The following is a 117,255-nucleotide window of genomic DNA, read 5'->3' as shown; positions in this document are numbered from 1 at the left end:
GGTGCTGCAGTCCAGTACTTTCTGGTTGTAGATGTACCTGGTGCTGCAGTCCAGTACTTTCTGGTAGTAGATGTGCCTGGTGCTGCAGTCCAGTACTTTCTGGTTGTAGATGTACCTGGTGCTGCAGTCCAGTACTTTCTGGTAGTAGATGTGCCTGGTGCTGCAGTCCAGTACTTTCTGGTAGTAGATGTGCCTGGTGCTGCAGTCCAGTACTTTCTGGTAGTAGATGTGTCTGGTGCTGCAGTCCAGTACTTTCTGGTAGTAGATGTGCCTGATGCTGCAGTCCAGTACTTTCTGGTAGTAGATGTGCCTGGTGCTGCAGTCCAGTACTTTCTGCTAGTAGATGTGCCTGGTGCTGCAGTCCAGTACTTTCTGCTATTAGATGTGCCTGGTGCTGCAGTCCAGTACTTTCTGGTAGTAGATGTGTCTGGTGCTGCAGTCCAGTACTTTCTGGTTGTAGATGTGTCTGGTGCTGCAGTCCAGTACTTTCTGGTTGTAGATGTACCTGGTGCTGCAGTCCAGTACTTTCTGGTAGTAGATGTGCCTGGTGCTGCAGTCCAGTACTTTCTGGTAGTAGATGTGCCTGGTGCTGCAGTCCAGTACTTTCTGGTAGTAGATGTGCCTGGTGCTGCAGTCCAGTACTTTCTGGAAGTAGATGTGTCTGGTGCTGCAGTCCAGTACTTTCTGTTTGTAGATGTACCTGGTGCTGCAGTCCAGTACTTTCTGGTAGTAGATGTACCTGGTGCTGCAGTCCAGTACTTTCTGGTAGTAGATGTGCCTGGTGCTGCAGTCCAGTACTTTCTGGTTGTAGATGTACCTGGTGCTGCAGTCCAGTCCTCTTTGTAGTAGCTGTGCTTGGTGCTGCAGTCCGTCAGTCCTTTTGGTAGTAGCTTTGCCTGGTGCTGCAATCCAGTTCTTTTTGGTAGTAATTGTTTTGCCCGGTGCGGCTGTCCGTCAGTCCTTTTTGGTTGTGATTGTGCCTGGTATAGCAGCTCAGACCTTCTATCTAGTGGCTTTGCCTATTACTGCAGTTGAGTCCCACTCACTGTGTGGTGGTGATTTGCAGTACCAGGCACAACCAATATTAAAAGTAGCCATGAGAGGTAAAAACATTAAGAAGATGCAACGCTTTGTACATCGCCATGATTCCTTCAGTCAGTGACTTAATGGGGGTGGCGGGACTGGCCCCCCCACTCATCTGCTTTGATTATGCTATCTCAGTGACAAGCCAACAATATTGATGAATCCTTTAATTTTTTCATTTGAAGCAACAACAGTTGATGTGAGCAGACAAGACAATAAAGGATCTAGATGCATGGCGAATGTTATTGCTATGGTTATTTAAAGAGTCTGATGCTATAACACCCCACATCATGCCTTTATTGATAATTCCTTATATTGGTAATCATCGGGATGCTTCCATATCAGCTTTCTGTCCCAATAATGAAGAACCGCATGGGCTGGGTATAATTGCCACGCCCCCGAGGAACAGCTTATCCTAGGGGAGTGATACCAGAGGTAGCCAGATCCGTATTGAATTCCTGGTGTATGGTCCAACTTTAAAGACATGTCTGTAGTCATTTAGGCTATCATCTATGTATCCACCCCCTGATTTCATGGGTTTGGGCCAATATACATTACATTGACGGCTACTAGTAAAATCTTGTTGTTGAGCCTCCGAATTGCAGAATGTTGAGCTCAACTTCATAAAAGTTAAACATTGCTGGTAGTGCAAGCAGCGGCAGCGAGCTGTCCTATGGGCTTAGCAAACCTGCCAAGTTTGTGCTGACTTGCATAACTGTTGTTTTCTCACTCGAGTTACAGCCGGCCGGCGATTACAACATTTCATTAATCTAATCAGAGTAAACGTTTTATAGATGAGGGAAGGGAAACAGACTGCAAACAATAAACGTGCAAACATGAAAGCTCCCTGAAAGGAAAGGGTTCAGGTGCCGGGCCATGCACCGGCCCATTCAGACTTAGCTCTAGAATTACAGGGTGCGGCCATTCATGTCTCTCTAGGAGATCAAAGTTGAATTAGAGGGCATTATTGTGGTCCATGATAGATAATGAATTTTCCACGAACAGCCACTGATTGGCCATGCAGAGGACGCTACATGCAAGTGGCCAATCTGGGATTGCCTTCTTCTTGCATCCACAGCCAATCAGTGATTCTATCCAGCAAAGAAAAGTTGCCGTGTCCATAACATCCATAGACGTCAGTAGGGAGGGCCACACTTCCCTTATATGTGGTTGCTATTGTCATCCGGTTGGTTGTTTCCGTGTTCCTGGAGACTACAGAAAAATGGAGCTCCTGGCTGGATGTGTGAGCTCTTACCTTAGCGATACACCAATGTGGACTGAACGCTTGACGTTTAACACGTGGCCATACAGTCCTTCTGGTACATGTGACACTAAAGAACTAGATCACAATGGGAGCCTCAGTCGTTCCTTGAGTAGGCCGCATGCCCCAAGGTGTGTCGCTATGACCCCTCACAACTATTCTCAACTTCCAATCTTCAGTCTTCAGTGTACGAGAAAACATGTCCCAAGCTTGCCATCTTCTCCTCTATGAACCTCACATCTGGCTACACTTACGCTTGCTTTAGGCCCCCACCTCCATGAGATAAAGGGTCCTTCTGCTACTTGATACTTGTTCACCCTAGAATTTGATATCCGAGTATGGTCTTCATACACAACACCCTTTTGGACCATAAGTCCTTTTTCAATACTTTCCCCTATCTGACTGACAAACAGAAGGTTGAATTTCCTATGCCCACTTAACTCCTCCCTTCATGGTTCCTTCCTCTGGTTAGCTAAGTGCTGCAGGCCACAAAATAAATAAAGCAACATTCAAAACATGATAAAGCATTATATCACTATAAGATCTTCAGGAGGGATGTTGACAGCTTCTCCACTCCCTTACATTCTCCCTTCTTTAATTATGGTCGTTCTCAACCATCCAAGACCTGCAATACAATAAAAGCAGCCACATAATATAATGCATTCTAGAACTTGAGAGGATCTAGAACATCTTCTTTAATGATCTTCTTCTTTAAGGTGCAACAGTCCTTAGAGTTGATCCGGCCCTTCTTGGTAAAGTCCACTGGAATAGTAACACAGTCCTTTAACTTGATAACAGTCCACAAAGTGCAAGGGTAGTCCTAAATGTGGCTCAGTCCATAGCTGATGGTGTAGGACCCTTCAGCTGCCTAAGCGCCCTTAATCTAGCAGAAAAGGGCACTATACTGTAGATGTAACAAAAATAAATTCAAAGCAAAGTCTATCAGTGGGTATGGCAAATTCTCGGCCTATGTGGGGGTATAAACTTTACAGTCTCTCCAAGGAAGAGAGGCTCACCTAGCCTTTGACCATAAAATCTTCTCTCTTCATGAACCCAGGAACTTGGACCCGACTGGTCCACTGGCATCAGCTACCTTAAGAGTTTGAGTTTCTCAAACACAACTGGAGAGCGATAAGTACGACTGTGTACCTTCTCCAGTTCTTTCTCACTGAGGTTGTTCGGGCATCCTGCGCAATTCCTCCATCTTCTTTGGTTGGGCCTCCTTAGTCCTTCCTGTCTCTTATCATATGCAGGACCCTGCTGCCAACACAAGACATATGGTATAGGCCACCAGGCCAATTTTATATCTCCTCCACAAAAGACCAATATGGCCTTATTAAATTATCCCTTAAAGTTCTGCCACATTGGTACTATTGTACAAGGGAGGAAATCTGGACTTGAAAAATTGGTCCAAAAGCTGGAAAAACAGCATCAAATGATTCCCTTCTTTCACCATATTTTACAGTAGGTTCTGTGTTTCCAATTAGGGCAGATAACATTCTCCAAGCATTTGTCAAACCCAACTTCATCCATCTGACACCATCAGTGAGATTTGATTCATCACCCTTAAAGGAACAGGCTTCCTCTGCCACACAGTGACATGCTTTACATTACTCCAGCAGACACCTGGCATTGAGCATGCTGATGATAGCCTTCTGTGCAGCTGCTCCACCATGGAGACCCATTTCATAAAACTGCTGGCACAAGGCTATTTAGCACTTGGATGCCATCTGCATGGAGTCTATATGGTCTCCTAAATTGTTGCATGTTCCTCTGGATTTTCTGGTTTATATTCCAACTCCAAAGACATAAAGATTGGTTAATCAGCTTCCTATGAAATTGGCCCTACTTTGTGTTTCATGATTCCCCCTTGAGGCATCTTCATCTAGGGTTGTCCTCTCCTGGACCTCATGTTGTGGCAGGAATCCAATAGATTGTAGTCCCCAAAAATATGGATCTAAAATAAGAAGCTATGGAGCAGAAAGTATGCGAGCAATGCTCCGGGCGAATCTTGCCTCCTGCCCTGCGGCTACACAGCAATATTTACCCTCCAAACACCAAGGAGCCGCGTTACCCAGGAACAGGTCTGTCTTGTTTGCCCCATCTTGGTGTTCACACCGTTCTGAAGGAATGAATGGTCACGTCCCAGTGCAATACAGTTATGTGGAAAAGTAAGCAAAGGGTTTTTTATTTTTTATCATATGTGGATCTTTCAATATTTAAAAAAAAAAAAAAACAACAACTTTTGCTTAGCAATAATTTAGTACTTTTAATTTTTTAATGTTTTTAAACTTTTTAAAAACTTTTTACTGTATTTAATAGTCCCCTTAGGGGACTCAAAGCTGCGATCATCTGATCCCTTGCATTACACATAGCAGGGTTTTAGCATTGCTGTGTATACAGAAAATTATGATCTCCAATGAATGCCAGGCACGGCGGTCATCAGGAGACCCCTGGCTGTCATTACACCCTATCGGTGCCCTGAGGTCATAAATGACGCGGTCCACTGTCGGCGCGTGTTCAAACCGGCTGTCAAAGATTGAGAGTGGGATTTAACAGGTTAACAACCGTGAGTGGAGCACCGTTAAAGGCTCGTGATGGCTGATTAAATCAGCCATCATGTGCGGGAAAACGTGCGGGCTCAGCGTGTGAGCCTGCATCAAAGGCAGGGACAAGACATATGACGTAAAGATACATCATGTGTCATGAGGGGGTTAAAAAACAAACGGCACGAAAACACAACCAAACAAAATAGGAGTGCACTGACCTGGTTCATTTTCGCTGCGTAGCGAATCAGGTGCGTCTGGTACCCGGCATGCAAAAATATTGTGACTTATAAAGGTGTGTTCCCCAGATTTCTGGCATAACCACCTTAACGTGTCCCTGTTCCTCCCTCTTGCTGAATAATAAATCCTCACTATCAGTTTTCCCACCTATTGAGTAAAGAGAAGATTTCCTGAAATTTGATTTCGATTTGATTCTAAATTGCTCCAAAATCTCCAAGTACTTTGAAAACACGCGTGTAACACTCTGAGGCCTCCTAGGACTGCATCCAACCCCTTCCAAGCTCTTTAGCTCATACACAACCTTAGTAACCTCAGTGGATGGTGTAATAACCAGGCTCTCTGAATGAGCCCTGAGATCTTCTCTCATCTCTCCATTCCCCCAGTAAATGGCAGCTGCTACTCCTACTTGTGGTTTTATAGTGGCTACAAGCCTAAAATCCCTCATGATTGGCTGTGGATTACCTGCAGGCCCTTATGGCTGCACCTGATGTCACCTGATCCTTCTTTCGCGATCACTTTAGGTGATTCGTCCTAATCAAATTATTAGAACTTCCAAACTTTGATGAATTTCAAAACTTTTTCTCCGAACTCGACTTGTGCAGAATTGATTTACTGGTCAAGAATGACAGATTATTTCATTGCCGTGACACCCAGTGATCCGCTGCAAACTGTGGGAGAATCTGGCTGAGCCTGCAAATTTTCAGTTTTCCATGCGGCGCCTCCACTGGACAAAGTAAGTATTACACAGTTGGTCCGTCTGGAACGACAGATACTTTTCTAACAACTTTCCGGTCTGAAAACTATAACACAACCGTCATCACTTTCCCGTTCGCCGTCGATGTTGTTACGTGACTTCTTAAAGAAAAGGAGCATCTGCTCTTCCAGAAAAACACCCCCAGCTGCTGCTCCATCTCTCGGAGAGGTCACAGATCTCTCGGCGTTACCATCTGGACCTCAGATCCCAGAACTAAGTGACAATGTCACGTCCGCTGCCATTATTATGACCTACGCTAAAGCAGCGACGGCATTAACGGGACGGTCCCGTCATAGGTGAACAGACTGTAATTATTGCAAAGGGAAAAAGAGACGAGGTCGCCCCCTGCTCCGCACAGACCGGGATGGAGCAGCAAGGGATCATCCTCATAACGGAGGCGCTGATGACCCGTCCGCCAGGTCACGCGACAATACCGCAACGAGTGCCAAACCCGCCGCTTTTCTGATGTAGAAAGTTCTCATTCCTCTAGTCACAACCAAAGCTGCATTCAAAATGAAATAGATGAAAAACAGCAATCATATTACTAGGCAATGCTGCAGCTGTACCTGCAGTCCTATGTAACACCACAGATAACACAGTGATCACTCTCTGAGTATAGATAATGCAGTAGATGTCACCTGCAGTCCCATGTAACACCACAGATAACACAGTGATAACTCTCTGAGTACAGATAATGCAGTAGATGTCACCTACAGTCCCATGTAACACCACAGATAACAGTGATAACTCTCTGAGTACAGATAATGCAGTAGATGTCACCTACAGTCCCATGTAACACCACAGCTAACACAGTGATAACTCTCTGAGTACAGATAATGCAGTAGATGTCACCTGCAGTCCTATGTAACACCACGATAACACAGTGATAGCTCTCTGAGTACAGATAATGCAGTAGATGTCACCTACAGTCCCATGTAACACCACAGCTAACACAGTGATCAACTCTCTGAGTACAGATAATGTAGTAGATGTCACCTGCAGTCCTATGTAACACCACAGATAACACAGTGATCACTCTCTGAGGACAGATAATGTAGTAGATGTCACCTGCAGTCCCATGTAACACCACAGCTAACACAGTGATAACTCTCTGAGTACAGATAATATAGTAGATGTCACCTGCAGTCCTATGTAACACCACAGATAGCACAGTGATAACTTTCTGAGTACAGATAATGTAGTAGATGTTACCCGCAGTCCTATGTAACACCACAGATAACACAGTGATAAGTCTCTGAGTACATATAATGTGGTAGATGTCACCTGCAGTCCCATGTAACACCACAGCTAACACAGTAATTACTCTCTCAGTACAGATAATGTAGTAGATGTCACCTGCAGTCCCATGTAACACCACAGATAACACAGTGATAACTCTCTGAGGACAGATAATGTAGTAGAAGTTACCTACAGTCCTATGTAACACCACAGATAACACAGTGATAGCTCTCTGAGTTATTTATGTCTTATATTGTGGCACTATTTATATGTGTAGTATGACAGCATTATTTATGTGCACTGTATTGCAGCATTATTTATGTGTACAGTATTTCAGCATTATTTATGTGTACAGTATTGCAGCATTATTTATGTGCACTGTATTGCAGCATTATTTATGTGTACAGTATTGCAGCATTATTTATGTGTACAGTATTGCAGCATTATTTATGTGTACAGTATTGCAGCATTATTTATGTGCACTGTATTGCAGTATTATTTATGTGTACAGTATTTCAGCATTATTTATGTGTACAGTATTGGAGCATTATTTATGTGCACTGTATTGCAGCATTATTTATGTGTACAGTATTGCAGCATTATTTATGTGTACAGTATTGCAGCATTATTTATGTGCACTGTATTGCAGCATTATTTATGTGTACAGTATTGCAGCATTATTTATGTGCACTGTATTGCAGCATTATTTATGTGTACAGTATTGCAGCATTATTTATGTGCACTGTATTGCAGTATTATTTATGTGCACTGTATTGTGACATTCTTTATATGTAAAACATTTAAAGGGAATCTGTCACCTATTTTTCCACATACAAGCTGCGGCCACCGCCATCAGGGGCTTATCTGCAGCATTCTGTCATGCCGTACATCTGCCCCCGATGTAACCTGAAAGATGAGAAAAACAAGTTAGATTATACTCACCCGGGGGCGGTCCGGTGCGGTCTTGGTCTGATGGGTGTTGCGGTCCGGCGTCTCCGGTCTTCTAGAGATGACGTCCTCCTCCTTACTTCTGCCGCGGCTCCTGCACAGGCGTACTGATCTGTCCTGTTGAGGGCAGAGTAAAGTACTGCAGTGCGCAGGCGCCGGGAAAGGTCAGAGAGGTCCGGCGCCTGCGCACTGCAGTACTTTACTGTGCCCTCAACAGGACAGATCAGTACGCCTGCGCCGGAGCCGCGGCAGAAGGAGGAGGACGTCATCGCTAGCAGATGGGAGGCGCCGGACTGCGACACCCACGACACCCGCCCCCCCCCCGGTGAGTATAATCTAACTTGTTTTTCTTCTCGTTCAGGTTACATCGGGGGCAGATGTGCGGCATTACAGAATACTGTAGACAAGCCGCTGATGGCGGTGGCCGCAGTTTATAGGCAGAAAATGGGGTGACAGATTCCCTTTAAGAACTACTAAATAATGCGGCATCCTGTCTACATTACAACGTGCCCCCAAGAACCACCTCATCATTGTGCGTTAGTTGTGGCATCTCGGCGGTGGTGTCAGCGGAGGATGGCGATATTATTATTTACGGAGGTCTAGGGCACTAAGAGTATTACAGGGTCATCTTACACCAGCGCAATAAGGTCAGTGACGATGCTCAGGGGGTGAATACTTTTCCTTGGTCGCCATGTAATGCCTGATTTCTCCCCTAGCAGTATAATACGAGTCTGATTTCTTCCGTTCCGTTCCATGTGACCGCGTGACGGAGCTGAACTCTGGATGAACTGGAAAGCGCATAACATGTCAAGCGGCATCCGCCGTCCGCTCCGCTCGTAATGACGGTACAATATATATAAAATGTGTCATAAATAAGAGATGGCGCTACTCAAAGACTCTCGGTGGCTTCAGGAGCCATCATCAGATCGCTCAGCGTCAGTGTGGTGCTCTGTATGTGTTAGAGATATCCCGGGGGGCGCGTGTGAAGAGCCACCGCCATGTCTCCTCCTAGAGAGAGCAGCACAGGACGCCGCGCTTCATTATTGATGTGATCTGCCGGTGGCTGATTCCAGGTAGCCATCACTCACATCAACTCATTGTATGAGGAGGAACATTTTTACTAATTTATAACATCCCTGTAGCTATGAATGTAAGTCCATCAGTTTAAAAGGTGCAGCTCAGCTTGTCCGACAAAGCAAAGCAACACTTAAAACATCAAATAACAACCAAAAACCTGGATCCTCCCTGCACCAATGGCTGCCACATAGCCAGAGAGATAAATTGTACAATAGTTTTTTCCTGTTGTCACCACCAGGGGGAACTGTGGACACACAGCTGTATACAACCAGTACGGAGATAAATAGGAATCATATAAAACTATAAGTAGTGAGCTCCCTCTAGTGGTGGCAGTCAGAAGTTCTGTGCCAGAAATATAAATCCCGTCTTCTACAAAAATGTAATGTCTCATTTTTTGTGAAGGATAATATCACAAATTGCCTGTAGACCTGGAGTATCTAGTCCTATCCTGTGTGATACCGTCTGCTGAGCCGTGTATCTAATCTTAACCTGTGTGATACTGACTGCTGAGCTGTGTATCTAATCCCATCCTGTGTGATACCGTCTGCTGAGCCGTGTATCTAATCTTAACCTGTGTGATACTGACTGCTGAGCTGTGTATCTAATCCCATCCTGTGTGATACCGTCTGCTTAGCCGGTATCTAATCTTAACCTGTGTGATACTGACTGCTGAGCTGTGTATCTAATCCCATCCTGTGTGCTACCGTCTGCTGAGCCGCGTATCTAATCCTATCCTGTGTTATACTGACTGCTGAGCTGTGTATCTAATCCTATCCTCTGTTATATTGACTGCTGAGCCATGTATCTAATCCTATCCTATGTGATACTGCCTGCTGAGCCGTGCATCTAATCCCATCCTGTGTGATACCGTCTGCTGAGCTGTGTATCTAATCCTATCCTGGGTGATACCGTCTGCCGAGCCATGTATCTAACCCTATCCTGTGTGATACTGACTACTGAGCCGTGTATCTAGTCCTATCCTGTGTGATACTTTCTGCTGAGCTGTGTATCTAATCCTCTCCTGTGTGATACTGTCTGATGAGCCGTGTATCTAATCCTATCCTGGGTGATACCGTCAGCTGAGCCGTGTATCTAACCCTATCCTGTGATACTGACTGCTGAGCCATGTATCTAGTCCTATTCTGTGTGATACTGACTGCTAAGCCGTGTATCTAATCCTATCCTGTGTGATACTTTCTGCTGAGCTGTGTATCTAATCCTCTCCTGTGTGATACTGACTGCTGAGCCGTGTATCTAATCCTATTCTGTGTCATATTGACTGCTGAGCCGTGTATCTAATCCTATCCTGTGTGATACTGACTGCTGAGCCGTGTATCTAATCCTCTCCTGTGTGATACTGTCTGCTGAGCCGTGTATCTAATCCTATCCTGTGTGATACTGTCTGCTGAGTCGTGTATCTAATCCTATCCTGTGTGATACCGTCTCCTAAGCGGTGTATCTAATCCTATCCTGTGTGATACTTTCTGCTGAACTGCGTATCTAATCCTCTCCTGTGTGATACTGACTGCTGAGCCGTGTATCTAATCCTATTCTGTCATATTGACTGCTGAGCCGTGTATCTAATCCTATCCTGTGTGATACTGACTGCTGAGCTGTGTATCTAATCCCATCCTGTGTGATACCGTCTGCTGACCCACGTATCTAATCCTATCCTGTGTGATACTGACTGCTGAGCCGTGTATCTAATTCTATCCTGTTTGTTACTAACTGCTGAGCCGCGTATCTAATCCTCTCCTGTGTGATATTGTCTGCTGAGCCGTGCATCTAATCCACTCCTATGTGATACTGCCTGCTGAGCCGTGCATCTAATCCGATCCTGTGTGATACCGTCTGCTGAGCCGTGTATCTAATCCTATCCTGGGTGATACCGTCTGCTGAGCCGCGTATCTAATCCTATCCTGTGTTATATTGACTGCTGAGCCGAGCCGTGTATCTAATCCTCTCCTGTGTAATACTGACTGCTGAGCAGTGTACCTAATCCTATTCTGTGTCATATTGACTGCTTAGCCGTGCATCTAATCCCATCCTGTGTGATACCGTCTGCTGAGCTGTGTATCTAATCCTCTCCTGGGTGATACCGTCTGCCGAGCCATGTATCTAACCCTATCCTGTGTGATACTGACTACTGAGCCGTGTATCTAATTCTGTCCTGTGTGATACCGTCTGATGAGCCGTGTATCTAATCCTATCCTTGGTGATACCGTCTGCTGAGCCGTGTATCTAACCCTATCCTGTGATACTGACTGCTGAGCCAAGTATCTAGTCCTATTCTGTGTGATACTTTCTGCTGAGCTGTGTATCTAATCCTCTCCTGTGTGATACTGACTGCTGAGCAGTGTATCTAATCCTATTCTGTGTCATATTGACTGCTGAGCCGTGTATCTAATCCTATCCAGTGTGATACTTTCTGCTGAGCTGTGTATCTAATCCTCTCCTGTGTGATACTGACTGCTGAGCTGTGTATCTAATCCTATTCTGTGTCATATTGACTGCTGAGCCGTGTATCTAATCCTATTCTGTGTCATATTGACTGCTCAGCCGTGTATCTAATCCTATCCTGTGTGATACTGTCTGCTGAGCCGTGTATCTAATCCTATCCTGTGTGATACCGTCTCCTGAGCCGTGTATCTAATCCTATCCTGTGTGATACTTTCTGCTGAACTGCGTATCTAATCCTCTCCTGTGTGATACTGACTGCTGAGCCGTGTATCTAATCCTATTCTGTCATATTGACTGCTGAGCCGAGTATCTAATCCTATCCTGTGTGATACTGACTGCTGAGCTGTGTATCTAATCCCATCCTGTGTGATACCGTCTGCTGACCCGCGTATCTAATCCTATCCTGTGTGATACTGACTGCTGAGCCGTGCATCTAATCCCATCCTGTGTGATACCGTCTGCTGAGCCGTGTATCTAATCCTATCCTGGGTGATACCGTCTGCTGAGCCGCGTATCTAATCCTATCCTGTGTTATATTGACTGCTGAGCCAAGCCGTGTATCTAATCCTCTCCTGTGTAATACTGACTGCTGAGCCGTGTATCTAATCCACTCATATGTGATACTACCTGCTGAGCCGTGCATCTAATCCCATCCTCTGTGATACCGTCTGCTGAGCCGTGTATCTAATCCTATCCTGGGTGATACCGTCTGCTGAGCCATGTATCTAACCCTATCCTGTGTGATACTGACTGCTGAGCCGTGTATCTAATCCTCTCCTGTGTGATACCGTCTGCTGAGCCGTGTATCTTAACCTATCCTGGGTGATACCGTCTGCTGAGCCATGTATCTAACCCTATCCTGTGATACTGTCTGCTGAGCCGTGTATCTAATCCTATCCTGTGTGATACTGACGGCTGAGCCGTGTATCTAATCCTATCCTGTGTGATACCGACGGCTGAGCCGTGTATCTAATCCTATCCTGTGTGATACTGACTGCTGAGCCGTGTATCTAATCCTATCCTGTGTGATACTGACTGCTGAGCCGTATATCTAATCCTATCCTGTGTGATACCGTCTCCTGAGCCGTGTATCTAATCCTATCCTGTGTGATAGTGATTGCTGAGCCGTGTATCTAACCCTATCCTGTGATACTGTCTGCTGAGCCGTGTATCTAATCCTATCCTGTGTGATACCGTCTGCTGATCCATGTATCTAATCCTATCCTGTGTGATACCGTCTGCTGAGCCGTGTATCTAATCCTATCCTGTGTGATACTGTCTGCTGAGCCGTGTATCTAATCCTCTCCTGTGTGATACTCTCTGCTGAGCCGTGTATCTAATCCTATTCTGTGTGATAGTGACCGCTGAGCCGTGTATCTAATCCTATCCTGTGTGATACTGACTGCTGAGCCGTGTATCTAATCCTATTCTGTGTGATTCTGACTGCTGAGCTGTGTATCTAAACCTATCCTGTGTGATACTGACTGCTGAGCCGTGTATCTAATCCTATCCTGTGTGATACTGACTGCTGAGCCGTGTATCTAATCCTATCCTGTGTGATACCGTCTCCTGAGCCGTGTATCTAATCCTATCCTGTGTGATAGTGATTGCTGAGCCGTGTATCTAACCCTATCCTGTGATACTGTCTGCTGAGCCGTGTATCTAATCCTATCCTGTGTGATACCGTCTGCTGATCCATGTATCTAATCCTATCCTGTGTGATACCGTCTGCTGAGCCGTGTATCTAATCCTATCCTGTGTGATACTGTCTGCTGAGCCGTGTATCTAATCCTCTCCTGTGTGATACTCTCTGCTGAGCCGTGTATCTAATCCTATTCTGTGTGATAGTGACCGCTGAGCCGTGTATCTAATCCTATCCTGTGTGATACTGACTGCTGAGCCGTGTATCTAATCCTATTCTGTGTGATTCTGACTGCTGAGCTGTGTATCTAAACCTATCCTGTGTGATACTGACTGCTGAGCCGTGTATCTAATCCTATCCTGTGTGATACTGACTGCTGAGCCGTGTATCTAATCCTATCCTGTGTGATACTGACTGCTGAGCCGTGTGTCTAATCCTCTCCTGTGTGATACTGACTGCTGAGCCGTGTATCTAATCCTATCCTGTGTGATACTGACTGCTGAGCCGTGTATCTAATCCTATCCTGTGTGATACTGACTGCTGAGCCGTGTATCTAATCCTATCCTGTGTGATACTGACTGCTGAGCCATGTATCTAATCCTATCCTGTGTGATACTGACTGCTGAGCCGTGTATCTAATCCTATCCTGTGTGATACTGACTGCTGAGCCGTGTATCTAATCCTATCCTGTGCCTCTTTACCTCTTGGACCTTTGTACAACTGCAGCGGTTGCACCAATGATACGTCCACCCCTGATATGTCTTTAATGTGGTATTCCCATCTCCAAGATCCTATCCCAATTTGTAGCAGGTGTAGTAATAATAATATTAGCAAATAGCTCCAATTAGAAATGTAGTATAGTTATTCTGATTTGCTTTGTCTTTTTCCTTATGTGCAAGTATTGCAAGACCTTAGGTATCCATGGTTACGACCACTGATAAAGTGATAGCTAGTTGCTAGTGGTCGTAACCATTGATCTATATGTAGAGTTTTTCTGATTCATTATGTCTCTTTCCTTATGTGCAGGACATAAGGTATCCACAGTTATGGCCACTGACAGGCTGGGGTCACACTTGTGAGAAACTCGCACGAGTCTCGCGTCTCAATACCCAGCACTGCCGCCGGCACACGGGACTGAAGTGTTTGGATACATGTATTTCTATGCAGCTGAGCGCTCCGGTCCGAGAGCAGGAGGTAGTGCCGGGTATTGAGATGCGAGACTCGTGCGAGTTTCTCTCAAGTCTGACCCTGGCCATATAGTGATAGTTAGCTAGTGGTTGTAAACATGGTGTGAGGTAATGACCGCTGTTACAGCTAGGGGGCGCTGTGTGTTCTCCCTACGATACGCACAGAGGCATATTGAGGCTATGGGAATGCATTGCAGTCACAGGCATAGCTAGGTTTACAATGGTGAAGCAGTGACTGATGTCACAGGTAGGGGGCGCTGTGTAGTCTCCCCAGGATATGCAGAGAGGTGTATGAAGGCCATAGGTGTGCATGGCAGTCACAGTTGTAGCAGTGACTGCACTGCAGACTGACAATAAAAGTGTTAGTCTTGGACATGTGTGTGTCCAAGGCAGAGGTGCAGAAAACCTGCTCTGGATTTTGTGATTGAAACAGATTGCAGTGTGATAGTGGTGCAGTCTGTTCCATTCCGGACCCAGGTTTTCCATGTGGCTGAAAGCCACAGGTTTCTGTGATAAAAGCCCTGCAGGAAAGGGTTGGTGAGGTCTGAGTGAGTCTGAGGAGTCTCAGGTGTGTCAGGAGTAGAGTGAGGCCTGGCAACCCACAGGGTACACAGTGGTGCTGCCTCCACGGTGACTGGTATCGGATGTGGATGTCTTGTGCCCGGAGGTGAACCGGAGGTAGACAGTCCTCTACCCGAAGAAACACTGGCGTGTGTAACGGCTGCAAACAGATGGATACGGTGCCGGGCTGCGATCTGGAGGATGTCAAGGACTGCGTACGGCTGTGTGCGTCAATAAAGAGACTAAAGACACTGGACAAGGTGAAGTCCGGCATGTTTAGGGACTGTGATACAAAGCTGTGTCCTATATAGTGCCATGAACACCGATAATATGCACTGAAGTTATATGCATTTGTGTGGATTGGAACCTAACACATTAGAGACTTTTATGGTTGAACTTTGTGGGTCACTTCCTCCTCACTGGGTACGGTGCTACCGCTGCATTACAATGGATACCTAAGGTCCTGCAATGCCTGCACATTAGGAAAGAGACACAGTGAATCAGAAGAACTATACTACATTTCTAATTGAAGCTATTTGCTAATATTAGTACAACTACTACATATTGGGAAAGGATTTTGGAGATGGGAATATCCCGTTAATGTGCGATACTGTCCGCTAAGCAGAGCTAGACCCCCGGACTATGACTTTTGGACCACTTTCTATTGGTAACATAAGTCACATTGAGTGACCAAGAAATAGATTAAAGAAAACTGAAAACAACACCGAGGGAAGGAGGTGGACATTGGGAAATCTCGTGTGCCCGCAGTCTGGCATTGACCCTGAGATGTGGGAGCAGACATACCCATATATAGCCCGAGTACCCCGCAAAGCCATAGAAACTGCTGGGTGGTCCCAGATCTGTGGAAGTGAGGAGACACATACTGTGGTCATAGAGGAATGATCAGATCCAGGCCAGAAAGCGAAGGGGCGGCATAAAAAAAGTGTGCGCTCTGGAAGATCCAAAACAAGGTGTCAAGAGTCCAGAACTGCTCCAACTAATCATAGAAAGGCAGTAATATTCCTACAATATGGCTGCAACTGGGGCCACAAAGTCAGGAGCCTGGAGCCAGAGCCACAGGGAGAAGAGCACCGGGCTAAGAAGGTTAGAATTTACTGACTGTTACATATCAACTAAGAAAGGTGCCTGGACCGTGAGAAGATTAGTACAGGGATAATGCACACAGTGATGTCACAGTATGGGGATAATGCACACAGTGATGTCACAGTATGGGGATAATGCACACAGTGATGTCACAGTATGGGGATAATGCACACAGTGATGTCACAGTATGGGGATAATGCACACAGTGATGTCACAGTATGGGGATAATGCACACAGTGATGTCACAGTATGGGGATAATGCACACAGTGATGTCACAGTATGGGGATAATGCACACAGTGATGTCACAGTATGGGGATAATGCACACAGTGATGTCACAGTATGGGGATAATGCACACAGTGATGTCACAGTATGGGGATAATGCACACAGTGATGTCACAGTATGGGGATAATGCACACAGTGATGTCACAGTACGGGGATAATCCTGTACTGATCCTGAGTTACATCCTGTATTATACTCCAGAGCTGCACTCACTATTCTGCTGGTGCAGTCACCGTGTACATAAATTACATTATTGATCCTGAGTTACATCCTGTATTATACTCCAGAGCTGCACTCACTATTCTGCTGGTGCAGTCTCTGTGTACATACATTACTGATCCTGAGTTACATCCTGTATTATACTCCAGAGCTGCACTCACTATTCTGCTGGTGCAGTCACCGTGTACATACATTACATTACTGATCCTGAGTTACATCCTGTATTATACCCCAGAGCTGCACTCACTATTCTGCTGGTGCAGTCACTGTGTACATACATTACATTACTGATCCTGAGTTACATCCTGTATTATTCCCCAGAGCTGCACTCACTATTCTGCTGGTGCAGTCACTGTGTACATACATTACATTACTGATCCTGAGTTACATCCTGTACCCTAGAGCTGCACTCACTATTCTGCTGGTATGGCCTTTATGATAGACTATAACCAACTGTATTTACATTTCTTCATCCTTCAGAGCTGAAATCCCAGCATTCTTTCCTTTTTCAGTTTCCAAACAGTAAATGTAGTTTCTACACCTGCTGAACATGATGATATCCCGTAGTTTGATGGTGGAATGATGGAGCCGGACTCTCCGCTCTGGTCTGCAGATATTTGATGTGATCGTGTGTAACATTCTGCAGAGCAGGAAACCACAGAATTCACTCTAAGAATATAATGTGCCGTCATCTTCAGTAGGAATGATGCAGAAGCTTCATGTGCAGCGCTGGCAGCCGAAATACCAGATACTAAGCGGAACCACAATGTTTTCCAAGGTTTTCTCGTGGAGGGAAATGGAAAAGCACCTTCCAGGTCGGCATTTTTCTTAAAGGGCAAGAGCATGCCCTTGAGATTCCTAATGTGTGACCATGGCCAAAGAAAGAAATCGCGTGTGATGGTCACTGGAACCTGCAAGCAGAGCCGAATCCTGACAGTGAGGATATTACACGCTGTTAGGATCGGCCGCAGGACGTCATTTTATCATTAAATGGCTCGTCCAGGTTTGTGATGAGTCTTCAGTTCCTGTAGGCGGCTGCCGACTTCTGAATTCTCACAGCGCACAAAACCTAGCAGATGAAAACACATAGTAGTGGGATTCTAGACACTTACCAATGTCTGCCAGCAGTACTTTGTCTTCGGATATGCACGTTCCTTGCTGGATCTGCTGTACATTAGTCCGGTCTATATGGAGCTACCACATTGTCAGGTCACTGCATTGTTACTGTTTTGCTCCTAAAGACCTAATTTTTGTTATTTTCTTAGTATTTTGTACATTCCCCTTTGGCTTTCACCACGGCCTGAATCCTTCTGCTCTCGGTCAGATTGAAGCATGTCTCCACCGACATCTGATCTCAGGTCCCTTCTTCACATTCCCCATGTTGGTGCGCACTGGTCGCCTCACTTCGGTCTGTATACAGCTGTTTCTTCATCTCTCCCCATAAGTGCAGGATTGGGCTGGGGCGGACGCTGACAGCTTGGGGCTGGTCGAGTGGATCCAATAAGTCAAAACTTTTATACACTAGTCATTGATTTCAATAAAAATTCATTTTTTAGAGCACCAGATTCCACTAATTTTTGTATCGTAAGGGTTAGGACTAGAGCTGAGCGAATTTGTTCGGGTTCCCTCTTATTCGGCAAGCTGTAGCACTTACCGAAGAAGCTGCAGAGGGAACCCGGCCTCCTGGGCCGCGCCGGCTGAGCAGCTCATGGGTGCCGCGGGTATGTCAGTCACAGCACATGCATGGAGATCCCAACAAAAAGGCGCCCCGTGCATGTGTCACACAACCGCGACACATGCAGCTGTGGCGCCGATCAGCCGGCGCGATCCAGGAAGCCGGGTTCCCCCTGCAGCTTATTCGGTAAGCGCCATAGCTTGCCGAATAAGAGGGAACCCGAACAAATTCGCTCAACTCTAGTTAGGACTCTATCCGGGCACCTTCTTATCTAATTTGAACTTCCCTGTAGTACGTGCACCTGAAGGTTACGACAAGTGAAACGTTCTGATACTACGCAGCGGCTGCAGCCGATATCATTGCCCAGACAAGTATTTCAATTGAATTCTTACAAATTTCAGCCCGTGAATTCAAAACCTTACAATGCAAATCTATGACGTAGAAATACTTGGCACTCATATAGGTATATTCAATAACATATTTATTGAATGTAGAAATTCCAGAAAAATAAGAGACATTTCGGTCAATACCTGACCTTCATCAGTCATCTGGATAGAGGAGATCTGTAGTGTCCAGCACTTCCTGTCTCAGCAGTGGACACTTTTTGTGGAATTTCTATGTTCAATTTCCAATTTGTCCTGAGTATTGCTGATACCCCACATGTGGGGGTAAACCACAGTTTGGGCGCATGGCAGAGCTCGGAAGGGAAGGAGCACCGTTTTGACTTTTTCAACGCAGAATTGGCTGGAATTGAGATCAGATGCCATGTCGTGTTTGGAGAGCCCCTGATGTGCCCAAACAGTGGAAATCCCCCACAAGTGACCCAATTTTGGAAACTAGACCCCCCCCCCAAGGTACTTATCTAGGTGTGGTGAGAACTTTTAACCCCCAAGTGCTTCACAGAAGTTTATAGTGTAGAGGCGTAAAGCTAATAGATCATACTTTTTCCACAAAAATGATCTTTTCACCCCCAATTTTTTATTTTACCAAGAGTAACAGGAGAAATTGGACCCCAAAAGTTATTGTGCAATTTCTCTTGAGTACGCCGATACCCCATATGTGGGGCACAGTGCAAAGCTCAGAAGGGAAGAGGCGCCATATTGGATTTCAGATTTTGCTGGAATGCATTGAGGGTGCCATGTCACATTGTCGGAGCCCCTGAGGTGCCAGAAAGGCAGAAACCCCCTCTGGAGGGAGGGACGGAGCGCTGTTTGCCTATTTGAGTGAATGGGTCTGTGCACATATATTCAAATAAGTAGTTCACAGCACCTCATGTAGACAAAGGGTTAACTTTACCCATATTGAAAGCGCCCGTCATATCCAAGGAGTCCCTCTTGGCAAAAAGTCCAAACAATGTAAAAAAGTTGGTGAAATTCAATCACTTTATTCTGCCTTCTGCTGCGACGTTTCGATCTATACAGATCTTGCTTGATGAGGGCCTGTGCGCATGTCTGTTTCCACACGCTGACATCTCAGATTTTAGTGTCAGCAGAGGCCACAAAACGTCCCGCGCACGTGCATACGCATAACACGCATGGATGTCATCCATGTGACACGCATCAAGTGTTAGGCTGTGTGCCCACGTAGCGATTTTTAAGAGTTTTTGCTGCGATTTTCGGCTCAAACGCTGCGAAAACGTTTAAAAATCGTGTACAGAACGCCCCCCATGCTTTCCTATGGCATTCCGCACATGCTGTGCTAATGCTGCGCTTGTTTCTGCAGTGGAATCGCATCGCGGAAAAAAAATCGCAGCATGCTCATTCTTTTGTGCGGAATCGCAAAGAATTGCGGCGATTCCGCACCCATAGGAATGCATGAGAATCGCTTACTTCCCGCATGTGGCTGTGCCCACCATGCGCAAAGTTAAGTGTCTCATGTGCGGTTGGTACCCACGGTGTGGAGGAGAGGAGACTGTCCTCCAGGCCCTGGGTACCATACCCCTGTAAAAAAAAGAATAAAAAATAAAAAATCGGGGTATATTTACCTTCCGGCGTCCCGCGCTGCCATCCCGGCCTAAGCGTTCCCAGTAATGCCTTGCGGCAAGGTCCTGTGATGACGTGGTCTCGCGAGATCGCTATAGTAACACGAGACCAACGTCATCACAGGTCTCGCAAGGCATTACTGGGAACGCTGAGGCCGGGAATGCAGCGCGGGACGCCGGAAGGTAAATATACCCCGATTTTTTTTATTTTTTTTTATTTTTTTTTTTTTTTATTTATTTTTCTTTTTTTCTCATTTTAACATCCTATCTTTTACTATTGATGCTGCATAGGCGGCCTCAGTAGTAAAAACCTGCTCACACTTATCAAACACTATGTTTTGAAGAGTGTGACCAACCTGTCAATCACTTTCCAAGCGATGCTTCAAATCGCTTGGAAAGTGCTTGAATATCGCACGCGAAAATCGCGGTGAAATCGCGCGGAAAAAAATGCGCGATTTCTGGGAAGGAGTCCGGTTTTTAGTGTCCGGAATAAAACGCTACGTGCTGAACATGGCTCTCATCATTCTCCCCTGCTCTGCCGGCGATCGGCGCGAGCAGGGGAGAATGATGAGTTATATCTTATATATATATATATATATACGAGTGTGTGTATCAAGCCACGCTGCCATGGTGACTGTGATGTCATAATAGGTTGCCATAGCGATGATGATGTTATAAAGGTTGCCATGGCGACGATGATGTCATAATAGGTTGCCATGGTGACGATAATGTCAGAATGGTTGCCATGGTGAAAATGATGTCATAATAGGTTGACATGTTGATGATGATGTCATAATGGTTGCCATGGTGATTATGATGTCATTATAGGTTGCTATGGTGATGATGCCTGGTTCAATTTCAACTTATGGAACATGTGTGATGGGTATATGGGCATTGGACTATGGGATGGAGGATGTGTGATGGGAATATGGGCACTGGACTATGGGATGGAGGATATGTATGATGGGTATATGGGCACGGGACTATGGGATGGTGGATATGTATGATGGGTATATGGGCACGGGACTATGGGATGGTGGATATGTATGATGGGTATATGGGCATGGGACTATGGGATGGAGGATGTGTGTGATGGTATATGGGCACGGGCCTATGGGATGGTGGATGTGTGTGATGGTATATGGGCACGGGCCTATGGGATGGTGGATATGTATGATGGGTATATGGGCACTGGACTATGGGATGGTGGATATGTATGATGGGTATATGGGAATGGGACTATGGGATGGAGATATGTATGCTGGGTATATGGGCATGGGACTATGGGATGGAGGAGGTGTGTATGTGTGTGTATCAAGCCATGGTGACCATGATGTCATAATAGGTTGCCACAGCAACGATGATGTCATAAAGGTTGCCTTGGCCCATGGCGAAGATTATGTCATATTGGTTGCCATGGCAACGATGATGTCATAAGTTGCCATGGCGATGATGCCTGGTTCTCTTTAAACTTATGGAAAATGTGTGATGGGTATATGGGCACTGGACTATGGGATGGAGGATAATCATTATAATTTGTTATAACTAACCACAGTTAGTTACTATGCCCGGACTATTACTCCCATCAGCCTACCGCTGCTGCTGCTAATAACAGTGACAGCAGAAGCGGATGATCAGGGTATTCATCAGCTGCCGCTTATGCTATAAATAAATAAATAAATAAATAAATAAATGAAAAAAAATGGTGTGGGTTCCCCTGTATTTTCTATAACCAGCCAGGCAAAACTCACAGCTGGGGGCTGCAACCCTCAGTTTTCATCTTCAGCAAGGCTGGATATAAAAAATGGAGGGGTCCCCACGCTGTTTTTTTTTTAAACTATTTAAATAAATAATTTTAAAAAATGGTGTGAGGTCCCCCCATTTTTGACAACCAGCCTTGCTAAAGCTCACAGCTGGGGGCTGGTATTCTCAGGCTGGTAAGGGGCCATGGATATTAACCCCCCAGCCTAAAAATAGCAGCCCGAAGCTGCCCAGAAAAGGTACATCTATTGGATGCGCCAATTCTGACATTTTGCCTGGCTCTTCCCACTTGTCCTGTAGCGGTGGCAAGTCGGGTAATATTTGTGAGGTTGATGTCACCTTTGTATTGTCAGGTGACATCAAGCCCATGGCTTAGTAATGGAGAGGTGTCTATAAGACACCTATCCATTACTAATGCTATAGTTATAAGGTAAATAAAGACACAGCCAAAATAAAGTCCTTTAATTGAAAAAATGACACAGACTTCTCTAATAATCTCAGTTAAACCATACTTACTGCATCGCCTAATTCCAGTGAAGCCCTCGATGTCGTGTAATAAAACTAAAATAAAAAAAAAACCAATATAAAATACCTGTCAGTCATTGTGTCCCACGCCGTAATCCATGTCTGGGGTATAATTAGTTTTCAACCTGGATGGTGCCAAGATGCAACTGTCCAGGCTGAGAACCACTAGTGAAAGAGCTGCTGGGAATGCAGCATCAGTGACCGGGGGTGACGTCATAGAGGTTACCTCCGGTCATTGGGCTCTGTTCCCAGCTGGGCTGAGCTGCAGTGAGATCCCTGCTAGCACAATTAGCGGGTCTTTGTCTCTCAGCAGAAAATTGGGGTGGGTATTTGTCTTTAAACAGGAAGTTGGGGCAGGTCTTGGTTTCTCAACAGAAAGGGGGGTGGGTCTTTGTCTCTCAACAGGAAGTTGGGGTGGGATTTGTCTTTGGACAGGAAGTGGAGGTTGGTCTTTGTCTGGCAACAGGAAGTGGGAACGGGTCTTTGTCTTTCTACAGGAAGTATAGTTAGCTCATTGTCGTCTTGCTACAGGCAGTGGGGTCAAGTCTTAGTTCCTACAAAAAGTGGTTGGTGAGTCTTTGTTGCTACTGGAAGTGGGTTCTATTCCCTACAGTAAGTGAGGGTGGGTTCTAGTCTCTACAAGAAGTGGAAGGTGGGTTCTTGTCTCTACAGGTAGTGAGGGTGGGTTCTTGTCTCTACAGGTAGTGAGGGTGGGTTTTAGTTTCACAGTAAGTGAGGGTGGATTCTTGTATCTACAGGTAGTGGAGAGTGGGTTCTTGTATCTACAGGTAGTGGAGGGTGGATTCTTGTATCTACAGGTAGTGGAGAGTGGGTTCTTGTATCTACAGGTAGTGGAGGGTGGATTCTAGTCCCCACAAGAAGTGGAGGGTGGGTTCTCGTCTCTACAGGAAGTGAGGGTGGGTTCTTGTATCTACAGGTAGTGGAGGGTGGATTCTAGTCCCTACAGGAAGTGGAGGGTGGGTTCTTGTCTATACAGGAAGTGAGGGTGGGTTCTTGTCTCTACAGGTAGTGGAGGGTGGGTTCTTGTCTCTACAGGAAGTGAGGGTGGGTTCTTGTCTATACAGGAAGTGAGGGTGAGTTCTCGTCTCCACCTCAAGTGAGGGTGGGCTCTAGTTTCACCGTAAGTGAGGGTGGTTTCTCGTCTCTACAGTAAGTGAGGGTGGGTTCTTGTCTCTACAGGAAGTGAGGGTGGGTTCTTGTCTCTACAGGAAGTGAGGGTGGGTTCTTGTCTCTACAAGAAGTGGAGGGTGATTTCTTCTCTCTACAGTAAGTGAGGGTGGGTTCTTGTCTCTACAGTAAGTGAGGGTGGGTTCTTGTCTCTACAGTAAGTGAGGGTGGGTTCTAGTTTCACAGTAAGTGAGGGTGAGTTCTAGTCTCTACTAGAAATGGAGGGTGGGTTCTTGCCTGTCTGTTCCTCATATCCTGAATGTGAAACCGAATACAAGCATAACAGAAAGGCAGACTTTCAGTTCAGGACATTGGACTAAAACAGATCAAATGCATTCTGGGAAGTGAGGAAAAAGATAGTTACAGTACCTGTAGTGCCGGCAGAGTGCTGATGAAGAGGAACTTCCCACTGAAAAAAGAGTTATAGTTCCTGAATATATTACACTGGTATGTGAAACAAATGCAGTTTTACCTTGTTGAGGTGAATGCGGACATACAGACCGTTTCCTGTTACCAGACACATGAATCTATGGCGACTTTGTCAGCGGTAGAACACACAGCATTATAGGTTGGCAGAGCCCAGATATTTTAGGCCTCTGAAGTAGTTGTAATACAGAAGAGTTGCTTCTTTTCATCACCTTTTTACCTTTGACTCGGGCTGGAGTGCATCGCTCATGTTTTGGCTGAGTCGGCCTCATTGACGGCGTCACCCGGCAGAATTCTCTGTGAGCCGTTGTTTGTGGTTTCAGCCTCAAGACTCGGAAGTTGTGTGATTCACTCTGTGGTACGAGCACTCAGGAAGAAATAATGTTGTGAAATTAAGAGAAAACCCTTAAACTTTGACCAAATCTTCAACGTGACAAACATCACACACAAAAAAATGAGGGGAGGACACCGCGAGAAAAAAATCATGATGTCTCCAGGTGGCCACCATCGTACATCCATACAGACACACCAGAGCCGGGGATGGGGGAGGTGAGGGGTTGGGGCTTTTGTGGCCCTGTATGTTTTCTCTAGGAAATAAGGAGGCATTGGACCATAGGGCCCATCTCCCAAATAGTGGGTACTATTCTAAATATTCAAGACTGTTCCGAACATTGAGCAGAGATGAGACGTAGCCTACGTTTGGATAATTCCCTTTTACTGTCCCATGCATAGCAATTGTAACGTAGTAGAGTTATAATAGCGATGCATCTATGGACTTTTATCCACTAAATTCTGAAATTTAGGAGGGGCCTGTAATAGAAGACACCAGGGTAGCAAATCCGTTCATGACATTTCTTCCTCCAGAATCTTCCGCCACCAACTCAGCCATGAAGTGGAGACCCAGTAACGATACAAAGTGAAGCGGGGAACCGAGTGCTGAGGAACAAAGGGCAGAAAAGTCACCACCGCTCTGCTGACCCCATAACTGCAAAGTGTAATGCTAATGCTAGTACCCCTGAATGGTTCCCTTTCCCCCTCCATACAGGGACACTGGCATACTAGCTACGCGGCATGGTCCGACCCCAGCTGCTTCCTGTGTCTGTGCACAAATGGTAAAATGCCCCAGCAAATAACTAGGAGGCATCTGAGTATAAAAGGCACCCTCCCCATTTGGGAGATGCCTGTGGTTCGCCATGGTGTGGGGGCATGTTTTTACTGTGGCCAGACTGGTCTTTTCATCGGAGTCTGCCCAGCGAGCGCCAAATCATCAGTACCAGCTAAGAAGCCGCCTTCCCCTGGTCGTGTGGAGGGAGTTTATATTTCCTCCATTTCTTCCCCTTAGTGTACCCTGTCTGCGGAAGTGGTGCTTGGCGGGGAAACTGAGGGTCTACCGGTGCTTGTGGAGCAGGAGTCAGTCTGGTGGATGCTCACTTTGTCCAGACCCATGGCCTGAGGTATAGGACGCTGGCCAAACCCCTCAGCGTCCAGGCCATTGACTCTGTCCCACTTAGCCAGGGTAGGTTGACCCAAGTAGTGGATAATATACATCTGCGTATAGGGACTCATCATGTAGAGTCCCTGTCATGCTATGTTTTGGAGGGAATGCCAACACCCATCGTTTTAGGCCTCCCTTGGTTGAAAGAACACAACCCGGTGGTAGATTGGCGGTCTAGGGAAGTAGTCAGCTGGGGTCAGTCGTGTAAGGGCTGCTGCCCGGGGGTACTGTCTCTGCCGTCTTTCTACAACCGTCCCCTTCTACTACAGTGGGGGCAGCATGCTGCCAGGGAGTAGGGGCAAGACTCAACCTTCACCACATGCTATCCCTGGGTGTTGGAGTCCTCTTAGGAGGAGAGGGCAGAGGAGGGTTGTGTTTCCTTCTGAGCATTGTGGGGGTGTGAGTGTGACGACACAGGGGGATGCCTCTGTTGTCGGTTCTGTGAAGAGTTCACCATCTTGTGGCAAACATGTGCGTGGCAATAAACGTTCAGGTCCGGACCTGTGTGTGAATGAGTACGTATGGGTGTCCACCAAAAACATCCGGTGGAAGTGTGCTGCTGGGGTCTGGAGTTCTTGGGTGATCGGGCTGTATTGGTTGTCGGCCATTCTTGGCCCAGGGACTTACCAGCTGGAGTTACCCTGTGTTATGCCTGTACACAACTCATTCCCCAGGTCGGCGCTCTGGAGATTTGTGGCGCCTCCGGAGCATACGTTGTCACCTCCATCAGTCCACGTTTGCCATAAATCTGAGAGTCAGGTGACTGCCGAGGTGAACTCTGGAGGATGAAGACATCCTCATTGTAGGTTGTTTTCTGGTGAGGTGCGGTGTTGAAGGTCCATAGGCCCCTCATTGAAGGAGGGTACTGTCACGATCCATTTTTGGATCTGTGTCAGATTCTGGATTCTCATATATAAACTTTTTTCCTTTCTGGCCATCGGGGGTTAATATCAGTTCCCCCCTGGCTGCTGGTGTAATTACATGGCTGATCGATTTGCTGAAGCAGATGGTGACCACTCCCACCTTCCTTTAAAAGGTCACCTAAGGCATCAGCTGGTGTTGATGATATACTTCCTGAATGCTGATCTGGTGCCTTACTCTGCTGTTCGGTGCATTGCAGAAGAGAAAGATAACTGTTTGTCTTACCTTGTCTGTTATCTTTCCTTGGTGACTTATTAGTGCAGCGGTGGGACCAGTGTCAGAACTTACCAATTCCCTAGTAAGGGATAGGTGCAGGGTAAGTGAGGGACAAGGTATCCTGCTCGGCGACAGATTGAACGAACCTGTATGGATGTCAGGTTAGTCCAGGACTCAGCCGCAGCAGAGTGCAGGAGGTGTCCCTTTCAGCGTTCCCTATAGCAGGGCCCACCGTTGTAATTGTGTCCCAGGTGTTCCCTTGTTGTTTTGTCGTTTAATGTCCGACCGCTTGTCGGGTCACGCCACGCAGGGCCAGTCACATATCGTGACAGTGTGTGCAACTGTATGTTACCAGGTAGTCCCGTATCCTGAAGTTAGTGCCAGAACCCCTGGTCCTTGTGCGGCCAGTGTCTGTGCCCGAACTCCTGATCCATGTGGGGCCAGTGCCTGTGCCCGATCCCTTGGTCCTTGTGCCTGAACCCGAACCCCTGATCCATGTGCGGCCAGTGTTTGAACCTGTACCCCTGGTCCATGTGTGGTCAGTTCCTGAATCTGTACCCCTGGTGTTTGTGCAGCCAGCACCTGAACCCGAACCCCTGATCCTTGTACGGTCAGAACCTGAATCCAAACACCTGGTGGCCAGGGCCTGAACTTGAAACCATGTCAGGGGTAGCTGAACACTAAAGTCGATTTCTTGGTACCTGAACCAGTTCCTGAGACCCGTATGTCTGAACGTGTACCTATCTCTGCATTCTACATTGTCCACACTATTATACCAGTCTCTATATCCAGCCCTGTCTATGTATCCTTATCATTATCCGTCCTGCCTGAGGAGTAGTCTAAACGGAGCTTGAGTTCAGTCTGTGTCTATGACCTGAGCCCTGGGGTCAGCAGCCGCACTACCAAGGACTGCCCTGGAATGGTACTTGGCGGTTACCCTCAGCTCAAGACTGCCTCCACCATCAGGAGCTCCAGTGAACACGAGGTATCCGCTTATCTACATCCCTCCTTGGTAAGCCTGGCCTCATGGCAGAGTGGGTCCACGAATCACTTGCCCCACCTGCGGGTGAGACAGCTTACTCAGGCCATGGGCCCTGCTGATCTCCATGCCTCTGTATGCTATATCAAAAGTTGAGCCACCAGTGAGAGCAGAGGTAAAAAATTTTGTTGTTCTAGAGATACTGCATACCCTATTGGAAGCCATGACATTTTCTGCATCAGCCCGAGTTGCAGAACTTGTGGCCGTGTCTATTCAGTCTGCAGCTTATTCTCCTAGAGTGGAACATGTCCTGTCTGATCCACCATGGTATGATGGGGATCTGAATCAGTGCCGTGGATTGCTGGCGCAGTGCATGCAGCACTATGAATTATTGGGCCATCTGTTTCACTCCGATCGGGATAATGTGGGACTCCTTATGTTCCACCGACCCTTATGGGAGGGAGGGGATCTTGTCACCTTGGACCTACAGGCCTTCTTGGTGGCCTTTCAAAAGATCTTCGATGAGCCAAATCTAAACTCTTCTGCGACAACTTCCCTTCCCAGTTTCCAGACAGGTGAAACATGTGAGGAAACCTTCACATCTGGCTATGTCCTTCCAGAGACCACTTGTTCCCCAGCGAGGCAGCTGTCCATGGAAATCAACAGTGTTTGGCAGGCTGAGCAGCAGACGGAACTCTGTTGTGAAGTATTGCTGTTGTAGTGTGGAATATCCCACTTGTCTTTGTCCTGGGAAGTCTGAAAAACTCCAAAGCGTTGGGTCAATAGAATAGGCTACCCTTGAATATACCTATTCAACATATGAATGTGACGTGATCAGTGGCAAGTGAAGTCTTCGGTTTGGCGGGTAGGCATTTGCTGCTAGCCGTGGAAAATTGGTGTCCGAGAGCTCCAGAATCCAGTTGGGGTGTTGTTGGGTGAAGGACAAGTCCTACTCAAAAACAGTCAAGTCATTTCTGAACATCTGGAGCTCCAGATAGAAGCATTGTATACGGAGAAGTTTGCCAGTTTGTTGACTTGAAGGAAGAAAAATTATGCAAACAGAATACATAACTGAATAATGCGAGTTAACCTCGTTCACATCTTTCTCTTGACTTCTGGATGCTGGTTGAAAGACAGTTGTGAACTACATAAGGAGACTTTTTCCTTTGTTACGAGGTACTCTGCAGTATGTCAGCTTAGGGGACCACGGCCCCTGCTGGAGGAACACATGACTGCATCATTGGCCCAACCTGGATTCTTTAAGATGTATCTGAGGTTTCAGTGCTGGTCAATCAGGTCACCTGGCCACATACCTCACTGCTCTCAATTAACTTCCTAAGCTTGTCATTACTTCCGCTCTGTGGAGGCCTGCCAAAAGCGTTGCGCCACTGATGGGTATAGTCGGCCCTGGAAGCAGCTTTAATCCCGGCAAGTCAGTTGTAAGATGAGACTCTGTAATTTGCACCACCTTGGGTGTGTGCTGGGACTGTTCTATATGTATTGTGTGTTGGTGGTTTGATAAATTATTGCCACACTGTTTTACTCTCACCCTGTGTTGTCTGAGTAGTGTTCTGCCCACGGAAGAGAGAGCGGGTGTTCAGTGGTATGAGCCCTGGTCCATACAGTTTTTCGAAAGGAAGCCAGGCCAGAGGACGAGAGCACTCACTGACAATAAGTAAATCAAATGAGAATTGGACCATGAGAGAAGCATACACCCAAAAACCACATACAACAATCTCCAGCAGCAACAAATGATCTCCAACTTCAGCACAGCAACTCCAGCAAACCAGGAAGTAAACTTTCACTAGCGAGAAAGAGAAGGTCTGGCCAGGTTTTATAGAGAAAGGAAATGAGCAGGTCAGAATCAGCTGTGAGATGGAGTTGCACAATCCTAACCAGCATAGAAAGGGTCGTTAACCTCTTCAGCGCCAAAGGCAACAAAACCCATTTAATATGGGGAGCAAAACATGCAGGTTAATTTGAAGACTTGGGATTCACAATATGTAATGATTTCTTAACCCCAGATCTCCCAGGAGGACGTGACACAATTGTGACACTTGGAAACCAAACTGAAGAAGGACCCAGAGGTGGTATCTTCAGTTTCTAGGTGGTCGGTTGAAGAAAACGTAAAGGCGGTGGCATCTTTCAAGTCTCTGCAATCCACCAACCAAAGCGGAGGAACTAAAGTTGGTCCTTAAATCCTCCTGAGTGATAGCTGGATGGAAAGAGAATTCACAATGCAAAGTTACTGGCCCGCTTAATCCTACACTGAGGATGGATAGATGAAAAGATGCATCCAAGACGATAAGATGGGGAGAAATGTAACCTTTCTTATAGCGAACTGGTCCTGAAGAGAAGTTGTGGGAGTCCGTTAAGGTGAGTCGGGTCCCAATTTCTCTGCAAAGAGTCCTCACGGGCTTGAAGAAGATTGGGCGCAAGGGGAGGTGCTGTGATCCTAATACCTCTGCCCCTGCATGGTTCCCCTTCCCCCTTCATGCAGGGATGCCGGCATACTCAGTGCCCCGGGCCGCACGGAGTGGTCCCCGGTGTGCTCACTACTTCCTATGTCTGTGCATGCCGCACTTCCCTGCAGAGCGCCTAGTGCACGCACGTGCACCCTACTCTTAAAGAGGCAGCGTGCGCACATGGTAACATGCCCCCAGCCAATAGCTGGGAGTTATCTGAGTATAAAAGGCACCTTCCCCATTTGGGAGATGCCTGAGCAACCCTTATAGTTTCCTAGTAGTTGGTAGCTTGTACAACTACATGTTACCAGGTAGTCCCGTATCATCGGATCCTGAAGTTAGTACCCGAACCCCTAGTCCCTGTGCAGCCAGTGCCTGAACCTGCTCACGTGGCCTGGGTGTGGCCAGTGCCTGAACCTGCTCACGTGGCCTGGGTGTGGCCAGTGCCTGAACCTGCTCACGTGGCCTGGGTGTGGCCAGTGCGTGAACCTGCTCACCTGGCCTGTGTGTGGCCAGTGCCTGAACCTGCTCACCTGGTCTGTGTGTGGCCAGTGCCTGAACCTGCTCACCTGGTCAGTGTGTGGCCAGTGCCTGAACCTGCTCACCTGGTCAGTGTGTGGCCAGTGCCTGAACCTGCTCACCTGGTCAGTGTGTGGCCAGTGCCTGAACCTGCTCACCTGGTCAGTGTGTGGCTAGGGACTGAACCTGCTCACCTGGTCTGTGTACTGAACCTGCTCACCTGGTCTGTGAGTGGCCAGTGCCTGAACCTGCTCACCTGGTCTGTGTGTGGCCAGTGCCTGAACCTGCTCACCTGGTCAGTGTGCGGCCAGTGCCTGTACCTGCTCACCTGGTCAGTGTGCAGCCAGTGCCTGTACCTGCTCACCTGGTCAGTGTGCAGCCAGTGCCTGAACCTGCTCACCTGGTCAGTGTGCAGCCAGTGCCTGAACCTGCTCACCTGGTCAGTGTGTGGCCAGTGCCTGAACCTGCTCACCTGGTCAGTGTGCGGCCAGTGCCTGTACCTGCTCACCTGGTCAGTGTGCAGCCAGTGCCTGAACCTGCTCACCTGGTCAGTGTGCGGTCAGGGCCTGAATCTGCTCACCTGGTCAGTGTGTGGCCAGGGACTGAACCTGCTCACCTGGTCTGTGTACTGAACCTGCTCACCTGGTCTGTGAGTGGCCAGTGCCTGAACCTGCTCACCTGGCCTGTGAGTGGCCAGTGCCTGAACCTGCTCACCTGGCCTGTGTGTGGCCAGTGCCTGAACCTGCTCACCTGGCCTGTGTGCGGCCAGTGCCTGAACCTGCTCACCTGGCCTGTGTGCGGCCAGTGCCTGAACCTGCTCACCTGGTCAGTGTGTGGCCAGTGCCTGAACCTGCTCACCTGGTCAGTGTGTGGCCAGTGCCTGAACCTGCTCACCTGGTCAGTGTGTGGCCAGTGCCTGAACCTGCTCACCTGGTCAGTGTGTGGCCAGTGCCTGAACCTGCTCACCTGGTCAGTGTGTGGCCAGTGCCTGAACCTGCTCACCTGGTCAGTGTGTGGCCAGTGCCTGAACCTGCTCACCTGGTCAGTGCCTGAACCTGCTCACCTGGTCTGTGTACTGAACCTGCTCACCTGGTCTGTGTGTGGCCAGTGCCTGAACCTGGTCTGTGTGTGGCCAGTGCCTGAATCTGCTCACCTGGTCAGTGTGTGGCCAGTGCCTGAATCTGCTCACCTGGTCAGTGTGTGGCCAGTGCCTGAACCTGCTCACCTGGTCTGTGAGTGGCCAGTGCCTGAACCTGCTCACCTGGTCTGTGTGTGGCCAGTGCCTGAACCTGGTCTGTGTGTGGCCAGTGCCTGAACCTGGTCTGTGTGTGGCCAGTGCCTGAACCTGGTCTGTGTGTGGCCAGTGCCTGAACCTGGTCTGTGTGTGGCCAGTGCCTGAATCTGCTCACCTGGTCAGTGTGTGGCCAGTGCCTGAATCTGCTCACCTGGTCAGTGTGTGGCCAGTGCCTGAATCTGCTCACCTGGTCAGTGTGTGGCCAGTGCCTGAATCTGCTCACCTGGTCAGTGTGTGGCCAGTGCCTGAATCTGCTCACCTGGTCAGTGTGTGGCCAGTGCCTGAATCTGCTCACCTGGTCAGTGTGTGGCCAGTGCCTGAATCTGCTCACCTGGTCAGTGTGTGGCCAGTGCCTGAATCTGCTCACCTGGTCAGTGTGTGGCCAGTGCCTGAATCTGCTCACCTGGTCAGTGTGTGGCCAGTGCCTGAATCTGCTCACCTGGTCAGTGTGTGGCCAGTGCCTGAATCTGCTCACCTGGTCAGTGTGTGGCCAGTGCCTGAATCTGCTCACCTGGTCAGTGTGTGGCCAGTGCCTGAATCTGCTCACCTGGTCAGTGTGTGGCCAGTGCCTGAATCTGCTCACCTGGTCAGTGTGTGGCCAGTGCCTGAACCTGCTCACGTGGCCTGTGTGCGGCCAGTGCCTGAACCTGCTCTCCTGGCCTGTGTGTGGCCAGTGCCTGAACCAGCTCACCTGGTCTGTGTGTGGCCAGGGACTGAACCAGCTCACCTGGTCTGTGTGTGGCCAGGGCTTGGACCTGCTCACCTTCTGTGTGTGGCCAGGGCCTGAACCTGCTCACGTGTTCTGTGGGTGGCCAGGGCTTGGACCTGCTCACCTGGTCTGTGTGTGGCCAGGGCTTGGACCTGCTCACCTGGTCTGTGTGTGGCCAGGGCCTGAACCTGCTCACCTGGTCTGTGTGTGGCCAGGGCCTGAACCTGCTCACCTGGTCAGTGTGTGGCCAGGGCCTGAACCTGCTCACCTGGTCAGTGTGTGGCCAGGGCCTGAACCTGCTCACCTGGTCAGTGTGTGGCCAGGGCCTGAACCTGCTCACCTGGTCAGTGTGTGGCCAGGGCCTGAACCTGCTCACCTGGTCAGTGTGTGGCCAGGGCCTGAACCTGCTCACCTGGTCAGTGTGTGGCCAGGGCCTGAACCTGCTCACCTGGTCAGTGTGTGGCCAGGGCCTGAACCTGCTCACCTGGTCAGTGTGTGGCCAGGGCCTGAACCTGCTCACCTGGTCAGTGTGTGGCCAGGGCCTGAATCTGCTCACCTGGTCAGTGTGTGGCCAGTGCCTGAATCTGCTCACCTGGTCTGCGTACTGAACCTGCTCACCTGGTCTGTGTGTGGCCAGTGCCTGAACCTGCTCATCTGGTCTGTGTGTGGCCAGTGCCTGAACCTGCTCATCTGGTCTATGTGTGGCCAGTGCCTGAACCTGCTCACCTGGTCTGTGTGTGGCCAGTGCCTGAACCTGCTCATCTGGTCTGTGTACTGAACCTGCTCACCTGGTCTGTGTGTGGCCAGTGCCTGAACCTGCTCACCTGGTCTGTGTGTGGCCAGTGCCTGAACCTGCTCACCTGGTCTGTGTGCGGCCAGTGCCTGAATCCTGAAACCGCATCAGCGGAACGTGAACTTTGAAACTTCTTCGGCAGTATCTGAAACAGTTCCTGGGACCCGTGGGTCTGAATGTGTACCTATCTCTGCATATTGTGTTGCCCGGACTGTTATACCAGTCTCCAAATCCAGCCCTGTCTGTGAATCTGTGTCATTATCCGTCCTGCTCAAGGAGTAGTCTCTGAACAGAGCTCGTCCATGTCTGTGAACCTGACCTCTGATGTCTGGTGCCGCACTACCAGGGACTGCCCAGGAGTGGTACCTGGTGGCTACCTGCAGCTCAAGCCTGACTTCACCATCAGGCACTCAAGTGAAAACCAAATGGCAGCTTAGCTACGTCCCTCCTAGGTAAGCCCGGCTCCATGGCACAGTGGGTCCATAAACCGCGTGCTCCACCTGCGAGCGTGGCGAAGAGTCCAGACCTCTTCTGGTATAACAACAGCACAAACACTGCACCCTCTTCAGGAGCTTCTTGGCCAAACAGCTGTGTGGAGCCATACATCACCAAGCACAATGCTGAGAGTCGGATGGAGTGGTGTAAAGCTGAACTCTGGAGGAGATGTGTTCTGTGCAGTGATGGATCGCACTTCTCTATCTGGTGTCTTATGGAGGAGTCTGGTTTGGTGATTCCAGGAGGACGCTACCCCCTGACCGCATTGTGCCCCCTATACAGATGGTGGAGGGGCTTATTATCAGGGGGCGGCTTCGGGCCACTTAGTGTCAGTGGAAGGAAAGCTTAAAAGGGGGTTTCTCAACATGATAAATGGTTAAAACAGCAACTTTCCAAATTATTTGTCATTAAAAATGTTTTCCATTCTCAAAGAATGGAAGGAAAGAGAACATAAGCGGCCACGCAAAGCCAGGACCCCCAACCCCATCCAACACCTATAATTGTGAACCCAGCCTCCCCCAACCTCAGGGTCTGACCCCATAAAAGCCTTCTAGATAAAAAAAAAAAGCTAAATTTCCACAAATCTTGTAGAAATTCTTCCAAGAAGAACGGGAGCCGATACAGCTGGAGAGGGGCGACTCCAGATTAATGTCTATGGATGTAGGGTGGGGGGTCAGAGAAGCTCCAGGAGGTGGGATGTGGGGGGTGCAAATACTTTTCTCCATCTAATGTATAGAGTATATAATATATAGCATAATGTGAGAAATATTTTGCTAGTGACTCCCATCCTCAGAAAGTACCAAAAGGAAGAATGGCAGCGCTTCTGCTCCCAAAGTGCTAGGATGAATCATTGCAGGGATGGAACACGTCAACCCTGAGTCTGAGGACAAGAGAGGACCGGGGACCAGGGAACTTCAACCCCTTAATGGCGATCGCCACTTTATGTAATGCCTAGACAATCAATAAAATGATTACATGATGCACAACTAGCTATGAACTGTAAAGAATCCTGGCAAGTGCTCCGTTTTCCTGCACTGCCCCCAAAGGAGAAATGAAGCATTGCATGGTGCCTATTTTCTATTTATTCCCTTTCTCACAGGTGGATCATTGTCTGAGTTCTGTAAAGAGACAGACACCACATCTAACTGTTCTCAACTCTTGATGAGGGTCCAAAATAATAAAAAATATTGTATTCCACTGCCCTATTGTAATATTGACACAGTGAGTTGTTCGCTCACCGCCGTGCAAAAACGTGCAAGTGGTCAGAACTTCTCTGGATACAGTGTGACAAGCCACTAAGTCAGGGGGGGATGTGGGGGTCTGAGACCAGTCTGATACCTGTGTGTAATGTCAGCATCCACACTGGAAGCAAAAACCGGCACTGCGGTATATAAAGTCCCCGGATCCCAGGACGCTCACTTCACCCTTGTAATTCACATGTATTATCAATGTCTGGAATCCAGAAACGTCATCTTCTCAAATCATGTGAAAAAGATAATGTATTAATAAATAATACTGACAATATGTACAAGAATATAACTACTATAATACTGCCCCTATGTACAAGAATATAACTACTATAATACTGCCCTTATGTACAAGAATATAACTACTATAATACTGCCTCCTATGTACAAGAATATAACTACTATAATACTGCCTCCTATGTACAAGAATATAACCGCTATAATACTGCCCCTATGTACAAGAATATAACTACTATAATACTGCTCCTATGCACAAGAATATAACTACTATAATACTGCCCCTATGTACCAGAATATAACTACTATAATACTGCCCTTATGTACAAGAATATAACTACTATAATACTGACCCTATGTACAAGAATATAACTACTATAATACTGCCTCCTATGTACAAGAATATAACTACTATAATACTGCTCCTATGCACAAGAATATAACTACTATAATACTCCTATGTACAAGCAAGAATATAACTGCTATTATACTGCCCCTATGTACAAGAATATAACTACTATAATACTGCTCCTATGTACAAGCAAGAATATAACTACTATAATACTGCCCCTATGTACAAGAATATAACTACTATAATACTGCTCCTATGTTCAAGAATATAACTATAATAATAAATTTTATTTCTATAGCGCCGACATATTCTGCAGCACTTTCCATTTCAGAGGGGATTTGTACAGACAATAGACATTACAGCATAACAATAATCACATAGATCATAACAGATACCAAGAGGAATGAGGGCCCTGCTCGCAAGCTTACAGTCTATGAGGAAAGAGGTAGATACGAAAGGTGGGTGGTAACAGTTGCCCTGATTGTATGGACCAGCCATAATGTTAAGTGTGTAACAGTACAGACACAGAGGGCTAATGGATGCATAAAGCATGTGGGAACATGATGCGGGAAATCTGGTTATGGTAAAACTTTTGGCTGTGCCACACAGGGATAGATTAGGTTAATGTGTTGAGGCGATAGGCCAGTCTGAATAAATGCGTTTTCAGGGCACGCTTAAAATTGTGGGGATTGGGGACTAATCGTATTGACCTGGGAAGTGCATTCCAAAGAATTGGCGCGGCACGTGTAAAGTCTTGGAGACGGGAGTGGGAGGTTCTGACTATTGAGGATACTAACCTCAGGTCATCAGCAGAACGGAGGGCGCGGGTAGGGTGGTTTACTGAAACAAGGGAGGAGATGTAGGGTGGTGCTGAGCCATGGAGGGATTTGTGGGTGAGGGTAATAAGTTTATACTGAATTCTGGAGTGGATGGGTAGCCAGTGTAATGACTGGCACAAGGTAGAGGCATCAGTGTAACGATTGGTGAGGAATATGATCCTGGCTGCAGCATTCAAGACAGATTGGAGAGGGGAGAATTTGGTAAGAAGGAGACAGATTAGAAGAGAGTTACAATAGTCGAGACGAGAATGAATAAGAGAAACAGTAAGAGTTTTTGCAGAAACAAAAGTAAGAAAAGGTCGAATTCTAGAAATGTTTTTGAGGTGCAGATGACAAGAGCGAGCCAGTGATCGAATGTGGGGGGCAAAGGAAAGCTCGGAATCAAGTATGACCCCAAGACAGCGGGCATGTTGCTGGGGAGTAATAGTGGAACCACACACGGAAATGGCAATGTTGGGTATAGGTACATTAGTAGAGGGAGGAAACACAAGGAGTTCAGTCTTTGACAGGTTCAGTTTCAGATATAGTGAGGACATGATGTTAGACACAGCGTTTAGACAATCGCCGGTGTGTTCTAGAAAGGCTGGCATGATGTCAGGAGAAGAAGCGTATAATTGGGTGTTGTCAGCATAGAGATGGTACTGGAAACCAAATCTACTGATTGTTTGACCAATAGGGGCAGTGTACAAGGAGAAGAGGAGGGGGCCTAGAACCGATCCTTGGGGGACCCCAACAGTAAGGGGAAGGTGAGAGGAGGAGGAACCGGCAAAAGATACAGTAAAGGAGCGGTCAGAGATAGGAGGAGAACCAGGAGAGAACGGTGTCCTTGAGGCCAATGGAACGGAGCATAGTGAGGAGGAGCTGATGATCCACAGTGTCGAATGCTGCAGAGAGATCCAAGAGAATTAGCATGGAGTAATGACCATTTGATTTAGCTGTTAGCAGATCATTAGAGACTTTAGTGAGGGCAGTTTCTGTAGAGTGTAAAGAGCAGAAACCGGATTGGAGAGGGTCGAGAACAGAGTTTTCTGAGAGATAGCGGATAAGACGGGAGTGGACCAGGCGTTCCAGGAGTTTAGAGATGAAGGGAAGATTAGAGACAGGTCTATAGTTAGCGGCACAGTTTTGGTCGAGGGATGGTTTTTAAGTAGTGGATGTATGATGGCATGCTTAAATGAGGAGGGAAAGATACCAGAAGAGAGAGAGAGGTTAAATATTTTAGTTAGGTGAGGGGCGACAGCAGGGGAAAGGGACTGGAGGAGATGTGACGGAAATGGGTCACTGGTGCAAGTGGTTGGGCGAGAAGATGCAAGGAGCCTGCTTACTTCTTCTGTGACTGGTTCAAACTCAGAGAGTGAACTAGATGCAGTGGGGGAGGGAGGACGGTGCATGGTAAGAGGTGATTGGGAGATAATTTCCTGTCGGATCTGGTCAATTTTTTCTTTGAAGTAATTGGCTAGATCGTCAGCTCAGAGCTCCGTGGTTGGGGCCTGTACTCTTGGGTTGAGTAGAGAATGAAAAGTGTCAAAGAGACGTTTCGGGTTATTGGACAGTGAGGTGATGAGGGTGTTGAAATAGGTTTGTTTGGAGAGGTGAAGGGCAGTGTTGTATGTTCTAAGCATAAACTTATAATGGATGAAATCTTCGTGTTGATTGGATTTTCTCCACAGACGTTCGGCGCACCTGGAGCACCGTTGCAGGAAACATGTTTGCACCGTGTGCCAGGGTTGTCGCTGTCTGCGTCGTGGTGTTCTATTTATAGGGGGTGCAAATTCATCCAGGGCACTTTGAAGTGTTTCATTGTAATGCTTCAATGCAGAATCAGGACATGAGAGGGAGGAGATAGGGGCCAATGAAGACTGCAAGTTCTTCATAAGTTTCTGGGTGTTAATGGCCTGTATGTTTCTATAAGTCTGGACAGTGGGGGTGACCTGAGCAGCCTGGCAGTTCTTTATAGAGAATGAAAGAAGATTGTGGTCAGAGAGCGGGAGAGGGGAGTTTGCAAAATCATCCACTGCACAAAGCCGAGAGAAGACCAAGTCGAGGGAGTTTCCGTCTTCATTCGTTGGAGAATTAGTAAGCTGCGAAAGGCCAAATGAGGAGGTTAGAGATAAAAGGTGAGTAGCAGATGGGGAGAGGGGAAGAGCAATGGGGATGTTGAAATCACCCATGATGAGGGTAGGGATGTCACAGGAGAGAAAATGTGGAAGCCAAGTGGCAAAATGATCCAGGAACTGATGGGAGGGGCCGGGAGGACGATACACCACCGCCACTCGCATGGAGAAGGGGGTGTAGAGTCTGACGGCATGGACCTCAAAAGAAGGGAAGACAAGTGAGGGTAGTTGAGGGATAACCTGAAAGGTACATTTTGATGATAGGAGCAGACCAACGCCTCCACCTGCTCTATTGTCTGATCTTGGGGTATGAGAGAAGTGTAGCCCCCCGTATGAAAGAGCAGCAGCAGTGGTAGTGTCTGACTGCTGGATCCAGGTTTCAGTAAGAGCCAGGAGGTTAAGAGAATTAGAAAGGAAAAAGTCATGGATGAAGGAGAGTTTGTTACACACTGAGCGAGAATTAAGAGAGACAGATGGCATGCAGGGAATATTAATAAGATTAGAGGGGTTTCTGAGTGTAGCAGTCGGGGGGTTTGACTTTCTATAACATGGGGGACCTGGGCTGGGAGCAATGTCTCCTACGACTAGGAGAAGGAGGATAGAAAGAGTGAGCAGATGGTTAAGTGATTTGTGAGAGCGTCTCTGGTGTTGAATGGTGGGACTGCCTGGATCTGTGCAATTTAACAATGTGAAAAGAGAGTGAGTGCTATACATAGGAGAGGAAAGAAGCGAGGGGCCAATATGGATGGAGTGTGGAGAGTTAATGCCAGGGCGGTGGATGTGTGTGAATGCAGCGGCCAGGATATAAATGACACAAATGCATATGGTATATATTTGTTGAACTCCAAATGTACAGGGAGTAGATGTATATAGGAAGAATATAACTACTTTAATACTGCCCCTATGTATAAGAATATAACTACTATAATACTGCTCCTATGTACAAGAATATAACTACTATAATACTGCTCCTATGTACAAGAATATAACTACTATAATACTGCCCCTATGTACAAGAATATAACTACTATAATACTGCTCCTATGTACAAGAGTATAACTACTATAATACTGCCCCTATGTACAAGAATATAACTACTATAATACTGCTCCTATGTACAAGAGTATAACTACTATAATACTGCCCCCTATGTACAAGAATATAACTACTATAATACTGCTCCTATGTACAAGAATATAACTACTATAATACTGCCCCCTATGTACAAGAATATAACTACTATAATACTGCTCCTATGTACAAGAATATAACTACTATAATACTGCTCCTATGTACAAGAATATAACTACTATAATACTGCCCCTATGTACAAGAATATAACTACTATAATACTGCCGCTATGTACAAGAATATAACTACTATAATACTGCCCCCTATGTACAAGAATATAACTACTATAATACTGCTCCTATGTACAAGAATATAACTACTATAATACTGCCCCCTATGTACAAGAATATAACTACTATAATACTGCTCCTATGTACAAGAATATAACTACTATAATACTGCTCCTATGTACAAGAATATAACTACTATAATACTGCCCCTATGTACAAGAATATAACTACTATAATACTGCCGCTATGTACAAGAATATAACTACTATAATACTGCTCCTATGTACAAGAATATAACTACTATAATACTGCCCCCTATGTACAAGAATATAACTACTATAATACTGCTCCTATGTACAAGAATATAACTACTATAATACTGCTCCTATGTACAAGAATATAACTACTATAATACTGCTCCTATGTACAAGAATATAACTACTATAATACTGCCCCTATGTACAAGAATATAACTACTATAATACTGCCCCTATGTACAAGAATATAACTACTATAATACTGCCGCTATGTACAAGAATATAACTACTATAATACTGCTCCTATGTACAAGAATATAACTACTATAATACTTCTCCTATGTACAAGAATATAACTACTATAATACTGCCCCTATGTACAAGAATATAACTACTATAATACTGCCGCTATGTACAAGAATATAACTACTATAATACTGCTCCTATGTACAAGAATATAACTACTATAATACTGCCGCTATGTACAAGAATATAACTACTATAATATTGGGGAACACATGTCCCATTCCCTGTTTGCACACAGAGCATGTCCTCTGCTCCGTGGCCTCAGCACTCTGTGGCTCCTTTCATTGCGCAGGTAATCCCTATTAACCCTTGATGGTATCCTCCACCTGTGATCGCGGCTGCCAGGCTCTGTGGATTGCGTCAGCGGCAGCTCAGCAGCTGGTGAGATCCGTGACTCATCCCCGGGAGCTGCTCGCTCGCACACGTAACCGGCTGACGGTGACATTACTAATGACATTGTACCGGCCCCCCTCACATGCGGCACGTTTCTCACACAGCTCACCCCTCGATGCAGGGGGAGACCACCTATCCCGGGCCCATCATTGCTGTCACCTCCTTTAGCAAAATCTAAAAAAACTTTGTTTCACCAGTTTCAAGATCTCTACTTCCCGTCACTGAATTACATTCATTCTTTGCAGCCGGCGCTGTCTTGGCCTCATCCTTCTCACAGCTGAAGATTTGCTGCAGTTCTATTCAGTCCATACATCCCTATGGGAGCTTGAGCTTAGTCTGAGGGTGTGTGCACACGTTGCAGATTCTGCTGTGGAATTTTCAGCGCAGATTTTGCTAAATCCGCAGGTAAAATGACCTGCGTTTTACCTGCAGACTTGGTGCAGATTTAGGCTACGCGCACATGGAGTTTCTTGGCTCTGCAGATTTTGTAGTGAAATCCACAGATAAATCTGCAGTATCTGCGGTTTTGCCCTGCGGTTTCACACCTCATTATGGATGAGGTGTGAAACCGCAGCGTTTCTGCACAAAATAATTGACATGCTGCGGATTGTAAACCGCAGCAAAACTGCGCGGAATAATCCGCAGCATGGGCACAGCGTTTTTTTCCATAGGAAATAAAGATACTGAACAACGCAACAAAATCTGCTGCAGACCCGCAGAGCCAAAACCGCTGCGGATCCGCAGCACAATCCGCAGCGTGTGCGCACACCCTTAGGCTATGTGCATACGATGCAGATTTGCTGCGGATCCGCAGCGGATTTTTCCACGCAGAAACGCTGCAGATCCGCACTGTGATTTACAGTACAATGTAAATCAATGGAAAAAAATAAGCTGTGCAGATGGTGCAGAAAAATCATGTGCACACGTAGTTTTTTGGGTCTGCGGATTTTGTAGAGAAAAGCGCAGGTAAATCCGCAGGACTAAAGGCCTTTGGTTTTGCCTGCGGTTTTACACCTCATAATGGATGAGGTGTAAAACTGCAGCATTTCTGCAGCAAATAATTGACATGCTGCAGTTTGTAAACCGCAGCAAAACCGCGCGGAAAAATCCGCAGCATGTGCACAGCTTTTTTTTATTTCCATAGGAACTAAAGGTACTGTACAACGCAGCAGAATCCGCACTGTGTGCACATACCCTTAGTGCAGTTTTTGTGCGGTTTTCCACCTGCGGATTTCTAGAATGGAGCAGATGTAAAACTGCAGCAGAACTGCACAAAAGAAGTGACATGCTGCATGCATGCCCCCTACAAAACAATCTGCACAAAATCTGCGCGGAAAAATCTGCAGCATGTGCACAGCGGTTTTTGTTTTACATAGCCTGCAATGGTACTCTACATCACTTGCAGTTCTGCAGGGCCAAATCTGCAGCGGAACTGCAGAAGAATCCGCACCTTGTGCACATACCCTCAGACCCTGTGCACACGCTGTGGATTCTGCTGCGGATCCGCAGCGGATTTGGCCCTGCGGATCCACAGCAGAACTGCAATTGAAGTACAGTATCATTATAGGCTATGTAAGGGTACGTGCACACGGTGCGGATTTGGCCGCTCAGATTTTGTAAAATCCGCAGGTCAGAAGACCTGCGGTTTTACCTGCGGATTGCCCTGCGGTTTTTCATCTCCTGAATGGAGGAGATGGCAAACCGCAGCGGAATCCGCAGAAAGAATTGACATGTCAATAATTTCTGTGGATTTGAAACCGCAGCAAATCTGCGCTGAAAAATCCGCGCCGTCTGCATTGCGTTTTTTCCCCCATAGGATATTATGCTACTCTACACCGCAGGAAAAGCTGCTGCAGATCCGCAGCGGCCAAATCCGCTGCGGATCCGCAGCAGAATCCGCAGCGTGTGCACACACCCTTAAACAAAAAGTGCTGTGCTCATGCTCCAGATTTTTCCGCGCAGATTTTGTGCGGAATGAAAAAAGCAGCATGTCACTCCTTTTGTGCGGTTTTGCTGCAGTTTTACATCTGCTCCACTGTAGAAATCCCCAGGTGGAAAACCGCACAAAAAATGCACTAAATCCGCAGGAAAAATCCAGGGGAGGATTCGCACCGTGTGCACATAGCCTCAGACTTCTCTCCTTAAATACACTGTGCTGCTATGTACTACGTGCTTTCTTCATAGATTTGACTTCTTGCTCTTAATATGAGATACAAAGTATCAGTCACCTGTGAGATGTAACCTTCAATATGTGTCCACAACATCTGCACCCTGCCCTCCTAAAACACTCTGTGCTGCTTCTTCCACCATGTAATTCTAAGAATATGTCCCACATGAATATCAGGACTGCGCTCTCCTTAAATCCTCTGATACTGGCGAGATCGGTCTTCTGCAATATCACTCAAATTCTTTGACCTTCAACACAATTCGACTTTTCCAAATAAAATACTCTGTGCTGCTTGGGACGCTGCTTCTGTATGTAACTAGTCTGTGACCTCCCACATGATCAGCACATTCCTCTCCTGAAATACTCTGTGCTGCTGGAGAAACTGCTTCTGTATGTAACTAGTCTGTGACCACCCACATGATCAGCACACTCCTCTCCTGAAATACTCTGTGCTGCTTGGGACGCTGCTTCTGTATGTAACTAGTCTGTGACCCCCCACATGATCAGCACACTCCTCTCCTGAAATACTCTGTGCTGCTGGAGACGCTGCTTCTGTATGTAACTAGTCTGTGACCTCCCACATGATCAGCGCACTCCTCTCCTGAAATACTCTGTGCTGCTGGAGACGCTGCTTCTGTATGTAACTAGTCTGTGACCTCCCACATGATCAGCACATAACTCTCCTGAAATACTCTGTGCTGCTGGAGAAACTGCTTCTGTATGTAACTAGTCTGTGACCCCCCACATGATCAGCACACTCCTCTCCTGAAATACTCTGTGCTGCTGGAGACGCTGCTTCTGTATGTAACTAGTCTGTGACCTCCCACATGATCAGCACATAACTCTCCTGAAATACTCTGTGCTGCTGGAGAAACTGCTTCTGTATGTAACTAGTCTGTGACCCCCCCACATGATCAGCGCACTCCTCTCCTGAAATACTCTGTGCTGCTGGAGACGCTGCTTCTGTATGTAACTAGTCTGTGACCCCCCACATGATCAGCGCACTCCTCTCCTGAAATACTCTGTGCTGCTGGAGACGCTGCTTCTGTATGTAACTAGTCTGTGACCCCCCCACATGATCAGCGCACTCCTCTCCTGAAATACTCTGTGCTGCTGGGGACGCTGCTTCTGTATGTAACTAGTCTGTGACCTCCCACATGATGAGCACACTCCTCTCCTGAAATACTCTGTGCTGCTGGGGACGCTGCTTCTGTATGTAACTAGTCTGTGACCCCCCACATGATCAGCGCACTCCTCTCCTGAAATACTCTGTGCTGCTGGGGACGCTGCTTCTGTATGTAACTAGTCTGTGACCTCCCACATGATCAGCACATTCCTCTCCTGAAATACTCTGTGCTGCTGGGGACGCTGCTTCTGTATGTAACTAGTCTGTGACCACCCACATGATCAGCACACTCCTCTCCTGAAATAATCTGTGCTGCTGGAGACGCTGCTTCTGTATGTAACTAGTCTGTGACCTCCCACATGATCAGCGCACTCCTCTCCTGAAATACTCTGTGCTGCTGGAGACGCTGCTTCTGTATGTAACTAGTCTGTGACCCCCCCACATGATCAGCGCACTCCTCTCCTGAAATACTCTGTGCTGCTGGAGACGCTGCTTCTATATGTAACTAGTCTGTGACCCCCCTACATGATCAGCACACTCCTCTCCTGAAATACTCTGTGCTGCTGGGGACGTTGCTTCTGTATGTAACTAGTCTGTGACCCCCCTACATGATCAGCACACTCCTCTCCTGAAATACTCTGTGCTGCTGGGGACGCTGCTTCTATATGTAACTAGTCTGTGACCTCCCACATGATCAGCGCACTCCTCTCCTGAAATACTCTGTGCTGCTGGGGACGCTGCTTCTATATGTAACTAGTCTGTGACCACCCACATGATCAGCGCACTCCTCTCCTGAAATACTCTGTGCTGCTGGGGACGTTGCTTCTGTATGTAACTAGTCTGTGACCCCCCTACATGATCAGCACACTCCTCTCCTGAAATACTCTGTGCTGCTGGAGACGCTGCTTCTGTATGTAACTAGTCTGTGACCCCCCACATGATCAGCGCACTCCTCTCCTGAAATACTCTGTGCTGCTGGAGACGCTGCTTCTGTATGTAACTAGTCTGTGACCCCCCTACATGATCAGCGCACTCCTCTCCTGAAATACTCTGTGCTGCTGGAGACGCTGCTTCTCTATGTAACTAGTCTGTGACCTCCCACATGATCAGCACACTCCTCTCCTGAAATACTCTGTGCTGCTGAGGACGCTGCTTCTGTATGTAACTAGTCTGTGACCCCCCACATGATCAGCGCACTCCTCTCCTGAAATACTCTGTGCTGCTGGGGGCGCTGCTTCTGTATGTAACTAGTCTGTGACCTCCCACATGATCAGCGCACTCCTCTCCTGAAAGACTCTGTGCTGCTGGAGTCGCTGCTTCTGTATGTAACTAGTATGTGACCCCCCACATGATCAGCACACTCCTCTCCTGAATACTCTGTGCTGTTGGAGACTCTGCTTCTGTATGTAACTAGTCTGTGATCCCCCCACATGATCAGTGCACTCCTCTGCTGAAATACTCTGTGCTGCTGGAGTCGCTGCTTCTGTATGTAACTAGTATGTGACCCCCCCCACTTGATCAGCACACTCCTCTCCTGAAATACTCTGTGCTGCTGGGTACGCTGCTTCTGTATGTAACTAGTATGTGACCCCCCACATGATCAGCGCTCTCCTCTCCTGAAATACTCTGTGCTGCTGGGGACGCTGCTTCTGTATGTAACTAGTATGTGACCTCCTACATGATCAGCACACTCCTCTCCTGAAATACTCTGTGCTGCTGGGTACGCTGCTTCTGTATGTAACTAGTATGTGACCCCCCACATGATCAGCGCACTCCTCTGCTGAAAAACTCTGTGCTGCTGGAGTCGCTGCTTCTGTATGTAACTAGTCTGTGACCTCCCACATGATCAGCGCACTCCTCTCCTGAAATACTCTGTGCTGCTGGGGACGGTGCTTCTGTATGTAACTAGTATGTGACCCCGCACATGATCAACGCACTACTCTCCTGAAATACTCTGTGCTGCTGGAGTCGCTGATTCTATATGTAACTAGTCTGTGACCTCCCACATGATCAGCGCACTCCTCTCCTGAAATACTCTGTGCTGCTGGTGACTCTGCTTCTGTATGTAACTAGTCTGTGACCTCCCACATGATCAGCACACTCCTCTCCTGAAATACTCTGTGCTGCTGGAGACACTGCTTCTGTATGTAACTAATCTGTGACCTCCCACATGATCAGCACACTCCTCTTCTGAAATACTTTGTACTGCTGTAGACACTGCTTCTGTATGTAACTAGTCTGTGACCTCCCACATGATCAGCACACTCCTCTCCTGAAATACTCTGTGCTGCTGGAGACACTGCTTCTGTATGTAACTAGTCTGTGACCTCCCACATGACCAGCGCACTCCTCTCCTGAAATACTGTGCTGCTGGGGACGCTGCTTCTGTATGTAACTAGTCTGTGACCTCCCACATGATCAGCACACTCCTCTCCTGAAATACTCTGTGCTGCTCGAGACGCTGCTTCTGTATGTAACTAGTCTGTGACCACCCACATGATCAGCGCACTCCTCTCCTGAAATACTCTGTGCTGCTGGGGACGCTGCTTCTGTATGTAACTAGTATGTGACCCCCCACATGATCAGCGCTCTCCTCTCCTGAAATACTCTGTGCTGCTGGAGACGCTGCTTCTGTATGTAACTAGTCTGTGACCTCCCACATGATCAGCGCACTCCTCTCCTGAAATACTCTGTGCTGCTGGGGACGCTGCTTCTGTATGTAACTAGTATGTGACCCCCCACATGATCAGCGCTCTCCTCTCCTGAAATACTCTGTGCTGCTGGGGACGCTGCTTCTGTATGTAACTAGTCTGTGACCTCCCACATGACCAGCGCTCTCCTCTGCTGAAAAACTCTGTGCTGCTGGAGTCGCTGCTTCTGTATGTAACTAGTCTGTGACCTCCCACATGAAGAGCGCACTCCTCTCCTGAAATACTCTGTGCTGCTGGGTACGCTGCTTCTGTATGTAACTAGTCTGTGACCTCCCACATGATCAGCGCACTCCTCTCCTGAAATACTCTGTGCTGCTGGGGACGCTGCTTCTGTATGTAACTAGTCTGTGACCCCCCACATGATCAGCGCACTCCTCTCCTGAAATACTCTGTGCTGCTGGGGACGGTGCTTCTGTATGTAACTAGTATGTGACCCCGCACATGATCAACACACTCCTCTCCTGAAATACTCTGTGCTGCTGGAGTCGCTGATTCTATATGTAACTAGTCTGTGACCTCCCACATGATCAGCGCACTCCTCTCCTGAAATACTCTGTGCTGCTGTTGACGCTCCTTCTGTATGTAACTAGTCTGTGACCCCCCCACATGATCAGCGCACTTCTCTCCTGAAATACTCTTTGCTGCTGGAGACGCTGCTTCTGTATGTAACTAGTCTGTGACCCCCCCACATGATCAGCACACTCCTCTCCTGAAATACTCTGTGCTGCTGGAGACACTGCTTCTGTATGTAACTAGTCTGTGACCTCCCACATGACCAGCGCACTCCTCTGCTGAAAAACTCTGTGCTGCTGGAGTCGCTGCTTCTGTATGTAACTAGTCTGTGACCTCCCACATGATCAGCACACTCCTCTCCTGAAATACTGTGCTGCTGGGGACGCTGCTTCTGTATGTAACTAGTCTGTGACCCCCCCACATGATCAGCGCACTCCTCTCCTGAAATACTCTGTGCTGCTGGAGACGCTGCTTCTGTATGTAACTAATCTGTGACCCCCCCACATGATCAGCGCACTCCTCTCCTGAAATACTCTGTGCTGCTGGAGACGCTGCTTCTGTATGTAACTAGTCTGTGACCCCCCACATGATCAGCGCACTCCTCTCCTAAAATACTCTGTGCTGCTGGGGATGCTGGTTCTCTATGTAACTAGTCTGTGACCTCCCACATGATGAGCACACTCCTCTCCTGAAATACTCTGTGCTGCTGGGGACGCTGCTTCTGTATGTAACTAGTCTGTGACCCCCCACATGATCAGCGCACTCCTCTCCTGAAATACTCTGTGCTGCTGGGGACGCTGCTTCTGTATGTAACTAGTCTGTGACCACCCACATGATCAGCGCACTCCTCTCCTGAAATACTCTGTGCTGCTGGGGACGCTACTTCTGTATGTAACTAGTCTGTGACCACCCACATGATCAGCACACTCCTCTCCTGAAATACTCTGTGCTGCTGGGGACGCTGCTTCTGTATGTAACTAGTCCGTGACCTCCCTACATGATCAGCGCACTCCTCTCCTGAAATACTCTGTGCTGCTGGGGACGCTGCTTCTGTATGTAACTAGTCTGTGACCACCCACATGATCAGCACACTCCTCTCCTGAAATACTCTGTGCTGCTGGAGACGCTGCTTCTGTATGTAACTAGTCTGTGACCCCCCACATGATCTGCACACTCCTCTCCTGAAATATTCTGTGCTGCTGGGGACGCTGCTTCTGTATGTAACTAGTCTGTGACCTCCCACATGATCAGCGCACTCCTCTCCTGAAATACTCTGTGCTGATGGGGACGCTGCTTCTATATGTAACTAGTCTGTGACCACCCACATGATCAGCGCACTCCTCTCCTGAAATACTCTGTGCTGCTGGAGACCCTGCTTCTGTATGTAAATAGTCTGTGACCCCCCACATGATCAGCGCACTCCTCTCCTGAAATACTCTGTGCTGCTGGAGACGCTGCTTCTGTATGTAACTAGTCTGTGACCCCCCCACATGATCAGCGCACTCCTCTCCTGAAATACTCTGTGCTGCTGGAGACGCTGCTTCTGTATGTAACTAGTCTGTGACCTCCCACATGATCTGCACACTCCTCTACTGAAATACTCTATGCTGCTGGGGACGCTGCTTCTGTATGTAACTAGTCTGAGACCTCCCACATGATCAGCACACTCCTCTCCTGAAATACTCTGTGCTGCTGGAGACGCTGCTTCTGTATGTAACTAGTCTGTGACCCCCCACATGATCAGCACACTCCTCTCCTGAAATACTCTGTGCTGCTGGAGACTCCGCTTCTGTATGTAACTAGTATGTGACCCCCCCACATGATCAGCACACTCCTCTCCTGAAATACTCTGTGCTGCTGGGGGCGCTGCTTCTGTATGTAACTAGTCTGTGACCCCCCCACATGATCAGCGCACTCCTCTCCTGAAATACTCTGTGCTGCTGGAGTTGCTGCTTCTCTATGTAACTAGTCTGTGACCTCCCACATGATCAGCACACTCCTCTCCTGAAAGACTCTGTGCTGCTGGACTCGCTGCTTCTGTATGTAACTAGTATGTGACCCCCCACATGATCAGAACACTCCTCTCCTGAAATACTCTATGCTGCTGGGGACGCTGCTTCTGTATGTAACTAGTCTGAGACCTCCCACATGATCAGCACACTCCTCTCCAGAAATACTCTATGCTGCTGGGGACGCTGCTTCTGTATGTAACTAGTCTGTGACCCCCCACATGATCAGCACACTCCTCTCCTGAAATACTCTGTGCTGCTGGAGACTCTGCTTCTGTATGTAACTAGTATGTGACCCCCCCACATGATCAGCACACTCCTCTCCTGAAATACTCTGTGCTGCTGGAGACGCTGCTTCTGTATGTAACTAGTCTGTGACCCCCCACATGATCTGCACACTCCTCTCCTGAAATATTCTGTGCTGCTGGGGACGCTGCTTCTGTATGTAACTAGTCTGTGACCTCCCACATGATCAGCGCACTCCTCTCCTGAAATACTCTGTGCTGATGGGGACGCTGCTTCTATATGTAACTAGTCTGTGACCACCCACATGATCAGCGCACTCCTCTCCTGAAATACTCTGTGCTGCTGGAGACCCTGCTTCTGTATGTAAATAGTCTGTGACCCCCCACATGATCAGCGCACTCCTCTCCTGAAATACTCTGTGCTGCTGGAGACGCTGCTTCTGTATGTAACTAGTCTGTGACCCCCCCACATGATCAGCGCACTCCTCTCCTGAAATACTCTGTGCTGCTGGAGACGCTGCTTCTGTATGTAACTAGTCTGTGACCTCCCACATGATCTGCACACTCCTCTACTGAAATACTCTATGCTGCTGGGGACGCTGCTTCTGTATGTAACTAGTCTGAGACCTCCCACATGATCAGCACACTCCTCTCCTGAAATACTCTGTGCTGCTGGAGACGCTGCTTCTGTATGTAACTAGTCTGTGACCCCCCACATGATCAGCACACTCCTCTCCTGAAATACTCTGTGCTGCTGGAGACTCTGCTTCTGTATGTAACTAGTATGTGACCCCCCCACATGATCAGCACACTCCTCTCCTGAAATACTCTGTGCTGCTGGGGGCGCTGCTTCTGTATGTAACTAGTCTGTAACCCCCCCACATGATCAGCGCACTCCTCTCCTGAAATACTCTGTGCTGCTGGAGTTGCTGCTTCTCTATGTAACTAGTCTGTGACCTCCCACATGATCAGCACACTCCTCTCCTGAAAGACTCTGTGCTGCTGGACTCGCTGCTTCTGTATGTAACTAGTATGTGACCCCCCACATGATCAGAACACTCCTCTCCTGAAATACTCTGTGCTGCTGGAGACTCTGCTTCTGTATGTAACTAGTCTGTGACCTCTCACATGATCAGCACACTCCTCTCCTGAATACTCTGTGCTGCTGGAGACGCTGCTTCTGTATGTAACTAGTCTGTGACCCCCCCCACATGATCAGCGCACTCCTCTCCTGAAATACTCTGTGCTGCTGGAGACGCTGCTTCTGTATGTAACTAGTCTGTGACCTCCCACATGATCTGCACACTCCTCTCCTGAAATACTCTATGCTGCTGGGGACGCTGCTTCTGTATGTAACTAGTCTGAGACCTCCCACATGATCAGCACACTCCTCTCCAGAAATACTCTATGCTGCTGGGGACGCTGCTTCTGTATGTAACTAGTCTGTGACCCCCCACATGATCAGCGCACTCCTCTCCTGAAATACTCTGTGCTGCTGGAGACGCTGCTTCTGTATGTAACTCGTCTGTGACCTCCCACATGATCAGCGCACTCCACTCCTGAAATACTCTGTGCTGCTGGAGACGCTGCTTCTATATGTAACTAGTCTGTGACCTCCCACATGATCAGCACACTCCTCTGCTGAAATACTCTGTGCTGCTGGAGTTGCTGCTTCTCTATGTAACTAGTCTGTGACCTCCCACATGATCAGCACACTCCTCTCCTGAAAGACTCTGTGCTGCTGGACTCGCTGCTTCTGTATGTAACTAGTATGTGACCCCCCACATGATCAGAACACTCCTCTCCTGAAATACTCTGTGCTGCTGGAGACTCTGCTTCTGTATGTAACTAGTCTGTGACCTCTCACATGATCAGCACACTCCTCTCCTGAATACTCTGTGCTGCTGGAGACGCTGCTTCTGTATGTAACTAGTCTGTGACCCCCCCCCACATGATCAGCGCACTCCTCTCCTGAAATACTCTGTGCTGCTGGAGACGCTGCTTCTGTATGTAACTAGTCTGTGATCTCCCACATGATCAGCACACTCCTCTCCTGAAATACTCTATGCTGCTGGGGACGCTGCTTCTGTATGTAACTAGTCTGTGACCCCCCCACATGATCAGCGCACTCCTCTCCTGAAATACTCTGTGCTGCTGGGGACGCTGCATCTGTATGTAACTAGTCTGTGACCTCCCACATGATCAGCGCACTCCTCTCCTGAAATTCTCTGTACTGCTGGGGACGCTGCCTCTGTATGTAACTAGTCTGTGACCTCCCACATGATCAGCGCTCTCCTCTCCTGAAATACTCTGTACTGCTGGAGACGCTGCTTCTGTATGTAACTAGTCTGTGACCCCCCACATGATCAGCACACTCCTCTCCTGAAATACTCTGTGCTGTTGAGGGCGCTGCTTCTGTATGTAACTAGTCTGTGACCTCCCACATGATCAGCACACTCCTCTCCTGAAATACTCTGTGCTGCTGAGGACGCTGCTTCTGTATGTAACTAGAATGTGACCCCCCCCACATGATCAGCACACTCCTCTCCTGAAATACTCTGTGCTGCTGGAGTCGCTGCTTCTCTATGTAACTAGTCTGTGACCTCCCACATGATCAGCACACTCCTCTCCTGAAAGACTCTGTGCTGCTGGAGTCGCTGCTTCTCTATGTAACTAGTCTGTGACCTCCCACATGATCAGAACACTCCTCTCCTGAAATACTCTGTGCTGCTGGAGACTCTGCTTCTGTATGTAACTAGTCTGTGACCTCTCACATGATCAGCACACTCCTCTCCTGAATACTCTGTGCTGCTGGAGACTCTGCTTCTGTATGTAACTAGTCTGTGATCCCCCCACATGATCAGTGCACTCCTCTCCTGAAATACTCTGTGCTGCTGGGGGCGCTGCTTCTGTGTGTAACTAGTATTTGACCCCCCCACATGATCAGCGCACTCCTCTCCTGAAATACTCTGTGCTGCTGGAGTCGCTGCTTCTGTATGTAACTAGTCTGTGACCCCCCACATGATCAGCGCACTCCTCTCCTGAAATACTCTGTGCTGCTGGAGTCTCTGCTTCTGTATGTAACTAGTCTGTGACCTCCCACATTATCAGCGCACTCCTCTGCTGAAATACTCTGTGCTGCTGGGTACGGTGCTTCTGTATGTAACTAGTCTGTGACCTCCCACATGATCAGCGCTCTCCTCTCCTGAAATACTCTGTGCTGCTGGGGACGCTGCTTCTGTATGTAACTAGTCTGTGACCTCCCACATGACCAGCGCACTCCTCTGCTGAAAAACTCTGTGGTGCTGGAGTCGCTGCTTCTGTATGTAACTAGTCTGTGGCCTCCCACATGATCAGCGCACTCCTCTCCTGAAATACTCTGTGCTGCTGGGTACGGTGCTTCTGTATGTAACTAGTCTGTGACCTCCCACATGATCAGCGCACTCCTCTCCTGAAATACTCTGTGCTGCTGGTGACTCTGCTTCTGTATGTAACTAGTCTGTGACCTCCCACATGATCAGCGCACTCCTCTCCTGAAATACTCTGTGCTGCTGGGTACGGTGCTTCTGTATGTAACTAGTCTGTGACCTCCCACATGATCAGCGCACTCCTCTCCTGAAATACTCTGTGCTGCTGGTGACTCTGCTTCTGTATGTAACTAGTCTGTGACCTCCCACATGATCAGCGCACTCCTCACCTGAAATATTCTGTGCTGCTGGGGACGCTGCTTCTGTATGTAACTAGTCTGTGACCCCCCACATGATCAGCGCACTCCTCACCTGAAATACTCTGTGCTGCTGGGGACGCTGCTTCTGTATGTAACTACGGTAGTATGTGATCCCCCACATGATCAGCGCACTCCTCTCCTGAAATACTCTGTGCTGCTGGGGACCTAGCTTCTGTATGTAACTAGTCTGTGACCCCCCCACATGATCAGCACACTCCTCACCTGAAATACTCTGTGCTGCTGGGGACGCTGCTTCTCTATGTAACTAGTCTGTGACCTCCCACATGATCAGCACACTCTTCTCCTGAAATACTCTATGCTGCTGGGGACGCTGCTTTTGTATGTAACTAGTCTGTGACCCCCCCACATGATCAGCGCACTCCTCTCCTGAAATACTCTGTGCTGCTGGAGACGCTGCTTCTGTATGTAACTAGTCTGTGACACCCCCACATGATCAGCACACTCCTCTCCTGAAATACTCTGTGTGCTGCTGGAGACGCTGCTTCTGTATGTAACTAGTCTGTGACCCCCCCCACATGATCAGCACACTACTCTACTGAAAAACTCTGTGCTGTTGGGGACGCTGCCTCTGTATGTAAATAGTCTGTGACCTCCCACATGATCAGCGCACTCCTCTCCTGAAATACTCTATGCTGCTGGGGACGCTGCTTCTGTATGTAACTAGTCTGTGACCCCCCCACATGATCAGCACACTCCTCTCCTGAAAAACTCTGTGCTGTTGGGGACGCTCCTTCTGTATGTAACTAGTCTGTGACCTCCTACATGATCAGCGCACTCCTCTCCTGAAAAACTCTGTGCTGTTGGGGACGCTGCCTCTGTATGTAAATAGTCTGTGACCTCCCACATGATCAGCGCTCTCCTCTCCTGAAATACTCTGTGCTGCTGGAGACGCTGCTTCTGTATGTAACTAGTCTGTGACCCCCCACATGATCAGCACACTCCTCTCCTGAAATACTCTGTGCTGCTGGAGACTCTGCTTCTGTATGTAACTAGTCTGTGACTCCCCACATGATCAGCACACTCCTCTCCTGAAATACTCTGCTGCTGGGGGTGCTGCTTCTGTATTTAACTAGTCTGTGACCTCCCACATGATCAGCACACTCCTCTCCTGAAAGACTCTGTGCTGCTGGAGTCGCTGCTTCTGTATGTAACTAGTCTGTGACCTCCCACATGATCAGAACACTCCTCTCCTGAAATACTCTGTGCTGCTGGAGACTCTGCTTCTCTATGTAACTAGTCTGTGACCTCCCACATGATCAGCACACTCCTCTCCTGAAAGACTCTGTGCTGCTGGAGACTCTGCTTCTGTATGTAACTAGTCTGTGATCCCCCCACATGATCAGCACACTCCTCTCCTGAAATACTCTGTGCTGCTGGGGGCGCTGTTTCTGTGTGCAACTAGTATTTGACCCCCCACATGTTCAGCGCACTCCTCTCCTGAAATACTCTGTGCTGCTGGGGACGCTGCTTCTGTATGTAAATAGTCTGTGACCTCCCACATTACCAGCGCACTCCTCTGCTGAAATACTCTGTGCTGCTGGAGTCGCTGCTTCTGTATGTAACTAGTCTGTGACCCCCCACATGATCAGCACACTCCTCTCCTGAAATACTCTTTGCTGCTGGAGACGCTGCTTCTGTATGTAACTAGTCTGTGACCCCCCACATGATCAGCGCACTCCTCTCCTGAAATACTCTTTGCTGCTGGAGTCGCTGCTTCTGTATGTAACTAATCTGTGACCTCCCACATGATCAGCGCACTCCTCTCCTGAAATACTCTTTGCTGCTGGAGTCGCTGCTTCTGTATGTAACTAATCTGTGACCCCCCCACATGATAAGCGCACTCCTCTCCTGAAATACTTTGTACTGCTGTAGACACTGCTTCTGTATGTAACTAGTCTGTGACCCCCCACATGATCAGCGCACTCCTCTCCTGAAATACTCTTTGCTGCTGGAGACGCTGCTTCTGTATGTAACTAGTCTGTGACCCCCCACATGATCAGCGCACTCCTCTCCTGAAATACTCTGTGCTGCTGGAGACACTGCTTCTGTATGTAACTAATCTGTGACCTCCCACATGATCAGCACACTCCTCTCCTGAAATACTTTGTACTGCTGTAGACACTGCGTCTGTATGTAACTAGTCTGTGACCCCACACATGATCAGCGCACTCCTCTCCTGAAATACTCTGTGCTGCTGGGGGCGCTGCTTCTGTATGTAACTAGTCTGTGACCTCCCACATTATCAGCGCACTCCTCTCCTGAAATCCTCTGTGCTGCTGGAGACGCTGCTTCTGTATGTAACTAGTCTGTGACCTCCCACATGATCAGCACACTCCTCTCTTGAAATACTCTGTGCTGCTGGAGACGCTGCTTCTGTATGTAACTAGTCTGTGACCTCCCACATGATCAGCACACTCCTCTCCTGAAATACTCTGTGCTGCTGGAGTCGCTGCTTCTGTATGAAACTAGTCTGTGACCTCCCACATGATCAGCACACTCCTCTCCTGAAATACTCTGCTGCTGGGGACCCTGCTTCTGTATGTAACTAGTCAGTGACCCCCCACATGATCAGCACACTCCTCTCCTGAAATACTCTGTGCTGCTGGGGACGCTGCTTCTGTATGTAACTAGTCAGTGACCCCCCACATGATCAGCGCACTCCTCTCCTGAAATACTCTGTGCTGCTGGGGACCCTGCTTCTGTATGTAACTAGTCAGTGACCCCCCACATGATCAGCGCACTCCTCTCCTGAAATACTCTGCTGCTGGGGACCCTGCTTCTGTATGTAACTAGTCTGTGACCACCCACATGATCAGCGCACTCCTCTTCTGAAATACTCTGCTGCTGGGGACGCTGCTTCTGTAACTAGTCTGTGACCCCCCACATGATCAGCACACTCCTCTCCTGAAATACTCTGTGCTGCTGGAGACGCTGCTTCTGTATGTAACTAGTCTGTGACCCCCCCACATGATCAGCGCACTCCTCTCCTGAAATACTCTGTGCTGCTGGAGACGCTGCTTCTGTATGTAACTATTCTGTGACCACCCACATGATCAGCACACTCCTCTACTGAAATACTCTGCTGCTGGGGACCCTGCTTCTGTATGTAACTAGTCTGTGACCTCCCACATGATCAGCGCACTCCTCTCCTGAAATACTCTGTGCTGCTGTTGACGCTGCTTCTGTATGTAAGTAGTCTGTGACCCCCCCCCCCCACATGATCAGCACACTCCTCTCCAGAAATACTCTGTGCTGCTGGAGACGCTGATTCTGTATGTAACTAGTCTGTGACCTCCCCACATGATCAGCACACTCCTCTCCTGAAATACTCTGTGCTGCTGGGGACGCTGCTTCTGTATGTAACTAGTCTGTGACCCCCCCCACATGATCAGCACACTCCTCTCCTGAAATACTCTGTGCTGCTGGAGACGCTGCTTCTGTATGTAACTAGTCTGTGACCCCCACATGATAAGCACACTCCTCTCCTGAAATACTCTGTGCTGCTGGGGACGCTGCTTCTGTATGTAACTAGTCTGTGACCTCCCACATGATCAGCGCACTCCTCTCCTGAAATACTCTGTGCTGCTGGGGACGCTGCTTCTGTATGTAACTAGTCTGTGACCTCCCACATGATCAGCACACTCCTCTCCTGAAATACTCTGTGCTGCTGGGGACGCTACTTCTGTATGTAATTAGTCTGTGACCTCCCACATGATCAGCGCACTCCTCTCCTGAAATGCTCTGTGCTGCTGGGGACGCTGCTTCTGTATGTAACTAGTCTGTGACCTCCCACATGATCAGCGCTCTCCTCTCCTGAAATACTCTGTGCTGCTGGGGACGCTGCTTCTGTATGTAACTAGTCTGTGACCTCCCACATGATCAGCACACTCCTCTCCTGAAATACTCTGTGCTGCTGGAGTCGCTGCTTCTGTATGTAACTAGTCTGTGACCTCCCAGATCAGCACACTCCTCTCCTGAAATACTCTGTGCTGCTGGGGGCGCTGCTTCTGTATGTAACTAGTCTGTGACCTCCCACATGATCAGCGCACTCCTCTCCTGAAATACTCTGTGCTGCTGAGGACGCTGCTTCTGTATGTAACTAGTCTGTGACCCCCCACATAATCAGCACACTCCTCTCCTGAAATACTCTGTGCTGCTGGAGACGCTCCTTCTGTATGTAACTAGTCTGTGACCTCCCACATGATCAGCACACTCCTCTCCTGAAATACTTTGTGCTGCTGGGTACGGTGCTTCTGTATGTAACTAGTCTGTGACCTCCCACATGATCAGCGCACTCCTCTCCTGAAATACTCTGTGCTGCTGGGGACGCTGCTTCTGTATGTAACTAGTCTGTGACCTCCCACATGATCAGCACACTCCTCTCCTGAAATATTCTGGGGATGCTGCTTCTGTATGTAAGTAATCTGTGACTTACCACATGATCAGCGCACTCCTCTCCTGAACTACTCTGTGCTTCTGGGGACGCTGCTTCTGTATGTAACTAGTCTGTGACCCCCCCACATGATCAGCACACTCCTCTCCTGAAATACTCTGTGCTGCTGGGGTCGCTGCTTCTGTATGTAACTAGTATGTGACCCCGCACATGATCAGCGCACTTCTCTCCTGAAATACTCTGTGCTGCTTCTGTATGTAACTAGTCTGTGACCCCCCACATGATCAGCTCACTCCTCTCCTGAAATACTCTGTGCTGCTGGGGTCGCTGCTTCTGTATGTACCTAGTCTGTGACCTCCCACATGATCAGCGCACTCCTCTCCTGAAATACTCTGTACTGCTGGGGTCGCTGCTTTTGTATGTAACTAGTATGTGACCCCCCACATGATCAGCACACTCCTCTCCTGAAATGCTCTGTGCTGCTGGAGACGCTGCTTCTGTATGTAACTAGTCTGTGACCCCCCACATGATCAGCACACTCCTCTCCTGAAATACTCTGTACTGCTGGAGACGCTGCTTCTGTATGTAACTAGGCTGTGACCTCCCACATGATCAGCACATTCCTCTCCTGAAATACTCTGTGCTGCTGGGGTCGCTGCTTCTGTATGTAACTAGTATGTGACCCCCCACATGATCAGCGCACTCCTCTCCTGAAATACCCTGTGCTGCTGGGGATGCTGCTTCTGTATGTAACTAGTCTGTGACCTCCCACATGATCAGCACATTCCTCTCCTGAAATACTCTGTGCTGCTGGGGACGCTGCTTCTGTATGTAACTAGTCTGTGACCTCCCACATGATCAGCACACTCCTCTCCTGAAATACTCTGGGGACGCTGCTTCTGTATGTAACTAGTCTGTGACCTCCCACATGATCAGCACACTCCTCTCCTGAAATACTCTGTGCTGCTGGGGACGCTGCTTCTGTATGTAACTAGTCTGTGACCTCCCACATGATCAGCACACTCCTCTCCTGAAATACTCTGGGGACGCTGCTTCTGTGTGTAACTAGTCTGTGACCTCCCACATGATCAGCACACTCCTCTCCTGAAATACTCTGTGCTGCTGGAGACGCTGCTTCTGTATGTAACTAGTCTGTGACCTCCCACATGATCAGCGCACTCCTCTCCTGAAATACTCTGTGCTGCTGGAGACGCTGCTTCTCTATGTAACTAGTCTGTGACCTCCCACATGATCAGCGCACTCCTCTCCTGAAATACTCTGTGCTGCTGGGGTCGCTGCTTCTGTATGTAACTAGTCTGTGACCTCCCACATGATCAGCGCACTTCTCTCCTGAAATACTCTGTGCTGCTTCTGTATGTACCTAGTCTGTGACCCCCCACATGATCAGCACACTCCTCTCCTGAAATACTCTGTGCTGCTGGAGTCGCTTCTTCTGTATGTAACTAGTCTGTGACCTTCCACATGATCAGCGCACTCCTCTCGTGAAATACTCTGTGCTGCTGGGGACGCTGATTCTGTATGTAACTAGTCTGTGACCTCCTACATGATCAGCGCACTCCTCTCCTGAAATACTCTGTGCTGCTGGAGACGCTGCTTCTGTATGTAACTAGTCTGTGACCTCCCACATGATCAGCACACTCCTCTCCTGAAATACTGTGCTGCTGGGGACGCTGCTTCTGTATGTAACTAGTCTGTGACCCCCCCACATGATCAGCGCACTCCTCTCCTGAAATACTCTGTGCTGCTGGAGACGCTGCTTCTGTATGTAACTAATCTGTGACCCCCCACATGATCAGCGCACTCCTCTCCTGAAATACTCTGTGCTGCTGGGGATGCTGGTTCTCTATGTAACTAGTCTGTGACCTCCCACATGATGAGCACACTCCTCTCCTGAAATACTCTGTGCTGCTGGGGACGCTGCTTCTGTATGTAACTAGTCTGTGACCCCCCACATGATCAGCGCACTCCTCTCCTGAAATACTCTGTGCTGCTGGGGACGCTGCTTCTGTATGTAACTAGTCTGTGACCACCCACATGATCAGCGCACTCCTCTCCTGAAATACTCTGTGCTGCTGGGGACGCTACTTCTGTATGTAACTAGTCTGTGACCACCCACATGATCAGCACACTCCTCTCCTGAAATACTCTGTGCTGCTGGGGACGCTGCTTCTGTATGTAACTAGTCTGTGACCTCCCTACATGATCAGCGCACTCCTCTCCTGAAATACTCTGTGCTGCTGGAGACGCTGCTTCTGTATGTAACTAGTCTGTGACCCCCCACATGATCTGCACACTCCTCTCCTGAAATATTCTGTGCTGCTGGGGACGCTGCTTCTGTATGTAACTAGTCTGTGACCTCCCACATGATCAGCGCACTCCTCTCCTGAAATACTCTGTGCTGATGGGGACGCTGCTTCTATATGTAACTAGTCTGTGACCACCCACATGATCAGCGCACTCCTCTCCTGAAATACTCTGTGCTGCTGGAGACCCTGCTTCTGTATGTAAATAGTCTGTGACCCCCCACATGATCAGCGCACTCCTCTCCTGAAATACTCTGTGCTGCTGGAGACGCTGCTTCTGTATGTAACTAGTCTGTGACCCCCCCACATGATCAGCGCACTCCTCTCCTGAAATACTCTGTGCTGCTGGAGACGCTGCTTCTGTATGTAACTAGTCTGTGACCTCCCACATGATCTGCACACTCCTCTACTGAAATACTCTATGCTGCTGGGGACGCTGCTTCTGTATGTAACTAGTCTGAGACCTCCCACATGATCAGCACACTCCTCTCCTGAAATACTCTGTGCTGCTGGAGACGCTGCTTCTGTATGTAACTAGTCTGTGACCCCCCACATGATCAGCACACTCCTCTCCTTAAATACTCTGTGCTGCTGGAGACTCTGCTTCTGTATGTAACTAGTATGTGACCCCCCCACATGATCAGCACACTCCTCTCCTGAAATACTCTGTGCTGCTGGGGGCGCTGCTTCTGTATGTAACTAGTCTGTGACCTCCCACATGATCAGCACACTCCTCTCCTGAAAGACTCTGTGCTGCTGGACTCGCTGCTTCTGTATGTAACTAGTATGTGACCCCCCACATGATCAGAACACTCCTCTCCTGAAATACTCTGTGCTGCTGGAGACTCTGCTTCTGTATGTAACTAGTCTGTGACCTCTCACATGATCAGCACACTCCTCTCCTGAATACTCTGTGCTGCTGGAGACGCTGCTTCTGTATGTAACTAGTCTGTGACCCCCCCCACATGATCAGCGCACTCCTCTCCTGAAATACTCTGTGCTGCTGGAGACGCTGCTTCTGTATGTAACTAGTCTGTGACCTCCCACATGATCTGCACACTCCTCTCCTGAAATACTCTATGCTGCTGGGGACGCTGCTTCTGTATGTAACTAGTCTGAGACCTCCCACATGATCAGCACACTCCTCTCCAGAAATACTCTATGCTGCTGGGGACGCTGCTTCTGTATGTAACTAGTCTGTGACCCCCCACATGATCAGCGCACTCCTCTCCTGAAATACTCTGTGCTGCTGGAGACGCTGCTTCTGTATGTAACTCGTCTGTGACCTCCCACATGATCAGCGCACTCCACTCCTGAAATACTCTGTGCTGCTGGAGACGCTGCTTCTATATGTAACTAGTCTGTGACCTCCCACATGATCAGCACACTCCTCTGCTGAAATACTCTGTGCTGCTGGAGTTGCTGCTTCTCTATGTAACTAGTCTGTGAGCTCCCACATGATCAGCACACTCCTCTCCTGAAAGACTCTGTGCTGCTGGACTCGCTGCTTCTGTATGTAACTAGTATGTGACCCCCCACATGATCAGAACACTCCTCTCCTGAAATACTCTGTGCTGCTGGAGACTCTGCTTCTGTATGTAACTAGTCTGTGACCTCTCACATGATCAGCACACTCCTCTCCTGAATACTCTGTGCTGCTGGAGACGCTGCTTCTGTATGTAACTAGTCTGTGACCCCCCCCACATGATCAGCGCACTCCTCTCCTGAAATACTCTGTGCTGCTGGAGACGCTGCTTCTGTATGTAACTAGTCTGTGATCTCCCACATGATCAGCACACTCCTCTCCTGAAATACTCTATGCTGCTGGGGACGCTGCTTCTGTATGTAACTAGTCTGTGACCCCCCCACATGATCAGCGCACTCCTCTCCTGAAATACTCTGTGCTGCTGGGGACGCTGCATCTGTATGTAACTAGTCTGTGACCTCCCACATGATCAGCGCACTCCTCTCCTGAAATTCTCTGTACTGCTGGGGACGCTGCCTCTGTATGTAACTAGTCTGTGACCTCCCACATGATCAGCGCTCTCCTCTCCTGAAATACTCTGTACTGCTGGAGACGCTGCTTCTGTATGTAACTAGTCTGTGACCCCCCACATGATCAGCACACTCCTCTCCTGAAATACTCTGTGCTGTTGAGGGCGCTGCTTCTGTATGTAACTAGTCTGTGACCTCCCACATGATCAGCACACTCCTCTCCTGAAATACTCTGTGCTGCTGAGGACGCTGCTTCTGTATGTAACTAGAATGTGACCCCCCCACATGATCAGCACACTCCTCTGCTGAAATACTCTGTGCTGCTGGAGTCGCTGCTTCTCTATGTAACTAGTCTGTGACCTCCCACATGATCAGCACACTCCTCTCCTGAAAGACTCTGTGCTGCTGGAGTCGCTGCTTCTCTATGTAACTAGTCTGTGACCTCCCACATGATCAGAACACTCCTCTCCTGAAATACTCTGTGCTGCTGGAGACTCTGCTTCTGTATGTAACTAGTCTGTGACCTCTCACATGATCAGCACACTCCTCTCCTGAATACTCTGTGCTGCTGGAGACTCTGCTTCTGTATGTAACTAGTCTGTGATCCCCCCACATGATCAGTGCACTCCTCTCCTGAAATACTCTGTGCTGCTGGGGGCGCTGCTTCTGTGTGTAACTAGTATTTGACCCCCCCACATGATCAGCGCACTCCTCTCCTGAAATACTCTGTGCTGCTGGAGTCGCTGCTTCTGTATGTAACTAGTCTGTGACCCCCCACATGATCAGCGCACTCCTCTCCTGAAATACTCTGTGCTGCTGGAGTCGCTGCTTCTGGATGTAACTAGTCTGTGACCCCCCCCACATGATCAGCACACTCCTCTGCTGAAATACTCTGTGCTGCTGGGTACGGTGCTTCTGTATGTAACTAGTCTGTGACCTCCCACATGATCAGCGCTCTCCTCTCCTGAAATACTCTGTGCTGCTGGGGACGCTGCTTCTGTATGTAACTAGTCTGTGACCTCCCACATGACCAGCGCACTCCTCTGCTGAAAAACTCTGTGGTGCTGGAGTCGCTGCTTCTGTATGTAACTAGTCTGTGACCTCCCACATGATCAGCTCACTCCTCTCCTGAAATACTCTGTGCTGCTGGGTACGGTGCTTCTGTATGTAACTAGTCTGTGACCTCCCACATGATCAGCGCACTCCTCTCCTGAAATACTCTGTGCTGCTGGTGACTCTGCTTCTGTATGTAACTAGTCTGTGACCTCCCACATGATCAGCACACTCCTCACCTGAAATATTCTGTGCTGCTGGGGACGCTGCTTCTGTATGTAACTAGTCTGTGACCCCCCACATGATCAGCGCACTCCTCACCTGAAATACTCTGTGCTGCTGGGGACGCTGCTTCTGTATGTAACTACGGTAGTATGTGATCCCCCACATGATCAGTGCACTCCTCTCCTGAAATACTCTGTGCTGCTGGGGACCTAGCTTCTGTATGTAACTAGTCTGTGACCCCCCACATGATCAGCACACACCTCACCTGAAATACTCTGTGCTGCTGGGGACGCTGCTTCTGTATGTAACTAGTCTGTAACCTCCCACATGATCAGCACACTCCTCTCCTGAAATACTCTGTGCTGCTGGGGACGCTGCCTCTGTATGTAACTACGGTAGTATGTGATCCCCCACATGATCAGTGCACTCCTCTCCTGAAATACTCTGTGCTGCTGGGTACGGTGCTTCTGTATGTAACTAGTCTGTGACCTCCCACATGATCAGCGCACTCCTCTCCTGAAATACTCTGTGCTGCTGGTGACTCTGCTTCTGTATGTAACTAGTCTGTGACCTCCCACATGATCAGCACACTCCTCACCTGAAATATTCTGTGCTGCTGGGGACGCTGCTTCTGTATGTAACTAGTCTGTGACCCCCCACATGATCAGCGCACTCCTCACCTGAAATACTCTGTGCTGCTGGGGACGCTGCTTCTGTATGTAACTACGGTAGTATGTGATCCCCCACATGATCAGTGCACTCCTCTCCTGAAATACTCTGTGCTGCTGGGGACCTAGCTTCTGTATGTAACTAGTCTGTGACCCCCCACATGATCAGCACACACCTCACCTGAAATACTCTGTGCTGCTGGGGACGCTGCTTCTGTATGTAACTAGTCTGTAACCTCCCACATGATCAGCACACTCCTCTCCTGAAATACTCTGTGCTGCTGGGGACGCTGCCTCTGTATGTAACTAGTCTGTGACCCCCCACATGATCAGCGCACTCCTCTCCTGAAATACTCTGTGCTGCTGGAGACACTGCTTCTGAATGTAACTAATCTGTGACCTCCCACATGATCAGCACACTCCTCTCCTGAAATACTCTGTGCTGCTGGGGACCTAGCTTCTGTATGTAACTAGTCTGTGACCCCCCCACATGATCAGCACACTCCTCACCTGAAATACTCTGTGCTGCTGGGGACGCTGCTTCTCTATGTAACTAGTCTGTGACCTCCCACATGACCAGCACACTCTTCTCCTGAAATACTCTATGCTGCTGGGGACGCTGCTTTTGTATGTAACTAGTCTGTGACCCCCCCACATGATCAGCGCACTCCTCTCCTGAAATACTCTGTGCTGCTGGAGACGCTGCTTCTGTATGTAACTAGTCTGTGACACCCCCACATGATCAGCACACTCCTCTCCTGAAATACTCTGTGTGCTGCTGGAGACGCTGCTTCTGTATGTAACTAGTCTGTGACCCCCCCCACATGATCAGCACACTACTCTCCTGAAAAACTCTGTGCTGTTGGGGACGCTGCCTCTGTATGTAAATAGTCTGTGACCTCCCACATGATCAGCGCTCTCCTCTCCTGAAATACTCTATGCTGCTGGGGATGCTGCTTCTGTATGTAACTAGTCTGTGACCCCCCCACATGATCAGCACACTCCTCTCCTGAAAAACTCTGTGCTGTTGGGGACGCTCCTTCTGTATGTAACTAGTCTGTGACCTCCTACATGATCAGCGCACTCCTCTCCTGAAAAACTCTGTGCTGTTGGGGACGCTGCCTCTGTATGTAAATAGTCTGTGACCTCCCACATGATCAGCGCTCTCCTCTCCTGAAATACTCTGTGCTGCTGGAGACGCTGCTTCTGTATGTAACTAGTCTGTGACCCCCCACATGATCAGCACACTCCTCTCCTGAAATACTCTGTGCTGCTGGAGACTCTGCTTCTGTATGTAACTAGTCTGTGACTCCCCACATGATCAGCACACTCCTCTCCTGAAATACTCTGCTGCTGGGGGTGCTGCTTCTGTATTTAACTAGTCTGTGACCTCCCACATGATCAGCACACTCCTCTCCTGAAAGACTCTGTGCTGCTGGAGTCGCTGCTTCTGTATGTAACTAGTCTGTGACCTCCCACATGATCAGAACACTCCTCTCCTGAAATACTCTGTGCTGCTGGAGACTCTGCTTCTCTATGTAACTAGTCTGTGACCTCCCACATGATCAGCACACTCCTCTCCTGAAAGACTCTGTGCTGCTGGAGACTCTGCTTCTGTATGTAACTAGTCTGTGATCCCCCCACATGATCAGCACACTCCTCTCCTGAAATACTCTGTGCTGCTGGGGGCGCTGTTTCTGTGTGCAACTAGTATTTGACCCCCCACATGTTCAGCGCACTCCTCTCCTGAAATACTCTGTGCTGCTGGGGACGCTGCTTCTGTATGTAAATAGTCTGTGACCTCCCACATTACCAGCGCACTCCTCTGCTGAAATACTCTGTGCTGCTGGAGTCGCTGCTTCTGTATGTAACTAGTCTGTGACCCCCCACATGATCAGCGCACTCCTCTCCTGAAATACTCTTTGCTGCTGGAGACGCTGCTTCTGTATGTAACTAGTCTGTGACCCCCCACATGATCAGCGCACTCCTCTCCTGAAAAACTCTTTGCTGCTGGAGTCGCTGCTTCTGTATGTAACTAATCTGTGACCTCCCACATGATCAGCGCACTCCTCTCCTGAAATACTCTTTGCTGCTGGAGTCGCTGCTTCTGTATGTAACTAATCTGTGACCCCCCCACATGATAAGCGCACTCCTCTCCTGAAATACTTTGTACTGCTGTAGACACTGCTTCTGTATGTAACTAGTCTGTGACCCCCCACATGATCAGCGCACTCCTCTCCTGAAATACTCTTTGCTGCTGGAGACGCTGCTTCTGTATGTAACTAGTCTGTGACCCCCCACATGATCAGCGCACTCCTCTCCTGAAATACTCTGTGCTGCTGGAGACACTGCTTCTGTATGTAACTAATCTGTGACCTCCCACATGATCAGCACACTCCTCTCCTGAAATACTTTGTACTGCTGTAGACACTGCGTCTGTATGTAACTAGTCTGTGACCCCACACATGATCAGCGCACTCCTCTCCTGAAATACTCTGTGCTGCTGGGGGCGCTGCTTCTGTATGTAACTAGTCTGTGACCTCCCACATTATCAGCGCACTCCTCTCCTGAAATCCTCTGTGCTGCTGGAGACGCTGCTTCTGTATGTAACTAGTCTGTGACCTCCCACATGATCAGCACACTCCTCTCTTGAAATACTCTGTGCTGCTGGAGACGCTGCTTCTGTATGTAACTAGTCTGTGACCTCCCACATGATCAGCGCACTCCTCTCCTGAAATACTCTGTGCTGCTGGGGACGCTGCTTCTGTATGTAACTAGTCTGTGACCTCCCACATGATCAGCGCACTCCTCTCCTGAAATACTCTGTGCTGCTGGAGTCGCTGCTTCTGTATGTAACTAGTCTGTGACCTCCCACATGATCAGCACACTCCTCTCCTGAAATACTCTGTGCTGCTGGAGTCGCTGCTTCTGTATGAAACTAGTCTGTGACCTCCCACATGATCAGCACACTCCTCTCCTGAAATACTCTGCTGCTGGGGACGCTGCTTCTGTATGTAACTAGTCTGTGACCTCCCACATGATCAGCACACTCCTCTCCTGAAATACTCTGTGCTGCTGGGGACGCTGCTTCTGTATGTAACTATTCTGTGACCACCCAAATGATCAGCACACTCCTCTCCTGAAATACTCTGCTGCTGGGGACCCTGCTTCTGTATGTAACTAGTCAGTGACCCCCCACATGATCAGCACACTCCTCTCCTGAAATACTCTGTGCTGCTGGGGACGCTGCTTCTGTATGTAACTAGTCAGTGACCCCCCACATGATCAGCGCACTCCTCTCCTGAAATACTCTGCTGCTGGGGACCCTGCTTCTGTATGTAACTAGTCAGTGACCCCCCACATGATCAGCGCACTCCTCTCCTGAAATACTCTGTGCTGCTGGGGACCCTGCTTCTGTATGTAACTAGTCAGTGACCCCCCACATGATCAGCGCACTCCTCTCCTGAAATACTCTGCTGCTGGGGACCCTGCTTCTGTATGTAACTAGTCTGTGACCACCCACATGATCAGCGCACTCCTCTTCTGAAATACTCTGCTGCTGGGGACGCTGCTTCTGTAACTAGTCTGTGACCCCCCCACATGATCAGCACACTCCTCTCCTGAAATACTCTGTGCTGCTGGAGACGCTGCTTCTGTATGTAACTAGTCTGTGACCCCCCCACATGATCAGCGCACTCCTCTCCTGAAATACTCTGTGCTGCTGGAGACGCTGCTTCTGTATGTAACTATTCTGTGACCACCCACATGATCAGCACACTCCTCTACTGAAATACTCTGCTGCTGGGGACCCTGCTTCTGTATGTAACTAGTCTGTGACCTCCCACATGATCAGCGCACTCCTCTCCTGAAATACTCTGTGCTGCTGGGGGCGCTGCTTCTGTATGTAACTAGTCTGTGACCTTCCACATGATCAGCGCACTCCTCTCCTGAAATACTCTGTGCTGCTGGAGACACTGCTTCTGTATGTAACTAGTCTGTGACCTCCCACATGATCAGCGCACTCCTCTCCTGAAATACTCTGTGCTGCTGTTGACGCTGCTTCTGTATGTAAGTAGTCTGTGACCCCCCCCCCCCCACATGATCAGCACACTCCTCTCCAGAAATACTCTGTGCTGCTGGAGACGCTGATTCTGTATGTAACTAGTCTGTGACCTCCCCACATGATCAGCACACTCCTCTCCTGAAATACTCTGTGCTGCTGGGGACGCTGCTTCTGTATGTAACTAGTCTGTGACCCCCCCCACATGATCAGCACACTCCTCTCCTGAAATACTCTGTGCTGCTGGAGACGCTGCTTCTGTATGTAACTAGTCTGTGACCCCCACATGATAAGCACACTCCTCTCCTGAAATACTCTGTGCTGCTGGGGACGCTGCTTCTGTATGTAACTAGTCTGTGACCTCCCACATGATCAGCGCACTCCTCTCCTGAAATACTCTGTGCTGCTGGGGACGCTGCTTCTGTATGTAACTAGTCTGTGACCTCCCACATGATCAGCGCACTCCTCTCCTGAAATACTCTGTGCTGCTGGGGACGCTACTTCTGTATGTAACTAGTCTGTGACCTCCCACATGATCAGCACACTCCTCTCCTGAAATACTCTGTGCTGCTGGGGACGCTACTTCTGTATGTAACTAGTCTGTGACCTCCCACATGATCAGCGCACTCCTCTCCTGAAATGCTCTGTGCTGCTGGGGACGCTGCTTCTGTATGTAACTAGTCTGTGACCCCCCCACATGATCAGCGCACTCCTCTCCTGAAATACTCTGTGCTGCTGGGGACGCTGCTTCTGTATGTAACTAGTCTGTGACCTCCCACATGATCAGCGCTCTCCTCTCCTGAAATACTCTGTGCTGCTGGAGTCGTTGCTTCTGTATGTAACTAGTATGTGACCCCCCACATGATCAGCGCACTCCTCTCCTGAAATACTCTGTACTGATGGGGACGCTGCTTCTGTATGTAACTAGTCTGTGACCTCCCACATGATCAGCACACTCCTCTCCTGAAATACTCTGTGCTGCTGGAGTCGCTGCTTCTGTATGTAACTAGTCTGTGACCTCCCAGATCAGCACACTCCTCTCCTGAAATACTCTGTGCTGCTGGGGGCGCTGCTTCTGTATGTAACTAGTCTGTGACCTCCCACATGATCAGCGCACTCCTCTCCTGAAATACTCTGTGCTGCTGAGGACGCTGCTTCTGTATGTAACTAGTCTGTGACCCCCCACATAATCAGCACACTCCTCTCCTGAAATACTCTGTGCTGCTGGAGACGCTCCTTCTGTATGTAACTAGTCTGTGACCTCCCACATGATCAGCACACTCCTCTCCTGAAATACTTTGTGCTGCTGGGTACGGTGCTTCTGTATGTAACTAGTCTGTGACCTCCCACATGATCAGCGCACTCCTCTCCTGAAATACTCTGTGCTGCTGGGGACGCTGCTTCTGTATGTAACTAGTCTGTGACCTCCCACATGATCAGCACACTCCTCTCCTGAAATATTCTGGGGATGCTGCTTCTGTATGTAAGTAATCTGTGACTTACCACATGATCAGCGCACTCCTCTCCTGAACTACTCTGTGCTTCTGGGGACGCTGCTTCTGTATGTAACTAGTCTGTGACCCCCCCACATGATCAGCGCACTCCTCTCCTGAAATACTCTGTGCTGCTGGGGTCGCTGCTTCTGTATGTAACTAGTATGTGACCCCGCACATGATCAGCGCACTTCTCTCCTGAAATACTCTGTGCTGCTTCTGTATGTAACTAGTCTGTGACCCCCCACATGATCAGCTAACTCCTCTCCTGAAATACTCTGTGCTGCTGGGGTCGCTGCTTCTGTATGTACCTAGTCTGTGACCTCCCACATGATCAGCGCACTCCTCTCCTGAATACTCTGTGCTGCTGGGGACGCTGCTTTTGTATGTAACTAGTATGTGACCCCCCACATGATCAGCACACTCCTCTCCTGAAATGCTCTGTGCTGCTGGAGACGCTGCTTCTGTATGTAACTAGTCTGTGACCCCCCACATGATCAGCGCACTCCTCTCCTGAAATACTCTGTACTGCTGGGGTCGCTGCTTTTGTATGTAACTAGTATGTGACCCCCCACATGATCAGCACACTCCTCTCCTGAAATGCTCTGTGCTGCTGGAGACGCTGCTTCTGTATGTAACTAGTCTGTGACCCCCCACATGATCAGCACACTCCTCTCCTGAAATACTCTGTACGGCTGGAGACGCTGCTTCTGTATGTAACTAGGCTGTGACCTCCCACATGATCAGCGCACTCCTCTCCTGAAATACTCTGTGCTGCTGGGGTCGCTGCTTCTGTATGTAACTAGTATGTGACCCCCCACATGATCAGCGCACTCCTCTCCTGAAATACCCTGTGCTGCTGGGGATGCTGCTTCTGTATGTAACTAGTCTGTGACCTCCCACATGATCAGCACATTCCTCTCCTGAAATACTCTGTGCTGCTGGGGACGCTGCTTCTGTATGTAACTAGTCTGTGACCTCCCACATGATCAGCACACTCCTCTCCTGAAATACTCTGGGGACGCTGCTTCTGTATGTAACTAGTCTGTGACCTCCCACATGATCAGCACACTCCTCTCCTGAAATACTCTGTGCTGCTGGGGACGCTGCTTCTGTATGTAACTAGTCTGTGACCTCCCACATGATCAGCACACTCCTCTCCTGAAATACTCTGGGGACGCTGCTTCTGTGTGTAACTAGTCTGTGACCTCCCACATGATCAGCACACTCCTCTCCTGAAATACTCTGTGCTGCTGGAGACGCTGCTTCTGTATGTAACTAGTCTGTGACCTCCCACATGATCAGCACACTCCTCTCCTGAAATACTCTGTGCTGCTGGGGTCGCTGCTTCTGTATGTAACTAGTCTGTGACCTCCCACATGATCAGCGCACTTCTCTCCTGAAATACTCTGTGCTGCTTCTGTATGTACCTAGTCTGTGACCCCCCACATGATCAGCACACTCCTCTCCTGAAATACTCTGTGCTGCTGGGGACACTGCTTCTGTATGTAACTAGTCTGTGACCTTCCACATGATCAGCGCACTCCTCTCCTGAAATACTCTGGGGACGCTCCTTCTGTATGTAACTAGTCTGTGATCCCCCCACATGATCAGCGCACTCCTCTCCTGAAATACTCTGTGCTGCTGCGGTCGCTGCTTCTGTATGTAACTAGTCTGTGACCACCCACATGATCAGCGCACTCCTCTCCTGAAATACTCTATGCTGCTGGAGACGCTGCTTCTGTATGTAACTAGTCTGTGACCTCCCACATGATCAGCGCACTCCTCTCCTGAAATACTCTGTACTGCTGGAGACGCTGTTTCTGTATGTAACTAGTCTGTGACCTTCCACATGATCAGCGCACTCCTCTCGTGAAATACTCTGTGCTGCTGGGGACGCTGATTCTGTATGTAACTAGTCTGTGACCTCCTACATGATCAGCGCACTCCTCTCCTGAAATACTCTGTGCTGCTGGAGACGCTGCTTCTGTATGTAACTAGTCTGTGACCTCCCACATGATCAGCACACTCCTCTCCTGAAATACTCTGTGCTGCTGGGGACGCTGCTTCTGTATGTAACTAGTCTGTGACCTCCCACATGATCAGCACACTCCTCTCCTGAAATACTCTGTGCTGCTGGGGACGCTGCTTCTGTATGTAACTAGTCTGTGACCCCCCACATGATCAGCGCACTCCTCTCCTGAAATACTCTGTGCTGCTGGGGACGCTCCTTCTGTATGTAACTAGTCTGTGACCCCCCACATGATCAGCGCACTCCTCTCCTGAAATACTCTGTGCTGCTGGGGACGCTGATTCTGTATGTAACTAGTCTGTGACCTCCCACATGATCAGCGCACTCCTCTCCTGAAATACTCTGTGCTGCTGGGGACGCTGCTTCTGTATGGAACTAGTCTGTGACCTCCCACATGATCAACGCACTCCTCTCCTGAAATACTCTGTGCTGCTGGGGACGCTGATTCTGTATGTAACTAGTCTGTGACCTCCCACATGATCAGCACACTCCTCTCCTGAAATACTCTGTGCTGCTGGAGACGCTGCTTCTGTATGTAACTAGTCTGTGATCCCCCCCACATGATCAACGCACTCCTCTCCTGAAATACTCTGTGCTGCTGGGGACGCTGCTTCTGTATGTAACTAGTCTGTGACCCCCCACATGATCAGCACACTCCTCTCCTGAAATACTCTGTGCTGCTGGAGACGCTGCTTCTGTATGTAACTAGTCTGTGACCCCCCACATGATCAGCACACTCCTCTCCTGAAATACTCTGTGCTGCTGGGGACACTGCTTCTGTATGTAACTAGTCTGTGACCTTCCACATGATCAGCGCACTCCTCTCCTGAAATACTCTGGGGACGCTCCTTCTGTATGTAACTAGTCTGTGATCCCCCCACATGATCAGCGCACTCCTCTCCTGAAATACTCTGTGCTGCTGGAGACGCTGCTTCTGTATGTAACTAGTCTGTGACCTCCCACATGATCAGCACACTCCTCTCCTGAAATACTCTGTGCTGCTGGGGACGCTGCTTCTGTATGTAACTAGTCTGTGACCCCCCCCCACATGATCAGCTCACTCCTCTCCTGAAATACTCTGTGCTGCTGGAGACGCTGCTTCTGTATGTAACTAGTCTGTGACCTCCCACATGATCAGCACACTCCTCTCCTGAAATACTCTGTGCTGCTGGGGACGCTGCTTCTGTATGTAACTAGTCTGTGACCCCCCCCCCACATGATCAGCTCACTCCTCTCCTGAAATACTCTGTGCTGCTGGAGACGCTGCTTCTGTATGTAACTAGTCTGTGACCCCCCACATGATCAGCACACTCCTCTCCTGAAATACTCTGTGCTGCTGGAGACGCTGCTTCTGTATGTAACTAGTCTGTGATCCCCCCACATGATCAACGCACTCCTCTCCTGAAATACTCTGTGCTGCTGGAGACGCTGCTTCTGTATGTAACTAGTCTGTGACCCCCCACATGATCAGCTCACTCCTCTCCTGAAATACTCTGTGCTGCTGGGGACGCTGCTTCTGTATGTAACTAGTCTGTGACCCCCCACATGATCAGCACACTCCTCTCCTGAAATACTCTGTGCTGCTGGAGACGCTGCTTCTGTATGTAACTAGTCTGTGATCCCCCCACATGATCAACGCACTCCTCTCCTGAAATACTCTGTGCTGCTGGAGACGCTGCTTCTGTATGTAACTAGTGGGTGACCCCCCCCCCCCACATAATCAGCGCACTCCTCTCCTGAAATACTCTGTACTGCTGGGGACGCTGCTTCTCTATGTAACTAGTCTGTGACCTTCCACATGATCAGCACACTCCTCTCCTGAAATACTCTGTGCTGCTGGGGACGCTGCTTCTCTATGTAACTAGTCTGTGACCCCCACATGATCAGCACACTCCTCTCCTGAAATACTCTGTACTGCTGGAGACGCTGCTTCTGTATGTAACTAGTTTGTGACCCCCCCCCCCCCCCCCACATGATCAGCGCACTCCTCTCCTGAAATACTCTGTGCTGCTGGGGACGCTGCTTCTGTATGTAACTAGTCTGTGACCCCGCATGATCAGCGCACTCCTCTCCTGAAATACTCTGTGCTGCTGGGGACGCTGCTTCTGTATGTAACTAGTCTGTGACCCGCCACATGATCAGCGCACTCCTCTCCTGAAATACTCTGTACTGCTGGGGACGCTGCTTCTGTATGTAACTAGCCTGTGACCCCCCACATGATCAGCACACTTCTCTCCTGAAATACTCTGTGCTGCTGGGGACGCTGCTTCTGTATGTAACTAGTCTGTGACCACCCACATGATCAGCGCACTCCTCTCCTGAAATACTCTGTGCTGCTGGGGACGCTGCTTCTGTATGTAACTAGTCTGTTACCCCCCACATGATCAGCGCACTCCTCTCCTGAAATACTCTGTGCTGCTGGGGACGCTGCTTCTGTATGTAACTAGTCTGTGACCTCCCACATGATCAGCGCACTCCTCTCCTGAAATACTCTGTGCTGCTGGGGACGCTGCTTCTGTATGTAACTAGTCTGTGACCCCCCCACATGATCAGCACACTCCTCTCCTGAAATACTCTGTGCTGCTGGGGACGCTGCTTCTGTATGTAACTAGTCTGTGACCCCCCCACATGATCAGCGCACTCCTCTCCTGAAATACTCTGTGCTGCTGGGGACGCTGCTTCTGTATGTAACTAGTCTGTGACCCCCCACATGATCAGCACACTCCTCTCCTGAAATACTCTGTGCTGCTGGGGACGCTGCTTCTGTATGTAACTAGTCTGTGACCCCCCACATGATCAGCTCACTCCTCTCCTGAAATACTCTGTGCTGCTGGGGACGCTGCTTCTGTATGTAACTAGTATGTGACCCCCCACATGATCAGCGCACTCCTCTCCTGAAATACTCTGTGCTGCTGGGGACGCTGCTTCTGTATGTAACTAGTCTGTGACCCCCCACATGATCAGCACACTCCTCTCCTGAAATACTCTGTGCTGCTGGAGACGCTGCTTCTGTATGTAACTAGTCTGTGACCCCCCACATGATCAGCGCACTCCTCTCCTGAAATATTCTGTGCTGCTGGAGACGCTGCTTCTGTATGTAACTAGTCTGTGACCCCCCCCACATGATCAGCACACTCCTCTCCTGAAATACTCTGTGCTGCTGGAGACGCTGCTTCTGTATGTAACTAGTCTGTGACCCCCCACATGATCAGCGCACTCCTCTCCTGAAATATTCTGTGCTGCTGGAGACGCTGCTTCTGTATGTAACTAGTCTGTGACCCCCCCCACATGATCAGCACACTCCTCTCCTGAAATGCTCTGTGCTGCTGGAGACGCTGCTTCTGTATGTAACTAGTCTGTGACCCCCCACATGATCAGCACACTCCTCTCCTGAAATACTCTGTGCTGCTGGGGACGCTGCTTCTGTATGTAACTAGTATGTGACCCCCCACATGATCAGCGCACTCTCCTGAAATATTCTGTGCTGCTGGAGACGCTGCTTCTGTATGTAACTAGTCTGTGACCCCCCCCACATGATCAGCACACTCCTCTCCTGAAATACTCTGTGCTGCTGGAGACGCTGCTTCTGTATGTAACTAGTCTGTGACCCCCCCACATGATCAGCACACTCCTCTCCTGAAATACTCTGTGCTGCTGGAGACGCTGCTTCTGTATGTAACTAGTCTGTGACCCCCCCACATGATCAGCACACTCCTCTCCTGAAATACTCTGTGCTGCTGGGGTCGCTGCTTCTGTATGTAACTAGTCTGTGACCCCCACATGATCAGCACACTCCTCTCCTGAAATACTCTGTGCTGCTGGACTCGCTGCTTCTGTATGTAACTAGTCTGTGACCCCCACATGATCAGCGCACTCCTCTCCTGAAATACTCTGTGCTGCTGGAGACGCTGCTTCTGTATGTAACTAGTCTGTGACCCCCCACATGATCAGCACACTCCTCTACTGAAATACTCTGTGCTGCTGAGGACGCTGCTTCTGTATGTAACTAGTCTGTGACCCCCACATGATCAGCGCACTCCTCTCCTGAAATACTCTGTGCTGCTGGAGACGCTGCTTCTGTATGTAACTAGTCTGTGACCCCCCCACATGATCAGCGCACTCCTCTCCTGAAATACTCTGTGCTGCTGGAGACGCTGCTTCTGTATGTAACTAGTCTGTGACCCCCACATGATCAGCGCACTCCTCTCCTGAAATACTCTGTGCTGCTGGAGACGCTGCTTCTATATGTAACTAGTCTGTGACCCCCCACATGATCAGCGCACTCCTCTCCTGAAATACTCTGCTGCTGGGGACGCTGCTTCTGTATGTAACTAGTCTGTGACCCCCGCATGATCAGCACACTCCTCTCCTGAAATACTCTGTGCTGCTGGAGACGCTGCTTCTGTATGTAACTAGTCTGTGACCCCCCACATGATCAGCGCACTCCTCTCCTGAAATACTCTGCTGCTGGGGACGCTGCTTCTGTATGTAACTAGTCTGTGACCCCCACATGATCAGCACACTCCTCTCCTGAAATACTCTGTGCTGCTGAGGACGCTGCTTCTGTATGTAACTAGTCTGTGACCCCCACATGATCAGCGCACTCCTCTCCTGAAATACTCTGTGCTGCTGGAGACGCTGCTTCTGTATGTAACTAGTCTGTGACCCCCACATGATCAGCACACTCCTCTCCTGAAATACTCTGTGCTGCTGAGGACGCTGCTTCTGTATGTAACTAGTCTGTGACCCCCACATGATCAGCGCACTCCTCTCCTGAAATACTCTGTGCTGCTGGAGACGCTGCTTCTGTATGTAACTAGTCTGTGACCTCCCACATGATCAGCGCACTCCTCTCCTGAAATACTCTGTGCTGCTGAGGAAGCTGCTTCTGTATGTAACTAGTCTGTGACCCCCCACATGATCTGCGCACTCCTCTCCTGAAATACTCTGTGCTGCTGAGGACGCTGCTTCTGTATGTAACTAGTCTGTGACCTCCCACATGATCAGCGCACTCCTCTCCTGAAATACTCTGTGCTGCTGGGGTCGCTGCTTCTGTATGTAACTAGTCTGTGACCTCCCACATGATCAGCGCACTCCTCTCCTGAAATACTCTGTGCTGCTGAGGAAGCTGCTTCTGTATGTAACTAGTCTGTGACCCCCCACATGATCTGCGCACTCCTCTCCTGAAATACTCTGTGCTGCTGAGGACGCTGCTTCTGTATGTAACTAGTCTGTGACCCCCCACATGATCAGCGCACTCCTCTCCTGAAATACTCTGTGCTGCTGGAGACGCTGCTTCTGTATGTAACTAGTCTGTGACCTCCCACATGATCAGCGCTCTCCTCTCCTGAAATACTCTGTGCTGCTGAGGACGCTGCTTCTGTATGTAACTAGTCTGTGACCTCCCACATGATCAGCGCACTCCTCTCCTGAAATACTCTGTGCTGCTGGGGACGCTGCTTCTGTATGTAACTAGTCTGTGACCTCCCACATGATCAGCACACTCCTCTCCTGAAATACTCTGTGCTGCTGGGGACGCTGCTTCTGTATGTAACTAGTCTGTGACCTCCCACATGATCAGCGCTCTCCTCTCCTGAAATACTCTGTGCTGCTGGGGACGCTGCTTCTGTATGTAACTAGTCTGTGACCTCCCACATGATCAGCGCACTCCTCTCCTGAAATACTCTGTGCTGCTGGGGACGCTGCTTCTGTATGTAACTAGTCTGTGACCCCCCCACATGATCAGCGCACTCCTCTCCTGAAATACTCTGTGCTGCTGGGGACGCTGCTTCTGTATGTAACTAGTCTGTGACCCCCCCACATGATCAGCGCACTCCTCTCCTGAAATACTCTGTACTGCTGGGGACGCTGCTTCTGTATGTAACTAGTCTGTGACCTCCCACATGATCAGCGCACTCCTCTCCTGAAATACTCTGTGCTGCTGGGGACGCTGCTTCTGTATGTAACTAGTCTGTGACCTCCCACATGATCAGCGCACTCCTCTCCTGAAATACTCTGTGCTGCTGGGGACGCTGCTTCTGTATGTAACTAGTCTGTGACCCCCACATGATCAGCACACTCCTCTCCTGAAATACTCTGTGCTGCTGGGGACGCTGCTTCTGTATGTAGCTAGTCTGTGACCTCCCACATGATCAGCGCACTCCTCTCCTGAAATACTCTGTGCTGCTGGGGACGCTGCTTCTGTATGTAACTAGTCTGTGACCCCCCCACATGATCAGCACACTCCTCTCCTGAAATACTCTGTACTGCTGGGGACGCTTCTTCTGTATGTAACTAGTCTGTGACCTCCCACATTATCAGCACACTCCTCTCCTGAAATACTCTGTGCTGCTGGAGACGCTGCTTCTGTATGTAACTAGTCTGTGACCTCCCACATGATCAGCGCACTCCTCTCCTGAAATACTCTGTGCTGCTGGGGACGCTGCTTCTATATGTAACTAGTCTGTGACCCCCCCACATGATCAGCGCACTCCTCTCCTGAAATACTCTGTGCTGCTGGGGACGCTGCTTCTGTATGTAACTAGTCTGTGACCCCCCCACATGATCAGCACACTCCTCTCCTGAAATACTCTGTGCTGCTGGGGACGCTGCTTCTATATGTAACTAGTCTGTGACCTCCCACATGATCAGCTCACTCCTCTCCTGAAATACTCTGTGCTGCTGGAGACGCTGCTTCTGTATGTAACTAGTCTGTGACCTCCCACATAATCAGCACACTCCTCTCCTGAAATACTCTGTGCTGCTGGGGACGCTGCTTCTGTATGTAACTAGTCTGTGACCCCCCCACATGATCAGCGCACTCCTCTCCTGAAATACTCTGTGCTGCTGGGGTCGCTTCTTCTGTATGTAACTAGTCTGTGACCACCCACATGATCAGCACACTCCTCTCCTGAAATACTCTGTGCTGCTGGGGACGCTGCTTCTGTATGTAACTTGTCTGTGACCCCCCCCACATGATCAGCACACTCCTCTCCTGAAATACTCTGTGCTGCTGGAGACGCTGCTTCTGTATGTAACTAGTCTGTGACCTCCCACATGATCAGCGCACTCCTCTCCTGAAATACTCTGTGCTGCTGGGGACGCTGCTTCTGTATGTAACTACTCTGTGACCCCCCACATGATCAGCGCACTCCTCTCCTGAAATACTCTGTGCTGCTGCATTCCATCCAGTAGTGCACCGTTGCAGGCGAGACGTGACACGCCGTCCGTGCGCGGTATGCCTCTCCTGGCGGTGTGGGCCCATGTTACAGCGGATTATGTAATGTGGCGCTGCCATAAATAGCTCGTCCTTGGGCTGCGCCTCCAGAGAACCTTAGCAGCTCTGCTACAACTTGTGCACTAGCTCTGCTGCCTGACCATGCTCCCAGCCAAGGCAAACAGCCCGGCTCCCTCCCCTCTGCCTCAAATATCAAACTGGTTAGGACTAGATTGTTCAGGCCTGGGCTCTTGGCAGCCATGTCTGTGTGTGATCCCAGCCTGCAGACACAGGGGAGCACAAGCCAAATGCACTGGGTCTCCCCCCTGCACCTTCCCCTTTAAGACCCAAACTACTGTTTACTGCAAGATTCTAGTGTAAAGTGACCCCCAGGGTCGGGGCGCTAAGCAAGGGGGCTCCTGACCCCGATGCCTCAATAATTACATAATACTAAGATCTGCAATTTTCTCATAGACTTCATTCAGGGTCAGTTTTCTGCTTGCTGTCAGTGAATGGAAACATTGTTGCTTATATGTGTTTTTCCTATCCTCATAAATTGGATAAATTGTTGCAAACGCTTGGAAAAATACAAATAATTTATCAAATAATTTCCTAATAAAAATCCTCTCTGTTCTTTTTGGTTTACATTCTCCTTGCCTAGGAAACCGTCCACCTCTGAAAAGACTGCAGAAGTGGCCAGGAGGACACGTGGATGCTTCAGTGACGCTGCCCTCTTCCCATGCTGCAACATGGGAGATAGAGGCGCGACCATGCCCCCTGGCCCAAAATGTTAGTCACTCAGAATCCAACTGGGACGCGGGGAGCGCGGCTCCACTGGAAAGCTTCGCTACAATGTCTCAGGTCCTGCAGACCTCTGTCACCTAATCAGACTGATGCCTTACCTGCACCGACACATTGCTCCAAATAAAAAAAATAAAAGGCAGAAATATTCAAACTATAATAATTGATTGTGTATGTATTTATAGAGGATCTGACACCACATATAACAATATACACTGTATACATTACAAAAATAGATCTATCGGACCTGGTGGGGCCAGAGAACTTACTGTGAAAATCAATGTCAGAATGAGTGTTCACTCCATGTACATCTACAGAGGAGCCCGAGTGGATTTATCTCCTGTCTCCCAGTCTGACTGATAGCTGCAGCTTGTACTGAGCAGTGTGAGATCTCAGGAGGAGCAGGAAGGAGGGACGCTGAGGAGCTGTCAATCAGGCTATATGGGCAGGGATTGAGTTAAACTTTCATACAGGATCATATAGCCAATTCAATGTGGTTTTTTTTGTAAGTAAGCACAACAGTCTCATCAGGTCCAGAAATTAAATTTTGTGTTATGAAATTTGATGACAAAATGGATTTCAACTAATGTATTTTTTGGGTAAAAAAAGAATCATTTTTTAAAAAATAGTAAATGGGATTAGAGTCACAGCTGATGGAATGAATGATATCATTGCATCCATAAAGCATGACATCTAATATTACAAGATATGTCACTGCCTAAATAATACTCCCATCAATATAAAAATACTGCCAACCCTACTGGTGCCCAAAAAACACAAGAATCAGATTAGTACCCATGTTATACTACTAGTGCCCATGTAACACTACCCAGTCTATTGGCGCCCAATGCCAATAATCCTGGCAACCCTATTAATGCCCATATATTACCATTAGTGACCATATAATACCAGCAGTCCTACTGGTGCCCATATGTTACTATGATTGCCCATACAATACCACCAGCCCTATCCGCCATCGCACTCTCCTGGCTCTGCTGTATCCGTCGCTATCCCCCGGATCGCTCAGGATTGCAGCCGCCTCTGTTTCTATTCGCTGGGAAATCCCAGACCGTGTCGTCATGCAGCAGCGAGTGACGGTGACAGCTGGGGCAGCCGCTCTGTTACCTGCAGCAATGACATAAATAGACTGAGTGAGCCAGCGCCCGGCCGGGCAGAATATGCCCCATCATGTGTCCGCAGCATGCCCTGCATACATTACTGTATCACCCTATACACGTAGGCTCGTAATGTCACAGAATCCTGACTGCTGTGCGGAGTGCAGAACACACTGGGGACATACTGTAATATAGGGGAAGAGCCAGGTATACGTACATACATTACATTACTGATCCTGAGTTGCATCCTGTATTATACTCTAGAGCTGCACTCACTATTCTGCTGGTGCAGTCACTGTGTACATGCATTACATTACTGATCCTGAGTTACATCCTGTATTATACTCCAGAGCTGCACTCACTATTCTGCTGGTGCAGTCACTGTGTACATGCATTACATTACTGATCCTGAGTTACATCCTGTATTATACTCCAGAGCTGCACTCACTATTCTGCTGGTGCAGTCACTGTATACATACATTACATTACTGATCCTGAGTTACATCCTGTATTATACTCCAGAGCTGCACTCACTATTCTGCTGGTGCAGTCACTGTGTACATACATTACATTACTGATCCTGAGTTACATCCTGTATTATACTCCAGAGCTGCAGTCACTATTCTGCTGGTACAGTCACTGTGTACATACATTACATTACTGAACCTGAGTTACATATTGTATTATAATCTGGAGCTCCACTCACTATTCTGCTGGTGCAGTCACTGTGTACATACATTACATTACTGATCCTGAGTTACCTCCTGTATTATACTCCAGAGCTGCACTCACTATTCTGCTGGTACAGTCACTGTGTACATACATTACATTACTGATCTTGAGTTACATCCTGTATTATACCCCAGAGCTTCACTCACTATTCTGCTGGTGCAGTCACTGTGTACATACATTACATTACTGAACCTGAGTTACATCCTGTATTATAATCTGGAGCTGCACTCACTATTCTGCTGGTGCAGTCACTGTGTACATACATTACATTACTGATCCTGAGTTACATCCTGTATTATATTCCAGAGCTGCACTCACTATTCTGCTGGTGCAGTCACTGTGTACATACATTACTGATCCTGAGTTACCTCCTGTATTATACTCCAGAGCTGCACTCACTATTCTGCTGGTGCAGTCACTGTGTACATACATTACATTACTGATCCTGAGTTACATCCTGTATTATACCCAAGAGCTGCACTCACTATTCTGCTGGTCTAGTCACTGTGTACATACATTACATTACTGATCCTGAGTTACATCCTGTATTATACTCCAGAGCTGCACTCACTATTCTGCTGGTGCAGTCACTGTGTACATACATTACATTACTGATCCTGAGTTACATCCTGTATTATACCCCAGAGCTGCACTCACTATTCTGCTGGTGGGACAGCATGGGAGGAAAATCATGAGCACACAGCGACTTTGATTGCATGTGCACAGAAGACATTGTAAGCTGTCATGCTCCTAATAAAAGTTGCGTGGTCTCTTTAAACAGCAGTTAAATCCCATTATTCATTCTTTACGTTGCATAGTTTATGGATTAGGAGCAGCATGCGATATTCCTGGCGCCATGGATATAAAACGTTATTTACATACTGGAGCTATCAAATGTTATGGCGTATCCCGGACAATCCCGCTTTGTACATTTCTGCAGAAAACCACATGTATTCGAGAATAATTGTAGTCAGCGGAGAGAAGGGAAGGCCTGGCGCGACTCCACATAGATCACCTCCCCCAAAATATAAGAGAGGATGAAGATGAGAGCAATATATAAAAGTAATGGAAACGTAATAAAACGTTCTGATCTTCTTTGTGCACCCGTTTCTCACCCATCTCTGCTGTTGCTGAAGAACCATCTTGGTTTCTGCACATTCAATGCACAATAGTATCTGTGAGCTTATCAGACTCGGGCAGGATGAGATTTATTATCTGCACTGATACATAGATTGTTACTCTCAAGAAGAAGTCAGTTCTGTAAGTTCACCTTCCAGGAAGATCTGGACTGTAAATCACTCTAGCAAACCCTCAGCTGTAAGGAGTGCTAGGACTTGAAATTTTTCCTGAAAATGGTCAAAATTGTTGGCACCTTTCCAAAATTGTGGGAAAGCCACTTTGTTTCCAGCATGTGATGCTCGTTCAAGCTCACCTGTGGCAAGTAACAGGTGTGGGAAATATGAAAAAAATCACACCTGAAACCAGATAAATAAGGGGAGAAGTTGACTCAATCTTTCCATTTTGCCTGTGTGTGCCACACTAAGCATAGAGAACAGAGGAGAAGAGAACTGTCCGAGGACCTGAAAAAAAAAATAGTTGAACACTATCAATAATCTCAAGGTTACAAGTCCAAATCCAGAGATCTTGATGTTCCTTTGTCCATGGTGAGCGACATAATCAAGAAGTTTTCAACCCATGGCACAGTAGCTAATCTCCCTGGATTTGGGTCAGAAAGCTGGGTTTACGTCCTAGGTCATGGGTCTTCCTGCAGGACAAACTTCAAGAAGCCCCTAGAAATGGATGGAAATAAAGCACTGGAGAGTTCAGAAGTGTCTGGTTTGAATTGTCCCAAGATTGATTTGTTTGTTCTTCTTGCCATCCATGGTATTGATAACGCTTTTTCTCCACATTCCAAAGGCGTTGATTCTTCTTCCGTCTTCTTTCTTCATCGGCCATGTTTTGCCACCAGACCAGACTATGTACGAGCCGTGTCTTTATCACCAGTGAAATGTTCCTTGATTTGAAGACCTTCATTGTTGATTTGCCCGTAGCTATTCATCGCTGCATCTTGAGGGATCCTTGACCCGAGTAGGTTGAAGTCCTTTACAACTCCCAGTTTGTCGCCGTCCATCTCTGGTCGTACCTGGCAGTAGCCAATATCTTTGTCTTCCTTGCGTTGAGTCGCAGTCCCACCTTGGAGCTTTCCATCTTGACACTCCGTAATAAGTCCTTCATTCCATCTACTTTTCTTGCTCTCAATGTTCTATCGTCTGTGTATTTAACACTGCTGATGATTCGTCCAGCAAATTTTGATTCCTTCTTTTTCGACAAGTCCAGCCTTCCTGAAAACATCTTCTGCCGCCATGTCCGACGCCCCGCTCTACTTTGAACCACGTTGTTTCGCTGCATTCCATTCCGCCATATTATTAGTGATAAAACTAAGTACAGTTCTAGCTAATCCCAGGTCCAATCCATTGTTTGTATTTAATTTTGTAAATATGCTAATGAGATGATGATGATGTGATGGAGTAACACTAATTATATCTTTTTTTTGGGGTTGATGATCATGTTCTCTATTCTCAGGAGGAAATCGGGGCTTGTTGGATGCCAGGAGAATGTTTCCCACTGATAGGCTGTAAAATTATGGGAAGGATCTTTCCTTGGGTCCAGCTGGTACAATGTAATCCCACGTGTCTGAGGGAGACCATGTATATATGTCACCAATTATTTGCAGTGTCAAAGAGGGAAGAATGTATCATTAACCCTTATTTAGACAGTGTCAACAAATCCCTCAAGGCTGTGCAACGAAAGTATTCGTTCTCCCCCCTTGTCCTACCCCGCGCCCTGATGATCCCGTTCCCAGCCTTGGGCACACAGTTACAGATATGGTCCATGTGGTTTGTATCTAGTTGGGGGAAGTAGTCTCCATATACAATGAATACATGCTATTGATTGACACATTGCCCAGGGAAGAGGCAGACCTATGGCCCAAGATGTCCGGTCATTGCAGGCACCATATACTGTACAGTAGGGGAGGCGATTGTTTTTTTTTTTTTGCAATCTGCTTGGTCCATATTGGTCGGTACTGGGCCAAAACAGCCTTATAGGGAAACATGTGGACTTAATGGGTAGTAATGTTATAGAGACCACTGATAAATTGGTTACACAAAAGTGCTCCCCTCTCTCATTGCTTGATTGACAATCCAGGCCAAAAACATTCAGAGCAGTGCTTACAAGCTCCATAGCAAAGAGCTTGTAAGTGCATCACTCATTACATAGGAAACTGGCCACCTCTGATAGACTACAGAAGTAGCCGGAAACCTAAGCAACAAAAATGGTTAATGAGAAGTAAATTGCAAAGTTATTTATCTTTACAAGCACTGTGCAATTTTATCCAATTAACATGATGAGAAAACTCCTTTAAATAGATAATCACGTCTCGTCTAGGACATTTTTGGCGCAACCATAGAATATGCCCCTGAGAGATGCAAATCCCACCTTGAGTTTAGGTTCTCTCCCATTGAGGTGAATATAGCACATTTGTGACCACTTCTCCAAAAGTGCAAGATGGGGACATTGTGCCTGTGGGGTCACTACGACCGACACTAATACGTATATGATCAATATTGAGTTTTTTTCTGGGAAAGCTCTATGGGACGTATGGTAATATTGCAAAATATTGGATTAGATACTGGATTAAAAGGATCCCAGAAATTTGGGCGCTAAATCTGCGACTGCCCATCAGTGACGTGCCAATCTGGAGCATTCATTAGCCAGGCGCTCCTCTACTCTGAACTATGAGGAACGGCGATGGGGGATGGAGCCGTGACAGGGAATGCACAGAACTGGCTGGACGGCTACGAGTTGCCCTGTGCAAGAATGTCACATAACTGGAGTCGCATGACGCAGGGATATTGCTAGATGGCAAAAAAAAAAGAAGTTGCATTCCCCCAGATGTAGCTGCAGTTATTATGATCTTTGTTATTATGTAACATGAGTTGATGATCGTATAGTGAGATAATCGGATACATTACTGATATAAGGAGGTCACTGCTATGGAGCCACCATGACTATGGCTGTCACTACTATGGGCACAAGTCACAATTATTCAAGCCAAATTTATTTATGTTACTTATATGGCTCCATACATTCCATAGCGCTTTACAGACATCGGCAGCATCAGTTCTCACCCTTATCGGTTAGGGGTACATCTTGCTGTCACTGTTATGGAGGCGCTGTGAATATAGGACACTTATAGGAATATTCCGAGACAATTTTTTTTTTTTACCTATTGGGCTCCTAACTACCTGCCTGTTCTGCCCGATGCCGGCTCAGAGAGGTCATAGACCGCTCCTGCTGGCAGTTCCGCTTCACGTCTGCTCTTCCGGGCTGTTCTGATGACAGGGAGTGACTGCCATTCTCATGCTGATTGACAACAAACTCCCCGAAGTTATGCAGCAGGGAGCTCACTGGCATTCAGCATGACTTTGGCAGATACGCCCTGTCAACAGGTCGGCATGAAGTCACCGGAAACCGCAGAGTTGCCGGCAGGAGCAACCGCTCTGAGCCGGCAGAGATCGGTATCACGCACAACAGCCATGTACTTAGCAACTAACCATAAGTTCTTAGGCTCCTAAGAAAAACAAATAGTTCCGGACCATCCCTTTAAGACTGACACTATCACGGTTACGTGGGCCCTGTAGTTGTTGTACACATGGCCGCGTACCCAATACACGTTGGTGCTCGGCTCGTCTGAGCTTCGTATGTTTTCACGTCAAATTCCAACAGCCCTATCATATGCAGCGGAAAGTCATATATTTATGGGGTCTATCAACTCTCCCCCCAAAAGATTGTCAGCCGACCGGGCCATTATTCTGCTTAGGGCTGGGATCAGCCGGGCAGCGGCTCTGTGTATTGGGGAGGCAAGAGAGATTTCACCGCACACTCTTGATTAAGGTGACGCAAACATATAAAATTGTTTTGCGAAAATTGCTCCAAACTCGCACAACGTTTCGACCCCTCCAGGGTCTTTATCACAATGTTATCGGTTGTGAAGATTAAAGGAAACCCCTTTTGAAAGGATGAGAAGTGGCTGCGGAACTGTATAGCGTCCTTGTGGCGCTCCCGCATGCAACACACATAGGAACCAGGAGCGCCACAAGGACACTATACAGCGCCGCAGCCACTTCTCATCCTTTCAAAAGGGGTTTCCTTTAATCTTCACAATCAACGACATTGTGATAAAGACCCTGGAGGGGTCGAAACGTTGTGTGAGTTTGGAGCAATTTTCGCAACAATTTTATGTGTTTGCTTTTACGAATAAAAACTTATCATCACCTTAATCCAGGGTTTCCCAACTCCAGTCCTCAAGGCACACCAACAGATCATGTTTTCAGGATTTCCTTTGTATTGCACAGGTGAAGCAATTATCATCTGAGCAATACTAAGGAAATCCTGAAAACATGATCTGTTGGTGTGCCTTGAGGACTGGAGTTGGGAAACCCTGCCTTAATCAATAGTGTGCGGTGAAATCTCTTACCTTAGTCTTGGGGTCACGTACCCCATCCCACCAGCACCTCACCAAACAACCAAGTGCATACTTTTGGGGTTATTATGAGGGAAGTGTAGTTGACACTATTAGGGCTCATACTCACTAGCTGGCACTGCCGCCGGCACTCGGACCGGAGCATGCAGCTACATAGAAATACATGCATGCTCCAGTCCGAGTGCCAGCGAGAAACTCACACGAGAATCACGCAAGTCTCTTGCAAGTGAGTATGAGCCCATATAGGGGGCATTCTACGAGTACGTAGCAGTTATGGGGACAGACTTTTCCTATGATGGGGGAGGATTCCTTGGTATAGTTGGTATCTCTCCCGACAATTAGAGCTTTGCCATTGGGCAGGGTTTTGGCCCCTGGAGTTGCCGCAGTTGTCTATTTTTTTGCGGCAGCTGTGGCCGGTTTTTTTGCGGCAGCTGTGGCCGTTTTTTTGCCGCAGTTGTGGCAGTTTTTTTGCGGTAGCTGTGGCCGTTTTTTTGCCGCAATTGTGGCCGTTTTTTTTGCGGCAGCTGTGGCCGTTTTTTTGCCGCAGTTGTGGCCGTTTTTTTGCGGCAGCTGTGGCCGTTTTTTTGCGGCAGTTGTGGCCGTTTTTTTGCGGCAGTTGTGGCCGTTTTTTTGCGGCAGCTGTGGCCGTTTTTTTGCCGCAGTTGTGGCCGTTTTTTTGCGGTAGCTGTGGCCGTTTTTTTGCCGCAGCTGTGGCCGTTTTTTTTGCCGCAGATGTGGCCTTTTTTTTGCGGCAGCTGTGGCCGTTTTTTTTGCCGCAGCTGTGGCCGATTTTTTGCGGCAGCTGTGGCCGTTTTTTTTGCCGCAGCTGTGGCCGTTTTTTTTGCCGCAGTTGTGGCCGTTTTTTTGCGGCAGATGTGGCCGTTTTTTTTGCCGCAGATGTGGCCGTTTTTTTTGCCGCAGTTGCGGCTGTTTTTTTGCGGCAGCTGTGGCCGTTTTTTTGCGCAGTTGTGGCCGTTTTTTTGCGGCAGCTGTGGCCGTTTTTTTTGCGGCAGCTGTGGCCGTTTTTTTTGCCGCAGATGTGGCCGTTTTTTTTGCCGCAGATGTGGCCGTTTTTTTTGCCGCAGTTGCGGCTGTTTTTTTGCGGCAGCTGTGGCCGTTTTTTTTGCGGCAGCTGTGGCCGTTTTTTTGCGCAGTTGTGGCTGTTTTTTTGCGGCAGCTGTGGCCGTTTTTTTTGCGGCAGCTGTGGCCGTTTTTTTTGCCGCAGATGTGGCCGTTTTTTTTGCCGCAGATGTGGCCGTTTTTTTTGCCGCAGATGTGGCCGTTTTTTTTGCCGCAGTTGCGGCCGTTTTTTTGCGGCAGCTGTGGCCGTTTTTTTGCCGCAGCTGTGGCCGTTTTTTTGCGCAGCTGTGGCCGTTTTTTTGCCGCAGCTGTGGCCGTTTTTTTGCGCAGCTGTGGCCGTTTTTTTGCCGCAGCTGTGGCCGTTTTTTTGCGCAGTTGTGGCCGTTTTTTTGCGGCAGTTGCGGCTGTTTTTTTGCGGCAGTTGCGGCTGTTTTTTTGCGGCAGCTGTGGCCGTTTTTTTGCGCAGTTGTGGCCGTTTTTTTGCGCAGTTGTGGCCGTTTTTTTGCGCAGTTGTGGCCGTTTTTTTGCGCAGTTGTGGCCGTTTTTTGCCGCAGCTCTTGTTCCGTTTGTTTACAGATAGTTCCCATTGTTTCTTTCCGACTTGTTCCATTGTTGCCGCCGCGGACAGTGGTTCCGGCCGCATTCCTCAGCCGGCCCAGGGCAGCCCCGGGGAAGCCTCCTCTACACGTGGATGTCTGCACGTAGTCAGCAGCAGCCGGCACATACCGGCTCCTCACAGTCCCCGCCCCGAGCAGTGAGAAGGAAGCGCTGCTGTCAGTCACCGCTGCCGCCGCTCTGACTGTGGCCCCCGTGCTCCCCGGCATCGGGTACAGTCTGGCTGCAGACCCCACGGGGGCATTCCATTTTTTTTGTTTCCATAACAAATCCACGCGGTTCCTGCCCACCCACGCACCCACTCCCCTGCTCCCGCGCATGCGCTGCCTATGTGTCCAACACAACAAGACGGGGGCTCCGGAGGGGTTTGGGGTCTGCAGAACACAAACAGATTTCCAGGCCCGGGGACCCTCCCTCCTCTGCGCGCCCACACACGTGCTGTCAGAGCACACAGACACTGCAGCCATCTTATAGCCGAGGGCCTGCGCTGCTGCAGAACATCTTGCCCCATCACGCCTCGTTTGTTAAAGAGGTTCTGCAGCAGCTGTGGTTTGCTATTTAGTGCATGCATCTAGTGTGTCATTCAGCTGCTGCAGAACCTCTTCTCTGTCTGAACTGCCCTCTGTGGTCTGCTGCATACGTGTGCAAGAAACTGCTCAAGATAATGGTGGCTTCTGCTGCTGCAGAACATCTTGCCTGGTTGAAATTATACAGCGTTACAATCCGATCTATCATAGTCGCTGCTGCAGAACATCTTGTCCATCTCCTGGTGTTTTCAAGACTTTCTGCAAAACCTGTGATTTGCGAATTGGTGCAACCAACACGTCGGTCTACCATATAAAGTACTGTGATCTCTGCTGCTGCAGAACATCTTATCACTTGGCTCCGACTGCCAGCCTCCTGAATGGATTCTGCAGCAGCTGCGGTTTGCTAATTTGTTGCATGTAGCTGGTCTGTCATACATGGGGAACCTCTGCTGCTGCAGAACATCTTTTCAGACTGAACTGGCCTTTACGTGGCATTGGCTGTCAGCCTGCTGAAGAGATTCTGCAGCAGCTGTGATTTGTATTTATGTGCAGGAAACTGGTATCTTATATGTAGGGGCCCACCTTATACATGGGTCATTTTGCTGCTGCAGAACATCTTGTCAGGCAGAGCTGTCCATCACCTCTTCATCTGAGTTTTTGCAGCCGCTGTGATTTTCTCATTATTTCATGCATCTAGTTTGTGATATATAGGGACCTGCTGCTGCAGAACTTCTTATCAGGAGAAGCCATTACTTGATTTTCAAAGAAATTCTGCAGCAGCTTCAACTAGCAAATATGTGCATGAAACTGGCCTATTAAATCTAGCGACCTCTGCTGCTGCAGAACATCTTGCCCGATTGAGACGCTGCAGCAACAAAGTCAATTAGAAGGCCTACCTTATACCTGGACCCGTGTGCTGCTGCAGAACCTCTTGCCAGACGCTAAGCTGTCTATCGTTTTGCCTTAAAGAAATTCTGCAGCAGCTGCAACTTGCACGAGTGTGGCCAACCATATATTGGGATCTCTGCTGATGCAGAACATCTTGCGTGGCCTAGATTCTGTAACTGCACAGTCAATCTGTAGGTTTGTCAGACTGAACTGTCCCTCCTGTGGCTTTGAAGCGATTTTGCAACAATTGTGATTTGCATGTATTCAGGAAATTGGGCTATAGAGACTTCTGCTGCTGCTGCAGAACATCTTGGCTGGCAGACATTTTGCAGCTGCACCGTCTAACTAGAAGATCAACATCCAGACAGGTCTCCATCATCTGATTTGCCTATTAGTGCAACCATCACGTCCACGACATACATTACAGGGACCTCTGTGCTGCTGCAGAACCTCTTGCCAAGCATAGCTTTCCATCAAGTCTTCCTCGGTTAAAAAAAAAAAGATTCTGCAGGGTTTCGATTTGCATTTTACATTCATCTGGTCTGCCATAAGAGATTCTGCAGCAGCTGTGGCGTGCATACATCTGCTCTGTCCTAAACCCTCTGCTGCTGCAGAACCTCTTGTCAGGTTGATAATCTTGGAAGAGATTCTGCATCACTTTTGATATGCGTATTAGTCCCCACTACTGATCTGTTTGCTGCTGCAGAACCTCTTGTCAGGCTGATCCATCACTTTTTTTTGGAAGATACTTTGTGCATGACCCTCTGCTGCTGCAGAACCTCTTGTCAGGTTGTGCTGCCCATCATTCATTTTTTAGAAGAAGTTTTTATAGAAGTGTGTGCAGCATTTGTGGTTTGCATATTTGCTGCTGCAGCACCTCTTGTCAGCCTGATCACTGTCTATCATTTTTTTTTAGTTCTGCAGCAGATGCAATATGCTTATGTGTGCATGCTGCTGCAGAACCTCTTGGCTGTGTTTTCCGCCTGCGCTGGTGGGTGTGAGTCCGGGGCAGCGCGGCCGCCAATGGCAGGCGGAGGGCTGAGCATGTGGGGAGCTTGTTTACAACTCGGCTCTACCCGGCCGGCAGGAGGAGGAGGGGGCGCGGAGGAGGAGGAGGAGCAGCGCGGGCAGCGACGTGCGAGCAGCAAAACCCGGCGCGGCCGCAGCCCAGGAGGCGCAGTCCCGGCACACAGGGCGCACACCCCGCCGGCGGCGCACACGGGGCCGCAGCAGCAGCAGCGCAGAGGGCGCGCAACTCCGGCAACTGCGCCACATCACAGCGGCCGAGCGCAGCCGGGCCCGGGGTCCGCCGCGGGATTCTGCGCTCCCCACATCGGAGCTGGAGGAGGAGGGAGAGCGGCGGCGGAGAGAGGCTGCACAGGGGACACAGCACCATTCCCAGAGCGGCCCGGGAGCGCCGACAGCGAGCGGAGGAGGAGGAGGAGGACAGCGCCGGGGCAGGTGAGGGGGAGCGTGCACGGGGACCGGGGGGAGGAGGGCAGGTGAGGGGGAGCGTGCACGGGGACCGGGGGAGGAGGGCAAGTGAGGGGGAGCGTGCACGGGACCGGGGGGAGGAGGGCAAGTGAGGGGGAGCGTGCACGGGGACCGGGGGGGGCGCGCTATGTGCATGCACACAGCTGGGGGTGCAGGGTCGGCGGTGACGGGTGCACGGCTGGAGGTCCTGTGAGTAATCTTACTGACAGATGCGCTATTGGGGTGCAGCCCCTTGTTTATCTGCATGGGGGGCACTGACCCTGCGGGAGCAGCGTGATTGATAACTGTTTTTGGCGTTCTTTCCCCCGTCACCCCTCCCCTGTGAGCTCACACCCCCCTCTGTACTGCCAACTCTGCCGACACACCCCCCAGTGGCCCATGTCAGCAGTCACCCCCCCCCCCCCCAGCTGGCACACCCCCTCCCCTTCCTGCCAGCCCCCCCGGCCGGCACACCCCCCTCCCCTCCTGCCAGACCCCGCCAGCTCCCCACCCAGCACACCCCCTCCCCTCCTGCCAGACCCCGCCAGCTCCCCACCCAGCACACCTCCTGCCAGACCCCGCCAGCCCCCCGGTCGGCACACCCTCCTCCCCCTCCTGCCAGACCCCCGGTCGGCACACCCTCCTCCCCCTCCTGCCAGACCCCGCCAGACCCCCGGTCGGCACACCCTCCTCCCCCTCCTGCCAGACCCCGCCAGCCCCCCGGTCGGCACACCCTCCTCCCCCTCCTGCCAGACCCCGCCAGCCCCCCGGTCGGCACACCCTCCTCCCCCTCCTGCCAGACCCCGCCAGCCCCCCGGTCGGCACACCCTCCTCCCCCTCCTGCCAGACCCCGCCAGCCCCCCGGTCGGCACACCCTCCTCCCCCTCCTGCCAGACCCCGCCAGCCCCCCGGTCGGCACCCCCCCCCTCCCCTCCTGCCAGACCCCGCCAGCCCCCCGGCCGGCACACCCTCCTCCCCTCCTGCCAGACCCCCAACCAGCACACCCCCTCCCCTCCTGCCAGCCCGCCGGCCGGCACACTCCTTCCCCTTCTCTCCCTCCAGTCCCGGCCAGCACGCCCCCTCCCTCCCTTCAGCCCTGGCTGGCACACCTGCTCCCTCCAGCCCCGCTGGGTTCCTGGGCAGCCTGTACCCCTTTTGCTATTGTTGCACAGTCTGACAGCGCCTCCTCTTTGCTCTCGGACTGGGGGTTGTGCCCCTTTTTGGTAACTGCGCTCTTTTGTAGTCGTGGTTGGCTGTTCCCCCCTTTGGTCATGGAGTAAGTGGTGTCTTTTTGGGGTATCTGTGCTCCTTCTTTGATGGCTGCAGACTTTTCAGTTGGTTGCACCCCTATTTTGTCTATTGGGGTGACTGCTCCTCTTTCTGGTGGCAGTCCCCCTTCATTGTTTGGCTGCACCATTTGTCGTTGGATTCTTTTCCCCGGATTGTCCTCCATCCGTGTGACTGCACCTATAAAGGGTCCCCCCCCCCCCATTCTTTTATTTTCGGGCAGAATCTCCCGGCGGTGGGCTGCGCCTTTGTTTTTGGTGGCAGCGTCTGATATTCTGTAAACTCCATAAAAACAAATCAATTCCTGTTGCTGAAGACTTGATCCATTTTTCCGCCCGTCCCGCAGTGATCAGTTATTGGGTGATCCAGTTAGTTTCCCCCCCCACAACTGCTGGATGTGGCGATCCTGGCCACTGTGCTGGAGAGGGGGACCGCGACCATTGGGGCCTGTGGACCCTGTCACCACTGCAGGGGGTGTGTGACTGTCGGTCTCCCGTGGGCCTGTCACTTCTAAAAACTTTTCGGCAACTTTGGGTAGAGAATCAGAGGACGACCCCTGGTGTCTTGTCATGTCCAGCGTGGCCACAATCTTCACTACCCTGCAGTGCTCAATGGTGGCGCCATGGATCTGCAATGGGGGGCTCGTGCCCGTCAGTTACCCGAGGACCCAGCCTCTGGCACGGTGATGGATGCCACTTGGAGCGATCCCGATTAGGATTTTTTGTCTCAATGTTTCCATCTGCATCTTGTGTGTGCACATCTGTGATGTCACAATGTATCAGTCGCTGTATTTGTAAACAAACATGTCGCAGTGTTTCCTGTCTGCATTCACATCTGTTCCCATTGTGCGCGATCCAGCGGATCCCACCGTTACCTACTGGATAAATTTGGTGTCTGAGGGTGAAAGAGACAGTCGAGCACCGATATCATAGTGGGGGTCTTCCCGCTCGAAAGTCTCAATGGAGTTGGCACATGCATTCGCTTCAATGAGACCGGCTGTAATGCTGCTTCTCCCCTGTAGTGGCCGCCACATGGCTCATAATAAACTCATTAATTGGATCCCCCCAGAGGGGAAAGGGTGGGGGTCCACATTGTAAACTTCTGTGTGCAGTCTATAATCCACAGTGTAGACGTATTCAGTGATGTCATATTTATCTGGGAATCGCCTCTATATTGTCATTGTCCCCCCCCTCCCCCTCCATCTCCAGACTGTGGTGACACTACAACTTCCAGCATGCCCTTTTACAGCAACTTAGAAACCTATAAAATGAAGACAACTGCAGGCCGTACAAGATATATGGGAGACCGCGGAGTGTCGGTGAAAATTGACGGCCCCCAATATTATTCTGAAAAGTGTTAGGACGCAATAGCGGTTGTACAATCTGGAGAACCACAACTCCCAGCATGCAGATGTCATATTATAACAGCGGTAGAGCTATAGGCTGGGGTAAATAAATAAGCCCCCTTGGGTCACTTTTCTCCACTCTGTGCCGTGTAATCTCAGCATCGGGTCCTGGTTTGGATCCAGTTTTGCAGCTCGTTGCCTTCTCTTCTGCCCTCCTGACTTTGCTGAAGTAACTTTGGTCATCTTGGGCTGACGCTCTGATGTATGGGGTCCGGGCAGCAGCCTGCACTGGGGCTGACGCTCTCACTTGTGGGGTCCGGGCAGCAGCCTGCACTGGGGCTGACGCTCCCACTTGTGGGGTCCGGGCAGCAGCCTGCACTGGGGCTGACGCTCCCACTTGTGGGGTCCGGGCAGCAGCCTGCACTGGGGCTGACGCTCCCACTTGTGGGGTCCGGGCAGCAGCCTGCACTGGGGCTGACGCTCCCACTTGTGGGGTCCGGGCAGCAGCCTGCACTGGGGCTGACGCTCCCACTTGTGGGGTCCGGGCAGCAGCCTGCACTGGGGCTGACGCTCCCACTTGTGGGGTCCGGGCAGCAGCCTGCACTGGGGCTGACGCTCCCACTTGTGGGGTCCGGGCAGCAGCCTGCACTGGGGCTGACGCTCCCACTTGTGGGGTCCGGGCAGCAGCCTGCACTGGGGCTGACGCTCCCACTTGTGGGGTCCGGGCAGCAGCCTGCACTGGGGCTGACGCTCCCACTTGTGGGGTCCGGGCAGCAGCCTGCACTGGGGCTGACGCTCCCACTTGTGGGGTCCGGGCAGCAGCCTGCACTGGGGCTGACGCTCCCACTTGTGGGGTCCGGGCAGCAGCCTGCACTGGGGCTGACGCTCCCACTTGTGGGGTCTGGGCAGCAGCCTGCACTGGGGCTGACGCTCCCACTTGTGGGGTCCGGGCAGCAGCCTGCACTGGGGCTGACGCTCCCACTTGTGGGGTCCGGGCAGCAGCCTGCACTGGGGCTGACGCTCCCACTTGTGGGGTCCGGGCAGCAGCCTGCACTGGGGCTGACGCTCCCACTTGTGGGGTCCGGGCAGCAGCCTGCACTGGGGCTGACGCTCCCACTTGTGGGGTCCGGGCAGCAGCCTGCACTGGGGCTGACGCTCCCACTTGTGGGGTCCGGGCAGCAGCCTGCACTGGGGCTGACGCTCCCACTTGTGGGGTCCGGGCAGCAGCCTGCACTGGGGCTGACGCTCCCACTTGTGGGGTCCGGGCAGCAGCCTGCACTGGGGCTGACGCTCCCACTTGTGGGGTCCGGGCAACAGCCTGCACTGGGGCTGACGCTCCCACTTGTGGGGTCCGGGCAGCAGCCTGCACTGGGGCTGACGCTCCCACTTGTGGGGTCCGGGCAGCAGCCTGCACTGGGGCTGACGCTCCCACTTGTGGGGTCCGGGCAGCAGCCTGCACTTGGACTGACGCTCTGATTTGCGTGGTCTGGGCAGCAGGTTGCACTTGGGCTGACGTTCTGACTTGCAGGGTCCGGGCAGCAGCCTGCACTTGGGCTGACGCTCTCACTTGCGGGGTCCGGGCAGCAGCCTGCACTTGGACTAACGCTCTGATTTGTGCAGGGTCCGGGCAGCAGCCTGCACTTGGACTGACGCTCTGATTTGTGCAGGGTCCGGGCAGCAGCCTGCACTTGGGCTGACGCTCTCACTTGCGGGGTCCGGGCAGCAGCCTGCACTTGGGCTGACGCTCTGATTTGTGCAGGGTCCGGGCTGCAGCCTGCACTTGGACTGACGCTCTGATATGTGCAGGGTCCGGGCAGCAGCCTGCACTGGGGCTGACTCTCTGATTTTTGGGGTCCGGGCAGCAGCCTGCACTTGGACTGACGCTCTGATTTGCGTGGTCTGGGCAGCAGGTTGCACTTGGGCTGACGTTCTGACTTGCAGGGTCCGGGCAGCAGCCTGCACTTGGGCTGACGCTCTCACTTGCGGGGTCCGGGCAGCAGCCTGCACTTGGACTAACGCTCTGATATGTGCAGGGTCCGGGCAGCAGCCTGCACTTGGGCTGACGCTCTGATTTTTGGGGTCCGGGCAGCAGCCTGCACTGGGGCTGACGCTCTGATTTTTGGGGTCCGGGCAGCAGCCTGCACTTGGGCTGACGTTCTGATTTTTGGCACTTGGGCTGATGCTCCCACTTGTGGGGTCCGGGCTGCAGCCTGCACTTGGACTGACGCTCTGATATGTGCAGGGTCCGGGCAGCAGCCTGCTCTGGGGCTGACGCTCTGATTTTTGGGGTCCGGGCAGCAGCCTGCACTGGGGCTGACTCTCTGATTTTTGGGGTCCGGGCAGCAGCCTGCACTTGGGCTGATGCTCCCACTTGTGGGGTCCGGGCAGCAGCCTGCACTGGGGCTGACGCGCCCACTTGTGGGGTCCGGGCTGCAGCCTGCACTTGGGCTGACGCTCTGATTTTTGGGGTTCGGGCAGCAGCCTGCACTGGGGCTGACGCTCTCACTTGTGGGGTCCGGGCAGCAGCCTGCACTTGGGCTGTTGCTCTCACTTGTGGGGTTCGGGCAGCAGCCTGCACTGGAGCTGACGCTCTGATTTCTGGGGTCCGGGCAGCAGCCTGCACTCTGCACCACACACTTTGCATTCGGATGGATTCCGTTTCTCCCCGTTGGATTTGTGTTGTTGTGAAATGTTGCCGACCTCTCTCCTTATCTGCCAGCAGACCGCTCCTTGCCGCACCCGCCACCCCGCCTGTCAGACATAGCTGCCTGCTGCCGCCACACACAGCGGCCGCCCGGGGAGCCTGCCACGCATAGAGGGCGCTATACCGCTCGCCCATACACGCCAGCATGTCCACTGCTGTCTTTAGCGTTCTCCTCTGATCCAATATTGGGGGTCTTCCCTCTGACTGTATCTAATCCCCCGACTCTTGTATCTCTCAGCGCATACCCTCTAATTATCAGATATGCCAGCCCTGTAGATAATTCCTTTATTCCGGCACTTAAAGAGCCAGGCAAGTGTTAGTTTATCGGACTGCTGTGGAAAAGTGTCAGAAATATCAAATAACACAAGTTGTGTTTCCTCACATCACAGTTGCAATTTGCAGCATTATTGGGTTAACTCCAGCGGCCTTAAAGGGACAGTCCCTATCGGGTGTTACCCAGCCCGCAGCTGACTCTTGGCACTCCGTAGGTTAATACTTTGCAAGTTCTTCCTTTTTTTTTTTCCTGAGCTCTCAAAATATTTTTTTCAGCTGTCACATGCCTGTCCTGCTCTTGCACTTCCTAACACTTGCCTGTCTTATCAGGGGGTGTGGCTGTCAGCAGGGGCGGAGCCAGCCGGGGGCTCATGTGCCCTGACCATAGACCTGCACTGATGAAACAGGATCTGTGTTTCGCCACTTTACCCCCTGACTACCCCCCCCCCCCCCCCCAATCCGTGGGCTTGTCTACCGGCACGTCCGCACTCACCGCACGTTGTTTGTCCAGTTTTGTGTAAATAAAGTTGCGAAATCTTTGTAGTTTTGGACTCTGCAACTGTGTTTTTTTTTTTTTGTTTTTTTTTTCCCCCTCAAGATTTTCTGGATTTTTATCAAGCTGCCTTAGTCCTGCTCACAGCTGGGGGTTTGGTCAGTTGTATCCAGTCTAGATACAATGCTGTATACGGCAGTTTGGCATGCTGGGACTTGTTGTTCTCCTCCTCTGCGTTGCTTATTGTATAAGGAAAAGTTGTAAAACTTTTTTTTTTTATTAACGCGCAGAAACAAGTATTATCGGTAATTGTGCCAAACTTATCAAAGTGCGAATATTGGCGTAAAGTTTCATAATCGTCTGTTGGAAGGAGATTGTCTACTTTATGCCATTTCCTACTAGAAACAGTGCAAAACTTTTTTCCCCTCTGTGCAAAACTTTTTTTTTTTTATTCCAAACCTATAAATTCCCTCTTTTTTTTTTTTTTTTTTGGGGTTTGGCAGCTGAGTGTTTGTTACAAATGTATCCTGTCCAGACAATCCTCCACACTCCCTACTCTCTCCTCTCTGCTGATGGTTTGCTACAATGTATCTGTGCTTGAAAGAATGTATCGCTCTGCCGTCCACATTCTGGAAAGGATACAATACTGACAAACCCTCTGCTGTGAGCAAACCTTGGCTTGTTATAAGTGTTTTCCCAAACTTTTTTGCTTTCTTGCAATTTTGCAACCTTTGGACACTTGACTTTGCAGCATTAACCGTTAAATTGCTGCCCCTTAATAAGCAAAGCTGCAGTCTAAAGCATGGAGGAAGGACAGAGCAGCAGTCTGGTGACAGGAGGGGCAGCTCAGACCCCAACAGTTCATATCTATAGCTCCCCCCGGTGGTTACTTTCCTGAATTACACCCTGATGCGATCCAACCTCCTCACCTGTGTCCGTCTCTTTTTATGTCTTGCAGCTATTATGGCTAGCATTCTTTCCAAACGTCTCGGCAAGCGGTCTCTCCTTGGGGCCAGGGTCTGCGCCCCGAGTCTAAGTGCAGACGGAATGACCATTGAGGGGCCCGGAGAGCTCGCCGGAGGGGCCCATCTTGGAGCTTACGACGGAGGATGTTTTGAGGAAAGCTCTTATCCGTCTGGAAATCTGCCACCAAGTCGCTTCAAACTATATCCAGGCCAGAAGGTAAGACGAGATCAACCTAGAAATGGCGCCTGCGGAGGGGTTGGCCAATCATAGCGGCACTTTACCGGAAACAGCGCCACCACTGATCACAGGCTATTTGTGGTATTACGGCTGCACCGCATCTTTTTCAGTTGAGTGATATCTGCAGTACCAGATGCAACCATGGGCAGAGGGGTGGAGCTCTTCCTGGAACAAGTCAGCCATGGTTTTTTTTGCAATTATGAACAACCCCTTTAAGACTTCAAAAGTATCTCCCCCCCTCCTGTTTTCCAGGACTTCATTATAAAAAAAAAAAAAAATTAAAGTAAATTTTTCGCACTTTTCTAACATACAAGATCTCTACTTGCTGTCAGTAAGTGGAAAAAAAAAATCCTAATTTCCGTCCAGAGGCTAAAGCCCAGATATGTGGCCTTATTGGGTTCCATTCACTGACAGCAATCAGCTCGTTAATGGAGCATAAACTGTACAGAATAAGTTGTACAAGTAGATGTACCCCCTCTAAAAACAGCGCCACCTCTTCAGTCATAGGTTATGTCTGGTATTGCAGCCCCTTTTCCTTTTGCAGTGTGGGAATGATCTGCAGTACCGCATACAACCTGAAGAAGGGGTGGCGCTGTTTTTGCAAAAATTAGCAACTGTTGTGTAAGGGAGAGTTCCCTGGGTGGCACGTGGACGGATCATGTGACATTTTTTTTTGTTTTTTTTTTCCTCCTGACTTCAGATATGGATCTGCTGCCTGTGTGTCACAAGCTGCTGAGCGATAACATTACTGTCAATAGATCCTGGTGGAGGAGGTCGTTTTGTATCCACAGCTCCTATGCAGACCGATGCGTCTCCTTAGGCCATAGTCCTTTCTTCCATCCATGTACCTGCAGTAGGGCAGCGATGGCCGAGATTCTGCCTGCGGGAGCACTGTACAGTATGGAGACCGTGCATCGCTCTGCAGAGGAGCTGTAAACCAAAAACGAGAAAACCTTTTTTTTAATCCAGATCTATTGCCAAACTTAATTTACTCCATGGAGTGAGCTAAAAAGCTTCGTTACACAGCCGGCATCTGCATCGAACAGCAGCAACTGGAGCTGCGCTCTGCTCGCTGCTGTTCACACCTTCAATGCTGCAGCCTGGTGTCTGGTTGCACCAGGGCAGGTGGCATTTAAAGGACTCGAAAACTTGTCCATAGCTTAAAGCAGTTTTCTGGGTCTGAGCACTCGCCTTGGTAAGGCTGCTTCAATCGCTGACGCTGCTACCAATCAGCTGGAGATGGCACAGCGCCATGCATTGTAAAGTTGCCGTGAGTGGTACTGCGGGCTCCCCCCGAGGAAACTGCAGAAAACGGACCATGTGGGAGCAAGACGGGACTGTCCTACAACTTGTCTTCTGCCAGGTGTAAAAAGTTATGAAATTATGCTTATTTCCTGAGTAATGTCTATACACAGTGACTGCACCAGCAGAATAGTGAGTGCAGCTCTGGGGTATAATACAGGATGTAACTCAGGATCAGTAATGTAATGTATGTACACAGTGACTGCACCAGCAGAATAGTGAGTGCAGCTCTGGGGTATAATACAGGATGTAACTCAGGATCAGTAATGTAATGTATGTACACAGTGACTGCATCAGCAGAATAGTGAGTGCAGCTCTGGGGTATAATACAGGATGTAACTCAGGATCAGTAATGTAATGTATGTACACAGTGACTGCATCAGCAGAATAGTGAGTGAGGCTCTGGAGTATAATACAGGATGTAACTCAGGATCAGTAATGTAATGTATGTACACAGTGACTGCATCAGCAGAATAGTGAGTGAGGCTCTGGAGTATAATACAGGATGTAACTCAGGATCAGTAATGTAATGTATGTACACAGTGACTGCATCAGCAGAATAGTGAGTGAGGCTCCGGAGTATAATACAGGATGTAACTCGGGATCAGTAATGTAATGTATGTACACAGCAACTGCACCAGCAGAATAGTGAGTGCAGCTCTGGGGTATAATACAGGATGTAACTCAGGATCAGTAATGTATGTACACAGTGACTGCACCAGCAGAATAGTGAGTGCAGCTCTGGAGTATAATACAGGATGTAACTCAGGATCAGTAATGTATGTACACAGTGACTGCATCAGCAGAATAGTGAGTGCAGCTCTGGAGTATAATACAGGATGTAACTCAGGATCAGTAATGTAATGTATGTACACAGTGACTGCATCAGCAGAATAGCGAATGCAGCTCTGGGGTATAATACAGGATGTAACTCAGGATCAGTAATGTATGTATACAGTGACTGAACCAGCAGAATAGTGAGTGCAGCTCTGGAGTATAATACAGGATGTAACTCAGGATCAGTAATGTATGTATACAGTGACTGAACCAGCAGAATAGTGAGTGCAGCTCTGGGGTATAATACAGAATGAATAATAACAGTGTGATGTTGCACAGTATATAGTATACACCATGTGGTGCTGACGTCCCGTGTATTTTACAGGTGTACATCACCCACAACGGTCAGGAATGTGCCGGTTTGGTAGAACAACACAACCACGTGGACGATGAGGTGAAGATTTTTGCTTTTGATCTCTGGCTGCATTTGTGCCGAAAGACAGAAGATGTGCGTCTCGCGGAGACTCCGAAAACCATGAGTGTCCCCATGGAGCAGGTCGTGTCCTGCAGCCCCTCGCCTTCGTCCAGCGCTGCTCAGAGGATGGTGTCTCGCAGCATTGACGTTCCTAAGAGGTGAGTGGCGACGCTGGTTGCTCGCTGACTTTTGCTGCTGCTTATACTTTTACTCTTCACAGTTTTCAGCATTTTGTCAGTAGTAATTTGGGAAAGTTATCTCCTATATATAAAATTGAATGTGTGTGTGTGTATCATCAACCAATCACGAAGCATCTTTCATTTCACCAGAGCTGTTTAAAAGAACCTGAGCTGTGATTGGTTGATATGAGCCGAAGTTTTCTCACTGCATAACAACACCTCAGCAGACACTGACATGGTGGGAGAAATCTAGCATCCCCGGGAACATAAGCTCCAGCCATCGTCTGCCCTGCAGAAAGGAGCAGAGCACAAGACAGAAATGAATCCCCCTCCCGTGCCCATATCCCCATCACACATCCCCCGTCCCATAGGCACATCTTCCCTCTTAAAGGGATCATTGGTATGGAAGTTAGGGAAAATCCCTCAGCGCTCTGATTCTCACCCCAGGCTTCTATTAAAGGGATTATTGAAATCCGAAAAAGGGAAGCTCAACACAACAACATCAATAATAAAAAGTTTTTTTCTTTTATCAAATGCAATCTAAAATAGATGCAAATTCATAGAAAACATGGCAGAGTGTGCTCCATGCAATCAAGAAGGAATCCATAAATAGTATATGCACACAGCAAAGTATAAGTAATTTACACACTGTTTTTCAGAATATATATGCATATATAAAGAGAAAGTACAAGTGGATGGAATAATCATAAACTGAATTAAATGTGCGTAAATTCACATCCATGAACCAAAATAAAGTGCATCATGCTGAATGGCCTATAATTCATGGTCCATGGAAAAGTGCATAGTGCTATCAAATTCCAAAATACAAAATATTCCTTTATCCCACATGTCATAGATATCAGGCTAAAATGCTGACAGGGGATAAAGTACCTATGGTATAAATACCAACTAGCCGCAGGTTTTGATACTAAATAAGTTCCAAAAAGTTTTTTGTATCCAAGGTGTAACACATGTCACGTTGAACCACTAATAAGCCACACATAAGAGGATACTATGCATGTGATAGGAACACCAAGTGTTAAACCAGCCATGGGCTTAGACTCAAAGTATATACCTGTCAACTTGATGGGATTGAGGAAAGGAACCCCGACGCGCGTTTCACTAGACCGCTTCTTCCATAGGGGGCACTATGGATAATATTAAAAAACATTTTTTATTATTGATCTTGTTGTGTTGAGCTTCCCTTTTTCGGATTTCTATTGTGCTTTTTGGAAGTTGACAGGTATATTAGTCTTTTTCTTTTGGGTTTCTAAAGGTATTATTGGTATGGAAGTCAGGGCAAATCCACTCGGTGCACTGGTTCTGACCCCAGGCAGATGGGATGATGTGAAATATTAGGGGTAGTAGTCTGGTGACTTTGACGGGATGATGTGGGTTATTAGTGGTAGTAGTCCGGTGGCTCTGGCTGACGGGATGATGTGGGATATTAGGGGTAGTAGTCCGGTGGTTCTGGCTGACGGGATGATGTGGGATATTAGGGGTAGTGGTCCGGTGGCTCTGGCTGACGGGATGATGTGTGATATTAGGGGTAGTAGTCCGGTGGCTCTGGCTGACGGGATGATGTGGGATATTAGGGGTAGTAGTCCGGTGGCTCTGGCTGATGGGATGATGTGGGATATTAGGGGTAGTAGTCCGGTGGCTCTGGCTGATGGGATGATGTGGGATATTAGGGGTAGTAGTCCGGTGGCTCTGGCTGACGGGATGATGTGGGATATTAGGGGTAGTAGTCCGGTGGCTCTGGCTGATGGGATGATGTGGGATATTAGGGGTAGTAGTCCGGTGGCTCTGGCTGATGGGATGATGTGGGATATTAGGGGTAGTAGTCCGGTGGCTCTGGCTGATGGGATGATGTGGGATATTAGGGGTAGTAGTCCGGTGGCTCTGGCTGACGGGATGATGTGGGATATTAGGGGTAGTAGTCCGGTGGCTCTGGCTGATGGGATGATGTGGGATATTAGGGGTAGTAGTCCGGTGGCTCTGGCTGATGGGATGATGTGGGATATTAGGGGTAGTAGTCCGGTGGTTCTGGCTGACGGGATGATGTGGGATATTAGGGGTAGTAGTCCGGTGGCTCTGGCTGACGGGATGATGTGGGATATTAGGGGTAGTAGTCCGGTGGCTCTGGCTGACGGGATGATGTGGGATATTAGTGGTAGTAGTCCGGTGGCTCTGGCTGATGGGATGATGTGGGATATTAGGGGTAGTAGTCCGGTGGCTCTGGCTGATGGGATGATGTGGGATATTAGGGGTAGTAGTCCGGTGGCTCTGGCTGACGGGATGATGTGGGATATTAGGGGTAGTAGTCCGGTGGCTCTGGCTGACGGGATGATGTGGGATATTAGGGGCAGTAGTCCGGTGGCTCTGGCTGACGGGATGATGTGGGATATTAGGGGTAGTAGTCCGGTGGCTCTGGCTGACGGGATGATGTGGGATATTAGGGGTAGTAGTCCGGTGGCTCTGGCTGACGGGATGATGTGGGATATTAGGGGTAGTAGTCCGGTGGCTCTGGCTGACGGGATGATGTGGGATATTAGGGGTAGTAGTCCGGTGGCTCTGGCTGACGGGATGATGTGGGATATTAGGGGTAGTAGTCCGGTGGCTCTGGCTGACGGGATGATGTGGGATATTAGGGGCAGTAGTCCGGTGGCTCTGGCTGATGGGATGATGTGGGATATTATAGTGAATGTGGCTATGCGGAGTGGGCGGGGCTCTACACTCAGAGATAGATAGAGATATATATATATTCATTATAATTTGTTATATAACCGTAGTTAGTTACTATGTCCGGGCAGCACTGGACTCTTCAGCTAGTAATTAATATTCTTAAAGAGGTTGTCTGGGCTTTTCACATAATCTCAGTACATATCTGGGCTGCAGAATTATGACAATAAGTAATTTACTTTGTCACTAGTTTGCACGGTTTTCTAGATATTCTGAACAGATCGTCCAAGGGGGGGGGGGGTGTTATGGCATTGAAATGAGAACTAGTCGTAACCTCCTACTCTGCTCCAAACATGCCCTCTATAGCAACAACCCCACCCTCCATAGCTACAGGACCTCCCCGTCCACATGAAGACGCCCTCATCACACAGTAACAAATCCTCTCCCTCCAGCAGCCTCAGTGCAGAGAGCAGAGAGCTGCTCCTCCCCCAGAAACATGCTGAACAGTGATCTATGGAAAGTGAAACTAGTGAGGAGGAGGAAAAATCATCCTGTTTTCTGGGACAGGCTGCTCCCATCAGTATTTGTGTCTTTAGAGACACAGTGCTCACACATACACTGCACCAAATCTGCTGCTGTGTGAAGACATCAGTGACACAGAGCTGTCTCATTCACACAGCAGAGGCTTTGTCACACAACAGATTACATCAGTGACTGCCATCCCCTGTGCAGATGAGAAGCTGCAGACCCCCATCACTGGCCATCACACAGTCTGTTCTCACTGCTGCCAGCAGCCTGGGACAGTGAGGGAAGGAATCACTGATAATGAGTTATGTGTTGTAATCATGGAGTGGCCCAGAATGCAGGACGATTTTCCCTCCTCACTAGTTTCACTTTCCATAGATCACTGTTCAGTGTGTGTCTGAGGGAGGAGCAGCTGGGTGGTCTGCTCTCTGCACTGAGGCTGCTGGAGGGGAAGAATTCGTTACTGTGTGATGAGGGCTGCTTCATGTGGACGGGGAGGGCCTGTAGCTATGGAGGGCGGGGTTGTTGCTATAGAGGGCATGTTTGGAGTAGAGTAGGAGGATACGACTAGTTCTCATTTCAATGCCATAACACCCCCCCCCTTGGACGTTCTGTTCAGAATATCTAGAAAACCGTGCAAACTAGTGACAGAAAGTAAATTACTTATGGTCATAATTCTGCAGCTCAGATATGTACTGAGATTATGTGAAAAGCCCGGACAACCCTTTTAATCAGAAGAACACAAACTGCTTCCCACAACTGAGGGTTTGTTACAGTGTGTCAGTCTAGACCGTCCTCTTGTATCCAGACTGATAGTGTACCTGACACATTGTCGTCAGCCCGGGGGGGATATTGGGCCCCTACAAGTCTTGAGCCAGTATTTCGTTCACTGACAGCCAGCAGAGGTGTTGATAAATTGCTCTTTTTCTCTTCCAGGCGCTCGGACGCGGTGGACATGGATGAAATGATGGCAGCGATGGTCCTCACCAGTCTGTCCTGCAGCCCCATCGTCCAGAGCCCACCCTGCAGCGACATCATCCCAGGTGAGAGATTTGGGTCTTCTCAAGATCTCTGCTTGCTGTGAGTGATTTCCATCCATTATGTGCACTGACACATTGTAACAAATAAGCCTGGCAGGAGGGAGATAAGAGACTGGATGCCACTGTAGCAAACCTTCAGCTGTGAGAAGTGAAACAGTTTCCGTTTACTGACAGCAAGCAGACCTCGTTTGTGCTAATCTTCGTATTCCTTTTTCCTTTTTTTTTTCATCCTTTATTTTTTGCTCTCAGCTCCTCAAGTCACCTGCGACTTATGGAAGGAAAGCGGCGACGTGTCGGACAGCGGCAGCAGCACCACCAGCGGGCACTGGAGCGTGGAGTGTGGCGCCTCCACCCCGTCCCCTCCGCACACTGAGACCAGCCCCAAGTACACGAGCGAGGTGTTCAGTGCTTCCCATGTGGATGAAGGGTTTGAGACGGACCCTGACCCCTTTCTCCTGGACGAGCCGGCCCCCAGGAAGCGGAAGGTAACGCCCCCGAGGAGCCGTCCACGGCTCTTGGGTTTTTTTCCTGCCTCTCGTCTTCTCCATTGACTTCTCTCTCTTCTTCCAGAACTCGGTGAAGGTGATGTACAAGTGTCTGTGGCCGAACTGTGGAAAACTGCTGCGCTCCATCGTGGGCATAAAGCGCCACGTGAAGACCCAACATCTGGGGTAAGTAGAAATCTCCTCCCCGGGATTACCCGCCATGTACGGCACAGCTTCGATAATATGGAAACTCCGAACTATCAGATGTAATTACTGCTGCAGTTACAGATCATCTGGGGTCTCAGTTCAGTCTTCTATAAAATATTGTAAATTGGTTCCAGCCTTTATTATGCTTCAGAGCTGCAGTCACGGCGCAGCATGCTTCAGAGCTGAAATTCTTCAGCATTTCCTGCTTGTTCTATGATTTTCAAGCCATGTTTACAACAGGCACATATAGGAAAAACACACTACCCCACCTTGTATTTTAGGAGATTAGTCCTGGTGTTATTGGGGTGATGGCACTCCCACTGATCTCCAATCCCAGTATTAACTAGCAGAATAGTGAATGCAGCTCTGCGATGTAATACAGGATGTAACTCATTCAGTACAGGATCAGTAACGTAGTGTATGTACACAGTGACTGCACCAGCAGAATAGTGAGTGCAGCTCTGGAGTATAATACAGGATGTGACTCAGGATCAGTAATGTAACGTATGCACACAGTGACTGCACCAGCAGAATAGTGAGTGCAGCTCTGGAGTATAATACAGGATGTAACTCAGGATCAGTAATGTATGTACACAGTGACTGCACCAGCAGAATAGTGAGTGCAGCTCTGGAGTATAATACAGGATGTGACTCAGGATCAGTAATGTAACGTATGCACACAGTGACTGCACCAGCAGAATAGTGAGTGCAGCACTGGAGTATAATACAGGCTGTAACTCTTGGATCTTCCTTTGTCTGAGCTCTTGCTTCACTTTTTAGTGATGGAATGGATTCTGATCAGCGCAAGAGAGAGGAGGATTTCTACTACACAGAAGTCCAGATGAAGGATGAATCTGAGCCGGAGAGCACCCCCCGGAGCCCTAGCACTGTTACTGCGCCTCTTCTCATCCAGCCTGTGACTCCCCAGCTGGTGACCCCGACTCTCGAGGTGCCCAGTGTGGAGTCTCCGTTGCCTAGTGCCCTCAGTCAGTCGGCTCCCGGCTCCTTCTGGCACATCCAGGCCGATCACGCTTACCAGGTAACTGAATGCAGAACTTCTCTAGCTGCGTGCTGCCAATAATCACTTCTGGCGGTTTTTTGTCGGTCACAGGACATGTAAGCGGCTCTTTGTTTTGTGACAGTCAAAAATGACACTGTGTGAGAATGCTATGGAGGCGCTGCTTATCCCCATGGGCTCTGTAGGACTCACCCCTGTGATCAGTAATATTGGTGGATGCCATTCTCCACAAAACCGAAATCTATTGTTATTTGTGTTTAATAGCAGAAGTATGAATGCAGCTCTGAAGGAGAAGATTTCCGTTTAAAGCTATATATGCATTTTTCTTCTCGCAGGCGTTGCCTTCCATCCAGATCCCAGTTTCCCCTCATATCTTCACCAGTATAAGCTGGGCAGCCGCGGCTCCCTCCACGCTCCCAACCCTCTCTCCAGTAAGTTCGATGGGCGCTCTCCTCTTGTCATCTTAGTTTTTAGGTCTCTTCTTGCTGTCGCGTGTTTGTGTTTTTTTTTTTTTTTTTTTTTTGCCGTTCTAAACTCCATTCTGAGATCAAACAGCCCCGACTGCCGCATGTTACATTGTAACAGAGGATTGACTAGACTATGCAACTGTAACAAACCCTCAGCTGTGAGACATCTGAAGCCATGGGAGCTGTTGTAACCGGTCATGTGTCGTAATGTGATTTTAACGCGTTTCATCTTCCTCCTTCCAGATCAGGAGCCGGTCGCTCAGTTTCAGTGAACAGCAGCCACAGACTCCATCCATAAAGTCCCATCTGATTGTTGCCTCGCCACCCCGGGCGTCTAATGGTAGCAGGTGGGTTTCTCCACACTCCGTGAAATCTCTCTAATCAAAAGTTTTTAATAATGTCTGTTCTTAACAATTTTGGGGGCAATTTTTTTTTTTTTTGCCCATGAGTAGTGATAAGGTAAAATGATTCACTTTTGCAGCAGGCTGTAAATTGAGGTGCTCGTGCAGCGTCATTTCCTGTGTGACCGCTAGAGGTCAGCAATAATTTAAAAAAAAAACCAAACAAACAAAATTTCAGATTTCTGACACCAGATTTTACACTAGAAACTACGGAAGGTCTGAAATTTGCTTGATGAATTTTGATTCTGGTGTATTTACTCTGTAAAGCCTTGACACAGTGACTATAATTCTCATTGAAACTTTTATGTCATTCTCTGTCTAGTCCACCTACCCTGATTAACGGATCCTCAGTGTCCCGCCTCTCTTCTGCCGCTGCGTCTCCACTTAACTAGCCTGATTATGAGCTCAGTGACCTCCTATTTGTCGCTGTTGCTAAATTTCCACCATCTAACCTAATACCACATTAGCGTCCCTCCTCCCTGCTTCTGCATCACAGCCAACCTAGCCTGATTGATGACGCCTCAGTGTCCCTCCTCCCTGCTGCTGAATCACTACCACCCTAGCCTGATTGATGACACCTCAGTGTCCTTCCTGCTGCTGAATTTCTGTCAACCAAGCCTGATTGATGACACCTCAGTGTCCCTCCTCCCTTTTCTTGCTGAATCACTGCCATCCTAGCTGGATTGACACCTCATTGTCCTTCCTCCCTGCTGCTGAATTACTGCCAACCTTGCCTGATTGATGACGCCAGTGTTCCTCCTTCCTGCTGCTGAAGGAATCGCTGCCAACCAAGCCTGATTGATGCCTCAGTGTCCCTCCTCTCTGCTGCTGAATCACTGCCAACCTAGCCTGATTGATGACTCCTCAGTGTCCTTCCTCCCTGCTGCTGAATTACTGCCAACCTAGCCTTATTAATGACACCTCAGTGTCCCTTCTCCCTGCTGCTGAATCACTACCACCCTAGCCTGATTGATGACACCTCAGTGTCCTTCCTCCCTGCTGCTGAATTACTGCCAACCTAGCCTTATTAATGACACCTCAGTGTACCTCCTCCCTGCTGCTGAATCACTACCACCCTAGCCTGATTGATGACACCTCAGTGTCCTTCCTCCCTGCTGCTGAATTCCTGTCAACCAAGCCTGATTGATGACACCTCAGTGTCACTCCTCACTTTTCTTGCTGAATCACTGCCATCCTAGCTGGATTGACACCTCATTGTCCTTCCTCCCTGCTGCTGAATTACTGCCAACCTTGCCTGATTGATGACGCCTCAGTGTTCCTCCTTCCTGCTGCTGAAGGAATCGCTGCCAACCAAGCCTGATTGATGCCTCAGTGTCCCTCTTCCCTGCTGCTGAATCACTGACAACCAAGCCTGATTGATGCCTCAGTGTCCCTCCTCCCTGCTGCTGCTGAGATCCGACTGCTCAGTACAAGCTGCAGCTGTAACTCAGGCTGGGTTCGCTAATGGAGACTGAATTCACTTGGGACACTTAAACTTTCTCTCTGTAGCTGGTCTTGTGATTTTCATATCCCTTTTTTTCCCACAGTGAGTACACCAGTCTCATTAGGTCTACACAATCTTTATAGTAATCTGTGCATTTTGATGACCGATCTGCTTTAAATCTAAAGGACTTTTCTGGCACAAAATGACAAATGCTTTTCCTTTCCATTTCTCACCAGTCATCTTATATTCCCGGTGCTCAAGTTTCTGATTCCTTTGGAATTTTCCTTATTTCTTCATAAATTTGACCTAAAACTACATCAGATTTTTATTCAAGTTGTAAAAGTAGATAAAGAAGCAAATGAAACAAATGAGTCACAAATGAACTTTGTAATTTTTTTGAATGAGGGAGATGCTCCAATATCACATGTCTGTGAGTGGCAGAAGTATGTGAACCCTTTGCTCTCGGTATCTGGTGTCACCTCTTGTGCAGCAATCCCTGCAGAGAAATGTTCCCGGTAATTGCTGATTATTCCTGCACATTGGATGGAGGAATTTTAGCCCATTTCTCCCTACCCAACCCCTTCTCTTCTGTTATGTTGGTGGTTTTCCTCCATCAGCTCCTTCCATAACACTTCCATAGGCTCATGAAAGCTAACATTAATGTGAGAGAGGCCTTTAGTTGCTTAGAGGTTTCCTTGGGTTCCTTTGTAATCTCGCAGACTATTATACGCCTTCCTATTGGGAATGATATTTGTGGGTCGTCCACTCCTGGGGAGGGTTATAATGGTCTTGAATTTCACACTTTGTCTGAACGTGGATTAATGGAGTCCAATCCTTTTTAGAGATGTTTTTTTTTTTCACCTTTCCAGCCTGATTACAATCAACGTATCTTCTTCTGATATCCTGAGACGTCGCCTTTGTTCGTGCCATGATACACTTGACCTTTACAGATTTCTGCTCTTTAACCCCTTAACGTCAAATGACGGACACAGTCTGTCATGGCCGGGTGTAGGTTCCCGCACCATGACGGCCGCCTGTGTCCGTCATGCATTTAATCTACCACCGCCTGATCGCGTATGAGATGTTGAAATTTGAGCACCGCCCGTCCGGTCAGTGCAGGAGCTCTGCGCTGCCGGTGGCTGAGCTTATACACTAGCAGCCAGGAGCGGCATCCGCGCCGCCCCTAGCTGTTAACCCCCTAATTGCTACGATCGAGCGCGATCGCAGCATTCGGGAGAGAGGCAGAGGGACGGGAGTTCCCTCTGCCTTCTGATCGGCGTCGCGGGGCCCGATCTCTGCTATGATGACCCGGGGTTGTCACGACAAACCCCAGGTCATCCAGCTACGGAAAGCTTCTGAGACCATGCTCCCGTACGGCATGGTCTCAGAAGCTTTCACCATAGGTATAATGCACTGCAATACCTGCAACCAAAGTAATAAAAAAAAAAAAAAAGTGAAAGTCCCATTAAAGGGACTAGGCAAAAAAGGAAAAAAAAATAATAAAAGTAATTAAAAAAATCCACTAAAATACCCATTTTTATCTAAAAAAGTGAAATATAAACAAAAAAAGTACACGTTTGGTATCGCCGCGTCCTTAAAAATCCCATCTATAAAAGTGTCAGACTCCTTCAGTGAACGCCGTAAAAATATAAAAAAAAATACAAAAAAGTAGCAAGCTACTTTTTCCAAGCGGTATCCTCATATCGCTTGGAAAAAGTGGAATAAAACGTAATAAAAAAAAAAAAATGGTAATAAAAATAGTATCACTGAAAGCACCATCTTGTCCCGCCCAAAAAAAAAAAAGACCTCACATGACTCTGACGGCCGAAATATGGAAAAATTATAGCTCTCAATATACGATGCAAAAACTTCTTACAATAAAAAGCGTCTTTTAGCGTGCGACAGCCGCCAAACATAAAAATCCACTATAAATAGTAAATCAAACCCCCCGTTATCACCCCCTTAGTTAGGGAAAAATAATAAAATAAAAAAATGTATTTATTTCCATTTTCCCATTAGGGTTGGTGTTGGGGTTAGGGCTGAGATTAGGGTTAGGGGTGTGTTGGGGTTAGGGTTGGAGTTAGAATTGGGGGTTTCCATTGTTTGGGCACATCAGGTGCTCTCCAAATGCAACATGGCGTCTGATCTCAATTCCAGCCAATTCTGCGTTGAAAAAGTCAAACGGTGCTCCTTCCCTTCCAAGCTCTGCCATGCGCCCAAACAGTGGTTTGATATGGGGTATCAGCGTACTCAGGACAAATTTCACAACTTTTGGGGTCCAATTTTTCCTGTTACCCTTGGGAAAATAAAAATTTGGGGGCCAAATCATCATTTTTGTGGAAAAAAAATTATTTTTTTTTTATTTTCACGGCTCTACGCTAACGTCTGTGAAGCCCTTGGGGGTTCAAAGTGCTCACCACACATCTAGATAAGTTCCTTGGGGGTCTAGTTTACAAAATGGAGTAACTTATGGGGGATTTCCACTGTTTAGGCACATCAGGGGCTCTCCAAACGCGACATGGCGTCCGATCTGAATTCCAGCCAATTTTACGTTCGAAACCTCAAACGGGGCTCCTTCTCTTCCGAGCCCTGCCGTGCGCCTAAAGAGTGGTCTTCCTCTACACATGGGGTATCGGGAGAAATTGCTCAACAAATATTGTGGTTCATTTTCTCCTGAAACCCTTGACAAAATAAAAAAAAAAAATTGTGTCCGAAGTGGAAAAAAAAAAGTTAAATGTTCATTTTTTTCCTTCCACATTGCTTCAATTCCTGAGAAATCGCTGGTAACCCTTAAAACTTCCTTAAATTGTGCTGATGTAAAGCAGACATGTGGGAAATGTTATTTATTAACTATTTTTTTGTGACCTATCTCTCTGAGTTAATGGCCTAAAAATTTAAAATTTTGAAAATTGCAAAATTTAAAAAATTTTCGCCATATTTCAGTTGTGTTTTTTTTTTTTTTTTTTCCCATAAATAGACGCAAGTTATATCGAATAAATTTTACCACTAACATGAAGTACAATACGTCACGAAAAAACAGTCTCGGAATCAGTGGGATCTGTTGAAGCGTTCCAGAATTAACACACAAATTTGACAGTGGTCAGATTTCCAAAATTTAAGGCCTAGTCATTAACCTACAAAGTGGCTTGGTCCTTAAGGGGTTAAATAAAACCGGTCACCTGATTGTCAACACCAGACACTAGTTTCGTAGTTTCGCCTTCAAATTATGGTTCTGAATTCTAGAAAATTTTGAAGGGTTCACAAACTTTAAAACTTCCACGTAAGTGTCGGGCTGTGGTTCTATATAATTCGTTATTAATTTTTTTTTTTTTAAAGGAAAGTTCGTGGTGAAGCCAAGAAATGCCGTAAGGTCTATGGCATTGAACACCGGGACCAGTGGTGCACCGCCTGCCGGTGGAAAAAAGCCTGCCAGAGGTTCCTCGACTGAGCCCCTAACCATTTTTCTGCCAGAAACGTGTACGTCTCCCAAGAGGCGGACGTATTGAGCTTCAAGGCTCCTAGAGTTTGATTTTTGAAGCATTTCTGAAAAAAGTGGCGACTAAAGACTGTAAAAATTGTAAATGACGAAACTTGTACATCCTTGTATGTCGGCCAGATTTTTTTTTAATCTGTAGGAATTTTTTTTTTATTATTATTTGCTAGATGGACGTGTAGGGACCAAAGTGTTCACTTTTTTTTTTTTTTTTTTTTTTTTTTTTTATCCCTCATTGCTACAAATTTTAAAGTTTTACAAACTTTTGAGATACCCGTCCTTGTTGTATATAGCATCCGCTTCAACTCCTAGATGTGTACATGTCCGACACCACGTCTACACTTGTTCTTATATTATTGTTACATGATTTTGTTTTTTTAATGCAGAAAGTTGTTGTATATACAGTAAAAGATGCATTTTTGACTCCTGCAGCGTCCAGGGTCCACCAGCAGCTGAATTCTGAAATTCCAATTTTTGTCCATATTAGGCCATTTCGTACGTTTATTCAGAGATATTGTATAGCGCCCTGTTGGGCAGATTGAGCAGCGAGTCATGGAAATTGCTGTCAATTAGGAGATTATTCCACTAAAAGGACCATTTTTCAGTCCTAGATCTCAAGTGTGGTGCTCTGTCTTCTGTAGGCCAAGTGCTTACGTTGATCAGTAATATATTGAGCAGCTATACTCTGTCTATTGGTACCTTTTTGTGCACAGGATAAAAAAAAAATACTATTTTGTGGTTTTTAGTTAGTTTTCCAGAGCAGCTCTTCGTGTCCAGTCTGAGGAACCTCTACAAGGAGACATCCAAGAGCAGCCTTGTGTGTCTAGTCTGAGGAACCTCAACAAGGAGACATTCAAGAGCAGCATTGTGTTTCCAGTCTGAGGAACCTCAACAAGGAGACATCCAAGAGCAGCCTTGTGTGTCCAGTCTGAGGAACCTCAACAAGGAGACATCCAAGAGCAGCCTTGTGTGTCCAGTCTGAGGAACCTCAACAAGGAGACATCCAAGAGCAGCCTTGTGTGTCCAGTCTGAGCAACCTCAACAAGGAGACATCCAAGAGCAGCCTTGTGTGTCCAGTCTGAGGAACCTCAACAAGGAGACATCCAAGAGCAGCCTTGTGTGTCCAGTCTGAGCAACCTCAACAAGGAGACATCCAAGAGCAGCCTTGTGTGTCCAGTCTGAGGAACCCCAACAAGGAGACCTCAAAGTCCAAGATTTTTACCATAAGGTGGATCCTTGCTCTTAAATGCTAAATTATGGAGGCCATGGTGCCCTGTCTTTGGCACTAGAACAGAAAAGATGACACAATGCCCAACATGCTTCCAACTAAATATTGAAGAGCTTTCTCGATCTCCTCAAAATATGCATGTGTCACCACCAATTCTTGCATCAGAAATGGGGAGTGATAATTATTTAATCTAAGGTCTTTAACAATAGACAATCTGCAAATTATTTTTGTGGTCACCGATTATACCCATACAAAAAGTTCATCTAGTTGGTGTGGTCTTCCACCAATTAAACCATTGTAATCAACTTGTGAATTGCATCCCGTTCTCATGACTAGAGATGATGACTTAAAAATTTGTGGTCAGATGTCTCCATTATTGGAAGTTGTCTGTTGTGAAAGGTCAACATAGTCTCTACTCATGACCAAATGGGTTTTCCCTTCTGTGGAGTTGGTCCCTTCTAAAAGGATTGGTTAAACATGGCTTTGTTCCATCAACCTGTTCATGAATCGAATGACTGTTTCTGGAAAACTGATTCAACCTACAAAATAGACCATTTGGTGCTTTTTTTTTTTAATGTAAAGGTGCTAATTAAGACCAGTATTAAGCAGAGGAATCCTAACTTAATTCAAATTTTGTTCCAAAGCAATATAATATTCATGGTCTCTAGGGTTATGAAGGGCAAGGCAGTCGGGTGGTCTCTTCAGATTATCAAGACAAGTGTTCCTCAACTCTAGTCCTTCAAAGACCTCTGACAGGCTAGGTGGTGCTCTCCATAGGACCTTCTGTTTGGAGATACTTGGGGACTAGTGCTAAGGGCCACACATCTACTCACAAACTGCATAAAAGGCCAATCGCTTGCTCTTCTGACCCTTCTCTCCTCTGAATATTGGAATGACCATCTCCACCAGAATTTTGTGGTCTTCTGGTTTGGTTCTCCTCTGTTTTGTGCTGATTTAAAGGCAAAAGTCTTGGCTCAAACCATTCTTACAAGGTGCTGTTCAAAAAAAAAAAAAAAACCGAACTAGTTGCACATCAGTATTCTGAAGATTTATCATTATACCCTAAAGCACTTACGTTGTGATAGTGGACGGCTCGGGAGTCATGGAATACAGTTTTCATCATGTTGACACGGTTGGTTGAGGTCAACCAACTGGCCCATAAGAAGTCATTGTCATGTCCAGTGTGAACAAGATGAAAGTATGTGACACCCCCCCACTTTTCCCAACAGGGAGTGGTCCTTACAGCTTTGATGCACCTTTCAAAGAATTTTTAGATTTTTATTTTTTTTTTTTTTTACTCCATTGTGTATTTAGTTTTTCTATTAATGTGAATGTATCGCTAAGTAAGCATTTTGCATTTCATAGCTGAGCTGCGGAAAAAAAGTTGGAAGGATCAGAATTTTTGCTTTTTTACATGGATTATGTGTATGCATTATACAAGGAGAGAGAAAATATAACCCCATAATCCAATATATAAAGTGCTGCTGATTGCATGATGCGGTGTCTGGCCCATACTGGAAAAAGAACTCTGGAAAAAAAAAAAGGGGGACTTCATATATATACATGTAGCAATTTAAAAAGTTTATTTTTTTATAGCTTGCTGCTCTGGAGCTAGTGTAATAAAGCTATACACTTATCCTACTTTAATGCTTGTTTAGAATATTTTTTTTTTTTTTTTACGAAACCACTCAGACCCCAGGGGTATATTATCCCTAAAATATTTTTCCCGTTAGAACATCTATACCCAAAGATGCTTTAAAAAATAGATTGGGCCATTTACTTCTATATAAAACTTTTTTTTTTTTTTTTTTTTTTACATTTTTAAAAAACTTTCATTGTTTTTAAAACCCACAAATAGGCCTGTCACACTCCATTTTGGGGTTTAAATGTCAAGAACTGCAGGTGGATGGAGGACTTTTAATCGCCCTGCGGTTTACGCTACCATTTTGCATTGTGCACAAATTTTTAGGAAGATTTTGGTGTGCTATAGAATTATTTTAAAGTGGAATTGTCACATAGTTAAAAGTAGATATTTATTGCTAATATTTTATTCCCGATGTTCCCCCTGAGTGTTCCTGTTTTTGTATTTTCTAAATCCGTCAAACGGTTCCTGAGATCTGGGCCTTATTAGTGCTAATTCTCAATTGTCTGCTCCGAGGGGGCGGTCCCTCAGGACACTCCCCCCAAGGAATCCTGTACAAAAGCACTATGCAACAAAGCCCTATATCTCTGGAATCGTATGGCGCATTTAGAAAAAATAAAAACTGGAATACTCAGGGGAGCAAGTGGAATAAATTGAGAACATTCTGGTTGCTCTTG

General features: G+C 48.6%; 1 protein-coding gene across 2 annotated transcripts; it reads left to right on the top strand.

Moving 5' to 3' along the window:
• Nucleotides 1-14,968: 14,968 nt before the first annotated feature.
• ZNF395 (zinc finger protein 395) lies at nt 14,969-116,665 on the top strand. 2 transcript variants are annotated; one of them, XM_073561905.1, is made up of 10 exons: nt 14,969-16,102; nt 98,969-99,192; nt 101,678-101,925; nt 106,090-106,196; nt 106,443-106,678; nt 106,764-106,864; nt 107,666-107,924; nt 108,239-108,334; nt 108,614-108,717; nt 113,552-116,665. In XM_073561905.1, the coding sequence occupies exons 2-10, from the start codon at nt 98,974-98,976 to the stop codon at nt 113,661-113,663; spliced, it is 1,482 nt and encodes a 493-aa protein (XP_073418006.1). In that variant the 5' UTR covers nt 14,969-16,102; nt 98,969-98,973; the 3' UTR covers nt 113,664-116,665. The 2 variants fall into 2 exon arrangements, with proteins under 2 accessions (XP_073418006.1, XP_073418007.1); XM_073561906.1 differs by lacking the exon at nt 14,969-16,102 and adding an exon at nt 91,570-91,896.
• The last annotated feature ends 590 nt before the right edge of the window (nt 116,666-117,255 follow it).

The sequence above is a fragment of the Dendrobates tinctorius genome, unplaced genomic scaffold, assembly GCF_039654945.1.
Source record: "Dendrobates tinctorius isolate UK_male_01 unplaced genomic scaffold, ASM3965494v1 ptg000332l, whole genome shotgun sequence".
NCBI lineage: Eukaryota > Metazoa > Chordata > Amphibia > Anura > Dendrobatidae > Dendrobates > Dendrobates tinctorius.
Note: the sequence above shows the minus strand (reverse complement) of the source record. Positions and strands in the feature narration are given on the sequence as shown.

Coding starts and splice junctions, on each gene's coding strand:
- ZNF395 (XM_073561905.1), top strand. CDS start 98,974: ATGGCTAGCATTCTTTCCAAACGTCTCGGCAAGCGGTCTCTCCTTGGG. Junction 99,193..101,677: donor AACTATATCCAGGCCAGAAG/GTAAGACGAGAT, acceptor TGTATTTTACAG/GTGTACATCACCCACAACGG. Junction 106,865..107,665: donor GTGAAGACCCAACATCTGGG/GTAAGTAGAAAT, acceptor TTCACTTTTTAG/TGATGGAATGGATTCTGATC.